This window comes from Mustela nivalis (genome assembly GCF_964662115.1).
Source record: "Mustela nivalis genome assembly, chromosome: 7".
NCBI lineage: Eukaryota > Metazoa > Chordata > Mammalia > Carnivora > Mustelidae > Mustela > Mustela nivalis.
In genome coordinates this window covers 131,271,695-131,415,873 of record NC_139026.1, presented here as the reverse complement: position 1 = coordinate 131,415,873, position 144,179 = coordinate 131,271,695, and the positions used below count along the sequence as shown (strand labels likewise).

Genomic DNA, 144,179 nt, shown 5'->3' with positions numbered 1-144,179 from the left:
TCCTGCATCCTAGTTTGGAAACCAGGCAGATCATAGGGTGAATGCACAGTTTCCTTCCTTTCAAAGATCACAACCTTGTGGTGTCTGTTGTCCACTGCCTGAAACAGCTGCATATACTGTGTTTGGGTTTATAGCTTTCATATTAGGAGGGTGACTCTGGTACTTGTTACTTCACCAGGACCAGAAGCAAACAGCTCAAGGGTTTTTAGAAATATAAACCTTCACGTTTGGGGGAAGGAGTACTATATTTGCATTTGGTCATTCATCTTCCTAAGGTGATGAATCCTTTTTTCTCCTCTTTCCTCTTCTCTATATTGCATTCCTTCTTTTTCAAATTCTCTTTAATAGGACTGACTTGAGGTTTGCTCATACACAAACTGGAGTTTTGGCAGCTACAGAAAGGTTTTATACACCAGTAAATCTGCATCGACTAGAATTTTACTTAAGAGAAATCAGAGGGGGACTGCTGTATACGAGGTGTATAAAAATCTAGGTTTACAAAGCTGAGGTGAACAGAGCTGGCAGGAAACTTGCTTGTCCTTTTTCCCCTCCTAGTTCCGTGTTCATGTCCATATGAACACACTCTGATTTCTCACTATTTAAGAGTGGTCACAAAACCCTCACTTTTTTTCTTAGACAAGGCCGAGGGATACCAACCAGCTCAAGCTTCCTGACTTCCCAGAACCTTCCAATTCATTTTCTAGTCTAGGACAGTGCCTTGATCCCAAGCAAATAGCAAGATGTTTACGATCCAAACTCTGAATTTAATCATGGCCCACGTGAAATCCCACCCTCAAACCTATCCAACCCCAGCCACCCAGCTAGAGAATAGTCAACCCATTACAGTTCATGAAATAATGTTTTGACGATGCCATAATCGTAACATTCAGAAGTAAGAACTTGAGCACATACTAGAATCCCAATGTCGGGCAAGGTTTGTGTTGAACGTAAGAGTGGGAAGTCACCAGGTTTGACCTCTTCATTTTCATCTTAGCCAACTGAGGTCCAGAGAGTCTGATGTTGTCCTTGATTTCACACATCTAAAGGATCAGAACCATTTCTAACCATTAGCAGGGATTCTTTATGCTTCACAACATGAATGTGAGATTCCCTTGTCCCGATTCCCTAGTCCCTAATAGATCTGTTTTTCAATCCATTCTAGTCACTGGAGAACTCTGTAGGAGGACCCGGATGAAGCAGAAATAGCAAAAACGATCCTATCTAGTTTATCTTGAATATATCAGTGCATTCTAACTTTCTTAATTCTTGGTTCATTGCTCCTTTAGAGCCCATGTTCTAATTAAACATACTCATTTTTGTGATGACAAGTGCATACATTTTATTTCAAAGTATCGGTTTGCATGTTTTAACAGCTGAGTAAGCAGTTTGTTGCAGCCTGTTTCGATGACATTTTACCTCACTAGTCTTCACTTACCCAGATCTGCGTAGGCTTTTGGATGACTGGATTGCAACAAGAAAAGCCAGAGCATCACACACCATTTCTCTGAAAACCAAGTTCACGTCAATCCAGTAATTCTCTGCACAGGTTATCACCTATCTTTGTGCCTTTGTAAATAATCTTCCCTTGAATAAAAATCATTTGCTTCTCGATCATTTATTATTCCTAATTTTACAGAACTTTAGTAGGTACAAAGTATGATCTAAAGAGACATCATCTCAGGGCACCTGGTGGCTTAGTGGATTAAAGCCTCTGCCTTCGGCTCAGGTCATGATCCCAAGGTCCTGGGATCGAGTCCTGCATCACACTCGCTGCTTCAGCAAGGAACTTGGTCCCCCCCCCCTCTCTGCCTGCTTCTCTGCCTACTTGTGTTCTCTGTCAAATAAATAAATAAAACCTTAAAAAAATTAAAATAAAGAGACATCATCTCTAACCTGTCAGCATTTTAGCTGCTCTCTCAGGTAGGGACTTAATTCCATGAGTATTCAGTCGGTGCTTATAAAATCCATCCAATAAAGGACATGCTATTATTATCGTCTTCATGATGTCTCTCACCCAGTGGGGCAGTCAAGATGTTGACTCACAGGAATGGAAAGATCCTTGTGGCTGAGCCAGGTGAGTTAGGGGTAGTGTTACAGATGTGAGAATGATTGTACGTATGGAAAGAGAATTTGTGAAGCTGAGGGGGGTAGGGGGGGAAGCACCCAAAGTGAGAATAGCCCAGCCAACAGGAATAAAGAAAGGGAGGAGGCTATCTGTGGGGACTACAGTGGTTGAAGGAGTGAAGAACCAACCATGTGTGACATTTCTTGAAATCCAGGCACTCGACCTATCCCTGGACACACATGATCCTATCTAGTTCCCCCAACCACGAGGCCTTGGTTGTCAGCTGGCTTCGGTAGAAAATATATATTGTTCCTGCCCCTCTTTCACAGACAAGGAAATTGAAGTTCCAGGGGGAAGGGACGCTTAGGCAGTCACCTCAGCCAAGAGTGACAGGGACCAGGTGGCAGAATCTGATATCCAGATGCCTGTCCCCGTGGCCTGGGCGCTCACCCCTGGACTCTAATCTGCCTTCTACAAGGGGCTCAGGGCTGACCACAGCCCAGGGTTTTTCTCTCTTCATACCGACTGTGTGAAACTGTAGGACTGATTCCAGTGGAGTGTTTTGCAAATAGCACCAGGCTCGCTGCTCTCCCCTGCCCTGCAAACCACAAGGCCGAGAAGACTCATGCCCGCTCAATACTCTATTTCCGTGTCCACTCAGAGTGGGCTTCCTTGGATTGGTCTCACTGCGGGCTCCAGCCTCAGCCTGCCCTGTGACCTGCGTCCTTTGAAGATGACTCTCTCGTTGTGGGTAAACTCTTGTCATAGCCGTGATTACTTACTAGAGCTTCTCATTTTCAACTTCTAACCATGATCGCAGAGAGGTGAGACGTGAAACAGGTCTTCAAGAAGTCAACCAGAAGGAGTGACGGGTGTTATAGGTCTGAAGGAAAACACGCGCAGAGTCCTGGGGTGTCACCTGCTGTGTGACAAGTACTTTGGCTGGCATTACATTTCTAGTTTCATGTACAGATTTATATCTCGGATAATAGGTGCTGAAAATAATTTCTGCTGAAATGTCAGAACGCCGTGCCACCCGAGTCTGATTTGCCTTTAAAAGGACTCTGTTGTTCAGCTTTATCTTGTTACAGTAAAGGGTGAACCCTGAGATGTGATGCCATCTGAATGTCCACCTATGTTTTGTAGATGTGTCGTGTGTGTGTGTGTGTGTGCATGTGTGTGTAAACGCTGAACATTCAGAGGGGTATCTGAGGATAATGAGACTCTCAACACATAATATCACCATAGAAACCAGTATTTAATTAGCCTCTGAACAACAACAGATTGGTTAATGCTTTAATCCTTCAAAATTGTGGATATTTACTCATAGAACCAAAATATTCCTAGTACTTATCATAGGCAAGAGTAAGGAGACTTTTTCTGTTGGAAAGGGTACCCCATAAGAATATCCGTGGGATGAATAATAAGTCAGTAACATTTTCTGGGTGCCACACGGTGCTTAAACTAATATTTATATTTAATAGTTGATGGAAAATGTTTGCATTAATTCTGATGTGTCAGGCTATCTCTCCAATGGAAATTTCTGTTATTTAATTTTCTAACTAGACTTCAGTCATTGACCAAACTATGTAAGTCAAAGTTTTTAACTCGCCACAGAGAGAGAGAGAGAGAGAGAGAGAGAGAGAGAAACAGAGAGAGAGAGGGAGAGAGAGGGAGAGGGCGCACTAATGAAAAGCTCTAGTCATGCATGCATATTCATTAATTTCTCCCTGAGGAACACTCCATCAATCTTAACATACTAATGCCTGACAAGTCAGGCTGGTTGAAAGTTCTCTTTGAACCATGAAGTAATATTTTTCTGTGTCGTAAGACACGATGCATAAGGAACTCTCTTTTAGAAGCTAAGAGATAGCATGGTTCCCAAACAAAGAAAGAGAAAACCACAGCACTTACACCCTGATAAACAATGGAAATCTAGAAGGTTCCCCGTACCAGTGGGTCTCCTTTTCTTCTTCTGAGTGAACTTTTTAGGAGTTAACTCTGAGAGAAGTGAAACAACACACTAGTTCTTTCCCTGAGGGCTTTTGTTCTACTCCACTTCTTGCTGAGTTTCCAGAATTGGACATAAGCAAATTCTGCCCCCCCTCCCAATTTTCTTTACCTTAATTTTCTCCTTTTTTTTTTCTAAGATAATCACTCATAGAAATTGCCATGCCCGCAGAAGATTTCTCTCTGATCCCCTCACGGGAGCCTTAACAAGTAGGAACAAAGAGCAGCGAGAGACTTCTTAGCAACACATGACATGCATTGTCTGCAACTGGGGCCATGCAAGACCCTGGGGAATGTTGCCAATTTTTGGCCTGGTGTCTCGTCAGGTGCTCTGTACTGGGGGGTCTTGAACCATGAGAGTAGCCTGGGAAGACATGGGGTACAGTCCCACCCCAACCAACTTCCCTTCACTTCTTGAGAGATGGGAAAAGTAATCTAATCATTCCAATGGCTCCACATAAAGGAGAATGGAGCCTAGAGAAAGGGTAAGAGCTCGGGGGCTTCCCAGGAGGTCACCAAGCCAAAGGATGGGGTGCTCCATGCTGGAAGAAGGCTGGAAGTGTGGACTGCCAGAGAGGACAGATGAGATTATCACTCTGAGGGGACTCTGGGGACAGAGGAGGCTGGGATGAAGCCAGACACCACCCAACCAAAGGGAACCAAGGGAGTGTGGAATGCATCGTGAGTACAGGGGTGAGTGCTGCTACCCCCTGCCCGCCCCCCCCCCCACCGCCAGGTCACCCACTATTAGACCACACCCAAGGCAAGCCAGAGAGCTGTCATTCTGAGCTCTATAAAACAGTGTGTCAAAGTCATCTGTTCGCTTGCACTTGAACATCCAGCGGCATACAGAGTTACTGCAAGACAGTCAGAGCCGTTCCTGGAAAGCATTTCATTATCATAACAATGGCTACTTAGGAAGTACTGCGAGCACAGTACTCTAAGCACAGCGCTGCTATGGTACTCTTGCCTTATCCTTCCCCTCTGCTCCCAGCAGAGAGCAGAGCTCCAGCGGAGTGGGGACCGCCGCTCTCTAGAGACCCCAGCCAAACCCAGCATGCTGCGATGGGAGAAAGAATGGATGTGCAAACCATGACCCAGACCCCACTCCAAGCCCTGGGCCCCCAAACCTAGCCTGTATCAGGGACAGAAGGAACTTTGAATTGAGTTGACCATGTTTTAATAATTGAAAGTAACTGGAAATTATGGATTCTGCCTGAGCTATCATTAGGAGAAGGGACTCACCGAAAGCTGTGGTTGGGGGAAAATAATATCTATATTCTCAAAGAATTGAAATTCTTTGGTAAAGCAGTTACCTATTTGGTTCATTGTAGAAAGATTTCCATCCAAGGTGGCTGGGTTTTTATTTCTAAGTTTGAGAGTTTAAAGAAGCAAGTTATCTAGAAAATTAATTTACGAGTTGCTAGTGTTAGTATGCTTCCTATTTCATCCATTGTTTTAAAAAATGGAGGGAAATTATTGTAATTGGAGATGGATACTGTCATTAGTGGAAGGAATTCTTTAAATAGAAGACATCTTAACTCTTTGAGTATGAAGAAGGTATCACTTATATATATATATTTTTTAAGATTTATTTATTTGACAGACGGAGATCACAAGCAGGCAGAGAGAAGGGTGGGGGGAGGCTCCCTGCTGAGCAGAGAGCCCGATGTGGGGCTCGATCCCAGGACCTTGGGATCATGACCTGAGCTGAAGGCAGAGGTTTCAACCCACTCAGCAACCCAGGTGCCCTGATATCACTTATATTCTTAACTGGAATAGCAGTTTTCCAGATGGAGACCTCAGAATGAAATGCACTCACGTATCTCGCAAACATGAGCCAGGAAGACCTTTCACCTGGAAGACTTGCCCCCATGTGTCACAAGAATAGGAAGTAGAACTAGTGAAAAACTACAGGACAAAAGGGGTGCCTGGGTGGCTCAGTGTCCAACTCTTGATCTCAGCTCAGGTCTCAATCTCAGGGAAGTGAGTTCAAACACCGCATTGTGGAGCCTACTTAAAAGAAAAAAAATTTACAGAACAAGATACAGATAACCCATTCTTTTGTTTTGTATGAGTTCCTTTGTTTTCGTTATAAGATCTATGTAAGCAGCCCCATCCCCACCACCAAGACCAGAGTGAAAATAGACAAACTCCTGTCATGTTAACATGTAGAATACAAATCTGTGCCTCTGTTTTAGATGGTCATTTGCTAAAAATTTTCACTTTGGCTTTGTGACACTTTTTAGTATTTGGTATTAGAAACACTCTTTTATTTTACAGAACCTTTTAAGATAAGCACTTCCTATCCTCTCCACGTGGCGTTAGGAATGAAATATGATGACGTTTTAAAAAATGAGTTTACAAAATAAAATTACTTTCATTGCCAGAGCTCCTCCTTAGGCTTTGCTGGGTGTGCAAAGCCTTCCTGGGTTTTACGTTGGGCTGTGCATAGAGAAAGGGTGGAGACTAAGGATGCTGGAGTGAGTGGGGGCAAGCAGTAGAAATTGGGACAGATGAACACATGAATGGGCTTTCCAGATTAATCTCTGTTTGCTGATCAAGACCGGAGAAAGCCTGGAATAAGTTGGGGACTGTTCACAATTACTGATAACTGAGAGTCAGATCCTGAGGTTGATCAGCACTCCAGGACATAGACTGGTTTTAAACTTGAGATGTTGAGTGCCCCTGTGGACCCACAGATTCAGGAGGACATGTGGGAGGGTGTGCATGACCTTTCTGGGAAGGAGGGCTAAAGCAATAATAAAGAAAACATGTTTTTAAAATGCCCTACCTTTGAACAACGCTTCACAGTCTTTGTTTCTCTCGTCTTAATTTTCAAGCCAGCTATGGAATACATTTTGCTACTTTAAAAAAAACAAACAAACAAACATTTATTTATTTATTTATTTTTAGAGAGAGAAAGAGACACAGGATGAGAGCAGGGGGAGGCGCAGAGGGAGAGAGAGAATCTTAAGCAGACTCCATCCTGAGCCGAGAACCTGACACAGGGCTTGATCTCATGACCCTGAGATCATGACCTCAACCAAAACGCAGTCAGATGCTTAACGGACTTAGCTACCCAGGCCCCCCTGTTTTGTTACTTTTCATAAGCAAGTGACTAGCCCAAGATCATCTAACTGGAACCACCATTCAAACACAGGTCTTGTGACTCCAACTCCAGTATTCTTTTCCTGATGGGCTCGAGTGGAAGTGAATCCAAAATGGCCAGGCCATCTCCCATAGGAACTGATGTGCAGGAAAATTCTTTCAACCTAAAAATCGAGGAAAGCCTTTCTTTTGATGACTTGCTATATTTTCCTTGGCTAGACAGCATGAATTTTGCGTTTCTCCTATTTTCCTTTGGCTGCTGAAAAGCCCAGGCCCCAATTTCTGGCCTGGTCTCCAATTTTGGAAATTGCATGAGAACTTCTAGTTCTATTTTCTCATTCCTCCCGTGTAATTCCTCACCCTGACTTATAACTCACATTTCTTTATTTTAAAGTGGCGTACATATTATAAGCTTTTTCAAATTATTTGTAGGACAAGGTGGGATATAAATATATAAACCAAAAAAAAAACAAGTATGTGACATCCGACGGCTTTCTGGTTCCAGAGGCAGAACCATCATTCTACACAACAACGCCTAACTAGATCTGTCTTTCTACCTCTGCTTGGGCGAATAACCAGCTGTATACATAGGGACGTTGCAAAGCATTCAAGCAAGAGTTCCTGACAAATATTTCATTATAACAACCGTTTTTTTTTTTTAATTTTTTTTAATTTTTATTTTTTTTATGGTGGGCCGTGAGCACAGGGCTGCCGTACGTGGGCTACCAAGAGATGGTTCAAGTTCTTCACGTTCCCATGGGAAGCATGTGTCTTTGTCTTTAATACTGAGGAAATTCCCACCAGGAAAAGGCGTAAGTTTGGACATGCCAAGTAACCAATCTATTTGGGGAAGGAACCCCATGCTCCTACAGCTGCTTTGTCTGCTGATTGCCTTGCCTGGCCATTCTTCTGCCCCAGGTCCCAGGTCCCACCCAGTCTGTGCTCAATGATAACATGCAGCCCAGAGCTCCCTTCTCCTCCTTCCTGGAATCCTAAAATTCTTTCTTTCTTCTTCCTGCTCTCTGTGTGGAAGAGCTGCACCCGTACTTCGTAATCTCATTAGACCAGGACACATACAGTCTTGAAACTCAAGGAAAACGTGGCCATCACTCTGTAAAACCTCAGTCTCACCATCACGTATAAATAAAGCACATGGGGGCACCGGGGTGTCCAACTCTTGATTTCGGCTCAGACCCTGAGCTTAGGGTTGTGAGATCGAGTTCCAAGTCACCCTTTGCACGGGTCATGGAGCCTCAAGATTCTCTCTCTCCCTCTCTCTCTAGCCCTCCCTGCTCACACTCTCTCTCTCAAAAAATAAAAAAAAAATAAAAATAAAGGACATGATGTAATTAAATATGCTGAACCACGTAAAGTTTACTTGAGAAACCACATGACACAACTTTTAAAAGACACCGAAATTTACAGCTGAAAATTTACAAGCCTACCATGGAATTTGGATGTGTTTATTCTGTCATTTTTTTTTTTTTCCCCACCGGTGTCACCATTGAGAGTCCTACTCAGGCAGTTATAGAGCTGGTCCTTATTTTCTCATCACCGTCACGAACTATGACAAAGGAAAATAATCCCTGAATGAACATGGACTGAGGCCGAGCTCTTTGCTGAGGATGTCAAATCTTCAAGACTGTGAAGCTCATGGTGGAGGGCATCTTTCTGGCACAAAGGTTTTAGCCAAAACTGTACTCTGAGCACATAATTACACATGAATTACACATATAATTACACATTAGCTCATTTGTATTATCAACCTACAAATCTGCGGGGCCAGTGAGTCAATGGCGAGTCATTTTGATAAAGATACGGTGGAATTTGCTCTCTCTTTCCCAATTTAAAAATCCTGTGCTATCAGGTGGGTAATCTCCTTCCTTGCTTTTGAATTATTGCATTTAGATCTTAACTCTTTGCTTTCCATTCTTTGTCCCAGACATCTTAGAGATTCTGCTGACTTGCAATATATTCAGTGTACACAGTAAGAGAAAAAAACAGTCGAGTATAACTTTTGGGGCCCAAAGACCCTCAAGGTGGTGACAGCAGTTATTGGAGGTTGACCCATTTCTGAATGTAGTGCTTTCCTTACTTCTAGTGATAACCTCTCTAGTGCATGAAAAAGGCTAAAATGGAAATCTCATAGTTTATTAATGAAGAGACTTTAGAGATTCTCAAAACTTCCCATGTCCTTTAGTTATAAACCAGGATGGTGGTTACCTCTTCAGGAAGGAGTCGTATCTGCCATGTTTCTTGATACACAAACATTGGGAAAGGACAGCTAGCCTAAGTGGAGATTTCTTCAGATTTTAGGTCAGTGGTTCTCAAATGGTAGCCCCAGACCAGCAGAGGCAGGGTAATCCGGGAGCTTGCTGCACATGCGGATTCTCAGGTCTCTCCCCAGACCTCCTGAATCAGGATCTCTGAGAGTGGGGCCCAGTACTGAGTAGAATACAGGAGACTCTGATGCCCACTGGAGTTTGAGACCACTGCTCTCTCAGTCTAGCGTGAGAACAAACCCTTGAATAGAATCTCACTCTGAGAGCAGTGAACACACTTCAGCTTCTTGTATCAGAGTGTATAGCCTGCTTTAGCTGATGCAATGTAGGAGTTAATGAAGGGAACATAAAAGAACAGCTTCTCTTTTAAAGCGGCTTGTGGCTTTGGGGTCGTAACTCCTTAGCCTCAGTTAATGGTGTAATTACTTAACTGTTTACAATTAGACAATGATGTCAACAAATTGGGTCGTTAGCTTCCAACCTTCTGGAGAGACGCTTGATCCTGGGCACAGCCCACAGCTGATTACCCAACCTTGACCAAGGGCATATCGGAGAGAAACGACCAGATTTTGTAGGGTGCATTATTTCTTGAATGGCAATGAACGGATACCGCAGACAGAAGTGTTTTAGCCCTTGAATCACTGATCCTTGTCTCCTCTCTATTTTTCCATGTCCTTTCTTCTATGGCCCTTGTTTTAAATATATGTCCAGTTCTGTGTTTCACAATGGTTTCCATAAAACTGTAACAAGAACTTTATATCAGAGTGTACAATTAAAAAGAGAACTGCTGGCATTGGCATTCCTCATAGATCTTTCTGGACCTTAACCTCCAGGAACAGCCAAGAGAGAATGTCTACTCAGCTTGAGCGAGAAAATGTCTTTCCCTTTCTTCGAGCTTCCTGCGATTAATGAGATAGGCAACCGCAAAGGAAATCATTGGGGCCAGAATATAGTAGTCCCTGCCCTCGCGTCCTCGGTTTCTCTCTGCCTCAAGCAGCTGCCGCCACCGGACCCCCAGCATGTCCTGTTCTTCCTCTGGGACACGACTGGGAATTGTTCTTTCTCAGGACAGAACTATTCGTCTTGGCTTCCCGAAGGTATCACTATGAGACCCAGGGGCCTCAAATCAAATCCATTTGAACAAGGTAGGAATTAGCATGTCTCAAATAAGACCAAGGAGTAATCACAGTCTGCATGAACCCTGTTTAAAAAAAAAAAAAAAAATCACCCCGGCCATATATTTATGTCCTGCCATTTGCCTAAATGGAAATACCATTCCCAGCCTAACGTGAACTTGAGGCTGTAGCTGAGGAAAGGTCTCTCCAATCTTCCTGAACAAGCAGACAGTTATGAATGGAGACGTTCTCCCCGCCTATAGATGAACTAACATCTGTTAAAATTGTCTTTGCATGGGGCTGCAGAAATGATGGATCCAAGAACCTCTCCCTTGGAAAAACACAAGCCCTGTGATTTCACCATGATGTTTCCCAGAGTTCTAGGTGAGGACAATATGCCTTGAAAAGTTACAAGTTAGAGCCATCTGCTGTCATCCTGGGCTAAGTGTACAGGAGAGATTTTTCAGTTGGAACCATCTGCTCTTGAAAGAGAGTCTGTGTCTGGGGGAGTCCTTCCGGGCCTCTTGAGGTAGCCAGGTAGTAGCCTGGCACAGTGTGCTTCTTCCAAGGACCCCTGCGAAGCTCAGAACAGGGGAATGTGCTCTATTAGTGGAGGTGGGGGTCTCCCTGCCTACTGCGGAGGGCGACCGCAGGGAGGGAAGCGGGAGGCCGAGCCAACACGTCCTATCTTGCTTGCACATCGCCCCAAAGGGCATTCAAGCCCGTGAACTTTACTTACGTTCGGGTGGAAACCAGCAGGCTTCAAGTGCCCGCGGGTGGAGCCTCAGCTACTGCCGGACCCACATGTCTCCAGCCCTTGGCTTCTTCCAGTCGCGTCTCTGCATCCTTGGTTACCCCCAGCGTTTCGCTCTGTTTTCCTCTTGGAGGGTCTCCCTGGGAGCTCGGGCAGCAGGGAACATCGCTGCAGAGTGCAGCAGCTCTTGGCTTCACGGCTTTCTCTTTCTTCCTTCTGCCTTCTTAGGAAGCCGTTTTTGGAGACCGAGGGAGCTCAGAAGGTCTCCACGGTGCTGCGCGATCATTAGAACAGAATCATTCATTACCCTCCTAACCCGCGTCCTCCCGAGGAACAGGCATTTCCCGAAGGGGCTGAGGAGGGGACGGGGTCTGTGCTGTGCGCGCGAGGAAGGGCCACTAGGGGGCGCGCGGCGCCTCGGAATGGCTCGCCTTTCAGCACACAGAGGGCAGGCGGCCAGCCCTGGTCTTGGGATGCCTCCCCGGAGGCTCTGGAACTGTTCCTGGAAGACCTTCAATTGTCGCTTAATGGGTTTGACAGAGAAGAGCACCGCCAGCCCCCGACGGGAGGGTGAGGAGGGGGACCAGGGAGAAGGAAGTGGTAACTGGTGAGCTGGTGAGGGCTGCAGGACAGGGGGGAGAGGGAAGAGAGGCTGCTTTTTGTGGGATTGGGGAGCTCCGGAGACACTGGGATATGGTGTTTTTGCGGAGCAAATGGAGGGGCAGGGCTGGGGTTAGGAAAGGAGCCGGGTTTGGCCTTAATTGGGGGAGAAGAATGTGTCCAGGCGCAGAAGGTGGTGGGCGTCCTGTGGGCCTGGCTGTCTGGGTCACTTAAGTGCTCCCAGTCCCCTGTGTCAACCGCAACCTCCGTGATTTTTTCTCTTGCTTTAGAGTCCCCCATCTTCCTCACATCCTCTTTCTGGAAAACAGCAATGATCCATTTTGACTTCAGGACCTGCCTGATGGAAACAGGAGGCAAAGACGGAGAAGGCCAGTTTTGTAACGGCTTCCGGCCTTTTAGAATTCCTAGGTGGTTGTGGCGGACGATTTTGAACCGGGAGATAATGCAACAGGAAGGAGCTTGTCCTCTTGCAAAATGTTTCAGGCTAAAAATAGTTTGGGGCTCTTCCTATGCTTGAGGAACAGGTGTAAACACTTAGAAAGGACCCGAGCCGTTTAATCCTCACAGCCACTGATGAAGGAGTATTTTAGTTGTCTCTGTTTAGCAAGGTAAAATGACTCAGCCAAAGTCACGCGGACAGCACACAGTGGGGCCACATCGTGGCCCCAGACAGCCTGACCTGTACTGCACTTAATTGTCCTTCCTAAAATAAAATTCAGTTAAGTGACAAAACTGGGACTCGAATTCAGAGCCTCCACCTTCAAATCCTGTTGTGTGCCTTACATCATTGTTCTCAAAGGCTTCCGTCTCAGGACCCCTTATTGAAGACCCTGAAGAGTATTGCTTCTGTAGGACAGATCTATTATGATTGACTGTATTAGAAATGAAAACTGAGAAATTTAAATATCTATTAATTCATTAAAAATCACAGCAATAAACCCATTCCAGGTTAACAAGCAATTCATTTTTATGAAAAAGAACTACTTTCCAAAATAAGAAAAAAATTAATGAGAAGAGGTTTCAATTTTCTGGTCAATGTAAATGTGGTATTATGTGATACAGAAAAGCATGATGAAAAGAAAAAAACAAAAACCACCTGCGGGACACCTGGGGGGGCTCAATCAGTTAAGTGCCCAACTCTTGATTTCAGCTCCAGTCATGACCTCAGGGTCGTGAGATCGAGTCCCACACTGAGCTCCATGCTGAGCATGGAGCCTGCTTAAGATTCTCTCTCTCCCCCTGCGCGTTCCCCCAGCTCACACATGCACTCTGCCTCTCTCTAAAAACAAACAAACAAAACCCACCTGCAAACCCACCACCTAAGAGAGAACCACTGTGAGTATTTTTATACATTGTTCTAGCCTGCTAGAAAGACTGTATCTGCCAGACATTGTGTCTTCCAGAAACTGAAACAGTAACCTTGAATTGTAGCCATTTAAAAATTCCTACAAAATCTGGGTGGGATACCTCAAAGTTGAGCCCAGACCTGGAGGGAAAGGGAGGGACTCTTGACCACATATTTCTAGATGGAATCAAGGCCCTAGCATTCATTATCCAAGGAACCCTGGGCTCGGGCAAGTCATCCAAATTCCCAGCTTCAGGTTTCATCTCTCAAAGTGAAAAGAATAATTGTACCTTCAAAGAATTAGAGATAATTAAATGAGCAATGTGTGCAAAGACTTTGAATAGTACCTGAAAAGTAAGCATTCAATGTTATTATGCTTACCATTTAGAATGACTTTTGCACAGTTTATATCCCTTATTCAATCATATGTTCCTTTAGGTTTTAATATCTATTGTATGTTGTCATGTGTAATTTTTTTTTAAGATTTTATGTATTTATTTGACAGAGAGAAATCACAGATGGAGAGGCAGGCAGAGAGAGAGAGGGAAGCAGGCTCCCTGCTGAGCAGAGAGCCCGATGCGGGGCTCGATCCCAGGACCCTGAGATCATGACCTGAGCCGAAGGCAGCGGCTTAACCCACTGAGCCACCCAGGGGCCCCTGTTGTCATGTGTAATCTTAAATAATCAGGTAATTCTGGAGACAGATATGACATCCATCCTGGTATAGTTCAATCTCAGAAGATCATGATTTCTCTTCTATCTATTATCACTTGTGGTTTTCTTCCCACACCAAGAGATTCTGATAAAGATGTAGGTGTTGTGGATCCTCAGGTTGGGTAGAGAAAACTTCCTGCTGTTAATCTGTTACATGCCCATGAGAGTATACTATATCATCTCTGTGTAAAGGAAAGAGGTTGGCCGTTGGTTGGCACTGAATGCATTGTGCATTAAATGGACAAGTTAGTGGAGCTTGATCTGGCCCATAGCTCTCTGAGCAGCTTTCTTCAAAATCTGGAGGTTGGAAATCATCTAAGTGTGGGATGCAAGCAGCAGAGGGCAGGAGGTCTGTACTGTACAAAGAAGCTGTCTTCTTTGTAAGGTGTTCATTCAGTAGGGATGATGCCAGGGGAGTAGGAACACCTTGCATAAACGATCCGTACACCCTGGCAGGCTGCTGAAGATTCCTGTTCATTACCTGACCGTAAGATGAGGAAAGAGCAAACAGGTTTCCCAAGGGTCCATTCGTCTACCCACCAGAGCAAGTAACCATGACTTTTGGCACCAGGATAGGGACGAACATAATAGATCTACTATTTTTTAGTGAATTCCCAAATATTCCATATTAACAAGCCAATCTCTCTCTCCTGCACACATACTGTGATCGAGCATATTGTTGTCCCCAGATCTTTCCCCGTCTCCATATTCACTCCTCTTTCCTTGTGACTTTGCAGTTTTCCCACCAAAGAGGCAGAATATATTTTCCAACCCTTTGACCTTGTGCTTGGCCACATGACTTGTTGTGGCCAAAGAACAGGCTACAAGTGAGTGTGCAAGTTCTGAACCCAGGTCTTGAAGGGACTAGTGGGTTTTCACCTCTGCTCTCGAGATTTCAGCCATTCCCCTGAGAAGAACGGGCTTAGGCAGGCTCTCTGATCTGAGAAGGGGGATGAGAGACAAGGAGCAGAACCATCCCAGTGAAGCCCCACCTAGATCAGCCAATCTCTAGCATACCCACAAACATGTAAGCTAAATAAATGCTAAAAGTTATACGGCACTAGGATTTATAGTTGTTTGCTACACAGCAATAGCTAAGTCATACACCAGCTCATCATCTGGCTGGAGTAAGGAAGAAGGCGGATGTGATAGTAAGAGAAAAGCTCTTTCCCTCTACTGGTGGAATGTGGGAAGTCAGAAAAGAAGTAAGCTGAGAAGATCAGGTGCCAACCTTCTTGTTCTTTCTTTGTTCTTGAGTATGACGGATGGGGAAGGCAAGAGACATTCTGTCGATTTTGGAAAACCTGAGAACTTCGGAAACCAGTGGCCCATTTTCCTGGGTTAGCATGGAGGAGGCTGCAAGCCTCCAGAAAATGCCTATATTTTGTTTAACACTGTGCCGGGGAGTGATCGTAGAGGTTGGACAGATGTCTGGGCTGGTGGTCATGGCACTCAGTGCTTCTGGCTTTCCCCAGTCTTTAGAGCGTTTGTGGGGAATCTAGAAATTACTGCGTGCTCCAGAAAAGAGGCTTAAAAGGGTCAATGGCCTGACAGAAGCCCGGTGTTAGAACAGAGAAGTCAGAGAACAGGTGGAATTTGTGGCCAGAGACAAAGGGCTGAGTCTTTGGTGTCAGCATAATGGTCCCTCCTCCCTGGAAGCCAGGTCAGGGACCAGCGATTCTCTGTCCATGGTCTCTCTGACTCAGTGGGGCTCTGTAGACCTCTGCGCACCCAGACATCATCGCAGGGAGGAACGGGGTGGTAGGCGATGCACAAGGAAAACCTGCCACATCAAGCATCAACCTGAAAGATGCTGGGTCACCTCCCCCCTTCCCTCCAAAGCAGCATCAAATGGCAAGTGGCTCATCTAAGGGGTTCCCTCGCCACTCTGGGTATTACGACCAGTGCTCTTGGCGAAGTTTAAACCCGTTCCTGGGCTTGGTTTGCTCTTCCTTAGAACCTTATTCTTTATCATGTTGTTTTCTCAAATAGTAACAAATGTTAAGGTTTTTCGTTTACAAAGAGCTCCTCAAATGCCACGACCCATCTAAGACGTCAGCACACCAACATCTGCCGGCCAGGACCAGTTCAAACGTCTTCCTTCAGCTGTTGCCTGTCAGCAGCTCTTTGCGGGCTGGGTTAAGTTGGACAGGAACAATTGTAAGGGAGGGCCGCGCGGAATTATCCAGATGTTATGTAACCGAAACTGTATTTTCACGGCAGAGAGAACAGAAGCAGGCCTCGGAGCGGATTTCAGAGCCGTTCCCGATTCTCATGCCCAGGTCCTGGATCCAGTTTCCTCACCTCGTTTTACATTTCAGCAAAAGAGCAGCGCCTCGCAGAGTTTATTGGGCCAATGTCATCTGAGAAGGCAACGGGGTGATTTGTGGCCGTACTGATGTGCTAACTGGGCCCCAAATGCTATCCAATACCCCCCACCCGTAAACCTCTTCCTGGGGGTTGAAAAAGGAGCTGAGCCTTTTGGCAAGTTTATCTTTCTTTCTTTCTCTCCTTTTTTTTTTTTTTTTGAGGCCTTCCAACGTTTTGATTGCAGCTGGGTGTGCTCTCAGAGCAGAGGAGATGCTCTGGGAAAGCGCAGACACGGTGTCCATCATCCAGGCTGGCTGGGGCAGCAAGACCTGGAAACTTCCAGGCACAGCGTGCCCTGCCTCTGTGTCCCAGCTCCGCTGCCTGCAGGGCCCAGGGGCTCCACCTGACGGGGAAGAGTCCCGGGGTTGGTTGGATTCTCCAGGAAGAGCCTCATAACAACCAAATGACTTCTCAGCTCCTGTATATTGTATTTTCCCCAGTCAGGCACCTTCCGCAAGTATTTGTTAAGCAAGTGGTGGACACCCTACTGGGAGCTCATGACCCAATTGTCAGTTATTCCTTCGGAAATAGTTTTCCAGGCAAAATGAGAAGTTTGATGATTAGCAGAACTCCTTACTTCCCTACATACGCAGTGCTGCTGGACTTAGGATCAGATCTAGTTTGAAAACACAGTGTTTTGCGACTTACAAACCCAAGCCCAGCGTTCAAGGGTCTTGGGTAGAGTTCTTGTGATTTGTTCCCAAGACCGTTGAGGGCCGAAGGGATTTGTGGGAAATGTAGTTTCTACTCTTGAGGCTTCCTCCCCCCCCCCCCCCTCGGTAATTAGGAAGGAGTTTCAACTGGCAAGCAGGAGTCTTCCCCAATGGGTAAGAGGTTGCTGGAGGTGGGGGTGTGAACAAGGCCCCGGTCCTGGTGCCTTGGCTTCCCGGGAGGCATTTGGATGACTTACAGCGAGGGACACTGAGCAGCCGCGGCACGCCTGCAAATTTATCTCCCTGAACTACGGCCTCCCCATCTGTTCCAGCCTCTAATTACAAATGCAAAAAATAGCTAATTTGCAATGGCATCATAAAAAGGGAAAATATAAATGATTTAAGAGCTGCTCTGTGCTACGTTGTTCATGTTTTACACACTCCGGGCCGAGAGGAATTGTGCTCTCTCCCCACGTCAGGAGAGCTCCTTAGCCAGTGTCTGATTTGGCCAGACTGTGGGAGAATTCCCACAAAGTTGCAAAGAGGAGGAGGGGTCCCAGGACGGCGTCGGGTGCTGGGGTGACTGCTGAAGGCCAGGAGTCGGCCGCCATGATTTCTGGATTATTTGACCTCTTTGGGAAAAATCTATAATGTGAACTTAATACCAGGAGTCTATGATCATTAGAAATTATTTTTTTAAACTGTACCTGTGATGAAATAAAGATGGTTTGCCATGAATCGTCCTAGAAAAAAAGATGTAGAAATGCGTGTGTATGCACAGAGCCAAAAATCTGACTTCCTTTTCTTCCTCTCTTCCTCCTTGCCCTGTCCTTCGTCCTCTACCATCTGTTTGGAATTACCACGAGTGGCAGAGGCATGGGACAGAGGAAGGAGCAAGTGGTTTGGAGTTCGGGGCTGCCTCTAGATTCCTGGTGTGCTCCTGGCACCAGTGATTACCTAAAAACAGGGAGGGTGACAGCCTCCCCAGCATGGCTTCTCCTGGGTGTGTGTGGGCATAAGCAGCACCTGCTGTCTCCCAGGTCTCTGTGGTCATCCCGTGGCCTCCTGTGTGGCAGTGCTTGGTCAACCAGAAAGCCCCGGTCCTGTCCAGCCCTTGTATCCTCTATCACGCTTAACCCAGAGCCTCACCCTTGCACTTGGCCCCAGCACTCACCCCTGTACTCACGATGCATTCCACACTCCCTTGGCACCCAGGGCTGTGCTAACTTTTGGGGGAGGGGTCTAGGGAGGTGGAGACAGGCTCTGGTGGAGGCCACGGAAAAAAAGTCACTTTCTTTGCTTTTGAGGATCAAGTTGGTCCTACTTTATACCTCCTTCTGGAGTGGAAAGACAACTTCCCTGGGAGTACAGAGATCTGTATTCAGAACTAGTGTTGCCAGGAACTGATGAAGAACCCTGAGCCAATCGCTTGGTTTCTCTGGGTCTCAGTTTTTCCCTGCTGTAAAATAAGAAGGTTGAGCAAGAGGGTCTCTAGGAATTCTTTAAGCTTTAAATCACTATTGTGAGAATATTATTGTGTCTAGGGCAGCCCCTTTTGTTTTATTAACTGTAGATTTGAAATACACATTTTCTCCGGGATGCTTTGACTGCCTTAAACACGCTATGACTTGTCTTTTCCATATTTAATGGTGGTATATGTGCAAAGGGAAGATAATACACAAAAGTTCTTTCAGAAAAAGTGAAAACAGGGATGCCTCGGTGGCTCAGTTGGTTCAGTGTCTGCCTTGGGCTCAGGCTGCTATCCCAGGGTCTTGGGATCGAGTCCCATGTCGGGCTCCCTGCTCAGTAGGGAGCCTGCTTCTCCCTCTCCCTCTCCACTGCCTGCATTCTCTTTCTCTCAAATGATTAAATAATTTTTTTTAAAAGAAAGAAAAAGTAAAAACAAAATATCAGTGGACAATTCATCTAGGTAAGCTCTAAATAAGTTTTAAGTAGTGGGTTTTTTGGGGTGCCAGGAAAAAATTATTCTGACATTTGTTAGAAGGATAAGGAAGGCTGTATTGAGGACTATTGCAATAGGCATTGCTGTATTGTCTGTTGCTGTAGGGGAGAGAAATCAGGCTTAATTCCAAATGCAATAAAGACAGCTAGGGATTGGGACCCCTGGGTGGCACAGTCGGTTAAGAGCCCAACTCTTGGTTTTGGTTTGGGTCCTGATCTCAGGGTCATGAGATCGAGCCCCATGTCAGGCTCCACAGTTAGTTCAGAGTCTCCTGAGTTTCTCTCTCCTCTCCCTCTGCCCTTCCTGCTCATGCTCTCTCTCTCTCTAAAATAAATAAATCTTAAAAGAAGAAGAAGAAGAAGAAGACCATGACAGCTAGGAATTTATAGCCCAGGAGCAGAGTGGAGAGCAATGAAAAAATCACTAAGTGGAAACATCAACGGTGGGGCTTGGTAAAAAGCAAAATTCAGGGGCGCCTGGGTGGCTCAGTGGGTTAAGCCACTGCCTTCGGCTCGGGTCATGATCTCGGGGTCCTGGGATCGAGTCCCGCATCGGGCTCTCTGCTCGGCAGGGAGCCTGCTTCCTCCTCTCTCTCTCTCTGCCTGCCTCTCTGCCTGCTTGTGATCTCTCTCTGTCTAATAAATAAATAAATAAATCTTTTTAAAAAAAAAAAAGCAAAATTCAACTGAGTACATTTTAAAGGTCTTTTTGGCTTTGCACAATGATTCATGAATCACCTAGCATCCAGTCTAGCAGACAGAAAGAAGCTCCAAGGAGACGGGAGCAGGAACAAGGAAGTCGTTCTAGGCAGAAAAGCACGTGGTTATTGCAAGGTCACTTTCCTTACAGGGGATGACAAGGCTCTATCAGGCAGATTGCCCAACTGGGGCTGGTCGGGAAATTCCTGATTGGTTTCAGATTCCATTTCTAGGAAAGCCAAAACTGTAGTTAAGTCTTGGTTTGATGACCTGGGTCTTAGCACAAGCAACTCCATTTTGGACCTGTTGTCCTGTTTTTAACAAGAGATTCTTGATAAACCCATACAACAGGATGCTCATTGGAGGCAAGATAGTAAAGGTGGGGGAATTCTTATCAAACTGACTTAGCAGGATTTTTGCTACAACTGCACGAGGCAGGTCTAAGACAAGGTCTGAGGATGAGACCTCGTTGAAAAGGAATCTCAGGGGAGCCTGCGTAAAGTTTGGTCAAGGAGAGAATCTTGGTCAGTGGGAACAAATAATCTATTATCTAGGATAGTCAAAGTCCTTTTAGGCGATTTTTTAGTACAATTATCAGATAATGGGTTCTTCATAGTGACTTTACAAATGAATTAAATGATAGAGGAGGGGAGGCTCATGGAGGATTTGCACTGGAGTTCGGTATCTGGGATTACATGAGACGGGGAGAAACTACATCTGAGTCCACCATCTATGTCTCCGTGAAAAGAGCTGCCATTACATGATGTTTCCCAGGAAAAGAGTTCTGCTGGAATATTTCTTGGATTTTTCACAATCCCGTCATTTTGCATGGAAAGAAGTTTTAATAACCCTGGGTACTATTGACTAGTGTTCGGAATGTGCTAAGTACATTTCTCAGCATAGACACCTATCACATTGTCTGCAACGCATGCCTCTAGCCCCTCCCTCTTCGACTTCTCCGTCCCCACTGAACACTCAGGATCCTTGGTTCTGGGGGTTCAATGCTACTGTCTGTAGAACAGTTCAAAAAAGAGAACAAGTCTTCTGGGTCCTAATCCACTATTTTAATCCAAGATTTAAAAATGCAAACAGTTTTGAGAGAGTGATTTTGAACTAAGGGGATAATATCCAGGCTGCTCTAGGGGCTGGGATAAGGCTGGTCTGGACTCCATGGCGATAAGAAGGCAGACACAATGGTCCTGTCCTTCAGGAGTTTTTGGTAATGGGGGAAAGCTGGTTGGAGGGGCACAGAGCCACTGGTACCACTGGTATGTTAGAGAACACTCAGGAGAAAGGTCAGTGCAAGTGGGAAAAGAAACCTGAGCACAAACCATCACCGAAGACTTAGAACAGTGGAGACTCGGAAAAATGTCCATTTCTACGTAGCATTCTCGGGGCTTCAAACCCTTTCAGAAGCAGAAGAGAAAAATGGCCAAAGAGAAGAAACAGAGCACCTTTCTGCAAAGGGAAAGGGAAAATTTTTCCCACATACCGCAGCCAAGGAGAGTGGAGAGCATTAAGAAGACCAAAAAGCTTTTTGCTTTTCATTTATATGTATGAATACTTTGTTGTTTCCAGTGGCAGAAAACAGTTTTCAAATTGTACTCGCAGACTGTTTTTGCTGAATAGATGCAGCCTCATTTTATTCAATCGGGAAATAATTCTTTTCAATTATAACCCTATTTGCAAACAACGCATTTTAGGAACTTTGGGAGCTGAGATGGAGTCTGGGGGTTGTGATGTTTGTATTTTCTCTATTCAGGCACACAGACTTTGGAACCTGTGTGAAAAGGCATTCTTCAGCTGTAAATGGCACAGAGAAAAAAAAAAGAAGAAGAAGAAAGCGATTCGTTTGCTCCCATCTGCAGTCTGAGGGACTTCAAAAAAGCATTCTCTGGTTAATCTGGACACGGCTAACCCAGCTCAAGTGGATTCTAGAAATGACTTTAAACATAAATTGTATTCCAGTTGCTTCCATCTAAGCCACTCTCACTTCCTGGGCTCCTAGAATTCTGATTTAGCATTTCCATAACACCTCAGCGAATTAGAGGAGCTTTCTGGGTAATTAGCATGCAAATGTGCATTTCAATGCAAGATCTAGACAAGCTTTCACTCTCCTGCTGAGGGACTGATTTTGTTAGAGGGCCCTAGAAGGTGTGTTTTTCATTTAGACATGCTTCTGGCAAATTCCATGTAGGACGTAATTGATAAGGAGCCTTATGAGAGATGAGCTATATCCCCACAGCAAGTAAAAAAATATATATATATCTGCGCCCTGTCCTGGGCTGCATCTGCTGGCTGTAGGACAAGGAATCAAAGACTGTTCGTTTAAAGCAATTTCTGCTTTGTATGAATTCAAAATGTTGCAAAGGGGCTTTAAAGAAAGCTTCAGTCATTATCTGCAAAATAACTGTATTAGAGGACTTTATTAAGTCTCACAATCTGACTTCATTTATTATTTCTAAGAATGACTCCCATAGGAGTGAGGGAATCAAGCCTTTGTTCGGTCTTCCCTCCCAGGAAGGAGCCCCACTGGAGAGAAGTCTGTGAAGGTTTTCCCTGGTGACATTCAGGACGATGGTAGCCACGCTCTTGGGCAAACAGTTCTGCTTGGAGGCCGAAAATGTGTACCAGATTGCCAAGTTTTTTTTGTTTTGTTTTCCTTATTGCTTTTTTGTTTTGTTTTGTTTTGTTTTGTTTTGTTTTTGTAGTGGGATATTTTTCCTGTCTGGGTTGAGATTTTGTGGATGGGAGGACCCTGTTTATAGTGGGTGAATTCAGACCGAGCAGGGAGGATTTGGCATGTAAGGCATCAGGGCAGCTCGAAGCTTCTGGAACCATCTTTTGACAAGTAAGCGGTTGCCCATCATTTGAGCTCCCTGTCTTTTGAACGAGGGGAAGACGAACTGGCTGCCCAGTGGTGGTGTGGGGAGCAGGGTAGCTCTGTCCTTGAATGGGTGATGATGGGGTCAGAGGATGAAAATGCACCGCTTTTTCCGCACTGGGGGTTATGGGTATGCCCTTTTTTTTTACACCAGAAAGGGGACAAAATGTTAACAGTGGTTAGTCACCTCTGGTTTTGGGACTGTGAGTAGAGCAGCTTCTTTATATATTTGCATAACATTTAAAAAACTCTCTACAATGAGGCTGTATTACCCATAGAATCCTAAAGCACTATTTTAACCCACCCACCCGCCATGCAGGAGGAGGTCACAGGTGTCACAGAGCTGATAATAACAGGAAGGCATCAAAGCCAGAGACCAGCCTCCTTTGGGCAAGATCTCTTCCTGAGGCTCCACGAACCCGGACCGTGGCGGCCACAGCGTGGCTCCCCACTTAGGAGAACTCCCATTCTCTGCCCGGTGCTCTGAGGGGCCGCCTCTGCTCCCCGTCCTCACCTTGCTGGGCTGCAGGGCCTGCGTTTGCTGAGAGCTGCCCTTGACTGTGGTACCAGCTTCTAGCACGTTGATTTATGGAGCTATTTGGTGTCAGGTAATTGCCCATCAATATCCTATTTATCACCCGGCTTGTCATGGGTTGTGGCTGCTATTCCACAAAGCCAAGGCCTTTGAGAAAGGTCCAGGGGCTCCAAGCACAGGAAGAGGAGGTGGGAAATGTACCATGGCCAAGTTCTTTTCTCCTCACTTGGCTTATTGCTGGGCTTTCCCTTGAGCAAGGGGAGGGATGGTGGCACGTGTCCAGAGAGGGGAGCTGCTGACTGTCGCATGACTTCTGGACGCCAGGAGGCTCTCTCTTGTTCCAGCCCTTCTCCCCCTAGCATCCTTCCTAAATAAATGTGATCCGCATTGGATAGGAACAAAATCGGCTTCTTAGCAGGTCATTAAGTTTTTTTAAAAAGTACATATGAAGAGGCTGGAAAGAAATCTATCAAAACACAAAAACTCTGCGGTTCCTGGAAAACTTCTTTGCCTTATTTTCCGTTCTGTCTGCAATAAGCATGTATTTCTTACAAACAAACTAATGAATTCAACTTCCCGTTGTTTATATCTTTAAAATGCAGATTCGCAAGAGTTCATCATTTTAGAAAGAAGCCTTTGGAATTGATAGGCCACCAGAGAGCGGGCTCTGAAGAGCCTGAGGGTGTGTGGGGGCTGGTGGGGGTGGGGGGGGGTGCTGGGAAAAGAGGATGGAAAGCAGGCTGGAAAGCCAGGCTTGGCCACCACAGGGTTTGCTGGGGCGCACCTGCCGACCTAGCACGCTGGGAGTCTCAAGCACAGACATGAAGACCTGCCCCGCTTTGCAGCACTGAATTCTTGGAAAGCCCAGCTGTTGTCTGGAGCCCTGGAGATCAGGAAACACTGGACTTCCCCAGCCCTCCCTGCCCTTGTGTTTCAAGGGCTCGGCCCGGATGCCCTTGCCACCTCCCCGCCTGGCTCTGCAGGAGCAAAGGAAGCTGGAGCTCTGGAAGTTTCACAGCAGAAAGTCCTGACTCCTGACACTGAGTGATTAGAAGTGATTTTTCTTTTAAGAAAAAAGAAGCCTTTTATCATCCTTCTAGGGCTGTCAGAAACCATTCGGGCAGATTTTCCTGGTCTTGTGTTTTTAGACGCAAACGTGGGAGGGCTGAGCTGTCCTCACTCCAACTCACTTTTCCAAACCATGGGGAGAGGAGAGAGGGTTTCTGGTGTGGTCAGGGAGGTGGCTGGCTCCACTGTTCTTACATCCAGTGCGACCCTCATCGAACGGAAAGAGGCTGTGGGTAGTTTCAACCCCCAGATTCCCCTTTATGTGGATCATGTCTAAAAATCTGGGGCTCGGGACGTGGTGTGAATGGGCTTAGGAAAGTGAACATTTGCTGGATTTGTTCTCTGTGCCAGGCACTATCTATAACAGCTTTGCGTTTATTCATCAGTTCAAGTCTCATCATAACCCAATGAGAAGGGAGCATTGTCACTGCCATTTTCTGGGCGAAGAAAGAGAGAGCCAGAGTCACTCACCTAAGACCTTGCGTTCAGTGAGTAGCTGACCCAGGCTATGAACCTGGCCTTCACCCGATAAGCAGACTCTAGTCTCCCACCATGGTGTTTGCCCATGGTCATTTCGAATTTTGCTTACAGCTGTGCATAAAAGTTTTAAAGATTATAATGAGATACCTTTCTAGGCATTATGCTAATTACAATGTGCTCACAATTTACATGCGTAATTAGGAGACTGGGGACTGTGTGATTCCATTGCTTGGAAAGGGAGAATACAAATATACTCTCTATGGAAACCACATACCCAAGTCCCAAGAATAGAACTAGCATACCAGCGGGTACTGGCGCCCAATGGGAACTCATCGTCTAAATATTCTCAAGGCCCAAGGATTTTAATGATTGAGTATCTTAATGGTATGAATCTAAAAAGACAAGGAGTAGGGCCAACCAGTTCAAGCCTGTTCTCTTCAGTGTAGGGGAGGAGAGAGGGTATTTTTCTACCTACCTTCTTAGGTTCTCTGGCTGGAGTTCTGTAGATTGAATGACAAAATTCTCATAACAAGAGAAAAGCATGCAAATTTACCTAATAAAAGTTTCACATGACATAGGGGCCTTCATAAGAAAATGAAGACCCTCCAGAAAGGTGAAACCTGTGTGTTTGTATACTAGGTTTGATGAAAAGTGAAAGTCATGGAAAGCACATGAGGACCAAGATATGAGTTAATTGCTGTAATGTTGGAGGAAACTTAACAAATCCTCTTCGTTCAAATTCTTCTCAGAGCCCTTCAATCGCAGAGTTGGGCTGTTCCTTTCCTCTGGGCATAGAGAGAGCACCTCTCACATGACGATCTCATGACCTGTTTTGGGGGATGCAGGGAAAGTCAGGGAGATCTTCCTGTACCTGGCATTTCTCAAATTCCTTCAGCTAAAAATTTTGTCAAGTTGCCAGATTTTGGAATAGTGTGTGAACCCTGTCATCAGTCAATGAAACTGGTGGTAACAAAATTTTAAAGCCAATGGCATCTTGCAACCAAGGCATTCAGAGCAACATGCATCTCAAGTTTCTTAGACAACTTATTTCATATATTTTTAAATTGTCTTTTTATAGAAATGAATACACTCATTAAAAAAAATGAGGGAGAAAGCCTGGCTGGCACAGTTGGCAGACCATACAACTCATGATCTTGGGGTTGTGAGCTTAAGCCCCATGTTGGCTGTAAAAAAAAAAAAAAGAAAAAAAATGTTTGGTTCTTTTTTTCAAAAAAACTTTGAAGAACAGTTACTTGCAAATCTCTGCTTGGATTAATGTCTTAACATCCACACTTAACCTTTGACATTGAAACCTGAGCTAAAAGAACACTTTGGAGCACTTGCTAACGACCCACTCTGACCTTGCCTGTGGACATTTCTAGTTCATAGCTGACCTCTATAGGTTGTTGTGTTCTTTCTACATGGTGTCTTTGACAGAGATGCCAACTGTACATGAAAAATGATAATAGAACATGTCCTTGGGGAAGCTACTCTCTGAGCATCCTCTCCCAGGCTCTGAAGCTCGGCCAGTGACAGGCCGAAGGCAAGACTTGGCTTCTTTCCTGGAGTGATTTACTTTATAGCTCTGGACTAGATTCCCAGCCACACATCATTCCCAGTCTAGCCCAGGCCTTCGGGACTATGCCAATAATGTAATGGTGAAGCTAAAACTAAGCATAAAAGGAATCAGATGGTAGGTATTAAAGAGAGAAACCCAAGGCTTCCTCATTTCTTCATTGTCTTTCTATGGGATTTCATATTCGTGAGCATATTCTCTGAATGTGTTGGTGTAGCAGTGGCACATGGCAATCCTGAGTCCCAGGGCACTCATTTAGTAAAGAACATGAGCGAGAAGGGAGCATTTGAGTTATCCTATAAATGTTTTTAACTCACCAATAATGTCTGTAGCTAGTAATCGTGGCTCCCGGCATGGAGAGAGCTTTCCTGTTGCTCAATTTTGTGCTGATCCTCAAAGCCAGGTAGAGTGATTTCCATATTATTACTTCTGAGTGGGGGCAGTGATGTCCATCTCTGGCAATTCTTAGCTTCCTTTTTATTTTTTATTTTATTATTGTTTTGTTTGGCTAGAGAAAATAATTGTATAATGAAAATCTCATCTCATCAAACAATTAAGTTCTCTCTCTCATCCTAATCCTTAAAGGAATAAATAATTGCATACAAGCCAAGCTTTTTATTCTGTAAACCTCTATCCTATTGATCTGTCTTTCTGCATTTCTATTTATGTATTAATAAAGTTAAAAGAGATCAAAAAAATTTTCCCCGAAAACAAATAAACGAAATCACACAGAAAATTGTGTATGTAGGATTGACTTTCAATGGTTTAGCAGATAAATGACTTGATAACAAAAATATAAATGCATTCATCTGAGATTTTCAAAAGTTTTTTTCCTAAAAGTAAAGACTATAGAATCAAAGAGGAAAGATAGACACTACGATTTTTCAAAGAAAGGAACCTATAAATAACTAATTGGACTATCACTTGATTTGTATGTCAGATATGTAAGTACTTAGAGAGAACACTGTTTGTTTCAGCTGTTCTCATCAGTATGATTAATGACTACTTAAAAGTGCTTGATTCCATTTGTATGCCAGCTGTTCTTGTGTAAAACAAACTGGGACTTTCTCAAGATAATCAGAGTCGGACTGTCTGCAGGATTTGGGGGCTGATACCTATGAGCTGGAGAAGGAAATTGATGGCTCTCAGCTCATCATCCTGAGGTCAGACCCAGACACTCGTGACTGAAATATACTCAAAGCAGATGCTCACTACAAGGGCCTGCTCCTTTGCAGAATTTGGGTGATGGCGAGATCTCAGCCAATATGGAGCATTTGCGTGCTGTTAGCAAGTTAACAACGACCTGAGAAGTCTTCATGACACAGATTACTTGAAAAGGTAAATATGCAAGAAGAATCATTCAAAATCACAGGCAAGCTAGGCCAAACAGCAGTATAAAATCATTAAACCACGGAAGCAATGCTCCACTCTTTCCCAATGAAACAATCACGACAGGTTGCATCCTGTGGGTAGGCAAGGTGATGGTTACGTGGGAACGCACAGAGGCAATGAGGATGATTTCAGACAAAATCTCCAAAGAGAGGGAGCGGTTCTGACTTTTCATTCCCCATTGCATAAATTCAAAAGTGGCGGTGCAGTCATCATCTCTTCTACACTGAAAGGTAGAAGGAAACCAGTACCTAATCGGAGATGGCAGTGTTCTTCTTGACCCCATGGCTGCTCTCATAAGCACCCAAGTGAAAATGAAAATCCCTTTTCAGTCTTTAAAGTCAGTTAGTTTAAGGCATCAAGACAGTCAACAAATATCGCTCAAGACAGTCAACAAATATCGCTCAGTTGCTTGTGCCGGCAACTCTCTGCCAGTAAGGGGTTTGCCAGACCTGAAATAGCTTTCCATCTCATTGGAGGAGATCAAAGCATAAGAGCTAACAATTGTTAGCTGCTTACAAGGGTTAGCTCCGTACTGAGCACATTACATGCGCTGTCTTATCTATTCTTCAGAGCAACTTTATGAAGTCACTACTATTATTACATCCTCATTTTAAAGACAAGAAAATCAAAACATTTGCTCAGCATCCCACAGCTAAGAATGGCAGACAGAGGACACAAACCCAAGTTTTTCCAACTCCAAGGGCATGTGTGCTCTCAACCTGATAGTTACATGTGTTAGGAAAATGGCAGTGCCGGGCAGGAAGCATATGGGGAGAAGCCAGAAAGAGTGTTGAAGATAGGGTTGTAGAGGTCATCAGAAGAGTGAGAGGCATGGGGGAGCTTAGGGGAGACAGTGAGGCTTATCTGAATTTGGGTTGAACTTGCAGACAAAAGATTAGTGGATGATATTGAGGATAACTACCATACTTTCTCACCAACACTTCTTTGACTTGAAAGAAAATTTGGACGCATGAGTTATTGAGCTGATACACAAGTCATTGAACTGATCTATAATGTATTTACACAACATTTTATAAAAAAATATATATATGAAAATTATAGAGACAATGGCTAGGATAGGTTTTCATATCCATGTATTAATTATCTCTATTTTATACATGAGAAATTCCATAAAGCCTTTGTTATTATAAGAATTGATCAGGCTTCTGGGAGACAAATCTCCATGAGTCTCCTTTGTTTCTGTGTGTCTTATAAACAGAGGCTTCCTAACTTCCCTTTGTTCCAGATTATCTTTTCAAGGATATTGGCACACAGCCTGGAAAGATATGGTGTCTCCCTCTGGTGAAAGGGCAGGTAGGCTTACTGCCTATTATAAAAGAATGGGCTCTCTAAGCCCAGGGTCCCCCTCCTGAAATGCAATCCACTGCACTTATAGGCATCCTTCCGGGTCTATCCGGGTTATCCCTATGACACCTGGGAGTAAGGAGAATTAACCCACTGCCCTGGCTCATGCTGCTTGCTGTGCTATGAGTAACAAAGCCCTTTGTCTCTAACCCAGGAGTCTCATGTCTTACGCCAGTAACCATGAAACCATGGCAGTTAACTTGCCACTGGGGTAAAATCTCAGGCCATTCACACTTTAGAAGACAGGAAAATTTCTTTTCTAGAGAGGTCAAATTTGTCAAATTTGTCCTTATCCTTATAGAAAAATAAGGCATGTGCTTTGGCATCTGTTAGATTAATATCAAGTAGGTCCATCTTAGAGCCTAAAGAAATAAAGGAAGACAAAATGGCAGAAGGTGGGGGGCGCCCTTGAATGTTAGCCAGGTGCTCAGAGACGAGGCTAAGTAGAGTACTACTGTTCCCATGTCCATACTCTTAAAATGCTCATCACTGAAAGCAAGGGTTGACGACTGGCCCATGAACCAAATCTGGCCCACACCTTTTTCAGTAAGTAAATTTTTACCGTCTAGGCATTATTGGTAGTGCTTTGTGTGTGACAATAGCAGAACTGAATGGTTGCAACAGAGACTCCATGGTTTGCAAAGCCTAAAATAATTACTGTCCGGTCTTTTCCAGAAAACACTTGGTGACCTCTGGTCTAAAGAAATAAACAGATTCATGTAGAATAAAGAATTCCCCCAAAATGTGCTGAAGAGGTATGAGCAGAACATGATGTGGGCATAAAAAAGAGAGCCATAAACACAGGCACATCCATATTTGTCCACACACACACACACAGACACACACACACAAGCATGTACTCACGTGTGTACACGTCCCTTCCTGCCCCTAATCATACACCTGTCATTCGCCAGGTGGTCTTATTTCACCTCCACAGCTGGGCTAATTAGGCATATAGATTTGGGAGGAGAGCCGCTGGAGACAAATTCGGTCCAAATTTAAAACTTTGCTACTTACTAGCTGAGGGATTTTTTTGATAAGTCACTTAACTTCTTTGAACCTCGGTCTTGTTACTTGTGAAATTCCTACACTTACAGGGTCCATGGAAGGATCACACAGAGGCATGAAATATTTGTTATTGTGTCTCCCCATTTCCCAGCAGAGGAACTGAGGGACAGAGAGGTTAAGTATTTTTTTAAGGTCGCATAGGTAGGAAAAGGTAGATGCACAACTTAATTTCAGCTCTGGCTTTAAAATCTGGACCTTATTACTGCTATTATATTGCCTCTCAATATTATAGAATTCACACGTAAAATCACAATAGAATTTACCCTTTCCGACAATACTTATTTTTAAAATTGTGACTTGTGGGTTGTTTATTGGCAGATCCTACAGATCTCTTGTCCTGTCTGGGTTCTGCAAGAGCCTTATTTGAATTCATTATATTAATATATTCCCACCTAATGCTTTGATGGTTATCCTTTGAAGTCAAGTCCATTTTTATTATTAAAATAATAACATTCATGGTTTTAAGAGTATAAGTCTAAGCAAAGCTTTTGCCAGTTATTTATATAACAATATTCCGGTAATTTTAATGAGAGAATAGTGCTTTTAAATACTAAACTGTAGATAAGTGATTTGTTACTATTGCATTGTTTTAAGAATCAACCCCCAAACAGTGATATTTTCCATATAATTCTAATAGAGTCCATTGATCCTACCCTGAGCAGGGCTGAGTTAGAGGGGGGAAGAAAGCAATGATCACCACCAGTAGGTATATTCCAGGCTTTCTGTGAAGACTTCTAAAGGAAAATGTACCATCTCCCCAAACCCCTTAAGTTGTATCCCCAGATACCCCTTGGGCAGAGGAATAGCCTGGTAATAATCTTGCTGTGAAACAAGTTAGCATATTTGGAGAATTCTGTGTCAATAAAAAGAAAAGGTCAGTATTCATTCGATTTTACATATTACTTTGAGCATCTAGAAAAGTGTTTCTCATTGATGACAATGCCACTTCTTTGACAAGGAAACAATACATTTGCCATCTGATGTGCGCTACTTAAAGTGCAGTATAGTCTCGAATCCTCGTTATGATACCTGCCCCAGAGTTGGAGGCCTGGGGAAAGGATTTTACTTAACTGTCCATTTCTCCATGCATAGCTGCTTTAAAAAGTTAGATATTAATTTTAGGGGCGCCTGGGTGGCTCAGTTGGGTAAACATCCGACTCTTGATTTCAGCTCAGGTTATGATCTCAAGGTCATGGGATCAAACACCACCTTGGGCTCTGTGCGGGGTGTGGAGCCTGCTGAAGATTCTCTCTCCCTCTCTCCCTTTCTTCCTCCCCCCACCTCTAAAGAAAATAAAAGTCAGATATTAATTTTTTTTAAGATTTTTTATTTATTTGTCTTAGAGAGAAGCGAGAGCAAGCACAGGCAGACAGAGTGGCAGGCAGAGGCAGAGGGAGAAGCAGGCTCCCCGCCAAGCAAGGAGCCCGATGTGGGACTCGATTCCAGGATGCTGGAATCATGACCTGAGCCGAAGGCAGCCGCTTAACCAACTGAGCCACCCAGGCGTCCCGTCAGATATTAATTTTAATGAAATGGTTTGATCTCCAGAAGAGAAACTGTGGCTTTTGATTCTGACAGAATAACAACAAGCTACTTATAGATTGTTTTGAAACCTCACAGCCACCATGGCTGCCAGAGTTTGCACACTGGCAGGTGTGCAGGGTAGGATTTAGGTGACAGGGTAGGATTCTAACTCAGATCTTCTTGGTTCCAGACATTACCCAATATTTCCTGGATCTAGTTCTGACCAAATTACATGGTATGTCAGCACAAAGCAGGTGATTCCTGCGTTGGTGGTGTAGTGGTTAGCACAGCTGCCTTCCAAAACAGGTAATTCCTGAAGAAGATCCTCGGCCTTTTCTCCTCCCACTGCAGTGGCTTAGAAGGTCCTATATTCCAGGCTGCTATTGGCCTGGGTCCTTGGGTGACTGTGTGAAGCAGAGCCCCTCTACCGACCTCTGTTTGACATGTGATAAAAGACAAGCTCCTGAGATCTGGGAATTGTTTGTTGCCACTGTAGAGATGTCTTATTTAAATATTGTTGTTTTTGGCTATTCTCTAAGTGCATTGTCTTTTCCTCACTGGTTTATAGAAACTCTTTGTTAAGGATATTGACATGGTGTCTGTTAATGTGTGCTGCAAATATTTTCCTCCTATGGTGGTTTCCCTTTTTTTTTTTTTTGCCAAACAAATATTTTTGCTTATGCTGTATTTTTCTGAACAGAAATTTAAAGTTTTAGAGAGCTAAACTTGTCAGATATTTTCTTCTATGGCTTCTAGTTTATCTGTCAGAAATAGAGGATGTTCCTTTGCTAAGATAAAAATTTTCTCATAGTCATTTACTAAATAAGTTATCATTGTGCTATCATTGTGCCTTGCTCCTGGCAGAGGATTAGAATTAGAATTAGATTTATCAATAATAAATCTGTGTGTGTGTATATATATATGTATATATACACATATATAAAGATTTCATTTAAAAAAATTTTTTTTATTTATTCATTTGACAGAGACGGAATGTGCCCAGGCAGGGGGAATGGTGGGCAGGAGGAGGGGGAGAAGGAGGGTCCCCACTGAGCAAGGAGCCAGACATGGGGCTTGATCCCAGGACCCCGGGATTGTGATCTGAGCTGAAGGCAGACACTTAACCCACTGAGCCATGTTTTATATATACATATAAAATATGAATCTGTGTCTGTACTCTTGATATTGTTCTATTTTTATGCAAATTCCATACTAATTTCTTACCACTTTTTAATATATGTTCTGATATATGATGGACCCAGTTCCTCTTCATTTATTGCAAATATTATTGGCATGCACATGCATTCATTCTTCCAGATAAAGTTTCCTATCTGTCAGGTTTCAGAAAAGGCAATGTGCTGGGATTCTAAATGAGATACTAAATGTATATATTAGTACGGGGAGCACTGAAATCTTTATATTGCTGAGTTTCCATCAAGGAAAATGATGTGTATCTTCATTTATTCAGATCTCATGAAATAGTTTTCCTTATTAAATCTATTTCTAGGTACTTTATACCTTGTGTTGCTATTGTGAACATGTTGTCTTTTGGTAACACAAAATAGATGAACTTCAAAGAACTGTCTCCAAATAGAATTTAAACTCAAACCTGCGCAATAATTTCCTAGAAGCCAGCTGAGAGACACATTATACACAAATGTTTCTTAGATGAGAAAAGGGGCGGGGGATGGCCCTTGGCCTGTACCAGGCTGAAAAATACATTGTCTACCCGAACCGCAGCACAGTGGCTCTGACGGGAACTTTCGCTTCATTCCATCTTGCCGTTAGGCCATTGCCTACAAAAACCCTTGTCAGGACTTACTAGGAGGTTGTTTTTCAACGATGTTATTTTCTATATTACATTTGTCATCTGTATGAAGCTCCCAAAGAGGAATTCCCCTGGTCTTTGTTCCTCCTGAGAAACTGCTTTGTGCTTTTAGCCAGCGGACCCTATTATAAATCATGTAACTGATAGCATTTCCCACTGCCTTGTCTGCTAGAGAGCTTAGCGTCAAATTTTCACCCACTGCTAACAAATGCATGGGATTTTCATGGATGCATTTGAATTCTAAGCTTATTCCTGGTCTTGTTGAACTTGCTTTCCAACACTTACGCCTGTTTTTCATTTATTTTTATCTTGTTACATCTTACATATCTTTGTAATCCACTCTAAATGTGTTCTGGATCAAAACAGACTTGAAAATGCTTAGACGGGTTTGCATCCTATAATCCATGCCCCAGTTCACGAAATTGCATGATAAATATAATTACCACACCATTTGATATAAAGAACTTTATTTTGAAATAAGGAAATACAAATTCTTTGAAGTTATACATCGGTTCATACAGAATCATCTCAGCCTTCATTTCTAAAACCAAGCTGACTTTTAAAAACCTTCTAGTAAAATGATTACAGTAAACTTGAGACTTAAAGTCAGGCTAGGATATGTGTACTTTAGGACAGTCATCATATTACTAGTTTTTATTTCTCTTTTAAAATGTGTGTTTGTTCCCTGTTTCGCTCTCCATACTCAGAACACAATTTCTCACAAAGATTTACTCTCTTTTCCTTATCTGAAATTTTCCAAAAAAGGATTTTTAGGCTACACAAATGCAAACAGCTCATTTCATGGCCCAGCATGAAAATGTGTAAAAGCAAATCAGAATTGTTTTTAACTGGAGGTATATATTTAAGTAAAACACAGACAGGACAAAAGACACAGTTTATGGGAATAGGTTTTAGAAAGATTTTTAGTTCAGTGACATATATTAAGTGATTTCTTAATAATACATTTTTTATAGTGGGAACAACAAATTTTTAGAATTTGTAATACTAAAATCGATCTATAGATATTCGAACTATCAATACTCTGACTTAGTGAGACAAGACATAGTCTTAGTGACTTAGTCACTTAGTCTTAGTGACTGAAGACATAAAATACTATTGAATTTATTTAACCTAGTGTTCCTGAAGCTTCTGGACATGACAGGCATGAGGCCATGGGATTGTCCCTGGAATAGCGGTCAGCAGCTAGGTGTTTTACCACAAGGTTCCCAAAGGGCAGAGGCTCCTCAGGAAATAGTGGGATGGATGAATTTTGACAATAATAAACTTTACATGAGGGTCAGTGTGCGTAATAGGATCTAACCAGACTGAACTCTCGCCCAGAGCCTGAAATCAGAACCACCACCAAGTTCAATCCACGTGTCCTCGTTTCTACACAGAGAGAACATTTCTAATACTTTTATTTAAAGAAATAAAATCAATCGGTGAACTTCATAGGAAGTGTACATAATACATTTCTTGTGCGAATTCTTTTTTTGTTCTTTTGGTAGCTTAGAGATATCTGTAAAGATCCGCTTCTTTACTTTTTAACTTCATCAGCCCGCCTGGATGGAACATGAGGTCAACGATATACACCTCAGGGGGAGGGAGAGCCCCAATCAGTCCCTTACGAGTTTCATTCATCAACTTAATTTCATTCCAAGCTCTGCCATACTCCCCACGAACCAGAGAGCAGCCGATGCCAATTTTATCAGCCAGCGCCTGTGGGAGAAAACACAAGAGCAACCAAAAGTGGAGAGGAAGAGGGACGGGGAAAAATCCTTAGCCGGAAAACCCACCTTGTTGAAGGTGAAACGTACAACTCTTGCAAAGAAGCGCTTAGAAAGGAGGCTGAAAAAAATGTGGAATGTTGTGATAGGAGCAAATACAGTATGATAAGTTCCCTTGTTCCCCGAGATCCTGTAGACTCAAAATCTCTGTGTAGGTCCTGCTGGGAAGTGACATTTTTCAGGCAGTTACGCTGCATTGTATCAGCACAAGATTGATAACGTCATTGGAGAAAAGCTATTCCACGGGCTTTCAGCACTACCACGCCTATCAATCTTTCTATGTTTCTAGGCTGCTCTGTGGGTGTGATATGCAGTGGAATAGAATGGAAGGATCAAATTGGTGGGGACCTTTTCCTTGCTGATTTATTCTGTGTGATGGGGACAGTGCCGTGCGCCATGGGTCCGTCCTTCGTGGGCTGCCTGATGCCACTTCCTCTGGAGTGGCTTATGTCCCTTGGAAGTGCTCTCTTCAGTTTGCCCTGATTTTGAGGTTATTTTAAAAAGTGTCTTTAAAATAATCTGGAAACTTCTTAGCCACATCGTAGCATCTTAGCCACTTTCTAGTTGTTGTCAACTCAGGCAAATGACTCAGCCTCCCTGTGCTTCCATTTCTTCATCTGAGAGATGAGAACAGCAGAAGAGCCTCCTTCCTAGCGGGGTGTTTGTGGAGATGAAGGGGACGAATGCGTGACAAGTGTTTAGAGTTATGAATGCTGCAGAGTGGGGACTCAACAAGGGTTCCCAGTAGTAGAAGGCAAGAATTGTGTGGTTTTAATAACCCATGTATATAGTAATGTGATTTATTGATTATTTACAATGTATTGACTACACCAGGTAGACGTTTTTGGGTGGACCAAGATGATTAAGACATGGTTGTCCCTCTTAGAGCCTTCCGTCCTATCTAGTCTGAGCCTGCCTGATAGTCAACTCCAATACAACAGTATCCAAATGGATGGCGTTCTGTGGTATCATCATTTATAATAAGAAATACACATTGGGTCTTTGTCCCATTTCTGGCATGGAACTCCTAAATCCTTGGGATCTCCTAAGCGATGAGAACCATAAAAGTGTCTTTATGTTTATGAGGTGACTTCTGGACCACACTTAAGGATGGGGGCTGTTTGGCAGGGGAACCAATCTTAATTGGAGGGTTACAACATTCAGTCCCACCCCCACCTCTGGGGAGAGGAGAGGGGTTGCAGGTTGAATCAGTCACCTGTGGCAATGATTTCATCAATTGTGCCTATGAAATGAAGCTTCCCTGAAAACCCAAAAGGCAAGGGTTTGGAGAGCTTCTGGGCTGGTGACCATGTGGAGATCCAGGGAGTGTGGTGCACCTGGAGAGGGGCACCTAGGCTCCAAGCCTTCTCCCCATACCTTTATCCATGCATCTCTTCCATTTGGCTATTCCCGAGTTATATCCTTTTATGATAAACTGGAGATTTAGTCATCCAAATGTTTCTGAGTTCTGTGAGTGCCTCTAGCAAATTAATCAGCCCTGAAGGGGCTGTGTTCTCGGGAACCTCCAATCTACAGCAGCACAGATGACAACTGGCGCTTGGGACTGGTTGGCTGAAGTGTGTGTGGCAGGGACGGGACAGTGTTGCAGGACCGAGCCCATAACCTGCGGCGTCAGATGCTGTCTCTAGGTGGGTAGTGTCGGAATTGAGTTGCATTGAGCTAGCTGATGTTGGAGGACTGGCTGGGGGTATAAAACTGCCCCCTAACCCCGGGTCTGCCACCCCTCCCCTCATTGGAACTGGTACTTGGATCCTCTTACATTCATTGTCTAGTGGGGTAGAGAGTTGAAAATAAACATGTTTTCTGAAATAATATTTATTGCTCTCTTAACTCCATGTCAAGGCCCTTTAAATCATCAAAATAATTCTATAAAATAGATAATGTTTTCCCATTTTAGATAGCATTTCTCATTTTATGGAGAGTAAAACTGAGGCCAGATCACTTTCCCGAGGAAGGTCACCATAAGTGGTGACCTGATGTGGAAGCCAGGGAATCTGTCCCCAGAATCTGAGCTCCTAAGCTCAGGGTGATCCTGCCTCCCACTGAGTGGAATGAATTTCCAGCTGAAAGTCTCCATCTTCTCTGTGAAGTGGGAAACAAGGTCGTCTGCTCCAAGAAAGAGGCAGAGATGAAAGTGTTAGTAGAAGGACAGGCAGGTGTAGGGCAGAGCTGCTGAGGAGAAAAGGGAAAGCTTGTGACCAGGAGCTGGAAAAGAGTGGCCAGGCTACATGACTGTCCATGTGAGTTGGGGATGCTGACTTGGCTGTGGCATTCCCCACTGTCAAGTTCCAAAGCCCGAGCATCACGGTGAAAAGGGCAAGCAATCCGACTGGGCCGTGAGGGAGCCCTACATTGAAGAGGGGTCGAGGAAAAGAGGTCACCAAAGGTGACTGAGGTGAGGGGGAGAGAGAGTTCAAAAGACTAAAGAGAGTGGTGTCAAGGGACAAGAAGGACCAGTGACATATCAATTTTTTGACATATCAAGTAAGACAGACGATAGATTCCTGGGGTCCGTTCTAACAGGAAGCCAAGGCCAGTGGGAGGACTGGCAAGGTAGTGGGGAGGACATATGGGGTCAAGAAAGTGAGGGAAGTTGGTGAGCCAGTTATAAGGTCCAAGGATAATTCATCCAGGCTGCCAAGGGGGAAAGGCAAAGCCAAAAAGGAGGCAGCAGACTGGAAGAAAATAGGAGGATGAAGAGTATTCATAGGAGTGAATGATTTAGGAGGGCGGAAGGATAAGATTTCATCATTGGTCTTGGCGGTCAGAATGTCAGGGGTGGGCAAGACCTGGCTATTGAATTGTGTGACTCCACGCAGGTGTGAGGGTAATAGGTTCACTCTGGCATGATGAGACTGAATATTCATGCCCCTCCCCACCCCAAACACATATGCTGAAACCTTGATTCCCCAGCTGGGTGGTATTGGGAGATGGATCCTTTAGGTAGTCATGTTCAGAGGAGGTCATGAACATGGAGCCCCCCACTGTGGGATTAATGGTCTTGTAAGAGGAGGAAGAGATCAGAGCCTCCTGTCTGTCTGGGATGTGAGGACTCAGGCAGAACGTGGCCATTGCAAACCAGGAAGAGGGTCCTCACCAGATGCTGACTCCGCTGGCAGCCTGATCTTTGACTTCCCAGCCTCAGCAATTGTGAGAAAAAAGTGTTCACTGATTAAACCCCCAGAGTATGGGATTTTGTGAGGGTAGCATGAGCACAGTAATACAGTGCCTGTGAGACACTAGGGTGCAGCCCACTGTGCGCAGACACACAGATCAGGAATCAGGAGAGGTTTCTGGGACAGAGGAAAGAATCTGGGTGCCTTTGGCAGTTTGTATTTAAGGCCATGTGACCGGAGGACCTCACTGTAGGAAATATATAAAGTAAGAAAAGAGAAGGTCTGGGGTGGAACCGTGAAAGAGCCCCACATTGAAGAGGGGTCGAGGAAAAGAGGTCACCAAAGGTGACTGAGATGAGGGGGAGAGAGAGTTCAAAAGACTAAAGAGAGTGGTGTCAAGGGATAAGAAGGACCAGTGACAAATTTTTTGACATATCAAGTAAGACAGACGATAGATTCCTAGGGTCCGTTCTAACAGGAAGCCAAGGCCAGGCTTCAGTGGGCTGAGGAGAAAAACTAAGGAAACAGAGGAAGGACAAGGTGCTGAGAAGACTCTGAATTTTGACCCAGAATGAGAATTATCTACATATAGAAGCAATGTGGTAGGTTTGATTCAGATAGGCACGGGTTCGGGCTCCAGCTGGGCTTCTGGTTGACCTTGGGTAAGTTCCCTCTTTGAGTTCAGTTTTCTTGTCTTTCAAACAAGGGTAGTAATTTCAACCTTTGGCATTTCTGAGACTTTCACAATTGCATTTATCAAGTACTTGACACGTAGTTCAAAATGATGGTAGTCATGGTAATAGGAGCTTTGGGAGTAGTTGTAGCTATGATGAGAAAAGATTTCTATTTCCTCTTTAAGTAGTATAGACTTAACTTTAGATTTTCAAGGAAAAACAGCTAATAGAAAGAAAGACTGAAGATAGGAGAAAATTCGATAAAGCAAGAAATCCAAGAAAATAGGGAAGGCTGGCATTTGGATTAGAGATCGAATTACTTTAGAATTGGAAACAAGATACACATGGATGTAAAGAGGTTTGTAGGTATTTGGGAGGGGGTAGGAATCTTTACATTCAGTCTATAGTTCAAAAACCATTTTTGCAGCTCCTTCTATAGTCCAGATACTTGAGACAATGGAGGAAAAAACCAGCTACTTCTTTCTTGAATCTGATCCTTGTTGAGTGTCCTCATCTCAGTGACTAATGCCGTCATTACCAGTTGCCCCACCCAGGACCTGAAAATCACGTTGTTCTTCTCATGCAATCCCTCATACCACACCTAGGCAGACACCAACTGTTTTTAGTTGTATCTCTTAAATCTCCCTGTACACTCACACCTTTTTTCACGCCCTCACAGCTATGGCTGAAGTAAAGGTCATCCGTAGTTCTGGCTGCAGTGATCTTCCGGTTGGTCCTTCTGTCTCCAGTCCTGCCCCTGCTCTAATCGATTCCCCATTCTGTTGTCTGATTGGTGTTTCAAAATCACGTTACTGCTTTCCCCTTAACCACATTCAGTGGCTCTCACAGATTTTAGGGTCAAGTGCAAACTCCCATGGTGCTCTGTGATCTGCCTGTTAGCCTCACCCAACCTCTCCTCTTTCCTACATCCAGACAAACTACTCTGCATTCCTCCAATGGACCAAGGGCTCTCATTCCTGTTATTTTGTATAAAATGTTAGCTTTGTTTAGAATGCTCTTGTCTTCCTTCTTTACCTGCTGAATTTCTACGTAGTCTCTAATATTCAGGATGCATATCACTTCCTCCCTGAAACTTTCCCTGACACCTCCTTAGAACCCACAAGTCTCCTTAGGTAGCTGGCGTAAGGGCTACCAATTTCATATCTTTATATTCCCAGATCATAGAAAAGCCCTTGGACTATAGTTAGATGTATGATAGACGTTGAATGAATATGTTTCTGATAGTCTAACAAATATACACATGCATACATATCTCAAATAGAAGTAACTCTAAATGATAGGACTAATATGAGCCAGTTAAATGTTAGCCGCTGGCTCACACCATCATGATAAAGACAAACAGTTTTACCTACTGGCAAATGAAACAAAACATTTTAAGTACCTTGAAAAGCAAAGCTCGATGGTAGAAGATTCCTTGTTTGATCAGTCCAATTGGTACAACATTGGATTTAAGTTGAAATTTTAGTTCACTTATATGAAGTTCCCAGCTGAAATCATGTAGTTTCTCTTTTGAAACTTTACCACCCATTTTTTCTGCCACATACCTGTTTCAGTTACATTGAGATCAAATTAATCAAGTTTAATATCTCACTTTAGATGCTTTGAGTATAACTATATGTGCAAAAACTGTATTTCCTCTGACTTTTATTATTGGCTTTATTTTTTTAAATGTACTATAAGAGTGTTAACATTATGCCTGTTGTCTTCAAACTATCATGTGTAAACTGAAATTCTCTTTCATTCAACACAATTCAAAACTCTTTCATTCAACACAAAGGAAGAAATAAATGTTAATTTCAATATTTACAACAAGATACAAATCAATATCATACTAAATTTGTATCAGAGCAGTCTTAAAGTTCTATCTTGCTCTTGAAAAATATTTTCAAACGTTTCAATCTGAAATCCAAGGCATTGTACTAAATATGGTCCTTCTTTTAAGGAATTTGAACAAAGGGATAATAAAAACACACTGGAAATTTTCCCATTGGGAATATATTTGGAAATATTTTCAAGTCCTATAAGTGCTTGTCTTATTTTTTTTTATTTAGAGGCATTCATGTAACACTGAAGTAAGAGGAGAGTGGAAGGGGGCAGAAGGAAAACTAATTAAGTTGGGTGGTGTGCTTTGCCTGGGGCTTTCCTCCTTATTGGAAGCTCTCCCAGCAGAAGTTAGTATACACACCTCCAAAAATCCTCTGTTGAAGGCTCCTACATCTTGGAGTAGAAGCAGAATTGCAAAGTTTAAGAAAGAATTTCCTCTTGCTGTCCATAGGATCAAGCAAAGAAGAACCATGCGAAAACCAGAAAGGGGTGGGGAAAGAGCTGTCCCATGGGCTCCACCAGGAGTCCTGTAACGAATGCTGGGAACCAAAGGCACAGGGACAAAGCTCTGGATCTCGCCGCATAAAGGGCTCAGGTTAAAAAAACAAAAACACACAATTATTTGGGAATGATGAAAAGTGTTCCTGATAGGAACAGAGCATGGGACATCTGACAAATGCTGAAATGAGCTCAGAGTTCTGTGCACGTCATCACTTCTCAAGGACATCAGGAAAACTTCCATCGCCAAAAATGTTCTCTTCCAGTTCTGGCTGCCGAGAAGTCAATGATCTGGCGGCTGTGTTTCTTGCAGTTGTCACACCCAGGTTTGATGAGTGCAAGGCACGTCTACTTGGAGTAGATCCAGGCTCTCGTGGAGACTACAGCTGCTGTAGGATCCAGTAGCTCACTTACGGGTTGTTGGTGCCAGCTACAGAGGCCACCCTCCGCTTCCTGTGATTCCTAATCCCTAACAGCTACCAAGTCCAGTTCTCAGATTTCTCTTAGTGGACTCACATTAAATGCTCTAATGAGGAAGGCAACGTCACCTGGTGTCCGCAGAGCGTGGAGCCTGCCCGAACAGCCACCCTTTAGAGCGTGCACACCCTCACTTGAGAGCAACGCAAAATGCAAAATACCAGACATCTATCTGATCAAAAAATCAGTGATCACTATTTGTATCAGAAAAGAATTTGTGGGGCTAGGGTAACCTGGTGATGGGCATTAAGGAGGGCATGTGACGGAATGAGCACTGGGTGTCATAGAAGACCAATGAATCACTGAACTCTACCTCTGAGACGAAAAATACACCACATGTTAATCCACTGAATTTCAACTTAAAAAAAATTTAAAAAAAGGAAATAATTTGTGAGTTTGCAAAGAATTCACAACAGGATTCCTTTAAATCATGAGCACCCCATGTACCTAAGGGGTAATTTAATTTTTCTTTCTTTCTTTTTTTTATTTTTGGAGTAATTTAATTTTCAAACTTTTGATTCATTCCTAACTTCTCCAGGATCACACTGAACGATGCCTTAATGGTTTAGCTGGAGAAAATGACAAAAGCATTTTTCTTTAAGCAATTTCCAGCTCCTAGCTCTGATTCTTGGCAGAAATGGGACCTAAAATAGAAATTGGGCATTTTTTCAATTTATTGTGTTTCTGCTTCAGGGTCAGAAGTGGGGGCCAGTAATTATGGTGTCGTTAGCTGAAAATGGGCTAAGAAATGCAAACCACTAAAATCAAAAACTTTGCTTCAGAAACTTTAAATGCCTATGTAGATAGAGACAACTTACTTGGCAAGAGCCTCAATCTGCTCCTTGATATTCGTTATGGGGAATATTGACTTGGTCACTTCATACACATAAACACAGAAGTCCGGGTCGGAGGGAGGGTACCATTCTTTATCGGGGCTCCCTTCTCCGATCAGTTTGGGGACTGCTGCAACCTCTTCTTCCTCCTTCACTTTTTCCTCTTCTTTTTTCCCTCGGCCTTTCCTTTAAGAGGAAACGGCAGCAATCAGAGTCATGAAATGAACAGGCAGTAACTGCGCTCCGAGTTCATCTGAAGAGCACCCAAGAAATAGAGTATTTTATACCTTAACGACCGTATCATATGCAGCTTTCAAATTTTTGATGACAACGATAGCATTTTATAGTCTCTATATTATGTAAGAGAAATTAGCTTTCAAGATAATATGACATGACTGATATGTATTATGAAAATTGTACACTGGTCTTGCCTACGATTGCCTAGCCAGATGTCTGGTGCGCAGTAGGTACGTAATAAACATTTATTGAATCGGGAAAAAATAGGTGGCCTCCTCAAGGAGTCTAAGCCAGTCTTACATCCTTTCTTGCTTCAGTTGAGACCTTCTGCAGGAAGAGTCTGAATCACTGTTTTTTTAAAAAAGAATGATCCAATGGGGCGCCTGTGTGGCTCAGTGGGTTTGGGCTTCTGCCTTCGGCTCAGGTCAGAATCCCAGTGTCCTGGGATCGAGCCCCGCATCGGGCTGTCTGCTCCGCAGAGAGCCTGCTTCCTCCTCTCTCTCTCTCTGCCTGCCTCTCTGCCTACTTGTGATCTCTGTCTGTCAAATAAATAAGTAAAATCTTTAAAAAAAAAAAAAAGAATGATTCAAAACATGGAAAAAAAGCAAAATAAAATAAGGCTGACATCCATGTCACACAGGAGTGAAGACTTACCTAAGTTTATCTTTTTTCTTTTTTAAAGATTTTATTTATTTGACAGAGAGAGACAGCACAGGCAGGTAGAGGGAGAGAGAGTAGTAGAGAGAGACAGCACAGGCAGGTAGAGGGAGAGAGAGTAGTAGGCTCCCCAATGAGTAAGGAGCCCGATGCAAGACTTGATCCCAGAACCCTGAGATCAGAACCTGAGCCAAAGGCAGTGCCTTAACCGACTGAGCCACCCAGGCATCCCTTATCTAAAGTTTATCTGGTGAAGTGCACTTAATTCTGTACTTAGGAAAACTGGAATGTACTTACTTGTAAAGATACTGTTTAATTAAAACATTCTGTGAATTAATTGCTTCAAACTTAGAGAATTTGCTAGCTAACATGTGTTTGTTTAGTAGAGATGCAAACTGTTTCTGTGGATTGAGAAGATCTTGCCAGAGGCTATAGTTTATTATCCTGTAGGATGCTAACTAGCTGTTGTTGTTGTTGTTTTTTATGTAACTCAGTGATCTTTTCCTAACATTCCTTAATTAAACTGGATATAAATACCTAGATCCTCAAATGTCCTTTGGACTAATATTAATGTCTTACTGGTTCCCTCATTAACTTATGAGTTGGGCAAAAGTAATGACATGTGTTCTTATTCCAAGTAACATGGAGTAGGCACATTTAATCCTGTTCCTCCTACTGAATACAGTCCATCAAACCTGGACAGGATTCGACCACTACTTGAAGACTCTGAAAAGCAAATGGTAGCAGGAAGATCTGAGAAAATCTTTTGAATTATTACTGAACAGATGGTGAGTTTATTTTTTCCTCCAGTATTCTCCAAACCAGACACAGCTCAAATCTGGAAGTAGGCATTCGCATAGACAGAGCTCAAGGAGGAGCCCTCTTGAGAAACAGTTAAGACACAGGGTGGAGGAAAGCTGTGTTTTGTTGTGTTCTTTTTTTCCCCCCTCCATTCTTTTGTGCCCCAGCCCCTAAGGAATCCTGTGACAGTGGTGGCAGTGGTGACATCAGCATTTCATAAGAACCTAAAATAACTTTATACTTGCTCAGCCCTCATGTTGCTTGGCTGGAGATATAGGGGCAGTCATGGTAAGAGTATAGCAGGGCAGGATAAATGAAGTTTTCTGGCTTGAGGACCAAAAAGAAACCTCCAAGGAACCAACAAAGACAAGGGAGATCACGAAGAGGGAAAAGCTCAGGAAAAAAAAAATCAAGTTATTTATGAATTCTTGGGCTTACCCGCTGCCCACCCCCAAGCTATGTATACATAGTTCTGACCCTAAACAGTACATCACAGATTTTAAGGATGGAACAATGGGACTGACCACCACCCAAATCCTAAGCTGGACACACAGTCAGGACTGTTCCAAATAGCACTGCCAAGCTTTTGGAAACCAGACGGACCGTGGAAATGACAACCCACAGAACACTGGCTGAAACTTGCTGAAGATTGGAAGCAGCTGGGTCTGGGTGCCTGACTGTCTCAGTTGGAAGAGTGTGTGATTCTTGATCTTGGGGTCGTGAGTTTGAGCCCCCATGCTGGGTGTAGAGATTAAGTAAATAAAATACAACTTAAAAAAAAAAAAAGAAGAAGAAGAAATCAACTGGGTCAACTACTGGCTAAAACAGACACACAAAAAAGACACTTTTCTTAGAAGGCATATAAGACTCATTCACTAATATCTTGATTACTGTATTTTTATCACAAATCATTAAATCAGAGAGATTCAACTTTATTCTTCTTTTTCAAAATTATCTTATATACCTTCCCATAAAGTTTTTAGAATTAGCATGTCTGTATCTACAGAAAATCCTACTGGAATTTTGATGGAATTATACCAAATTTATAGATCAATTTGGGAGAAAACCGACATTTTTTACTATGTTGAATTTTCCAACACATGAACATGGTATATCTCTTCACTCATTCAGTGACTCTTTGATTTCCTTTGTATTTGATGGTTCTCAATGTATAAGTTTTGTTTCACTTTCATTTTTATTTCATATTTCCTTTTGAAATCTATTAAAAATGGTAGTCGACAAATTTTGGGGTTTCAATTTTTTACTGTCAGTATATAGAAATAGGATTTTTGTGTATTGACCTGATATCCTGATCTGTTGCTAAACTCACCTATTAGTCCTATGATGTTTTTTAAAAAGTAGATTCTTGGGGCACCTGGGTGGCTCAGTGGGTTAAAGCCTCTGCCTTTGGCTCAGGTCATGGTCCCAGAGTCCTGGGATTGAGCTCTTTGCTCAGCGGGGAGCCTGCTTCCTTCTCTCTCTCTCTGCCTGCCTCTCCATCTATTTGTGATATCTTTCTCTGTCAAATAAATAAATAACAACAACAAAAAAGTAGATTCTTTTCTTAACAACAACAACAAAAGTAGATTCTTTAAGGATTTTCTTTTCTTTTTTTTTTTTTTAAAGATTTTATTTATTTATTTGATAGACAAAGATCACAAGTAGGCAGAGGGGCAGGCAGAGAGAGAGGAGGAAGCAGGCTCCTCACAGAGCAGAGAGCCCAATGCACGGCTCAATCCCATGACCTGAGCCAAAGGCAGAGGTGGTTCAACCCACTGGTTCAACCCACTGAACCACCCTCTTTAAGGCGACCCTCTTTAAGGATTTTCTATTTAGACTATCTTGTTGTCTGCAAATAGGAATTATTTTTCCCCCTCACTTTCCAATCTTCATACTTCTAAAAATTGCCTTATTGCAATGTGCAGGCCTTCCAATACAATGTTGAATAGGAGTGATAAGGATAGTTATCCTTGATTTGTTCATGATCTTGTCAAAAAAGCATCCAGTCTTTCACCATTAAAATATAATCAGTAGCTTTCTTCACCACCCCCCCCCGCCCCGTGGATGCCTTTCATCAGATAGACAAAGTTCTCTTATATTCCTATTTTGCTGACAGTTGTATTTTTTTTTACCATAAATAATGTTGAAATTTGTCAAATACGTTTCTGCATCAATTAATATGATCATGGCGGTTTTTTTTTATACTGTCAATATGGTAGATTACATTGATTTTCAAATGCTGAACCGGCCTTACATTCTTGGGATAAACTCCTTTTGGATGAATTATTCTTTTTATGTATTGCTGGATTCGATTTGCTAATATTTCATGGAGGACTTTTACTCTGTATTCATGATTCAGCAGTAATTTTCTTTTTCTTTTTTAAAGATTTTATTTTTTTATGTATTTGTCAGAGAGAGAGAGCAAGCGCACAAGCAGGCAGAGGCAGAGAGAGAAGCAGGCTCTCCGCTGAGCAAGGAGTCTGATGCGGGACTTGATCCCAGGACCCCGGGATCATGACTAGAGCCAAAGGCAGTGGCTGAACCGACTGAGCCACCCAGGCATCCCCATAATTTTTTGTATAACTGCCTTTTCTGATATTGGCATTAGGATAATACATCGGGAAACATTTTCCCTTATTTCCTGGAAAAAGACTATTTGGAGTTGTTATTAATTCTTGAAATGTTTAGCAGAATTTACAAATAAAACCATCAAGGTCAGGAGATTCTTTTTAGGAATGGTTTTATGAATTCAATTTCTTTCTTAGTTCTGGATTATTTAGTCATCTATTTCATCCTTGGTGAGTTTTAGTAGTTTGCAGTTTTTGATGAATTTGCTCATTTCCTCTAAGTGGCTGAATTAAAGTGCTCATAGCATTATCCTTCAATGTGTGTAGGGTTTGTGATGATAAATCCTTCTTTCATTTCTAATATTGATAATTTACATATTTTCTTTTTTATGTTTTGTCAGTCTTGCTAGAAGTTTTTCAATGTTATTGATGTTTTTTAAAGAATAAGCTTTTGATTTCATTTGCTTTCTCTGTTTTCAATTCCATTGATTTTGGCCCTTTTTATTTTCTTCCTTCTCCTTGTATTGGGTTTTCTTTGTTTTTTTTTTTTTTTTTTTTTTCTGGTTTGAGGTAAGAGCTTAGCTTACTGACTCAAGACCTTCCTTTCATTTTAATACATTTAGTAAAATAAATTTCCCTCTAAACACTGCTTTGCTTTTATCCCACAAATTTTGATATGCTATATCTTCACTTTCATTCAGTTCTTTGTAGTTTTAAACTTCCTTTGAGACTGTTGTCCCATAGTTTATTTAAAAACGTGTCATTCAATTTCTGCCCATCTAGAGATTTTCTTGTTGTCTTTCTGTTGTTAATTTCTAGTTTGTTTCTATAATGGTCAGAGATCATATCCTGTATGATTTCAATTATTTTAAAGTTGCTTAGCTTTGTTTTATGACCCTGGATATTTGTAAATGTTCCACATGAAGTTGAAAAAAATACGTTTTCTGTTGTTAGTGGTGGAGTATTCTACTATATATTGATTAGATCCTATTTATTGTTGTTCAAATCTTTTATATCTTTGCTGATTTCAGGTCAAGTAGTTCTGTCAGTTGCTCAGAGGAGAGTGTTGAAATCCTCAGCCATAATTTTGGACTTGTCTATTTCTACTTTCTGCTTTATGAGTTTTTGCTTCATGTATTTGAGGATCCGTTTGGTGCTAACATTATTAGACCATTATGTCTTCCTCATGGATTAACCCATTTTGCCATATGTAATGTTCCTCTTTGTCTCTAGAAATTCTCTTTGCTCTGAAGTCTACTTTATTACATATTAAAAGGTCACTCCTGCTTTTTAAAAAATTAATGTTTATATGGTATCTTTTTCCATCTTTTCACTTTCAACCTACCTATACCAATGAATTTGAAGTGAGTGTCTTTAAACAGCATATAGTTCCACATAACATTTTAAAAAAGATTTTATTTTTAAGTAGTCTCTACACCCAACATGGGGCCCAAACTTACAACCCTGAGATCAAGAGTCACATGCTCTACCAACTGAGGCAGCCAGGTGCCCCTCCATTATAACTTTTTAATCCACTCTGCCAATCTCTGCCTTTTGATTGGTTCTTACCCCTGTTTTTCCTTTTTTGACTTTTTGTTGGTTACCTGAACATTTTTTTAGTTTTCCACTCTGATTTATTTGCACCATTTTTGAGTATAGCTCTTTGTATTGGTTTGTAGTGGTTACTGTAAAATTTTAGTACACATAGGTGGTTTATCACAGTCTGTTTGTATCTACCTTTTACCACTTTGAGGGAAGTGTGGGAACCTCACATCCATGTAGGTCTCTTTACCTTTCTTCATTTTTGTTTCAATCATCAAATATGGTTTATAAAACTCATGAGGAAATAGGCTATTGTGTATACCCATATTCCAATTCTTTTTGCTATTCCTTCTTTCTTCCTTGATGCTTCCAGTTTCTTTCAACATTTTCTTCTTGTTTGAAGAACTTCTAGTAACTAGTCAGTATGTAAAGGTAGAACTATCAGGAATAAATTCTTTGTTTTCCTTTGCTTGGAAATGTCTTTACTTCCCCCTCTTCGTTGCTAAAGGATAGTTTTCGAAGAGACAGAAGACATGGTTGATTTCTTTAACAGTTGAGAAATGTTATGCCATTTCCTTTTAGCCTGAGAGAAATGTACTGCCATTCAAACTGGAGTTTCCCTATAGGAAACTGGAGCATGCGCTTTTATGAATTTTGGATTCCATGACTCAGGGGGACTTCCTTGGGCAGAGCTATCTCCCACAAGAAAATTGTATCCTATGCTATGCTAGCAGAAAGGGAGGGAGGACAAGGAAACCTCTGTGTGATTTCTATAGCCTTTGCTTAAGTGTGTCTTTTTCCTGCAGCTCCTGTATTATATCTTTTGCTATAATAAATCTAGGCCATAACTATATATAAATATAAATATAAATATAAATATAAATATAAATATAATATATCCCCAGCTAGCCAAGAAAATGGGGCTAGGTCAGGTGAATTTCCTAAATTATGTCCTTGCAACTATTGAGCATTCTGTTCCACAAGCAGTACATTGGCAGGAATTATCTTTAAGTATTTCTTGAAGTACAAGGTGAAGGGAAAGGGGGTCAGCTAAAGGCCACATGAATTTTCTCTTTATTTTGATGTAAAAATACAAAAATAATTTTATGAAATGCTTTTGGAGAATTACACAAAACTCTGTGATCATAACAAATACTAAAAGTTTTATATTTTCTTTTTAAAATTTATTATTTATTGGAGAGAGACAGAGGGAGAAGCAGGACTCTGCTGAGCAGGGCCTGATCTTAGGACCCCAGGACCATGACCTGAGCCAAAGGCAGATGCTTAAATGACCAAGCCTCCCAGGAGCCCCAAGTTTTATGTTTTCTAATTCAATATTCTATTGACTATAGCTAAGTAAAGGGTTGAGCCTAATCATGTATGAAATGCACTCACCACATATTATGGTAAAATCTTTAAGCAAAAATTAGTATTTTTCCAGCTCTACCATCTAAACACTTTCCTTTGTTTTTTTGTACATGGAACATCTTCACACCCATAGGAAGACTTTAGGAAAAAGCGAACGACCACTGGAAGGTCAATTAGAATGGTGGGAAGCATATTTAGGTTTACCTGTTCAGGGTAAACCCAGTTACAGGGTAGCTTTGTAATATTGGACAATTTGACTCAGAGCCACCTACAAAACAAAGCAGGTTGTATTTCTCACGGAGTGTGCCTCCAGGAGAAAGAAAGAATGATTTGGCACGTAGAAGATGTTAGCCAGCACACAGGGCTAAGTGCATCATGGAGGGCAATCTTATTGAGTGATTAAAAAGGGATAATTTAATGGAGCTCTTGAACTGTAGTTTCCCGCAGCTCTTTATGGAAGTATTTCATTTGGACTTCTTTCCCATGAAGTCTGCTCAGTTGTGTTAATGAGGGCTTTAATACTTAAAGGAATTTCATTTCTAAATAAATATGGAAACAAGTGCTCAGAAATAACAAAATTAACTCTCGTAAAATTAATCCTCAGAAAGAACATCAATTTGTGATTAAAGATAGCAGGACTTTTAACTTTCTTACAGGGGCTTGAACAAAACTACCTCAGAAAACAGAGATTTACTGTGGGAATCTAGAACAATAAAGATCGTTTCTGTGTTCATAGGTGGATAGGAAGGCAGGCAGCTAAGATTTGTCTGGCTCCAAATCGTGCATTGACATTTTCAAAGTTTAATCACTCACTCCTTTTTGACATCATCAACTATTTGAATAAATTAGAAGGCAAGCCTGCTGGGAGAACTGAATCTGGCCCACATGGGGTTTCAATTTAGGCAGGAAGATTTTGGTATATGAAAAATAACTATCGTGCCTGGTATTGATCAATAAATTCCACATGGGTGATAAAAATATGAAACTCAAGATGTTCTAGAAATCTGTCCCCATTGGGCATCCTGTTCCACCTACCCGAAGAGAGTGTTGTACAAAGTGGACACACAATGTATTCTGGGCTTAGAAGGATGCATGTGTGCGTGTGTGTGTGTGTGTGTGTGTGTGTGTGTGTGTGTGTGGTTTATTTTGTTATTTGTCAATGTCCCAGTAAGGTGTAAGCTCTTTGAAAACAGAGGTTTTGTTCACTGCTGTATCTATAACACTAGAACAGCTCCTAGTACCTAGTACAGTAAATATTTGCTGAATGTATGAATAATCTCAAGAAAAGAAGGTGAGAAGGTATTTAAATATGATTAAGATGTTAAGGGTGATTAAGAGACAGTATCTATTTCTGAAAGACTTTTGTAGTCAGTCCAGATTTGGGGGGGAAGAGAAAAAATGGCTAAGCTAAGGTTAAAAAGAAGGGCTTGAGGGAAATTATTTTAAAAATAAAAATGTTTTAGGAAGTCACGATGATGAAGATCAAGACAGAACAGCAGAAATGTTTAAGTACATGTGGTAAATTTCTAGAAGACTCCAGAGATAAACAAAATGGAAGGAAACAAAATAGAGACAGGAAAGCAATAAACTTTTAAGTGTGTATAATAAACTCACACACAGTCAACTTAAATATTTATGAAAATTGGTCTGAGTACAAAAATACAGCACAGATAGAACTTATAATACATTTACAAATAGGTATAGTAAATGTTTATTGCAAGGAGAATGGTCTTCATAAAGAAAAGCTTCAGAGGGCATATTAGATTTGTTGGCTCCGGTGAAGCCTAGGAACGTATTAAGAATAAAGAGGAAACTAATCACCTCTCCCATGAGTGTTTTCCCACGAAGGACAGCATGACTGAAACCTTCACATGCAAAAATAATCTGGTTGCTGGTTACCCAGTGAGACCATGTTGCTTCCAGATTTTAATTTACGTAGAATATGGTGACGATATTCATGAGGAGAAAGAAAAAAATCATTCCTTCCTTATCCATATTAGGCTACCCCACACACATAATTGATTTGCTTGTTTCCCATCCCTTCTCTCCACTTCCTTTCAAGAAGTTAGCCACTTTGTGGTCTTAGATGGCTCATCATTCTTTGTCAGTACCTCTCAGTAACTTCGTGGTAACATTAAACATTCTCAGATGAATAGAGTTAAAATGTTTTATTCAATCTCCACGATCCAAAGGACTAATAGTCACAAGACAAGAAGGGTTGACCAAAAGACAGACAACAAGATTATGACCAACCTATCTCCCCAGTGGACCCAGGAATAAGGACATATACTTATCACTTAAGTATGCCAGGCAATGGTTTAGGCACTGGGCAAACATAGTTTCACTTACTGTCACAGAACCTCTATGAGGCAAGGATCTTTTCTGTTTTAGAGATAAGAAAACAAAGGACCAGTTTTGTCTGAACGTAAAATGTGTGTTCTCCTTCATGCTAACAATCTGTTTGAATGTTGGGAGTACATCAGGGTTTATCTTCAAGTGGGGAGAAGATTCAGGGACAAGGAGGAGAATGGAAATGGTGTGAGAAGAAATAATTATCTTCATTTGTTTACTTATTCTCCTGGGGCATTTTGGGAGGGAGTCAAACCTCTATTCCCTTCAACAGCCAACACTCAATATTTGAAATTATTTATGAATATTTAATCTATAAATATTTCTTGACTGTCCCTGGTGTTCATAATATTAGTCTAGGCTCTACGACTATAAAAATGAAAAAGGCCTGGTCCCAGGTCTCAAGTTGTCCATTGCTGAGTAAGAAAGACAAATAGATCAAAAGTAAGTAGTTCAGGTTACATATGAGACCATTTGCATTCACAAAGGAGTGAACACAAAGAGAATACCTAACATGGGGTGACCAGGGAAGGCCTCACAAAAACAAAATATATAATGAGTCAGAATTTGCCATGCAAAAAAAAAAAAAAAAAATTGCCATGCATAGGAGACATGTAAAACAATCAGAAGGGGCGCCATGGTGGCTGTTTGGACTTCATCTGGAGGATGACAGGGAATCATTGCTTTAGGCAGAATAACATCATCAGCCTTTCATTTCAGGGAAGGTAATTCAGGGGGCTAGCATGGAGGATGGGTTTGCGGAGGGCTATACAAAAGGCAGAAGAATCTTACAAAAAGGAGGTTAGTGACTTGAGATGTAATACAAAGGCCTGAACTGGGGACATAAAGGTGAAAATGGAGAAAAACCATGACTTAAGAGACATTGAATGCCTGGGACTGAGAGTCAGTGTAGGACAGGAAAGGAAAAGAAGGACTTTAAGATGATTCTGAGGTTGAGCAATTACATGGGAAGATGGTAACATTCACCAGCCTAGGGAAGAGAGGAGGAGGAAGTTTGGCAGTTGGGGGAACAATGAGTTTCATCGGGAACACATTGCTTACAGGGCAGCAGGAGAGAGAAGGCTGGACTCAGGTCAGCAGTAGCTAAAACCATGGAGAGTGAGAGTGGGAGTACATGAAGAATCCTGGAGCATGTCAGCATATAAGGTAGTTGCGATGGGTAGATGAGGACATAGCAAAAAGGGCCAGAAAAGAGTGGACTTACCATCAAACAAGAAGGTAGGGATCAAATGAGATAAACATGTGAGTAGTACAGAAAAATCCAACTATCAAATATTGTAATTAAGAACCCATGGCTATCCGAAGATCAGCACTTTGAAAAACTCATTTAAATTCTAGCTAGTTGACATAGAGTTCAATATTGGTTTCAGAAGTAGAGTTCAGTGGTTCATCATTTACATAAAACATGCATGTCTCATCATCACAAGGGCCCTCCTTAACCCTAATCACCCATCTAGCCCATCCCCGACCCATCTCCCTCCATCAATCCCCAGTTTGTTCTCTATAGTTAAGATCTTGTCTCTCATAATTTGTTTCCCCCTCTCTTTTTCTGCCTCCCTGAAGATCAACATTTTGATATTTACAAGTACACAAAATAACTTTCAAACCGGTTGGACTGTCCATTCTCTCCCAAAAGATTTAGGATTAAGAACCAGACTAAGCTATAAGAAAAACAGGACGATATTCTGCCAAGAATAGCAGAATCACCAAGGATTAAAGCTGATACGCTATCAGAGGCCCCAGAGGGAAAAGTACACTTTGACTGATGATGTTAAGTACAATATATGTGCAATGGTCTCCCATCAGACAAGGGCCTACCCTTCCCTTATCAAGAGGGTAGAAGGCCAGTTCTTCCCCAGGGCCATGGCTGGGTAGACCAAAGGGAGACACCTGCCTCAAAGCCAGCCCATACCTTGTATGGCCTATGAAGGGGAAGATGGTCTCTCTGACAAGGATGCACTGGATAGTTGTTGGGCTTTAGAACTGAAAGTTTGCTTGGAACTGGAGCCAGATCTGTCCCCATGGCAAACCGAAGTCCCATAAAAACTACGGTTACAGATGAGGCCGTAGCCAAAAGAAAGTCAAGGAGGATAACAAAGCATCTGTAAAGAAGATGCCACACACATGGAGAGAGAAAAAGAGAGGAAGAGACACAGAGACTCTATTGACTTCCTCCCAGCTCCCGCCCTTGAGGGGATGGCTGCATTTCCTGCGTCGGACTCTGGAGTCTCCTCCGCATCCCTGCAAGGGCTGAGTGGACTTGGGCTCCGTGCAACTGTCTCCTACAACTGTACTGACTTCGCTGAGTGTCTCCTCTGCGCCAGGCACTGCTCTATACACTTTCCGCATGCTAATTTATTTAAGCCTCAGAACACCCTATGTTATGTCCATTGTACTGAGGCGGGGGGGGGGGGCGCTCAGGCAAAGAGAAGGTAAACAACTTGCGCAAGACACACGGTTTATCACAGTGGGCCTTGTCAGAAATAATCCTTTCCTGCAGACGTTCAGATTTCTATCCTCTTGAAGAAACAGGAATGCCTCTGTATGCCCACCAAGCCCTGGGCTAAGCACTAGGGATGGAAAGAGAAATCACTCAGAACATGGTCTTGTCCTCAAGGAGGTCTCCATGCAAGTAGAATGAAGCACAGAGAAGCCCAGGGAGGAAAGTTAAGACAGGAAGAGAAGGTGGGGGGCGGGGCAGGATGAGGAAGGGGCGGGGAGGAGGGGAAGGGCAGAAAGTATCAGTCCTGGAGCAAGAGGGGCAGATAAGAAGCAAAGGAGACTGACAATAGAGAATGAGGTCAGAAACAGACGAGAAACAGCTCTGAGGTCTGAGGAGAGCAAACCACTGCCCGGACCTCAGGAGACCGTAGAGGGCCGTCTCAGTTTAGAAAGCGGATGCTCGAAATGTGTGCCAACAGCCTCCAATACCACAGTGGTTCTGAAGGGCTTAAGTCAACAATAATTAAAGGGTCACGGAGTGTGGCGAGAGGTCCAAGTGGGTTTTTGAGGAATCCAGGAAAGTGCTCATTAGAGAAATAATAGGTTTAAAAATACGTAAACATATAGAAAGCATGTTTGAAACATGCCAGGCCTAAAAAGCATGAAACCACATTCTAATTGTTCCATCAAGGCAGAACTGGGTCCTATTTCCCTTTCCTCCCTCTCCCTGCCTCCTGAAGGGTCAGAGGTTTCTCTGGGTGAGCAGGATGCTGGGCGGGGGTGGGGCGGTGGGGGGAGGGGGGGGTGTTGGGCAGGAGGGGCTTGGAGAGGGGGTGATAGAAGCACAAGGTAGAGAGAGAGGGGACCGCACTCCGGTGTGTGGGGCTCACCACCTGCGAAGGCAGTTGGGGGGGGCATGGGTGGGAGGCGGAGGGTCATTTTACGTTGATCACGACACAGGGCTGGACTTTTTTTTTTTTTTTTTTTTTTAAAGATTTTATTTATTTGACAGAGAGAGATCACAAGTAGGCAGAGAGGCAGGCAGAGAGAGAGGAGGAAGCAGGCACCCCGCCGAGCAGAGAGCCCAATGTGGGACTCGATCCCAGGACCCTGAGATCATGACCTGAGCCGAAGGCAGCGGCCTAACCCACTGAGCCACCCAGGCGCCCCAGGGCTGGACTTTTAAATGACTGGGTAGAGACTGCTGTTGCTGTTTTCAAATGCACGTGTCTGTAGGACAGTACACAGTTGATCAAAGTGACCTGAGTTCTCACCCAGAGGCAGGAGAAGAAATTCCCTCTGGGTGGGAGACTCCAAGAGACAAAAATTCCAAGAGATTCCAAGAGACAGAAACGAAGTTACTTTTTAATTACATTTCATGAGTCTTGCCTCATACAACATCCTGATTCCACAAGAAAAGCTTCCTATTTTAAAGGCCGCCCCTTCGGTGGGGAATCAAGACCTCCCACGATGATCATTTGGAAAAGGAGACAGTCCTACATTTCCTACCTTGATCCTTTCTCTTTCATGGCGAGTTTGCTAAGAGCCGTATTTCGTCCAGAAGTCGGTTCTGATCTGTCTTCCGTAGGGGATCCAAATCCGGCACTAAAATGAAGACTATTTGTTCTTAGGACAAGATAAAACTCATCATTGATTTCCATCATGAGAAATAATAAAACATTACATTTGCCGGGCATTTGGTCATTTGGAAGACATGTTTCTTTGCCATGACATGCCTGGGCTCCCTTTCCCTTCAGGAGGCTGAGCACCAGGCATGGCTCCAGCAAAGATAATCAAACAAAGCCAGCTCACAGCTCCTGTGTTCTGTGCTCCAGGGCTCACTGGAAGTTCCCAGCACTCAGCACCCAAAGCCTACTTGTCCCAGAGATCTTTTCCACAACAATTTAAAAAGGCAGTTATGAAATGATCATACTAGAAGCATGAGAAGAATTAACTGGCCCAAATCTACACTCTAAATTCGTTCTTACTCCCAGACCGAGGGGAGAATTATTTGAATACAGAAGAGATACCCTTTTCTTACTTTGTCTTTTCTTTGCTTGCTCTTCTTAAAGAAGAGGAGGAAGAAATACTCCGTCCGTAACCAATGTCTGATGACTTATCTTCCATAGATGGAGGTGGAGAACTAAAATTTTTGAAATTATATACAAGTTAAAATGCTTTATTTTTCAATACCAGATTTGTCCTACAAAACAGATTTTTTTTTTCCCCCCCGGAAAATCATAATGGGAGCTGACTTTTAACAGTGACAGAATGAAAGCATAAAGGAGAGGTGAAGGTAGGACAAAAAGATTTACTGTTCATGAACTGGAACTGGAAATATTTTTATAAAACACATCACATAGGGGCACCTGGGTGGCTCAGTGGGTTAAAGCCTCTGCCTTCAGCTCAGGTCATGATCTCAGGGTCCTGGGATCGAGCCCTGCATTGGGCTCTCTGCTCAGCGGGGAGCCTGCTTCCCCCCTCTCTGCCTGCCTCTCTGCCTACTTGTGATCTCTCTCTCTCTCTCTGTCAAATAAACAAATAAAATCTTTAAAAAAAATACATCACATAAAATAAATTATGACAGATATATAGATATACATGAACATTTTAAGGAAACATTTTGAAGCTTTCATTTTTAGCTTTAGTATTTACTTCCTATTTTATATTTAAAAAAGCAACAACACGGAAAACCTCTAGGCCGAAGTTAGAGTCCTGCATACAGTTGTGGAGCCTTATAAACATAATTCGTTTTGGTTTGCTCCTATCTACTTACCTTCATGTTACCAGCAGAGTAAGCAGCACTGACTACAGAAATACATCTGGAATTGAGTGGTAAAAGGGGGTCAGAGGAAAAACCACGTTGGTGGTGATTTCATGGTCTTTTCTGTAGCAGGCTATGAGTTTACGGATTGGTGTTTGTTTTCGGGGTAATGCCAAATACAGGGGGGCAAAAGGATACCGTCCTGGAAATCTTATATATTCATGTGATGATGGACAGACAAAAAGCCTTACGTGTTTCCCTGCATCCCTCCCCCCCACCACGAGACTCACATGTCGGATTTACTGTTAACTAAGAGTACAGCACGTACATCACTGGGTTCTTGTAAGCAGAGGTCCTTCAAAGGCAAAAGTTTGGTGCCGGGATTAATCTGTAGGTAATTTAAGAACAAAAAAGTAATATCCGCATGGGTTATATTGTTTTAAGTGAATACTGATGTTCTCGACTGTTTGAAGTAATGTAATTTCACACACACAAAGGCACAGTCAGAAAGAGGAACTTGAACTTGTGGGCAGCGCGCCTCTGGTTCCCCACAATCTGTATTGTTTTATTCTCTCAGCTGTTTCGCACCATCATTATCAGTTCGGCCCCTGAAAATAGTTGAGTTTTTTTTTTTTTTTTTTAAAGATTTTATTTATTTATTTGACAGAGAGAAATCACAAGTGGGCAGAGAGGCAGAGAGAGAGAGAGGAGGAAGCAGGCTCCCTGCTGAGCAGAGAGCCCGATGCGGGACTCGATCCCAGGACCCCGAGATCATGACCCGAGCCGAAGGCATCGGCTTAACCCACTGAGCCACCCAGGCGCCCCAGTTGAGTTTTTGATGTATGTAATGTATACGTAAGACAGAATTTGTCTGTGAGAGTAACTAATTACCAAACAGATGACTGACAATGTTGTGAGGATATGCAAAAACAGGCTAGTCCTGGTCCTGTATTAGCAAATTTACCAGCCTGCTGAGGTGGATTAGACCGAACCACCTTCTGGGGTCTTTCCCCAATTGTATTGTACTGAGATCCCTCTCTCATCCAAGATACTTTACAAGATCCTTTAAAAATCAGACAGAGCATGTCATTTTTCTGCCCCCAACTCTGCCAAGTTTTCCTACTTCATTCAGAATAAAGGCGAAACTCCTTCCGGTCGTCTACAAGACTTAAATGGTCTGGGCTCTACCTCTGCGGGTTAGTCCTTACTAGTCTGCTCCTTGGGTCACTCAGCTACAGCTACACTGACTGCTGTTTCTTAACGGTACCAAGCACACATACTCCTCTGCTTGGAAAGCTCTTCCCTGAGCCGTCCCCACAGCTAAGTCCCTCAACTTTCTAGTCTTTGCCTTCCTGACCACAATTTCCAAAATTACCGTGAACATCAACCCCAGTCCCCACCCAGCACTATAGAGCCCCCTTATCCTGCCTCTGTTCTACTGCCCCCAAGCTCTGATCATTTTGATCATGTGATAAATGTTATTTATCTCTTTGTCATGTTTACTGCTTATTGTCTGTTTCTTCTCACTGGTGTCATGAAAGTAGAGATCTATGTCTTTTATCTACTGACATCTTCAACGTATAATACTAGAAACTTAATATTTACTGAATGAAGGAATCAGTGAGTTCTCCTTTATAAAGAATATTGTTTCATTAAATTTTTTAGAAAAACTGTATGAACAAATACATTTGTCACAGTTTTATCTGATTTATGGCAACATTTTCCTGAGGAACTTGTTCTTTGTTGGTTTTTCTGCTCTTTTCCTCATCTCTCTCAGAGCACCTTTGTCCTAATAATGGTGTGCTTGTTCTTTTTGAATGACGCACCACTGAATGAGATGGGCTTTCTGGGAGCACTGATTTCTCAGTGGCTCGTGTGTGTGTGTGTGTGTGTGTGTGTGTGTGTGATGTTAGGTCAGGTGGTGGCGGCAGCCAGGGAAAGCAGAAGGAACAGCAGGAGTCCAGTTTTAGGCTAGCCATTTTTCAATATTCAGAATGTCTCAGGACGCCTGGGTGGCTGTGTCAGTTAAGCCTCTGCCTTTGGCTCAGGTCATGATCCCAGAATCCTGGGATCGAGCCCCACATCGGGCTGTCTGCTCAGCAGGGAGCCTGCTTTCCCCTCTGCCTGCCACTCACTCTGCTTGTGCTCTCTCTCTCTCTCTGACAAATAAGTAAAATCTTTTAAAAAATGTCTCCAGGGGCGACTTGTTGGCTCTGTTGGTAGAGCATGTGACTCTTGATCTCGGGGTGATGAGTTCGAGCCCCACATAGTGAAGATTACTTAAAAAATAATATAATTTTAAAATGTCTCCAATTCTATTACCACGATAGTATTTCCTTCAAAGACAGTCAGCTATGTGATTCTTTCATGGCCCTGTCTGCTCTGCCTTTTTGGACCAAACTGGTCCAAACTGGTTTTTGGTGCCAGCCTTGCTCAACCCAGGTCACTGGTCCTGTACCTGCCTGGCAAAAAGAGCATTTGGCTTTTGCCCTTCTGAGCTCTCCCCTCAGCTGAGAGGGGGATGGTGTTTTCCAAGACCTGCTCCCACTAGCTGCCTTGCCCCTCTCTGGGCTTATTTCTTTCCCCTTTTCACTCCTCCTCCTGCACTCCTTTTGTCTGATCTCAGGCATTTTCAGTAACTCCTACATTTTTTAAAAAATGAAGTCTGTGGATCATATCTGCTTCCTACTTTTGCCGAAAGTGGCATTTGTATATTTAAAAAATTTTTTCCATTCTCCTAATTGCTCTTGGTTTCCAGAAGAAAGGAAAATGCTGGCTTAAGCAGCAATGCTGAAAAGTCCTTAAGATTCTAATTTTTAGCTTCCCATTTCTCTTGACATTAACCTTGAATTACATTGCATATTGTCTTTAAAATCATAGAAATGCAGCTTAAATAATGTTCTTCTATATTACATTTTAAAATTTGGTATTACAGTCTGCTTAATTTCAGTTAGATTATAATAGAATGAAACACTTATACTTCTATCCTTATCACGGTTTATGAACCATAGAAATATTAGAACAGAAAATGCTCCTTCTTTTATGTCTTCTCCGAAACTTGAGAGTAGCCTCAGCAAGCTGATTCTAGTACAAGTAATCAGATTCTAGTTAAAACTGTACACAAATGCAAAATCTTACAGCCAAAGTTAAGAATAAAGCTCTGATTTCCAAGTTTCTGCCCATAAAAATATACATTCTGTAAGGTGGTTATAAAATTGCAATGAAAGGGCACCGTGATTAAAGAAGAAATGATCATATATACTAAAATACGAATTAGTGCTGTCACTCACCCGACCGTAGTCATAGAATCCATCACCAATTATGTTACTTGATGACAAATAGCCAGTCAGGCTGTATTTCAGAGACAGGTAGTTGTTGAGCAATTTGTTATAAGCTGCCTCACTGAATTTATTTTTCCGACTTACTGATAGATTAACTTCTTCAAGGATCTCTAAAGCCCTGTCAATAAGAGGGGAAAAAAAAAAAGCATTATTTGCTTTAAACAAGCAATCCAACATTAAGTTCTCATTTATATACCCGGCCCAGACCCTGAATGAAGAATTGAGATGGAAAGGTTAAAGTTATCTCACCCTATTAGATAAAGCAAGACTGACAGAATTATGAAGACAAATCAGTCCTTTTGAGAATATATGTGCCACCTAGAGACTCATATTCAAACAGCTGAAAAGGACAAAGGAGGGAGGTTCTTCATTTAAAGCGGAAGTAGTATTGGGCTCCAAGTTTTCCAGCTAACCAGGCAATATCCACGAACACAGAGATGGTTAGAAGTAGGGTGACCCCATCCGTGGAGCCTTGAAAACCCCATTTGCCGGTGTGCTAAGGCAACTCACTCACCTGCTGCGGCTGGAGAAACTATTCTGGTGAGGCTGGTGAGTGCCTAATTCTGACGGAGAGGTGTGGGTGGAGGAGGGAGAGAAACGTAGTCATGGCTCACCTTTTATTTTCACTCCAAAAGTGGCGACGCAAAATTGCGGGTTAGCAATAGCAGGAGGAAAGGAAAGAGAGGGATTGATCAGGGTGAAGAGGTGGACAGGGAAATGGTGAAGGTGGTTGTGTAAGCGTGCTGGGAAGACCTCCAGTTGGAAAGAATGGAGAGGGACCCCCCCCCCCAAACTGCCAGGCTGCCCCTTCCCAGGGAAGACCCACTGCACGGTCCCAGCTCTCGAGGTCTCCGGCGCATGCACGCGGGAGTGTGGACTCTGCCTGACTTCCTTGGACCCGAAAGATGTGCTCCTTTGTCTTCTGCCCTTAATCTGAGCCCGAAACTCGAGGCCGCTCCACTCACCCAAGCTTGCACAATTCAACAGCCGTCAGCTCGTCGTTGGCGCAGACCATCACAGCCCAGCTGGCGTGCCTTCTCACTTCGTCATTCTTGGAGCGCAGGAGCTCCACCAGCAGCCCCAGGCCACCCGAATTTCTTAACTGGACGTGGAAATCGAAAGTTTATGCATCGGAAGTACAGAATATAAACACTGATTTTTTTTTTCAAATCTCATTGGATTTTTAAATGATTTTAACCATGTGAGAACATTTTAGGATTTTTAGAATTGATTACATCCAGAGGGAAACAATTTATTACAAAACCTTAGAGACAGGAGCCCAGATTTCTATTCAAGGTCAAGAGGAGGCCACAGTCAAATAATCGAGGGAGGTCACTGTGACTTTTTGCGTGGGAGGGAGATGGAGAGCCTGTCCTCCTGTTCCCCTGTGTTCATTCATTCTGCTCATCAACACTGAATGTTCATTTGGCCCTGTGGTAGACAGAATGAGGGTCCCCCAAAGGTGTCCTTTTCCCTGGAAGAGATTTTGCAGATGTGACAAGTTAACAATTTTGAGATGGGGAGATTGTCTCGGATAATCAGGTGAGCCCAATTTAATCCCAAGAGTCCTTGTAAGATGGAGAGATGGGTGACTGGAGCCAAGAGCAGAGCCGTACAGACACAGAGATTGGAGTGGTGCCCTCTGAAGCTGGAGGGAGGGGCCACAGCTAAGGGATGGGGGGTGGATGGTAAAATCTAGAAAGGATAGACTTTCCCTTAAAGTCTCCCAAAGGAACATAGGTCTGCCAACACCTTGATTTCGACCCATAAGACCTGTGTTCAGACTTCTGATGTCCTATACTATACGATAATAAATTTCCATTACTTTAAGCTGTGATGTTGTGTTCATTTGCTACAGCAATAATAGGGAAGGAATCCAGTCCCCAAGGCTGGGCAGGAGGAACTGATACAGTGACACCAGGGGACCCATGTCACTGGCCACCACCACCAAATCATCAGTGTGGCCAAAGAATTACCATAGCAATGCCCTAGAAAAAGACCGATTTTTGTTAATGCTGCGTAGTATCTTCTCTTCATTTCTCCCAGGAGTGAGGAAGAGATAAAAAGAATAAGAAGAGAATTGGACAGAACTACATTAATTACACTGTTAAAGGAAATTCAGGTAATAAAGGTAATTATTCATGGATAAAATTATTCTAATCAGGGGGAAAAAAAGATTTGACAGAGCTCTTTTCTCACTGTCTGAAATGCAACACTCTATCATCTGAACATAGAGGACAAAAAAAGAACATTCTACCAGTTTCTATGTGTAGTATCTGAAGACAAGAGCCATAATAGGGTATGATCCATTTGATCCACAGTCAGTCATTTTCCATCAATGTCCAGAGACATTTTCTTCTCAGGGATCACACTTTAGTACATGGAACATTACAGCTTCAAAAAGTTTACTGGAAGCATCTTAAGCTCAGGAACTCAAATTTCTGAACCTCTTTATTTCTGAGTATAAGAGAAGATAGTCTAACTCTTCATGTGTTCTTGTGGCAAAGATCTAATTCATTGATTAATTCATTTCCCTATTCATTTAATGACTGTTTATTAAGTATGCCCTCTGTGCCAGATATCTATTAATGGCATAGACACAGGGAAGAAAAACTCCCAGGTCCCTTCTCTAAAGACTCAAGGAGCTTATAGTCTTTCATACAAGAACTGTATACGCAAAGCAGAGGACACGGGAAGCATGCACAGAGCGTAAGGGAAGCATGGAGGAGGGCGGTTCCCAGCTTGAAGACTGAAGAAAGGCACCGTAGAGGACAGGATGGCTTGAAGGACATGCATTTTGAAGGAGAAGTGTGATTTTATCAGGTGGACAAAAGTGAGAATATTTCTCCAAGTGGAGAAATCAAAGACATATAAATAAGAGAACAGAGCATATGGACAGAGTTACAAATAGCATGGGATTTCTGAACTATGGAGTTAAGCCTGGTAAGAGACTTCAAGCAAGGTGGGTAGGTGCAGGTCACTGGGCGTCCTCACCCACCATGCTAAGCTGCTGAACTCTTCCTCTGGGGCGATGGTGCACCAATGGCCACATCAATGATGTGAGGACGATCATATCTTTGAAAGATCAGTCTGGGGACAGTGTGGGAAGCAGGAGGTGGCAGGCGTAGGGAGAGCAGGAGACTTAGCTGCGATATTCCTGGAAGGAGATGGACTGTTCTGCAGACTGCATGGACGCAGAACCAAAGCGCTTTGATCGCCATGTTGCTAAAGACTAGCATAGTGCCCGACATGGAATAGAGGGCAAATAAATATTTGGTAGTCTTGGGGTGCCTTGGCAGCTCAGTCCATGGGGTGTCCAGCTCCTGGTTTAAGCTCAGGTTTTCGTGAGAATTCCGCCTAGGAATTCTCTCCCTCTGCCCATGCCCCCACTCTTGTGTGTGCACATATTCTCTCTCTAAATAAATAAATATTTTTTAAAAATTTGGTAGTCTTAATGCCTTAATGGATGAATACAAATGAACTGGAGTCAATGGGAACAAAGAAAGGGACAGAATAGAAAGGGACTGTCTATTCTGCCCTAGGGGACAGAAAAGATCTTTTAGTTGTCTGAGCAGAGAACCCAGTGCAACAGCCTCGGCTCTGGATGGCTTCCCTGATCTCCCAATTTACCAACTCTGCTGGGAGCACAATGTGTCTTTAAGCCTCGTTTTCCTCATCTGTAAAATGGGGATTACAAACATGCCCATCACAAGTGAGGCTTAAATGCTTGTAGAGTGCTTAGCACAGTGCCCGTTGCCTAGTAAGTGCTCAGTAAGTGTTAGCTACTGTTATTTATATTGGCGGGAGAGGAACAAAGCCCTAAGATGTTTGAATGAGTGCCCTGTGACAAGTAAATAGGAGAAAAGAGAGAGAGAGAAAAAAAGAATGTTTGTAGGTTTGCATTATTTTTATGAATAGAATACAACACACTTTTATATGATACACTTGTAAAAAAATTCAATTCTAGGTTTTAAAACTTTGAAATATACAAGAAACACGAGAGTATGTGGAACCCACCAGTATAATGTAACACATCATAGTAAAGGCACACCTGTTTGTCTACTGATCAGTTTAAGAAATGACACAGTTAGATGACCTTGAACCCCTGTTTGTTCCTCTCAATTACATCCACTCCCTTGGTTCCCAAAGAGGATTTCTTTACTTTGTGGTTAATCAAGGCCTAATCATTGACTTTTGCCTTTACAGTTGCAACTCACATGTATGTTTACCTAAACAATATCTTGCTTAGATGTGTATATTTCTGAATGCTACATAAATAGAATCTTAAGTTGTATTCTACTGCAACTGGATTTTGCTCAGCATTATGCTCCATTGATGTCTGTAGCTATAGTTCATTTTCACCGATATGAAGTTCCATTTTATGAATATATTACAAATTTATTTACCCATTCTCTTAAAAAATGAGACAATCGGTGTGTTTCCAGTTGCTTAGGTATTATAAACAATGCATCCTGGTGCAAAGAGGCAAGAGACCGTCCTAGGTAACGAACTGCCGATTATACCGGATTGGAGGATTTGCTCTTCTTTGCTAGATAAAGCCAATTTGCTTTCCAAAGGGTCACACCAATTAAATAATTTTATCTTTTTAGAGTAGTTGTAGGTTCACAGCGACATTGAGTAGCAGGTGCAGAGGTTTCCCACACTCCCCTGCGCCCAGGCAGGAGCTGCTTTCCCATTATCAAATACATCCCCTGTCGGACTGATACATTTGTTACAACTGATGAAAGTACACTGACACATTATTATCACCCCGCGCCGGTGGCTGAAGGGCTGCACCAATTTTGAAGGGTCTAAATGATGGGTAGGTTCAAACCCTTGAAAATGTTTCAAATTAATCCACCCATAGGCACAGACCGGAAAAATGAGCGGACAGACAAGCTCTCACCTCTGTCCGGGCCTCCACGTCGCACGCGGTTGCGGCCACCAGGAGAGCCGCCTTGCTCTGCACAACCGTGTTGGAGGAGCGGAGCGGGCCGATGAGGGCGTGCATGACGTCGTGGTTCTGCATGTTCACCCGCAGGGGCTCCTGCATCGCCATGTTTGCCAATACTGTAGCGGCGCTGGCGATGGCTCCGTCTCGTTTACTCGACAGGATGCTTATCAGTGGGTCGATTGCATCGGCTTCAGCAGCAGCACTGGGTACACAGAAGAGAAATGCGCGTCATCTGAGTTCAAGAAACGGTCCTTGGAGGGTACAATGGAGCTTATTAAACAAATGAGTACATAAATACGGTTTTAGAAAAAAAAAAATTAACGTCCAATGCAATGAACCCAGACTTGAGGTGCCAGTGATTTAAGTGGAGTCTGGGAAAATGTCAGCTAAGAGTGAATTTAAATTGTCCTTTTCCTACTTCTACAGCTTGTCATTATAGAAAAATGCATGACTACTTCTTAGAAAACCTCCTACAGCTTTTTTTTTTTTTTTTTTAAACTCCGTGATACTTATAAGACCAGGAAATTTTATTCAAAGAAAGTCGATTTAGATATTCTCAACCAGTAGGAAAGCAAAACTATATATTTCTTTATTCTTTTTTTTTTTTTCTTCGAGAGGAAGAACCTTAATCTTAATCTTAATCTTAATCTGGGCCTCAATCTCACAGGCCTGAGATCAGGGCCTGAGCCAAGATCAAATGTCAGGCACTTAACCAACTGAGCCACCCAAGTGTCCCTAGAAAACTAAGCCTTTAAATTGGGGGAATGATTGAGTGAGAGATGCTCCTGGTTTGAGTTAAAACTCTTTAGCTCATCCTCCCCCTCTTTAAATGAGGTTGTTAATTGTAGGCAGGGGTTAACACATTTGAAGCCAGCAAAACATTTTGGAGGTGAAAGCTGATTTACAAAGTAAATATCAAAGATCAAAGTCATAATATTGACATAATGACTAGTTTTAGTAATGTAGGCATATTCAGTTGCTTAATTTCCTATTTCTGCTATAAAAAGAGCATGATTATCCATCAAACACATTAAGTCTCACAAGTTATAAGCCTCTTTTTAAGAAGGCCCTCCTCTCTAAAGTCCTTGCTTTCTAATCACTTAAAAAGCTCATAAAGTAGTAAAAATTAAAAAGGGGATCATTTTAAGAAGAGGTAGATGATTTAATTATGTTCTTTAATATTTGGAATTCTTTCAAATAAGAGATGTTCCAAGCCATAAGATATACAGAACATCCTACTTTCAAAGAAAGACCCCAAATTGTGTTAAAAACCCATTTACATCGTCATGGGAATAGAAGTAATTAAGACAATAAAAACATACCTGAGACTCCAATAACATGAACGTCCCTTTACATTTTATATCTGACAATTTTTTTTCCACTAAGATCATATTAAGAATGAAATCTGAAAACAAGTGAGGCTATAGGATTCAGCCCATCACCCTGTATTCCGATGACTATTCTGATAATTAAATTTAATTTGGTAGTCACTTACATTTGCTGATTGCGAAGAAGTGACAATCTCAAGATTAGAGGTTATCACAACTGTCTGAGAGAGGGCACAATGTAAATGAAGTGCCACCAGGGAGAAAGGAAGCTGTGATTGTCACTCAGACCAGCTCTGAAGTGGACCGAACAGCAGCTACTGGGCTGCGATGAAATGACCAATGAAGGCGGCCACTCTGGGGAATGCTGGGCTCTGTTGGTGTAAACCCTGAAGGCAGCTCCCACCCCTGGTTTGACTAAATCCATCCAGAAAACACACTAGATTGCTATGAAGGCAAAGTCAGAGTTTGCTTCCATTTCTTCCTATAGTCCTTCCTGTGGGGTCACCCATTATTTTCTGGGGAAGGCATCTCTTTAAAAATTGGTTAGATGACCTGTAACCAAAGTTTGTTTCTATAAAAATATAGGAAGGGTCTGCCTGCATCTCACTATGACAGCTTGAGGGCCAGCATTTGCCCTCCTGTCTTAGGGGACAAAATAAACACTCAAGATAATTTTACTTTCCATGCTTCTCCTACTATTAATCAAACAAGGGTCATTTGATTGTATGAATAAGGAAAAATTTGGAGGCACTAGTACATTAGTTTCTCAGAAACTTCTATTTTGTACTCAGAGCTTAAATATTGAATTTTTTAAAACTGCCAGCAAGAATTTTAAATTATGCATATTTTCTAATATAGACATAAACCTATTAAAAATTGTTTAATTTCTTTGACTTATTTTTCATGTACTGAATGCAATCAGTCCCTTCAACCAAAATACTCTGTACTTAGTAACCACTGGAAACATGCCTCAGTTAGAAGGCACGATTCCTTTGTCATTTAGTGATTTTTCCCCTGACAACGTTCAAGGGAACGTTTTTAAAACGTCCTGGAGAATCAGGGAGGAGCACACAGTGGAGGTGTTTCATTGCAACCGTGTTAGAAGCTGCAAGTATTGTAGGAAAGCGCCTACCAATACATTCTCCAGGGCTGCGTCTTTTGTATGCTTCACGGGTTTTCTGGAAAATTTAAGTGAATACGTAGGATCACACTTTGTCGTCTGATTTCTCTTATTTATTAAAAAACAAAACAAAACAAAAAACGGGCTGCAAGCTCCCGTAATGTGCGCCAGATGCATCTCTGCTCACAGCCTTTGTGCTCGTGTTTGCTTCCTCCTCTCTCCTGGACAAAGGCGGATTTTTGCCTTGGTTCATTTTTATCTCTACCTTCTCCTCTTTTCTGTGCTCTTTATGAGCCAATAAGGAGAAGTACATAAAATCCTAGCTGTTTAAGGAACGGGAGATTCTAGTGCCCAGTGGAATATAGCTTTTACTAAATTGAACGTAACTCCCAGCACCGAAAGACAGATCGCGCGCATGCAGCTGGGAGATTGAGTTTGTACACTGTGTGTACAAACCTGCCCGTAATGCGCTGGGTGCCGTCCGCTTAGGTGTAAAAAGCATAAGCGAAATTAAGTTATTATGGTGAAAAAAATCAAGCTATTATTTTTACCTAAAAGAAAAACACCAAAAAACAATAAAGCAAAAAACCAAAGAAACCCTCATTTCATTATAGAAATAGAGCACAGAATTTACTTTTTTTTTTTCTTTTTAAAGAATCGCATTAATTCTGTGTTTTAAACCCAAGACATTCTGTTTTATTTTTCCGTGTGTCTGATAATGTACACAGGCTGGAGCCTGTCATATTTTAAAAACACATTTCTGTTTCCTGGATAGTATGGCATTATCCAAATGAACGGGACAGAAGTCAAACTGCTTTGTTACAAAATCCAGAATTATAGGGCCATATGTCATCATGATAATCTGAAAATATTTTGATTCTTACTATCGTGAACCTCCATCAGTTGGAGTTTCATCAAGTAAGAGTTTAAAATGTACATCTCAAAAAAAAAAAAAAAAACCTAAAACCCAAATATGGAAAAGTATAAAAACTTCTGTTTATATCATTTGATGTATGTAAACAGAAGTGAAGTTCGGCATGTCGTGTGTAACCAATTTATTACCAAGTCCTGACTCTTTTCCGTCTCCCTATTTCTCGAATCTCTCTCTTCTCTCAAGCTCCGTCTCTTCCATCGAATCCATTCCGCCAACCCCTTGTGAACTGATGTGCTCTTCTAACAGGTCTCTCCCGCCACCCCCGAGTCTTTCTCCAACTTCCAGCTAAAGGAATCTTCTAAAATAATTACCAGATGATTATAATTATATACATCATATGCCTCATCAGATTTTCCCCCTCTTTAAAATGTTTTTGGGGGCGCCTGGGTGGCTCAGTGGGTGAAGCCTCTGCCTTCGGCTCAGGTCATGATCCCAGGGTCCTGGGATGGAGCCCCGCATCGGGCTCTCTGCTCCTTGGGGAGCCTGTTTCCTCCTCTCTCTCTGACTGCCTCTCTGCCTACTTGTGATCTCTGTCTGTCAAATAAATAATCTTTGAAAAAAAAATGTTTCTGGTTTCTCATTGCTCAGGATGAAACCCTAAATTTCCCACATGGCCTCTGAGGCCCTGCTCGAGCCCACCTGCCTCCCCTGCCGGCCCACACCCCCCTCACTTCTCCCTGTGGCTTTGTGCTCAGGGCCTCTCTGGCAACCTGCAACACGTCAGGCTCTGGCTTATCCCTGGGTATTCTCATACACCCGCCGTTCTAACGTTCTAACTTCTCGATGAACTCTTCCTTCTGATAATTCCCAATCACCTTGCCAAGCTCAGCACAAGTGCCTCATCCTCAAGTTAGCATATCTTGAACCCCAAACTGGATACCAGGTCTCTTTTCCCCACGAGCTCAAGATTATTTGTTTGTGAAACATATATACATTTTTTAAAAAATGCTGTTTGGGCACAAAGGATCCCACAGAATGGCAACAATCTTGAAATATTCTGTTACAGAAGCTTGTTGTGTAAAGGACTGACCACAAAGCGTTTTGGTTGAATCCCTGAGCCCCACAGTGAAAAAGCACTTAGAAGAGGGACACTAAGAATATGGTTAAGGAAAAATACAATGACCGTACACACATAGTGTCTGTTTACGGCTCACTGAAAATACGATGCGATTTCGTGTCTGTGTGTCTTTGCATTCGTGGTTTCTCTGCCCGAAAGGCCTGGCCCTACCTGTCCACATCCCTTTCCCGGGGGAATCATAGTTTGCCCTTCAGAACCCGCTCAGCTGCCCCTTCTGCTGAGGTCATTCTTGTCCATCCCCGCCTCTCCTGGTTTCTCACTCCTTCCTCTTGCTATGCATGTCTACACCCGGTCCCCACGTCTTGAGTCTTATTTATATCCCCAGTGCTGAGAAGATCAATATATATAAATTGACTTGACTCCACTCAAGGGAAGCGATGAAGAAAACCTCAGGAGGAGTCGAGAGAGGGTGAGGGGAAAATACCCAGTTCCGCTTTACGGTTTCAAGAAGGCACAGAGGCACAGGACCAAAAAAAAAAAAAAAAAAAAAAAAAATACGGGACCCCAAAGAATTGAGATCTCTGCTTGGAGCACTTACAGCCGCTCTCCCCAACCCCAACTCTTCCCTAATTTAGTGAAGGAGTTTTTATATGGAGTTTAGGGAATGACATCTTATACTTTAGAACATGTCTTAGGAATATGTCCATTTATAAACCAAAGGACATCCACGTTTTTTCTTTGCAGACGTGGGCGGCTCCGTTCGTCTGGGTGGTATCACCAGGTGACCCTCTTCCGTAGTTCTCAGAAAATCCTGGCTGCGGTTCCGAGATCCCATTTAACCCATCGGTAAAGGCTGGTTACATGAATCAAGGGTGACCTTGGGCAGGACAGAAATCTGTTTAACAGAGCCCACATACAGGGTAATCTGTGGAACCCGATGAAACAGATGGTAATATTGGCAATCAGAACCTTGTTTGTTAACAGTGATTACAACCATTCCCACCAGCCTGACTTTTCATATGTCTCGGCGAGGTTTGTCACACCGAGGAAGACGTGTTGGCGGCAGACCTGGTGCAAGTGGTCAGGAGAGGTGCTTAGGCAGCAGGCGGGGGTGGGGCATGTTTGAGCCTTGCCGGCTCCGCGTGAGTCTGCACAGGTGCGTGGGGACGGGGACGCTGGCGGGGATGATAAACGGGTCTCCTGTTATCACAGCCAGATTTGGAATGCTGGGAGCAGGATTCCTGACTCTCGTCCAGCCAATTTTTCAACAGAAGTAAATGATCCAAAAAGTCAAGTGTGTTCGTTAAATTGATCAATTTCTGAGTACATCCGAAACAACTCTGACCCCGGCGCAGCCCCACGGTGGCGGGAGAATGGGATGTTTGTCCCCAACTCTGGCCGAACTCCAGGACTGACAAAAGTAGCCAAGAGAATTTTCTCCTTTTAAAGAAATCTTATTTAAAGAAACTTATCAGTAGTTAAGGGCTCTCCCTTAACACAATTAATTGTAGGTGAATGCTTAAAATGAAGGATTTTTTTTTTTTAAGTAGCATGTAATTACTAAAGTAAAACCCAGCCACAAAAACAAATGCAAGCAGTTTTACATCCTATAGCAAAATAGGGAAAATGCCAAAAATAAATAAATAAATAAATAAATAAATAAATTTTTTAAAAAGTATGTGATCTAATCGTTTCTCTCATATTGATGTATCTCTGTGGCATAATTTTGAGAGTTTTGAGAGTTTGTGTTCTTTAGCTGGCTATGACATCATGGGTTCTAAAGAGAGAGCGGCAGTTGCAGAGAGGCTAACCTAGCACTTCCACAAGCAGCGTGCAGGTTTTTGTTACCAATTATAACGCAGTCAATCAAAGTCTAGGGAAATCAAATGTAATTTTCTTACAAGTGACGTGGAATCCTTATTGACCTCTCTGTTCAATTGCAATACTTCACTTCCATACACGCCACCTTCTGTTTCAAAAGCTGGACTGCCTGCCAATAATTAACTAGCTGCCATCAGGAAAGAACCACCATCTTCATTTTACATGGCTGACTTGTTTCCTGATAAAACAGGAACAATGGTCAAGGTGTTGGAATACTTATAATAAATGGCTTTTGCAGCTACCGAATGTTTCTGTTTAATCCGGAAATCGGTCTATTTATTCATCTGTATGTGACAAGTGACGCAATCCCTAAGTAATTAGAGGTACCATGTTGATTTTCTCCACTAAATAATAAGGACGCCACATGCTTTCATGCGACAGGACAGAAAAACCCAAGGCACTTGCTGAGCTGCCTTATTCTCTCGGCAGTTCTAATGTCACTTCTTCAGAGAGGCTGTCTTGGATGAGCTCTATGTCATCCTGACCCTTTTCACAAAAAATGTCATGCATGCTCCTCTCTAGGACATTGTGCTGCTGTATTTAATTGATACTGTTATCACTTCTGAAATTACCTTCTTAAAGTTACTCCCTATGGCCTGACAGCAGTCTGGTGGAACCTTCGATGTGCTCCGTATGGTTTCCCTGCAGCCTCGAACAATGCCTAGACATAAGAACCCCCAAGTAATGGTGAAAGTTACAAAAGAAACTTAAACTCATAACTTCCTTCACCTCTGCGATAAAATGATAAAAGTAGTAAAGAATGATCCCAACTAGTTCCTAGTGGAAGTTGCGCTCAAGACTCCTTATGATGCTGGATAGAGGGTAATTAGTAGATGCACAAAATACAACAGATAATCTAGGCTTGCTTTTCTTTGTTTTACAGTGAAGAAAGATAACATATAGAGAGACTAAGATTTGCTCGTGACGCAAGTCAGTCAACCAACACAGGATTAAAAGTCTGGTGGTCTGACGTTTAGTCTATAACCTTTTTTACAATCATCCATCTCTGAAGCTTTAAAAAGTATGAGGTTTTCTAGGAAAAAAAAAAAAAAGAAGCCGGGGAATGAGAAATGAGGCAAGCCATTTTGCTATGTAGCATAGTGGGGAATTCTTACTAACCACTGGATATATTTATTTCAGTTTTCCTTATTCTCTTTGCAGAAGGAGGGGGAAGGAGAGGAAGGCTAATGGAAAGGAAACTGGGAGAAGTGGAGGGACTGTAGGAAGGAAAGGAGAAAATGAAGACTCACCCCTCCAGAGGGGCGTGGCCAGTCCAGTCTAGGACTCAAAGACATCAGGAAAGCAAAGAACAGCATTTTGGTGAAGATCTGGAGAAGTTCAGACTCAGATACTGAGCAGGAGGCAGAGAGAGAAAAGTTGCCGGAGTGGAGACTAGAGTTTCAACTCCCTCGAACTCCCCTAACAAGGAGCTAACAGGTAGAAAGGAAAAGCATTCATTCAGTAAACTTGAATGGAAATAATACAAGAATAAATTTACTACAAAGACTCTTCCCATTTATGTGATCTATTAACTTCAGCAACCTTTTAAAATAGAAAATAAATATTTTAAGTTCTTTGAGATATCATCCTTAATACAAAAGTTTAAAATATCCTTATACAAAACTGAATTTTCTAAAAGGTTATGAAACTAACTCAGTTATCTTGTAGGATGCTCATATTGTGAGCATTCTATTTCAAAGGAGGTAGCATCTTTTTTTTTTTTAATTTATTTATTTGACAGACAGAGATCACAAGTAGGCAGAGAGGCAGGCAGAGAGAGAGGGAGAAGCAGACTTCCCGCTGAGCAGAGATCCCAATGCGGGACTCGATCCCAGGACCCTGAGATCATGACTTGAGCCAAAGGCAGAGGCTTAACCCCCTGAGCTACCCAGGTGCCCCAAAGGAGGTAGCATCTTACAACAAAATGATACTAATAAGAATTTCAAAACAAAACAATCTTTTCTATTATATAAAGTCAAGAGCAAAAAATCAGCTCTAGAGAGACTACAATAACAATGTGATTAACTGTGCTATCCAAGCATATCTATTAATCTATATGATTATACAGCACCGCAGCTATTCCGTCACTTGAGCAAGGCACGTGTCAAAACATTTTAAAGCGCCTGCACCTTAAAAGGGACCAAAGACAAACGCAAGCATCTATTAACACACATTTAGCAGTAGAATATTCTTTCTTCAAAAGCAACAAAATGAAATGCTTATGAGACAATATTTTAATGTTTTAAAATATTATTTTAGACGCATCAGAGAGTGTTTCAAATTAAATTAGTGTGCCTTTCCTGACAATACAGAGCTCTTTCCGTTGCCTTTTTTGCCCATCCCCCAACTTCCTCCTCAATGACCACTAGGGGTCAGTATGAAGACATAGTTCCCTTCACCGTTCACAAGGAAACAGGAGCTCTGGAAATATTTTACTGGTGAAAAACCCTTAGGCAACAAAGACAGTAACTGTATAGCTCTGGCATTCTGAAGTCCAGCAGAGATGGCAAGTCTATAACATGAGTTTGCATTTTTCACAAGACTGAATTTTAATTTTGTAAATCACAGTGGGTTAGTTCTACAGTGGAGGTTTCTTTAATAGCAAAGTATTCAAAGTGACAAGATGATTTGCTCTAAGTGTATCTGTGTGCTTTGGCCAAGAAGCATGTTCTAAAGGCAGGCGGGTGGCTTAGTTGGTTAAGCATCTGCCTTTGGCTCAGGCCATGATTCTGGAGTCTCAGGATTGAGTCCTGCATCAGGCTCCCTGCTCAGTGGGGAGTCTGCTTCTCCCTCTGACCCTCTGCACTCTTGTTCTATCAAATAAATAAAATCTCAAAAAATAAATAAAAAAGAAGTATGCTCTAGAACAGATAGTAGAATTTATTTTCAAAGAGTGAGAAAACACCACTCTAGCCATCTCAGAGCTGTACATCCCATCTCTCTTATAGCGGAACAGAGCTGGAAGTGAAGCTTGTGGTGTTTTGCCAACTTTAGCGGAGACTTTCTTTCTCCTTCAAAGTGACTGTCCTCATTCAGCGCACATTAGCCTTTGAGAGCACAATATAACCAATTCTAAGATACAGCATTAGTCTATATACTTAAGTTTACAAATCAAAAGAAATATTTGTAAAAATAAATATACAAATATATTACCTTCCACCAATTCTATTTAATGGGGTGAGAATGGGAGAGAAAAAAAAAGCTTTGAAAAGTGCTTTCTATACATACGAGGGAGATTTAACATTCGAAGAAATGACTTAGAGTCAGGCTCTCCCCTGATAACGCCCAGTGACTGACAGGGAGTTGGGTCATGGTGAATGGATGAGGTCCTGCCTTTTCCGGAAGGGCTGTATAAAGTTCTGCATGTGGCATACCTTTGAAATGGTTTCTCTACACCTTACATGGTTTCCTTAGGCATGGTCCACCAGGAATAATTCTACCATTTAGTTAATGTTTTATTTCTAAATTAGCAAAGAGAAATATTAATACTGATAATACAAAATAACAGGTTATCCATAATAAAGAACATTCAAAAGTTCCCAAAGTACTCAAATATACATCCATATAGTTTGGGGACATTTTGTCTCTTTCTAGAATCCCTTTGAGGTGTGCTCCTTACTCATCTTCTCATTTCCTTTGCTGTGGTCCTCACCGTAGGTCACACAAAAGCAGACGGGTCCTTACAGAAGAGCTTTGTCTCTAGAGGCCCCTGGGTTGCTCAGTCAGTTAAGTGACCTGAGCCCTTAGCTCAGGTCAGGATCCTGGGGTCCTGGGATTGAGCCCCGCTTCGGGCTCCCTGCTCACCAGAGATCCTGCTTCTCCTTCTCTCCACTTGCTTGTGTTCTCTCTTGTTATCTCTTTCTCTCAAGTAAATGAATAAAATCTTTAAAAAGAGAAGGAGGAGGAGGAAGAGGAGGAGGAAGAGGAGGCCGAGGGGAAGGGGGGAGAGGTGGGCTCTGTCTTTCATATTGTGGAGGCCTGCAGTGGCCTGCATCAGTCAACTTTCTGTTTGTTTAAGTAACCACTATATGTGCTATCATTAATCAATCATTAATCAACTATTAATCAATGATTGATTAATCAATCATTAATCAATTATTAATCATTAATCAAGTAAGAATTAAGTTACTTAAGTCACTGTTGTAGAAAGCCAAGAAGGGGTACAAGAAATAAAAAATAAAGAAATGGAGATAAGAAGGTCTCTCAGCCTGAGTGAAATTGCTCAGTTCTACATGGAAAGGACATGGAAGTAAGGAGTATGAAAACGCGGGATTTAGTATGGTCTGTGAGTAAACAACAGAGACTGGATTATGTATTTTCTACAGCAAAACCACCGTTTGTACTTACTTATCTATGGGTATTCATTGTATTATTACTTTTTATGTTTCCATTTTATTCATTGTCTTATTTCCTAAAATAACTATATCTTTTGAGATCTAGTCACCAACCCTCCTATTTTCTAATCTTTTCATAGTTTACTAATAGCCAAAATTTACTGAGTGTTGGCAAGGAAAACGAAAAACATCAAACTCTTTTTATTCTTAGGATAACTCAAAAACTAATTCTGATCAGATCCAACAGATGGCAGTGATGTTATAAATTAACAGTTTAAAACACTCTTGTAATAGGTAGAGTCTGCCCCCCAGAAGAATGTCAACCAACAATAATTCTCTAGATATTTGCATAAAGAATGTACAGCTTTGATATGAATAACTGGATAGAAGAGTACAAGGTAAATATAACATGAAATGCTGCTGAAATGGTATTTCCTACATCAAAAATCAACTTTATCCTTTCCAAAAAGTATTATAAATTGAGAATTGTCAGAAAGATTAGCAGTGAACCAAGAAAGGATAACAGTGTCCAGAGTAACTAAATGGGTTACATTTTTAAAAAACATTTGTTTAGTTATTTTGAGAGAGAGAGAGAGGGTGCATGTATGTGGGCTGGGGATTGGGGGGCTGGTGAGGAGGAGCAGGGGGAAAGGGAGAGAATCTTCAAGGAGACTCCGTGCTGAGAGCAGAGACTGACGCAGGGTTTGATTGCAAGACCCTGAGATCATGACCTGAGCTGAAACTCAGACGCTTAATTGATGGAGTCACTCAGCCACCCCAATGGGTTACATTTTTATATAAAAATTCATTATTGCTCTCTGGTTTCTATTTTCACCTACTTCTTCCTTTCAGGCTGTTTGCCTTTTATTTATTCACTTAAAAAATAATTTCACTTTTTCTTTTCCCCCATCACTTTCAGTGAATCTGGCTCTACTTGTCCTTTTTTTCCTACACCTCCAAACTATTATTTTTGTTTGTGTTCGTGGCCTTTGTGTTTTTATCCACTTTAAGTGATTTTTACCCTGTAGATAATAAAGAATGAAAAGTATGACTAGGAAACTCTTAGAGGTGAGTTTCCACTGTTGCTTTTGTGATTCAAATTATGTAAAAATGAGCACGCAAAATAATCACTTTCTGTTGGAGGTTATGGGTATTGGTGGATGTCAGAACTGTTTTTTCACTGTCCTGTTGCTTTCCATTATATCTGTGGTAAGTCTACTTCCCCCAAATGCCTACTCTGCAATGGGCACATTCTAGATGCTTGAGAAGTATCCGTGTATTAAACAGACAAAGGCACTTCCTTCATGGGTGCTGGTCAGAGAAGGGTTGAGGACAGAAAATAAATAAAAAACATAATGAGTCACATAGTGTATTAGAAAAGTGCTACGGAAAAGGGGCAGCAGGGAAGGAGGTTTGAAAAAAAGTGTGTCTGGGTACAACTATAAACACTGTGGTCACGGTGGGTCTCTTTAAGAAGGTGACATTTGAACAGACTTGAAGGAGAAGAGAGCCATGGGCATTCTGGGGCCAAGAATATTCCTTGCACTGAGACTAGTCCAGCCATAAGGCCTGAGGCAAAATACTCCTGAAAGTTGTACATATTTCCAGAAAAGTTTTATGACCTACTTCACCTTTCATTATTTTACTCCCCAATACTGGCTTATTTGTGAGCAAAGGGATTTGTGTCTATTAGATTATTATTGTTTTTTTTTTTTTAAGTACAGTCTCAATTGTCTATATAACTTAAATACCTGGAAACATCATATATTCAGAATATACATGATTACTATCAGAAAGAAAGAAAGAAAAGGAAAGAAGGGAGGGAGGGAGGGAAAAAGAAAGGAAGAAATGGTCACTGGGGACCAAAACACCACTTAAAGAAGAGGTCTTGGGTCCTTACTTGTGGCTTCTTTGTAAGATTGCATAGAGCTCAGTTACCTGGTATCCAAGCTTTTAACTGACTGAAAGGAGGGATTTGAGGAGAGTTTTGGCAGGATCAGTCCTGCCAATCAGATCTACAGACAGTAGTGAAAATTCATACTGACAGGCTGTCAATGAGGGGTCAACAAAACGCATCAACACCCAAAAGGCAATGCCACCAGAAGGCCACACTCGGAGTGAGGCAAACATCTATCTTCCCTACAGGGCCTGACACCACCACCTTGGAGCACACGATGGCCATCAACTCAAAATGGAAACCATAACCCTCCCCCGCAAAAGTCTATAAACAGTATGATCCGTTTCAAAAGTTGGAGGGAAGGATTTCAGATTTTAATTCAAATGCATTATGAATTTTTTTAAAAAGTTTTGATTATAAAGAATTTTCAAATATATGGAAAACTTGAGCATCTAGGAATCCTCATTCACAGAGAATATACCACTGAGGCAAAATCTTTTGGCACCAATTAAGGTGATATTTATAATTAAAGTAGAAAGAGGTATGGATGATGTGGCTATTTATTGGTCATTGCTAACAAAATTACTCATTGTCTTACCTAATTCTCTAGCATACGGGTGTGTTTTCTTTCTTAAGAAAGCAAGATGTGTGAAAATCTGACTATAAGTATTTTAGATTATAAATTTGTATAAAATTCTATTTTTAGACTGTGAAAATATTTTATTTTTTAAAAGCATTTGTCAAATTTACAAAAAGAGTCACCACAAAGTATATTTTTCTTTCCTCTGGTTGATTTTTTTTTCCTTTAACTTAGAAAATTTTTATTTACCCACAACTTTCCAGGCAAAAATCCATTGTTACATAAAGGAAATTATATCAGCATTACATGTAATCATAACACACCAGAGAAAGCTCAATTCATGAAATGGGCCTCCAACTCCAGAAGTTACCCTGGCTTTAAGAATTATAGGCATATAGAGATACAAATGTTAGAGAAAGGTTGTCTTCTAACAAACAAAATTAGTATTCACAGTGCTTAACTGCAATTTTTCTTTTTAATTAGGCCAGCAATTATCAGGTATCTAAACAGCTATGCAGTACACCTGGAAGCCATTAGCTCTGGTTTTTTGCCTTCTTTTATCACTTAGGTGTGGCAGAAAAGCAACATTCTTTCCATCCCCTGGTCCTACTGCCCCAGCAGCAGAGCCATGACTCAGCCCACCAACCTCTATCCCACAGCTAGGAAAGATGATCTAAGGCCCTGCTTCTAAAATGTGATGCTAGAAATACTCATCAATGCTGAGTTTAAATTAATGTTTTTAAAGATGATCTGAGTAGAAAATGCTTCTTATTAACAATAATCAATCATGGTTGCTGTCTCTTCTGTTGTGGTTCTAATTACTACTCTAAGAGGTTTGCTGGAAAGATAGACAATGTGGCTTATTTGTTTTCATTCCTTTTGGTGGACTATAGAATCTTTGTCAACTCCAGTCTTTAACATTTGACACAAACATGTCAAATCTTACTCCATTTCCTTCTCAGAAACATTTATTTTCAATATCTTTTAGCCAAGCAAGTCCAAAGTAAAAACTATGTAAGCCTCAAAAGATATCCATAAAACCACTTTCATTCATGTCCCGTGTTCCAAACCAAATACAAATTGAAAAACAAAACAAAACAAAAAATCAGAATGGACCATATATAATAGGTAAAACTGCAATTGGAAATTTATCAAAATAAAAATAAATTACAAAAAGAGAGGGGTGTGGCATCATTTAGTGTTAACTGACCTTTCTGTGTTGACACAATGGAACTATAGAGTCAGATGACAAAATTCTGTGAAACAGATGATTAAATTGCAGGAGAAAAACTGGGGGCAGCCTCTTTTGGAAGCTACTTAACATCCTAATTTTCTCTGATTTTATATAAAACCGTGAGATGATAGAAGCCAGGCAAACTCACATCAAATTGCAATGTCTGTATACTCTGGGGGCCTATTAAAGTATTTCAGATACTATATAATCTAAATGCACCGAAGCCAGAAGTGTTTTAATGTCACTGATAAGACTTCTGCACCAGCACATTGATACTGGAACAATCACTAAATATGCTATTTTCAAACTGCCACTTACTATGACTCAATATTCTAGAAATTCGTGTGGTTCATGTAGATGATGATGAGCCTGAATTTCAGAAATTACCGTGTCAACGATTATAGCTATTTAAGGAGAACAACTTTATTCTGATGCTTATACATTTTGGCTGTATTTTAATCAGGCATTGTTAGATTTTTTTAGTCATTGAATAAGGCCTTGTAAAACATTTGTGTGGGAGGAGAGAAAGGGAAAGAAAGGGTAAGAAATAGATTAAGTATATGAGGGAGGTGGAGGAAGATTTATTTCAAATTTAGAAAGAATGATTTTAACCACAATATCACAAAGGAATAATATACAAAAGTTATTGACTTGCGAATTGTGAAGGTGGGTTTTATGTGTCAACCTGACTGGGCTAAACAACATGCAGGTAGCTGGTAAAACATTGTTTTTGAGTGTGTCTGTGCAGGTCTTTACGGAAGAGGTTAGTATTTAAATCAGTACACAGAGTAAAGGTTGCTTTCACCAAAGTGGGTGGGCCTCACCTAATCCATTGAGGGACCAAATAGAACAAGAGAAATGGAAAGGTAAACTTGCTCTCTACCTAAGCTGAGACATTCATCTTTTCCTGCCCCGGGACACTGGCCCCCCTGGCTCTCAGGCCTTCAGACTCTGACTAAATTATACCACCATCTTTCCTGGTTCCAAGGTTTGCAGATGGGAGATCATGAAACTTCTTGACCTTTAGAATCACGTAAGCCAATTCCTATAATAAACCTCCTCGTCTATGTATATTATGTCCTATCGGTTAGGTATCCCTAGAGAATTCTGACTAATAAACATACCAAATGTGATATAGGGAGGGTAAATAATTATTTATGAAAGTTGCCTTCAAGAAATTCTCACTCTTTTAGGGGCGCCTGGGTGGCTCAGTGGGTTAAGCTGCTGCCTTTGGCTCAGGTCATGATCTCAGGGTCCTGGGATAGAGCCCCGTACTGAGCTCTGCTCAGCGGGGAGCCTGCTACCCCCCCCCTTCTCTTTGCCTGCCTACTTGTGATCTCTCTCTGTCAAATAAAGGAATAAAATCTTTAAGAAGAAAAAAATAATAAATTTTCACTCTTTTATCAGGTGGACTTCTGCAGAGAAAAGAACATAGATTCTGGAGGCCAGGAGACCTGGGTTTAATTTCCAGATCAGCTATTTTAATAAATTTGTATACCCAGGAAAATTAGGTAAATTTCAGAGCCTCAGTTTTCTTATTTGTTGACAGATTATCTTGATAATTAAAATTCTAATGAATACAGATCATGTACCACAGTGCTTGGCATGCAGAGGGCATTCCTTTCCAATCTTTCCTCATAGTATTTACCCATCATATGTTGTTTCGGACTGACTTTCTAAAATGTTTCTAGATTTGCCTAATGTTTATGTCACTTTAAAACGGATCTTTTACATTTTTTCTAGCTTTATCAAAGGTTTATATAGAGTTGTCTTTAATATTTCCAGCACTATCCAGTTCTGTTTGTTCTAGAATCTTCCACAAGAGAGGGTTCCTGAGGAATAATCCAAGATAGAACAGCTGACAGAATATGTACAATGGCTTGAAAGCCAAAATATTACAATCAGAACATACTGGACTGTTGGAGGTCCCCAGAAGAGGCGGTGTGGAGTTGTGTGGTACTCACTTTGCATTTGCCGCGTTGCATGTGGTCAGATTAGCCAGGGCGAGCGCCGCAGCTTCCCTCACTTCTTCATTGTCACTCCTGAGCGACTGAATTAACTGTGGAATCCCTGCAGAAGCAGAAAGGGGAGACGTGTCTATAAACATCCAAAAAAACAACAGTTTGGTGGCCTAAAAATGTTCAAAATGGGTCTGTCTGGTTTGCTTACCCTGATTATTGAAAAATTCTTTGCTGCTTGAATTCTCACACATCACCGAAATAGCTTGGGAGGCAGCAATTTTCGTTCCGTCATTTTCAGAACCCAAAAGGGCTACAAGGCATTTCTCGACCTCTTGTTCGTGAAAGAGTTTTCTATTTTCGGCTTGCATAAACCAAAAGGAAAAAAAAAATTCAGAATGTTGCTGCAAAAACCATGCAAGCGTAACTACTTCCTCATTGAAAATATGACAAGAGTTCAAACTATTTCTTAGCTTCAGTCACAAAGACTCTAAACTAAACAAAATATACAGCTGCTTAACCTTTAGAACACAGTGATGACGCAAAATGACTTATGGTTATTGGAATTTTTTTCCTGTTCCCTAATATGATATCAATAACACAGCAAAGAAAATTCTAGGACTTCCTGGGTGGCGCAGTCAGTTAATCCTCCAGCTCTTGGTTTTAGCTCAGGTCATGATCTCAGGGTTGTAAGATCGAGCCCCGTATCAGGCTGTGTGCTCAATACGGAGTCAGCTTGAGAATCTCTCCCCCTCTGCTCCTCCTGCTCATGGTTTCTCCCTCTCTCTCTCTCTCTCTTTCTCTCTAAAATAAATAAATCTTAAAAAAAAAAAAAAAGAAGAAGGAAAATTCCATAATAATAAAAAGCCAAGTTTCAGATTTAGAGAGAACTTATTTAACGTCATTCATGGTGCCTGGAGTGATGCTGTCTTCACACTAAGGACAAAGCCCTGTTTATTCAATCTTCATTTTAAATACAAAACTCAGTATTTGAAAGGTGCCTAAGGTGTACAAACTGGCATGCTACATGCTTGAGAGAAAAAGAGAGAAGAGGAGAAAGTAAAAATGAGTAATAGAGTATGATTCCAAGTCTCAAGGATTTATAATCCTCTATCTAAACCTCATAATCATTTTTATCTCATTACAATACGTGCTGTTATAGCAGAAATGAAATATTTAATTGCTAAATTACCATCAATATAATCTAAACACACATTAGTATGTTTTTCTTTATTTGAAAACAAATAAAATTATGACTCTAAGTACATAGCATGATATTTACCCCATTATAGAACACTAAATGAAAAACCAAAGTATTTTTAATGCTCTTTTTTCCCTAATGTTTTTCTCCTGATTTTGTTTCATTTTTTAAATAAATGACAACCTCATTATTATACTAAGCAAACATTACATTAAACTAAATTAGAACATTAAAACCTAATTTTTTGGTCTGTGTTCTATAGTTAATTCTAAATAAGTTACTATTTATTAAAGGCATGTACTCAAAAAAAGATATATTAAACCAAACTCAATTTTAATGCCATAAGAGGTGCCAGAAACTAGTTTGAAAAGCAATAGCTTACAAATAATTTTTTGCTCATTTATTCATATTTCCTTCAAAATACTTTGTCATAAGGTTGATTCTCCATTAATAGACTTTCATAGACTCAATTTACTTGGTTAAAACAGAAGAATTTGTGATACATGTCTTAGGATGTTGATATACATCGGAGAATACTATTCTGTTAAAATAAAAATCTCTGTAAAAACAGCTGATACTAATTTAGGTCATACATAACCTGCATGTGGAAGTAATTCATTATGTACATATACTGTAATTAACTTGTTTTTCCAGGAATATTCTCAGAAGTTATTGAAACTGGTTTTCCACTTTAAAGTTAATATATGATTTCTATCTTCTTCCAAAAATAAATTTTTAAAATTGCCTCCTTCACAGAAGCAGAGTCACATTCGGATGCCACCATTTTTGCAAACATTTTTGGCCCTTGTTCATCTGATACACTGCAATCTGGGCGTAACAGGCATCAGCTAAATTACTAACACTTCTGGTCATTTGTCTTAAACCAATTACAAACCATGTCCGGTAATCCTATCATTTTAATCCCTTGCTCCTTTCCTTTAAAATTAGAATTCAATCAGGTCAGAACTGATTTATAAAAATGTTGTGATTAATAGTTAAATCTCAACTATGTGGCTTCTGCAATGTTTTAACATATATGTAGTCCTGATTAGTAATCCCTGAATAAACAAGATCTGAAAGTTTTCTAGAGTCTCTGACCTAAATTGTTTAGATTTATTATTAAGACTTCCCTGAATTTAAAGCTCTAAATCAACTTTACTAAACAGAACAGTCTGAGAGTAAATTTCTACCAGGGAAATCAGCCAAACAAATTAATTTGTAAAGACTAACTTTGGAGTATGCTGTTGTTGCATTCAAAAAACAGTATATATGCAATTATTGGAAAGATTTTTCAAAATAGTCTAAATACTGCAGGCAATTAGTTTCTCAGCCCTGCTGGGAGTGTTCTCGAAATCCAGCTGTGTTCACCAAACCTCAAAAGTGCTGACTGCAGTGTGGCTATAATAGATTTAAAAGATGAATTAATGTATTAACCAAGCACCTTCATTGAACTGCTACGCCAAGAAGTAAAGTATTTATGTTTTAATTACACAGATAATAAAGATGGGAAGGTAATTATGTGACTAATAGAGTAACGTGCTTTAAAAATAACATTTGTGCAGTATCACTAAAATAAAAAGCATGAGGTTTTGTAACTGGAAATAAATTTCACGTGATGATGCTTTCTTCACCCATTCTAGGAAGCTGCTGTTGTGCCACCTTTGCGCCTGCTGAGATGTTAATGCCAGTTGATAAACCTCATGGCAACGTGGTAATTAACACCTTCCCCCTCCTGGTGCCAGGTCAAAGGCATACTGAGCTGGGCTTTCTATGGTGGGGACCCGTGTTAAAAAGCATTCAACAAACAAAACTTCAAGGTTGTGTGTTAATGTGTTTGTGTATTTCAACTGTGTTTTTGACATGCGATGACAATGCATTACCTAACCCAAAAACATGTTTGATGATGATGGAAAGTAAAAAAAAAAAAAAAAATGTTATAAAAGAATACTGATGGTTACATTATTCTTAACAACAGGATAAAGAGCAGTATTTGTTAAAACCTGCTTATGAATGGAGTTTTCTAACTGTGCAAATAGCTCCTCTCATTTGGTAGGCTGTCTTTTAGTCTTGCTGATGGTTTCCTTCGCTGTGCAGAAGCTTTCTATTTTGATGTAGTCCCAATAGTTTATTTTTGCTTTTGTTTCCCTTGCCTCAGGAGACATATCTAGAAAAATGTTGCTACGGCTGATGTCAGAGAAATTACTGCCTGTGCTCTCTTCTAGGATTTTCTAACTGTGGAAAATTATTTTGAAACTTCACAATTATTTATCTTCAATACAGAAATACTAGGGGGTAACTTTGTTAATCCTTGTTAAGTTTTTAGAGTTTATCATTGTTACTAATTAATATAAAAGACAGCATGCTAGATCAGGCTAGGTCTGGCAGAGAGAAGTCAAGGCAGGCAACAGTTATAAAAAGGGGTAGACAAGAAATATAGGTAGGGTTTGAAAAAAAAAAAAAGCACAGAATAGAATGGGAGTAGGGAAGAGGAGGTGGTTATTGTTGATCTGGCCATGTAAACAGCATAAGGATGTAAATAAACAAACAGTAGAAGAGAATAATCAGCTAAATGAAACTTCTGTATGATTTAGGAGTTGGGAAGTCAATGTCAAATTCTACAAGGACTGTTTTGGCAGAATGGTAGGAACAGAAGTCACATGCTTAAGGTTAAGAGATGGAGATAAGATATTGCTAATCTGTGGGGACATCACCATCCGTTGTTTGTTCCCTTAACCCTAATTATACTTTGGAAAGGGGTCCCTTCATTTGTCTCTTTATTTAAACCATCTGGAGTTTACAGAACTGGTTTTTGCCAAGACCATATTTGGGTGATAAAGTGGCAATCTTAATATCAAATTAGAATTTAAAGCTAAAAATCAGTTAAGTGAGATTTAAAAAAAAATCAATAGTGGATATAAAATAACTCTAAATAAAGCAAAGTCAGTTAAAATAAAATTACAAGAGAAAATCAACAGAAATAACATAGTGAGAAACTTCTAACATACCACTCTTCTGTGATATCAAAGAATAGATAAAAATAAAGAGGACAAAAACTGTACAATGTAATTTATAAAGTTGAACTAAAAGGTAAATATCAAACTCTACATTCCACCGGAAATACATCTTTTTTCTATTCAACAAATATTTGTCCACTTATTTTATTCATTATTTACCTTTATCTTCTAGAATAATTCCTTGCGTATAGCATGCATAGAATAAATATTAGGTAGTAAGAAAAGAGCGTATCTTTTCAAGATTTCATATACACTGATTATTTCCTAGACCTCAGTGAAAATGCAATATTATTTCCAAAGCAAAATTTACATTTTTTAACTACAAATTAAAAAAATGTTAGACTTTAAAATGGAAGCCTTTGAATTCTGGGTTCAAAATGGGGATCTGGGGTTCACTGTAGGGCTTTCCCTCAAAGTGTTGGCTCAGTTTGCTGACATGGTCAAAAGGCTGATTAAAATACTTGCTTCATAAAACTGAAACTGAAAATAATCATAAGATAACCAAATCTTTATATTACATAAAATGATGGTGCATATTTTTAAAATGCTGTTTATAATACATATCACCTCACTTGAGAGAGACATGGTGAACAAGAGAAAGTCCAGAAAAAGTAAGAGGATGATTACAGGATAGCCTACAGACATGATATATAGGGAAAGACTAAGTAAAATATAGATTCTTCAGTCAGGAAAAATGGTGGCTAAAGGGAACATGAGAAAATCACAAATGACATCGATGTAATAAATACAGATTTAGTCATTTGATTCTAAAATAAAGAGTGAGGAGACACAATTTGGAACTGGAATATAGTCATTTTAGAACTAACATAAGGAAGTAGATTCATAAAACATAAAGTGCCAGATGGGATTTAAAGACTCTCTGTTAAGTTTCCTTGTATTACAAATAAAGAATGGATTTCAACAAATGGTGCTAGGGAACTGGATTTCTAATCACAAAAGAGTGAAGTTGGATCCTTACCTTATACCCGTATATAAAAACCACTCAAAATGGATCAAAGACCTAAACATTAGAGATACAACAATAAAATTCTAAGAAGAATGCAGGGGAAAATTTTCCTGACATCAGATGTCTTAATGATTTTTTGGCTATAACACCAAAAAGTACAAGAAACAAAAAATAAATTGGATTACATCAGAATTAGAAACCGTGCATCAAAGGACACAACCAGCAGAGTGAAAAGGCAACCCACGGAATGGGAGAGAATATTCACACATCATCCATCTGATAAGGAGTTACTATCCAGAATATAAAAAGCACTCCTACAACTCAATAAAACAACAACAACAAAACAAAACAAAACAAAAAACACAACCTGGTTAAAAAAATGGACAAAGGATTTAAACAGGTATTTTTTCCAAAAAAACAAATGGCCAATAAGCACATGGAAAAAACACTCAACACCACAATCATTAGAGAAATACAAACCAGAACACAATGAAATACCACCTCATAGGCATTAGCATGGCTACTAACTAGCTAACTAACTGACTCAATAAATAAATAAATAACATAGCAAGTATTGGTGAGAATGTAGAGAAATTGGAACTCTTGTGTCCTGTTGATGGGAATGTGAAATGGTGCAGTTGCTATAGAAAAGAGTACGTCAGCTCCTCAGCAGATTTAATGCAGAATTACCATATGATCCAACAATTCCAATCATGAGTATATCCCAAAGAACCAAAAACAGGGACTTGAAAAGCTATTTGTGTATGCATGTTCATAACAGCATTATGCACAGTAGCCAAAAAGTGGAAGCAACCCAAGTGTCCATTAACAGACAATAGATCGGGTGCCTGGGTGGCTCAGTCAGTTAAGCATCTGCCTTCAGCTCAGGTCATGATCCCAGGGTCCTGGGACTGAGTTCTGCATCGGACTCCCTGTTCAGCAGAGCGCCTGCTTCTCCCTCTCCCTCTGCTTGCCCCTCTGCCTACTTGTGCTCTCTATCTCTCTGTCAAATAAATAAATAATAAAAATTAATTTTAAAAAAATAAATAATAAAAAATATATTTAAAAAATATTTTTAAAAAATAGATCAACAAAATGTGATATATACATCCAATGGAACACTAGTCAGGCTTAAAAAGGAAGGAAATTCTGATGTATGCTAGAATATGGATGAACCTGAGGATAAGTCATGCAAAGTGAAATAAGCCAATCACAGAAGGACAAATATTGTATGGTTCCACTTACATAAGCACTTAAAATAGTCAAAATCATAGAGACAGCAAGGATGGTGGTTATCAGGGACTGCAAGAAGGAAGAAGTGGGGAGTTCGCTGTTCCATAGATACAGGCTGTCTCTTTGGCAAGATGTAAGAGAGTTCTGGAGACGAATGTAGGTGATGGCAGCACAAAAATGTGAATGGACTTCATGCCACTGAGCTTAAAACTGGTTAAGACAATAAACTTCATATTAAGTTTATTTATAATAATAAGTTTATTTATAATATTAAGTTTATTTATAATCAACTTTATTTATAATAAACTTAATATTAAGACAATAAACTTAATATTATGTGTATTTTGCCTATTTATTTATTTATTATTTTAAAGTTTATTTCTTTATAATCTCTACACCCAACATGGGGCTCAAACTCATGATCCTGGTTTCAAGAGTCGCAATGCTCCACTAACTGGAGCCAGCCAGGCACCCCTCTTACAACCATTTTTAAAAGAAGAATAGAATTCATTTCCTTTCTTTTCATCAAAAAATCATTTCTGTGAATGGCACCATTCTGCTTCTAGCCATCCCAGCCAGAAATTGGGTCTTATTCTTGACATTGCCTTCTTCCTCCTCCCACCCAGGTAGTCAATCAACAAACACTTATGGACCCTTCCAATGTGCCAAGCATGGGCTGGTGGTCCTCCTTGCAAATGTCTGTTTCAGGATACTCTCATCTTCTACCTCGATTACCATAGCAACCCCCTTCCTGGTCTTTTTTGGGTCTGGTCCTGCACACTTCTAACCTCTCCTCCACCTTGCAGCAAGAGGGTGCTTTCTTTAAAAAGTGACTATCTGTAATGGTCCCTCAGCTCTTCAAGCCACTTCAGTGGCTCTTTGTTGCTAGCAAAATAAGGTCTGAAGTCCTTAACTTGGCCTCTATCACCCATTAGCATCTGGCTTCTCTTTCTACAGCCTTCACTTTTAGTTTTCTGCTGTATTCTATTCACTAGGCATTCTGAAAACTTTCAGTTCTGGAATTTACCATGCTCAGTCTCTCCTCTGGCCTGTATACACTGTTCTTTCCCTTTAGAGCACTGGTGATCCTTCCCCATCTCACCATGACCCTCTTTGCCCAGCCAATTTATATTATTTACTTTAGGTCCTGCTTATAAATCACATATGTCAGGAAGATCTATCTGATCCAAGTTGACATTTAGTGACCCTGCCCCTCCCCCCATCCTGTTCTTCCATCATCAAGCCCATTTAACACTACAGTGTGATCACCTGTTTCCTTGCCTGTTCTGGGTTTATTGACACAGAGTGGGGGCTCAATAAATCATTAATAAAGAGGCCCAGAGAGGCTGTGATTCCCTCATATTTACAACCTAGGTCATTGCAGTGCCAGTAGTGGGACTAGCAGAATAACTGGACCACCAGGGACTCTCCATCCAGTGCTCTTCCCAATGCTATATCACATGATGAGTAATAAATTCATGAAACTCACTATCCCAAGAGGGGCTGCAACCATCTTGAAATAAGACAAATTGTAAAAATTTTAGGTCTGATATTGTCCATGGCTCTTGGTCTCAAATAGCTAAGAAGTCCTGAGAAAGTTGGAAAACAGAACTGATCAGGATTGATAAGTTCTAAACTCTATTTGACAGAATACTGAATCAAGCAACTTATGCCAGTATTAAAACTTTAATTTCACAGCCTGTCTAGATGTGCCAAGTCCCCTCTATGTTAACTATGCACTGGATGGTGAAACTTGTCTTACTGCAATAAAATTCTGCCTTCAAGAAATCAGTATGGATTGAGAAGGAAATGTTTCCCATAATATACACATAGACAAATATACAGATGTGAGTATATAGGTTTAGAATATAAATCACTTAAACTAGTCAGAGCTGTCATCGTTTATAAGAGGAGTGATGTGGAAGGGGGAAAATAAAATCACTTCTTTTATTAAATAAAAGACTCCAAATATACATAAATTAAAACTATAATTTCATCTTCAGTACTTGTGATATAATTTATCCCTCATATTTTACAGATTTATGTCAACATAGCTTGCCACTGAAATGAAAATTGTATTATGTATATAGTATGAGCATATTATTTTTCCCAGCTATATCACATGGCACTGCTTGTCTCCAGCTGACATTGAAATTACTATATAGATACCATTCCAAATGTTGATATACTGAAACAATGTTTTCAGGATCACAAACAATGCATAGATTCTGTAGAGTTTCAAAATCAAGAGAAATAAAGACTTAAAAACAATTTAGGCATGAATTACCTAATAAAAAAAAAGACTCATAATTAAATCAAAGAGTTTATTATATCCTTGACAAAGCAATCTCTCGTTTTACTCATTGGCATTAGGATGAATTTTGCTGCCAGATAGTAAATATGGCACCTATTCTCAAATGACCATTTAGAAGAAGACACAAAAAGATGGAAGAGCATTCTATGCTCATGGAATGGAAGAATAAACATTGTTAAAATGTCTATACTGCCTAGAGCCGTCTATACTTTCAATGCCATCTCGATCAAAATTCCACCGGCAATTTTCAAAGAGCTGAAACAAACAACTCTAAAATTTATATGGAACCAGAAGAGACCCCCAAATTGCTAAGGAAATGTTGAAAAAGAAAAACAAAACTGGGGGCATCACGTTGCCTGATTTCAAACTTTACTACAAAGCTGTAGTCACCAAGACAGCATGGTATCAGCACAAAAACAGACACATAGCCTGGTGAAACAGAGTAGAGAGCCCAGATAATGGACTCTCAACTCTGTGGTCAAATAATCTTGGACAAAGCAGGGAAAAATATACAGTGGGAAAAAAGACAGTCTTTTAAATAAATGGTGCTGGGAAAATTGGACAGCTATGTCAAGAGGAATGAAACTTGACCATTCTCTTACACTGTACACAAAGATAAACTCAAAATGGATAAAAGACCTCAACATGAGGCGGGAATCTATCAAAACCCTATAGGAACACATAGGCAGTAACCTCTTTGACATTGGCCACAGCAACTTCTTTCAAGACATGTCTCCAGAGGCAAAGGAAACACAAAACGAAAATGAACTTTAGGGACTTCATCAAGATCAAAAGATTCTGCACAGCGAAGGAAACAGTCAACAAAAAAAAAGAGGCAACCCACGGAATGGGAGAAGATATTCACAAAAGACACTACAAACAAAGTGCTGATATCCAAGATCTATAAAGAACTCCTCAAACTCAATACACACAAAACAGATAATCATGTCAAAAAATGGCAGAAGACATGAACAGACACTTCTCCAAAGAAGACATACCAATGGCTAACAGACACATGAAAAAATGTTCATCATCATTAGCCATCAGGGAAATTCAAATCAAAACCACATTGAGATACCACCTTCACCAGTTAGAATGGCCAAAATTAATAAGACAGTATACAACAAGTGGAGAGGATGTGGAGAAAGGGGAACGCTCTTACTCTGTTGCTGGGAATGCAAGTTGATGCAGCCACTTTGGAAAACAGTGTGGGGATTTCTTAAGAAATTAAATATAGAGCTTTCCTATGACTCTGCAATTGCACTACTGGGGATTTACCCCAAAGATACAGATATAGTGAAAAGAAGGGCCACCTGTACCCCAATGTTCATAGCAGCAATGACCACAGTCACTAAACTGTGGAAAGAACCAAGATGCCCTTCAACAGACGAATGGATAAGGAAGATGTGGTCCATATACACTATGGAGTATTATGCCTCCATCAGAAAGGATGAATACCCAACTTTTGTATCAACATGAATGGGACTGGAGGAGATTATGCTGAATGAAATAAGTCAAGCAGAGAGGGTCAATTATCAGATGGTTTCACTTACTTGTGGAGCATAAGGAATAACATGGAGGACTTTGGGAGAAGGAGAGGAGAAGTGAGTTGGGGGAGACAAACCATGAGAGACTGTGGACTCTGAGAAACAAAATAAGGGTTTTGGAGGGGAGGGGGTGGGAGGTGGGGTGAGCCTGGTGGTGGGTATTAAGGAGGGCACATATTGCATGGAGCACTGGGTGTGGTGCATAAACAATGAATTTTGGAACACTGAAAAAATATAAAAGACAATAAAATTAAAAAAAAATAAAAGCAAATACTCTAGTGCTTGTTAATTCTAATCTAAATCAAGAATAAAAGAGGAAATATGTGTGCTTAGTTTATATAAAATGAGACATACGATCATAAGCTGCTTTAGTTATTGCTTTTGCTGCGTTCTTCTGAATGTCAGGAATTGTAGAGTTTTCTGCAAATGACAGGAGCTTCTTAAGCCCCCCCGTCTGCTGAATCAGCACCAAAGTATCCATATCTTCAAGGCAATTTGCGATCACGGAAAGTGCTTCTATATGAAGGTCATTCAATTCCTAATAATAAAAGCAAACATAATTTTAGAAAATTGTACTAAAAGAGATGGATACTTCCTAAATTTTACTGTTAGGACAAAGGTCAGTCAAAACATAATGCTGTTAACTTTGTTGTGACAGATGCCCAAGGAAACAGTTTTGTTTGCGATCATAACATCGCTCTCCCTCACAGTTTGCCAATCTCTTCTTGTTTTCCCTCCCCAGAGAAAAGAAGATAATTACTGGACATTTCCAGTAATGGCAGCCAAATGAAGCTGCTCATACAACCTCCTACCAACAACACCTTTAAAATCTGAAAATAATATTCTTTTTTTTTTAAAGATTTTATTCATTTATTTGACAGACAGAGATCACAAGTAGACAGAGGCAGGCAGAGAGAGAGAGGAGGAAGCAGGCTCCCTGCTGAGCAGAGAGCCCGATGCAGGACTCGATCCCAGGACCCTGAGATCATGACCTGAGCCGAAGGCAGAGGCTTAACCCACTGAGCCAGCCAGACTCCCCTGAAGATAATATTCTTTGAAAAAACAGACAGAAGCTGAAGGAAAGCATATTCCTTAAAATCTCCTACTAGCAGAGGAAGTATTATAAGTTTGTGGCCTTCTTGCCTGACAAATCTCCCGAATCCCCATCACTGTGGAAAACTGCAGCCTTCCCTGAACAGCAAGACATTTAAAGTGGGAATCCTTAGAGTGAGAGGAACACAGGAAGGATGCCCATGGAATTCCCCGTCTTACCATGATCCCCACCATCCGGAAGCAGCTGGCTTGACAGAATGGCCTTCTGAAGACTTAGTTACAATGTCAGCAAAGTGGCAGTACTTTGCAGGGGCTGGACAAGTTTCTTCATGAGGTTATGTTCTGAATCAGCATCCGATATAAGGTGCCCTTCTCCCATAGCCAGTGATGGTGGGTCCAGGAATCAAGGGGTGGAAATGGGTGTGGCATCAGGCATGATTACCCCCAGGGACCCATGAGCAACATTTTTGCTTCCTGTCTCCCAGACCTTAGGCTCTGCTGGCCCAGAGGTCTTAGTTCCAAAGAGGAGAATGCTTCCACCAAAAGACACAACAGTGATTCCACTGAATTGGAAGTTAAAAACTGCCACCCAGCCACTTTGGCCTCCCCATGCCTCTAACGCAGGCAAAGTGCTGCTGGGGTGACTGATCCCAATTACCAAGGGTATGTTGGACTGTTACTCCACAGTAGAGGTAAGAAGGTGTATCTGGAATATAGGAAGTCCTCAGGGTGGTGTCTCTTAGTATTACCACGCGTTGTGATTAAGGTCAATAGAAAACTGTAACTATGCAATCCAGGCAGGACTACTAATGGCCCAGACCCTCAGGAATGAAGACATGGATCACCCGACCAGGTAAAGAACCGCACCCAGCTAAAGTGCTTGCTGAGGGCAAAGGGATCATGGAATGTGTATTGGAGGAAAGTTGTTAAAAATACTAACTACCACCATGTGGCTACCTATAGACAAAAGGGTTGTAACTGCCATGAGTATTTCTTCCTTATTTTGTTATAAATCAGTGTGTATGTATGAAATATCTTTGTTTTTCTCCCCCTCTCTTATCCCCTTAGGTAACATAAGATGTACTAACTTTAAAAAATTAGCACTAGTTTTACATCACAGTATTTATGTTATAGAATATCAAGGAGAAGAGTAAACATCATTGCATCCTGTTCTGAAGAAAGGATTAGTATGTTTTGGTTGTACACAGGATAGATACATCATGCCAGGCAGAAGTGGGACTCTGTTATTGCCTTCACCTGGAGATTGAGTATGATTTAAGGAGATGGGTATGGGTGCCAGATTTATAAGGGATGGACTTATGATGATTATTAACTTGGGTAGGCCCTGGTATTCAAATATTTGGCCAAACATTATTCTAGATGTTTCTGTGAAAGTATTTCTTTAGATGAAAATAATATTTAAGTCAATAGACTGAGTAAAGCAGATTACTCTCCACAATGAGGAGTAAACAACTCTTCTTACTTTACCTTAGAGAAAATTATGGCTGATAAAGCTTAAAAGACTAATTCTAGGTACTTCAGGAAATTATAAAGAAGGTCCTAAACAAAAATTTTAAAATCTTAAATTTCTAAACCAGAAGACTAAAAAAATTATTTTATAATGGCCTTTATCATTAATCTGATTTAATCATGCTGATAAACAATGCAGCAATAAGCAAATTAGTCCATTGTACTTAGTACTATGCTTAAATATATTAAAATTTAATTTTTAAAAATTCTACAGTTCATATTTTATAAAAACATTTAGAAGAGATACATTTCCTTGTAGAGAGTTGAATGAAAGTTACAAATACCTTAGTTTCTAGGATTTTAATAAGGTGGTCCATTCCTTGATTGTCCCTTAGCATCACCCGTGACTCCTTATCATTTGTGATAACACCTAAGGTTTTGAGAGCCAACAATTGAATAATTGGATATTCTGACTTCAAGAGATCTAATATAGGGGGGACTGCATTTAGTTCTTGAACTGTAGCTCGACACTGAAAATCCTGCCATGAAATACAAATGATCAAGTAAGTAACTTTGAAAGCAAAATACAGTCAATCTCAAGAATGGAAAACTCTATCTTCTAACGAAGGACATTCTAAGTTTCCCATCTTTTATTCCAGATTCCCTTCCAAAATAATTCCCCCAAAATATAAGCAAACCCTCAACCAGCAACACCTAAATATTCATTTTAACTCTGCAGACATTGTCGATAACAGGAAGATGCGATCTATGACTTCTGCAGTATCTACTGTTTCTTTATTATCCAGCAAATTTCTTTTATTACAAATAGCATTATAATAAAATCTATGCATAATCAAATTCTTTTCACACACAATTGTATTTGACAAAATGAAATGATGGCATCAATTCCTTATTATCTTTATTTAAATGGAATGTTTATGAAACGTATACATGCACATAGTGCTGTTGGTAGGCCCTGTGCACACAGATTTTTATCAGGGTTAGTTCAGACACATGACCTTTATTTAAGATGTTTATAATATCAAGGGGTCATTAGAGTCTAGATGAGTTGCTCTGCAGTTTGTCTATAATTTTGTGTATGTGAGTGGTGGGGACAGGGCTAGCTGCAGTCAGCAATGGAGAAAACGGAGCGAAAAGTCATGTAAAGCCCCCAGACTGCTAAATCATGACACCTAAAAGCAAAACATCACAAATGTAAAATAGTATTAAAGGTGGAAAAACCCTACTAACTAATAGCTTAGGGTTCTCTATCCATTCTTCAACAAATGCTTCTTACAAATATAAAAATCGTGGGTGGCTATTTGTTATAGGTTCAATTATGTCCCTCCCAAGCTGGAAGTCCTAACTCTCAGAATGTGGCCTTATTTGGAAACAGGGTCATTGCGGATGTCATTAGTTAAGATAAGGTCATAGTGGAGTAGAGTAGGTACTTCACGGTGTCCTCCTAAGAGTGTGTCTTTAAAAGAAGGAGGAGAGATTGCAGTGATGCAGTTGTAAACCAAGGAAATTAATATACTGTTATTAACAAGTATATTTCTGTTCTAAGGAATAGTGAAAGTAAGCTTTTCATTTGTGTTTGATTAAAAGAAAAAATACAGGGAAATCAAAGCTATGAGGAGTCTTGAGATAAAAGACACTAACACATTGACAGGATTATTTAGGCCTGTGGGATGAGAGAAGGTCAACAGCTGAGCTTCCTTCAGCAGGTCTCCCTCAGGAAGAACAAGGGGAAAGCCAGTGAGTGCCAGGCCCTGTGGCAATGACTTCTAAGGCCAGGAATGTAGGTCTGCTTTGCTGTCTTTGGGCGTGAGCTCATCGCCTTTCCATGAAATGGAGGCCTCATTTTCACTTCACTATCTCTTCCTTTTATACTCCACTCCTGGCTACTTAAGATGGTGTTTTTGTATCTTCAGTTGATCTAAAGATTATCAAGTGTGTATGGGAATTGTTCAGGAACCTGAGCAGGGAAAGAAGCAGAGAAGGGTGTCCAAAGTGTCAGGAAGGGGACCTGTTGTGGGTGTGAGTGTGTGTGCCTTGTGGGGCTGCAGCCAAGGGTAGGGACATAGAACAGCACAGGTGGAAAAGGCCAAGGGAGACTGTTTCTTTCCATAACAAAGGAAAACTGTTCAGTGACATAGCATCTTACAATTGTGACCAATGAGTTCTGTTCCATGTACTCAACTTACTGGATTTTCACCAATAAATAAGCCTAAACCAAAATGTTGGTACACTGAATAAGGCATATATTGCACCCAATGTGCTTAAATCACCAAGGTTAGGTCAACAAATGACTGCCTGTGTCAAACTTAGTTCAATATATTAGATATCCTGTTTCAGAAGAAATACCTTTGTCTAGTATAATCCTGTCTTAATCTGCAAGCCATTCTATTATTTCAAAATTTAAATACATTCCTAAAATGCCCTTTCATAAATCTGAACTCTGAAAACTATAAAACATTGAAAGAAATTGAAGAGGAAATAAAGAAATGGGAAGACATCCCATACTCATGGATTGGAAGAACAAAGTCTGTACTACCCAAAGCAATCTACACATTTAATACAATCCTTATCAGAATACCAATAGCATTTTTCACAGAGCTAGACCAAACAATCCTAAAATTTGTATGGAACCATAAAAGACCCTAAATAGCAGAGCAATCTTGAAATAAATTCTAGAAATAGCTTAGGTCATAGCATACTTTTAGAAATTACCCTCACCTGGACCAAGTTGTAAATGCACTCAATAGAGTTCTTCTTCACATCAGGGTCTGGACTGGCCAGCAGTCTGATGAGTGGCTCTAACCCACCATGCTCAAATATTTGCACTTTGCTGGTATACTCTGCAGACATGTTCGCCAGGCAAAGACTGGCAAACTCATGGATAACCACTTCTTCTGTGCATCAGAGATAAACAACACAAGTATGCAAAAGGCTTACTCAAGCATTATGTTAAAATACGTTTTGAAAACCAAAGCTTTGCAAATCTTACTTGGTTGGAGTCCATCTTGGTTTGAGAGATTTTAATGACAATTCACAGCTGATACTATGTAAACTATTTTCAATGAATAGTTTAGCCCAATGTGAAAAACAAACCAGCCCCGCTTTTGGAACAGATGCACGATGGAAAGTTACCTTCTGGAGCAAGTTGAGCAATGACGGAACTCATGACATCTAATTCCCTTAACAGTTTTTTAACGTCATCTACAAAAGGAGACACAGAATATTAATGTTTATTACTACTACTAATAATGGTGATGTTGTTGAAATAGACCCTTATGAAGAAGGCTTTATCATTACCTAATTTTACAGATAAAGACATTGAGGCTCAAAAGTCGGACAGCGAGTGAGTGGTGGGACCAGGTGGCCTGTCCAGGGCTACCTGACACGAGACAGACTCTGGCTTCTGCTCCTTGATCACTGAAATATACTTTCTTCCAAAACACCAAAAAAAATACAAAATGTTCCTGGAACATAATCAGTACATTTGAGTAACTGTGCCCTACATTTGTTTATTATATAGTAGAAATTCTTTGTTGTGTTGCTTTGTTGGGAAGTGCATTCTTAAATTTTATATTTTAATAAAACTTGTACAGAATGCACAAGAGAATTATCCTCAGTCTTTTCAATGAATATATCTTGTTTGTATTCCATTTCCTTATCAGAGATGCCAAAACTGATTAAAGATAAGTACACCGATTTTTTAAGTTCACTTTTGTATTATTTATGTGAGCCTAATTAAGTCCACGCAGGTATGCCCCCGCTCATCTCCTGCCATCTTTAGCCCCAATTTTCTGAGAAATAAGGCATAGGTACTAATTAGTTTTTTTAGTTCCTCTTCTTGGTCAATTATCTTTGCTTGTAAGCCAAAATTAGCATCAGCAAAATTCTGGAAAATTTCGCTCGGCAACATCTAAGGCAGATGGTCTCTAGATGACTTTTTCCTCATTAACCACTGGGCATACTTGACTTCCACTGGACGCCTTTTCCTGCAGGATTCCGGGATGTGGCTGTTTTTCTACCCACCAAAACTTCTGCTTTCTCTGTTTCTGTTCAAAATGGCTACAGAGGGCCAGCAAATTTACAGCTAGCTATAGGTATGTCAACCCAAGCTTGAAGTACAAAAGAATAGTAGAGTGTCTGAAAAGCATAGTGCCCCAAAGTGAAGGGCATTATTTTTCAGTCGACACTCATTCAAAAAACAAAGGTATTACCTTGACAGGGAATTAACTCAGTTAAGGCATAATACTCAGATCCTTCCAGGTGTCTTGGCGAGCTATACAGGTGCGTGCCCTCCGGAAGAGCTGCTTCTATTCTCGTCTCACTGTGAAGAGTGCAGTCTCTATTTTTCAAAATGAGAAGGCCATACCAGTCTATTTTTGCATACTTAACACTAAATATTTCTGGCCTTTACATTTTCAAGCTCATTCCCCATTTGGTATACAAAATAACATGTTGGGGACCTTCAGGCTCTGTGTGCTCTCTGTTCCTCTTGCTTCTCTGCAGGAAGGACCTGCTCTTGCAGGGAGAGGCCGGCTTGCCGCCTCCGTATGTACCATCACCCCTTGGTCTGCCCTAACAAGTCCAAAGTTCTCATCAGAGGATTTTCTCTGCTGTGAAATTCCCTTCTTGATATAAATTTAGCCAAATCTGATAGATCTGGTAGATCTATCCACTCAACCATTTTCTCTTGGCTCCGTGGATGATATGGATTCACTGACCAGTCTTACAAATCGGAAGCATGGCTGATCAATTGGTTATTCTGCTTTTTAACACTAAATTGCCCCCCCCCCCATCCTTCTTTTCTTGAGGTTAAATCGTAAAATAAAAATAAGGGCGAAGCTGCTGTTTTCATCACTTTAAAAACAATATTGCCCTCTGTCCCCTTCTCTCTCAACAGACCCCCCTATAATGGCAGCCGACTTGTGGTTGGCCCACAGAAATCCACTCTTGCTAAACAGTGTGACACCTACAATTTTAGGTTGTTCCAGAACTGTCAGCACCTTCACGTCCTGGAGTACCTTCAAGGATCTGTTTTCATTGCATTCTTATTTACAAGTTTTGATTACATAATACTGACTGTCTAAATTTACTTTTGGCCTTATATATTCTTTTACATCAACCATTTCTTAAGAAGGCAAGCTATTCAGACTGCCAAAAGCAATGTAAAGTCTGAGCTTTGAGGATTGCAATGAACTCTCTCTTTAGCGGACTCCATTAAACGAGTCTCTGTTAGATGGTCTCATCAAACGAAATACAGACTGGCAGGTAAAAGGAGACAGCGGCTTCATTTGATAAAAAGGTTTAGCAAAGTAATTTAAGTGCCTATCTTGAAGGACCCAGGCTTGGCATGGGCAGGTAACTCAATCAGTTCAGAAAAAAAGACAAGGAAGAAAAAGTAAGATTTGTTTGCTCTCATGGCAATCCTTTTAAGACCTGGCATCTGTTGTTGGAACATTCTGTTGGTTCATCCATATGAACGTAGTGATACAATTGAGTACATAAAAGCCATGTAAAGATAAAAATTGCTAAAGTAAATTAGTTATTTTAAAACAGCCCTAGGACAGCTTGACCATGGAGCCACAGAGGTACATTTATTTACATATTCATCTGGAAATATGCCTTTTGATTTAGAGCATGTGACTGCAGCTCATATTTTATTCCATGTCAACCTGGACATGTATGCAGAGTGAAGCAACAGCCATTAATGTGCTGGGTGTAGTAACAGAAAAGAAACTCCAGAAGCAGTTGAGGACGCCATGTATTCAAATAGAAAATGAGTTCATTCCCATAATGGTTTGATTTTTTTCCACCCAATTCATAAAATCAAAATCTTGGAAGTTCACTCATCATATGTAAGACTCAAATCGCAAATACAGCAAAGCTCTTTCCATTGCTAGGCTTCGTGGCTGCAGACTGAACTCGTCCAGCACTGGTGGCCGCCCAGCCAGCAGCTATCAGAGGAGGACCCGAGAGGTCCGAGTACCACCGCATTTAGCGCTCAGACGCAACAGTCATTCACAATATTGTGGGGTCACAGGCTCCTTTAGAAACTCATGGAATCCACTATATAGATCCTGCCCAGGAAAATTTTGCCATTTGGAGGGCTTCACAGGTTAAAACTCCTCACATATTGGAAGATGGAAATATCAAATTAAAATGAGTAATAGAAATTAAGAACAAAAGTAAACAGGAAAGAAGTCATAGAAACCTAGACATTAAATTAGAATATATAAGTATACACAGGCAATTATAACTCTCCATTCCAAACAAAGCGCATTCTCCCCCCACAAAATCACTTAGAAGGAGAACCTGACTTAGCATGTGCACTAATGTTAAGGATCAGAGAAGATCCGAGAACAGAAAGCCTACCTATACTATGAGCTAGAGAGTACGTTCTAATTCTAGCTCTGATCTCACCTCTTCTACTAAGCACCTGCATGACTGAGCCAGGAACCTAACCCCTTCAGAGCCCATTCCTATTTTTAAGATGAGGACTTGCAGGAATTGCAAAAGACGTGTTACAAAGCACCACTGGCTCTCAAATTCTGTGGTGTGTAAACAGAATAAAACATAAGAAAATTTTTAGTCTTCCGTTTTTTGGTTTTAGTACATTCAATGAGGCTCATACAATATGGCAGAATAAGTATACAGGCAGCCCCTGAGATTAAAATTTATGAGGGCTCCACAATATAAATGATTACTACCTCGTTTAACTGCCCTGTGCCTCAGTTGCCTTATATGTAAAGGGAACGATCATAGCACCGACCTCGTTAAATGACAATATGCAAATAGTACGTAGAGCAGCGCCTGGCACACTGGAAATTCTGTGTAAGGTTTGACTACTGTTACCATAATCTGGGCTGGTGGAACATCCTCCTCCCACAGCCATCCTCATCCCACAGCCATCTGCAGAGCCCATGCCTTACCCAACAGCCACCTTTAGAACTCATGCACGTGCTGCCCAAATCCCTTTCAGTAACAGCCCCGACGGAGCCCCACCTGCCCTCCACCACTGCAGGGGCTGTCCATGCCGGCTCTGCAGCTGAGGCGGAAATGGCACAGATGCCACAGAAAACGCTCCTTGCCCTTCTCTTCCCATCTTCCTGTCTCTGACTAATGCGACAGTCCCTGTCGGACACCATGAAATAAGGAGCGCCCCCATTCCCCGCCCCCGCCCTGTCTCACTCGTTCAGGAAAGTGAGGTGGGGGGGCCGGAAGCTGAAGGTGGAAACTGTGTTTTCACTGAGACTGGTGAGAGGGAAAATATGGTAATTTTAGCCAGATGCCATGAGAGACAGAGAGACATGTTTATTCCTAGCTGCCTGAGTTTCATGTTAGAATTCAGTCTCTACCGGGGCGCCTGGGTGGCTCAGTGGGTTAAGCCTCTGCCTTCGGCTCAGGTCATGATCTCAGAGTCCTGGGATCGAGTCCCGCATCGGGCTCTCTGCTCAGCAGAGAGCCTGCTTCCCTCTCCTCTCTCTCTGGCTGCCTCTCCGTCTACTTGTGATTTCTCTCTGTCAAATTAATAAAAAAAAAAAAAAAAAAAAAAAAAAAGAATTCAGTCTCTACCAAGAATGTCACTTTTTATTATAAAGTTAGAAGACTTTCACTGGTTAACTCAAAAAACCTATCATTATAACATGAAAATGACTTTCAAGTGTAAAATACATCCTGTTCATTAGTCAGGTGCTGCCTTTATTGCCATGGTTTTGGGCAAACTGATATTCTAACAGACAGAATAGCATGTTTTGACTAATGCTATTATTCCACCATATTAAATATATGAAAATATTCAAGCAAGTAATGAGTCTGATTTAAGAAATAAATACACATCTAAAATTATTTTTGGCAAAATATATTTAATAGTTTCAAAAAAACCCAATGCGTCAAACCTCTTTAGCCTGGGCTACTTTCACTGTGACACACATATGAAGTGTAGCTTCATATAGGCAGACAAATTGCATTACGCTAACTCGAAAAAAAAAAGTCATTTTAATTTTAAGAGACAACGATTGCCTTCAACTTGTTAGACTGGAACATACATCACCACCTTTGACAAATTTTGCATGGATATATTTGTACATATTTTCATATTTTAAAAACATCTCTTGGGGCGCCTAAGTGGTTCAGTTGGTTGGCCTCTGACTCTTGGTCTTGGCTCAGGTCATGATCTCAGGATCCTGAGATCAAGCCCTGCATCTGGCTCTGCGCTCAGCAGGGAACCTCCTTCTCTGCCTCTCTCTCCTTCTCCCTCTGTCCCTCCCCGCTCCCCGCCACCCCAGCTGGCACTCTGTCTCTAAAATAAAAAATAAAATTTTTATATGTACATAACTTTTTGTTAACATTAAAGTCAGTTCAAATAAAATTCAAACAAATCCCTTAAAATTAACTTTAAAAAAGAGAACGCATTATATGAGATTATTAGATTATTTTTTTTTTAAGTTAACACTTACTGTTAGAAGCCAGGATTCCAAATATCATAGTAGCATTTCTTCTTACAATTTTGTCTTCATGGGTGAGCAGTTTGGTTAAGGGCTCCACGGCTCCAAGTTCAAGGAGGGTAGCTTTATTTTCTTCACCTGATGTCACAGGTAAAATAAAATCATACATGGACATCATCAGTCTCATCAAAACTCTTCCTCATGTCATTTTAATTTCTTATTTGCCATTTGCCTCCCATATTCCTCTTTGCTTCCACATATATTTTGCTCGGAATAAACTGTGGAGCACAGGTAGCCTAGACGTGAGCTGCTCTCCTTCCTCCTGACGGTGACAAAGCTGGTTTCCTCTTGTCAGCCCACACTGCACCTGCTCTGAGGTGTCTCCCCTGACCCCCCTATCTAATGTTATCACTACCTCCAAGCCTTTCTTTCTTTTTTTTTTTTAAGATTTTATTTATTTATTTGACAGAGAGAGTGAGCACAGGCAGGTAGAGTGACAGGCAGAGGCAGAGGGAGAAGCAGGCTCCCTGCTGAGCAAGGAGCCCGATGTGGGACTCGATCCCAGGACGCTGGGATCATGACCTGAGCCAAAGGCAGCTGCTTAACCAACTGAGCCACCCAGGAGTCCCCATCCAAGCCTTTCTTATCCTTCTTTAGTCTGCCTTCTTCATACCAGTTGGCGATCTCCTTGCTTTGTCTGCCTGTTCCTCTCTAACTTAATTTCCATGAGGACAGACTCCCTTCCTGTTCTACTCTCTCACATCCCTCAGTGCCTAGCATAGTACCAGTCATGGATTAGCATCATTAATCACAAGACTTCCTAAACATACACAGTCCCCACTTTGAGTTAAAGTGGGGTCGTGGCTGATTTCCGGGGGTTCATTTTTCACCCAACGGGGTTATAGCTACTTTGTCAGGCAAGATGGACCCGCAGCTAGCATGGAGGTGTGCATGTAGAGGGGAGCAGCCAGGGTCACCGGGGACTCCTTAGCTGTGGCAAGAAGCCCCAGAACCAGAAGGCCAGGTAAGGCCAGAGTTTTGATTAACTGTAGAAGTTGTCTGTCTATATCTATATGAGTGAGATAGCATTGTACAAAGTCAGGAATAATGTTTACCTCCTGATTAATTTCAGCTTTTCAATTTCACAGGCAATGAAAATAGAGATTTCACTTTCAAAATTAATTTGAGAGTCATTTCAACTTTCCTTGCCTTAGTTTTCTCATAAAATTAGACTATTTTATATTTTAAGTTGTAGGTCCACATTCTCATAAGACATGGACTATATGTTCTTAGAGCTCATGGAACTGCCCCATATCTATATGGTCAAATCTGTCGCCTGGTAAGAACATGTTGAAATATGCATCGTTGACTCTTACAAACTTTTTTCAAATCTTCCAATATTTGTATTTTATGGAAATTTAAAACTTAATTTCTTAGATGAAAACATTTTGTTAAATGATCTTAATTTAAGATAAATTTCAAGATACTTATGCTTAAATAAAAACATGTATTATATATCAGATTGTTATAAAAGTTAATGGCTTCTTTAAATTTTCATTCTGAGACTTTTATTATATAACTTGAATTATTTCATTAAAACATATTTTTAAAAATTTTTAAAATAATGCTATATATTACAATTTTATGATCAGAAGAAGAGGATTTGCAAAATTAACAACCTATGTCATCTTTTACATCTATTTTTATTCTCTTTTAAAGCTTTAATGAGATCATGGACCTATAATAGACTGCATATTTAAAGAGAACCACTTGATAAGTTTTGACATGTGTTTTACATCAATGAAACCCAACGCTACCATGAAGAACATATCTAACACCCCAAAAGTGCCCTCTTGACACTGTGATATCTGTTCCTCCTGTTACTATACATTATTTTGCCTTTCCCTGAACTTTTATATAATCATGCAGGATGAATTCATTATTGCCTGGTTTTGCTCACTCAGTCTAATTATTTTGAGATTAATTCATGTTGTAGCATGTATCATAGTTCACCCTATTTATTGTTATTTACTATTCCACATGGATATACCATGATTTGGCTGGACCATATAGATTGATGTGCATTAGTTTTTCGAGAAACTGACAAACTGTTCCAAAGTGAATGTGAAAGTTCCAATTTTTCCCATCCTAGCCAACACATCTGTCCATATTTCTGATGATAGTCATTAGAAGATGTGAGGTATTATCTCATCATGGTTTTAATTTGCATTTCCCTCACAACTGATGATGGTGAGCATAAGGTAACTTTTTGCCATCCATATATTTCTTTGGTGAAGTGTTTGTCCAAATCTCTTGCTCATATGTATTTTTAAATTTGGTTTGTTTTATTATTGAGGTTTTTTAAAAAATATATTTCATTCATTTATTTGACAAAAAGATAGAGCACAAGTAGGCAGAGTGGCAGGCAGAGGGAGAGGGAGAAGCAGGCTCCCTGCTGAGCAGGGAGCCCCATGCAGGGCTGGATCCCAGGATCCTGGGATCATGACCTGAACTGAAGGCAGACGCTCATCACCTGAGCCACCCGGGGACCCCTTATTATTCAGTTTTGAGAGTTCTTTAGATATATGATTAGTAAAAATTTTCTTCTAGTCTATAGCACATATTTTTTAAAAAATTACTAGACTTTTCTGAGCAATTTCAAATTTATTAAAAAATGAACACGGGCACCTGGATGGCTCGGTCGATTAAGCTGTTGACTCTGAATTTCAGCTCAGGTCACGATCTCAGGGTTCTGGGATCGAGTACTGCGTTGGGCTCCGGGGTCTCTCCCTCTGCCCTTCCCCCTCCCCTCTGCTCATGTTCTCTCTCTTTCTCTCTCTCAAATAAATCTTTTTAAAAAATGAACAAAAAATACAGAGTTCTCATATACTCCATCTCCCTTTCCTCCATTTCTCTTTAAAAATCATGCATTAGTGTGATACATTTGTTACAATTGATAAACCAATATTGATATGTAACTATTAAGTAGAGTTGATAATATATATTACAGTTCACTGTATGTGTTTTACAATTCTTTAGGTTTTGAGAAATGTATAAGATCATGTTCAGCTTCTAAGAAACTACCAAATCATCTTCCGAAGTGCCTGTACTATTTTGGACTCCCACCAGCAATGAAGGAGAGTCCCTGTTGTTTCTACATCTTCACCAGCATTTTATGTTGTCAGTTTTTAGAATTCTAGCCATTCTAATCAGTGTATAGTGATATTTCATTATTGCTTTAATTTGCAATGTCCTGATAACATTTGATGTCTTTTCATGTGCTTATTTGCCATCTGTGTATCTTTTCTGGTGATGTGTGTGTTTCGGGTCAATTTGATAAAATCCAATCAATTGTCCTCTTACAGATTATGTTTTTAGGGTCATATCTAAGAAACTTTTGGCTAACCCAGCTACCCTTTGAGTAGCATCCCACAAATTTTTATTTTTATATGTTATGTTTTCATCTTCAGTTTGGATTTTCCTTTTGCATTCTTTCACTGACAGATCATTTAGAAGTGTGTAATTTACTTTCTAACTATTTAATGATTATCCAGAGTCCTTTGTGTTAAGTGATTTTCAATTTAATTCTATTGTGGTATGACACATATTTTATATGATTGTAATCCTTTTACATTTATTAAGACTTAAAAAATAAACTTATTAAGGCTTGTATTATGGCTCAGAATATCACCTATTTTGATAAATGTCCTGTATGCATTGAAAAGAATGTTATTCTGCTTGGAGTATTCTATAAATATCAATTAGGATAAATTCATTTATATTGCTATTCAAATCTTTTATATCCTTATAGAATTGCTATCCATTTGTTCTTTCACTTATTAATAGAAGGTTATTAAAGTTCTCAGCAGTAATTGTGGATGTTTATTTCTCCCTACATCTCTAACTTCATGTATTTTGAAGGTCTGACATTAATAATTGTTTGGGTTTTTTCATAGCTTCTTTTTTTTTTCTTTTATTTAAATTCAATGTAGTTAACACAAACTGTAATATTAGTTTCAGGGGTAGAATTCATGATTCATTAGTTTCATATAATACCCAGTTCTCGCTACATCAAGTGTTCTCCTCAACGCCCATCACCCAACTATCCCATTCCCCCACCCAATTCCCCTCCAACAATCCTAAGTTTGTTTCTTATAGTTACGAATCACTTATGGTTTGCCTCCCTCTCTGTTTTCATCTTATTTTATTTTTCATAGCTTTTTGATTAATTGACTCTTTTATTATTATAAAATAATGTTTTTTATCTGATACTGCTCTTTTATTATTCTGATATTAATATAGTCACTCCAGCTTTCTTTTAATTAGTATTGATATAGGATATCTTTTTTTTATCCTTTTGCTTTCAAGTTATTTGTGTCATTACATTCTAAGTGCATTTCTTGGATGTAGCATGCAGTTTGGTCTTGCTTTTTATAGACTATAGCACTATCTCCCTGTTAATTGACTACTCAGACTATTTACATTTAGTTTGATAGTTGATATCATTAGGTTTAAGTCTACCATCTTGTTTTTTGTGCATCTCATTATTCTTTGTTTTTCTTTTTTCATCTTTGCCTTCTTTGTATAAATTGAATATTATTTTGATGATTCCACTTCATTTCCTTTGTTGGCTTATTTAATATTATTCTTTGTTGTTTTAGTGGTTGTATTAAATTCTGTAGTAAACATCCTTATCACAGTCTACTTTCCAGTCATGATAGACCACTTCACATATAGTGCAAGAAACTTACAGTAGTATACTTCCATTTTTCCCCTTTCTACCTTGGTTCTGTTGTTGTCATTTATCTTATTTTTACAAGTGTTTCTGCACAGGAAATGGTTACTCTTTTTTGTTTAAAATAACCAATTTTAAGTGATCTAAATAATGAGAGAAACCTTTGTGTGTTACCATTTCTAGTGTTCTATCTTTATTATTTTGTGCAGATCCACATTTCTATCTAGTGTCAATTTTCCTTCTTCCTGAAGGACCTACTTTACTACAATAAGTAGTGTGCGTCTGCTTGCAATAAACTACTTCAGCTTTTGAATGTCTGAGACATTATCTCACTTGTGTTTTTTGAAAGATATTTTTACTGGGAATAAAATTCTAGGATTAAAGTTTATTTTTCTTTCAATATTTTAAAGATACTGCTCCACTGACTTCTTGCTTGCATCATTTGTGATGATAAATCTACTGTCATCTTATTTTTGTTCCTCTGAATGTAATGTGCTTCTCTCCTGGCTGCTTTTTAAGATTTTCTCTTTATTTTTTTCAAGCAATTTGATTTTGTTGTACCTTGGTGTAGTTTTCTTCATATTCATTGTGCTTGGTTTAGTATGATCTTCTTGGATCCAGAAGCTTGGAGTTTTTGTCATGTTGGGGGAATTCAGAGCCATTATTTCTTCTAACGTTTTTTCGGTCCTTCTTTTCTTCTTTACACTTACACATACATTGTGTCAGTTTTTATTTACTGATGACTTATCCTCATTATGGGTTATATTTTTCTGTTTCTTTTCATGCCTGCTAATTTTTTATTGGATGCCAGACATTGTAGATTTTACCTAGTTGGTAAATGGTATTTTTTGTATTATTCAAATTTGTTTTGGGACATAATTATCTGGAAACAATTTGATCACTTTAGGTCTTGCTTTTTAAAATATTTATTAGGTGGTACTAGAGCAAAGCTCGATCTAGGGCTAATAATTTCTAACTCTTGAGGTAAGACCCTTCGGTGTATTCTATATAATTCTCCATGAATCTTGAAGTTTTCTAGTCTGGCTGATGGAAATAGGCACAACTTGTGACCCTGTGTGAGCACCAGGTGCTATTAAATCTGATCCTGTTAAGTGCTTTGTCTGACTTCAAGTAGTTCCCACATACATATCTCCTTATCAGTACTCAGCTGAACACTTGAATCAGACCCTTTGCCACTCTCCCGAGTTCTCTTTCCTCTCTGTTACTGAAAGCTCTTGCTGCCTTTGTCTCCCTGAACTCTTAGATCTGTCTTCTCAGAGTCTACAAGGCTCTGTACAGGATACCCCTTCCTGTGATGTGGTCCTGGAAATTCTCTGAAATCAATAAGCTGGGGTAATCAAAGTTTATTTCTTTCATTTCCTATCTCTCAATGGTCTGTCATTCATTGCCCAATATCCAATGTTTTGCCAACTGTTATTTCATAGATTCTCATTTTCTTAGTTGTTTCAATCAGGAAAGTAAATTTGACCTCTTGGTCCATCATGGCCAGGAGGCAATTTATCTTAAAAACACGGTCAGAAAATACTGCTAGTATAGAACACCAGACTTACAGTAATTTCTGTATTGATTTCACATAAAATATCTATCTATCTATTTCTGTACCTCATGTCATATAAAAAAAGATGGCATTTGATGATTCTGTATGGCTGAGTGAGACTCAAGTTGCCCTAACTTCATGATCCAATGTCTTCCTGAAATCCATCCCATAATTCTACACAATTACTCACAAACCATACCTGCCAGAAGTAATGATTCTGGTTTTTATCTGGATTCCCAATAACTAGAGTGAAATATATCAAGGTGAGTATTTCACCATTTGCTACTTGAGTGATTTGTTGCTCTCTCATACAAGTCCCAAAACAATGTTTAGTATCATTTCCTTAAATGTAAGTATCATTTCCTTAAAATTCAAATTGCTCCCTTCTTAGTTTAAATGGTTTTGTTAAAAATACAAAGTTATACTAAACTCTTCAGTATTCTCAATTAAAATGTTATACAGTATAATAAAAGTCTACTTTTATCATCACTTGGAATGAATTAGAATACAATTACCATTTGTGATTATAAACCCTCTATGAATAATCCTTGAGATAGGACCTAACTTGTAACATGTATAGTGTTTTAATAAATTCCAATTTTTATAATGGTTTAGTTTTACAGAAAAATTGCTCAGATAGAACAGAGTTACCACATATCCTAAACCCATGTTCCCATTATTAACATTTTGTGTTAGTAGATACATTTGTTATAATTAATAAACCAATATTAATATGTTACTATTAATTAAAGTCCATGTTTATTCAGATTTCTTTACTTTTAGCCTAATGTTCCTTTTCTGTTCCAGGATCCTATCCAGGGTCCCCTGTGACATTAGTCATATATCCTATCCTCAACTCCTCTTGGCTATGAGTTTCTCAGACTTTTCTTGTTTTTGATAGCTATGACAGTTTTGAGGAGTACTGGTTAGGTGTATTTGTAGAATGTCCCTGACTTGGAACTTGTCTGATTTCAGGGCTATAAGTGCCATTTTTCATTACATCATGTCAAGTTTACATATTATCACTATGACTTATCACTATTGATGCTGATTTTGATCACCTGACTCAGTAGTGCTTGTCAGGTTTTTCCACTATGAACTTACTCTTTTTTCCCTGTTTCCATATTGCAATCTTTGAAAAGAAGTCCCTATGCAAAGCCCACACCCACAGAGTGAAAAGTTACATTCTGCCTCCTTGAGGTCAAAGTACATAAATTATTTGGAATTCTTCTGCATGGGAGTTTTTTATTTTCTCTCTCATTTATTTACTTATTCAATTATTTATTTTATCAGTACAGGCTCATAAATACTTATTTATACGTTGGGTTATAATTCAATACTACTTTATTTTGTTGCTCAAATTGTTCCAGCTTTGACCACTGGGAGCTCTTGCAGCTCCTGTGACTTACAATTTTTTAAACTACAATAAAACCTTCAACATGACTATTCTATGCAGTGACTAAATTACTCCTTAAGATTAAGATAGGCACTTAGGGAGATATATTACTTTCAGGTAATGCATTAAACGATATTCTGGTTGTCTGAAGGAATTCATCTGACAAGAAGTGAATTAAAAATAGGAAGAAAGGGCCCATTATGTAGTAAATATTTTAAGAAACTAATGAAATGGAAAAATAAACTGAAAAAAAAAAACAAACCTTTTAAAGCAAATCTATAAATGGCTTCACATGCTTTAGCCAAAATTTCTTCTTCTGGAGAATTAAGCATTAACACCACAGTTGCTGCTTTTTTGCTTTCAATCGTTAAGGGGTCAAACTGAAATGTAGAGAGAAAACATGTCAGGTTCACATATGAGCTTTAAGAAACACATAAAAAAATGAACAGTGTCTAGAAACTTGAAGAGAACGTAATCATTCAAAAAGGATGTGGTCGCTGCCCACGAAGTGCACTGTAAAGTTTTCATTTAAAAAAATCACTGATAGATAGTGCCAGTATTGGCTTTGGAATTCCTGGAGTAATAGCAGGAAGAGCAAAGCATTTTGGAATCTGATGGATCTAGTCTTTCAACTTAGCTATGTGGCATCAAGCAAGTTACTTATGCTGCTAGGATTTGTTTTCCTTTTCTGTATAATGGGCATAATGATACATATTCTCCCTGAAGGATCAAGGAGAGGATTAGAGATCAAATATATAAAGCACTTAGCACATTGTCTGGCACATAATAGATGATCATTAAATAACATATACTAGCATAATTTTAAGTTGATACACAAGAATCCTGAAGTACCGGTATATATTACATGGCCTGACAGTTCTAATAATCAGTACTTGCTTCTAATCACTACTCTTTATGAGAAAGCAGAAATTACATAGGCAGAATAACTAAAAGGCAATAGAAAACTGCAATGTAAAATACAAAACCAAAATGTAAAACCCATTTGGATAAAATCTGAAACAGGGCAAATGGTAATGCAGTGTAAAGAAAAAGTACAGAGCTCTAGGAAGATCTCTATTGTGTTATGAGATCTTGAGAATTCATGGGTAGCCATGATGCACAATAACAAATTCATGGCTCCTATGAGTTTTCTTCAGTCAAGGTGAAAACACATTATCACACCATTTTTCTTCCATTTCCAGAGACTAGAGAAGGAGGATGTTCTGTTTATGTTAAAGGGGAAAAAATAAATTTCCAATTTTAGCTGGCTCTTTGTGTTGGCCCTTCCTAAATGAACATCTTACTGTGTCTAGGTATATAACAAAAATTGATGTTCAGTTTCAGGCTAAGAATGGAGGGACAGATTACTCTGAGTAAGGAAGCATGATTGTGTAAGGTTGGGAGAGCAGAGAAGACAGCAGTAAGCAATGACTTAAAAGGGCACAGCTGGAATAGAAATGCCCCTTGTAGGGGAAATGGCTGTTGGATGTCAGGACAGCATCATCCAACATCCAAATTAAAGCTGTTGTTTGTGTATGTCTTACTCTAAGGATCTTACTCTTTTTTTTTTTAAGATTTTTTTTTTTATTTGACAAACAGAGACCACAAGTAGGCAAAGAGGCAGGCAGAAGGAGAGGAGGGAAGCAGGCTCCCTGCTCCTCTCACATTAAGCAGAGAGCCTGACTCGGGGCTCGATCCCAGGATCCTGGGATCATGACCTGAGCCGAAGGCAGAGGCTTTAACCCACTGAGCCACCCAGGTGCCCCTAAGTGTCTTACTCTTACTTCACTTTATTTCTTATCCTGCTTAGATTTAATAATCTATTATTTTAATAACACTCCTGCCAAACCCGAAATAAATCTTTGTGTCCTTCTGTCTTATCAAATCAATTTTAGAATATCCAAACCATGAACAGACACTAAGAATTTCTCTCTTTGCATTTGTGCTCAAGCAACTGAGCATTCTTAGAGAACATTAAACTATAGGGAAAAACAGTATTACTATAAATTCATGATCAGCAAATTCACAACAGCCTCACATATTCACAAGAGCCTCTACACATATCCCTGTATTATATTAAAGGAAATGCTTCTTCTACTACCTAAGCCCAATGGCTAATGTGTGTTTTGGATTTTTAACCTATTCATCTTTAATTCACTAATTCATTCAATAAACACTCACTCAACCCCTAATAAATGCATTTCACTGAGAAGAGCACACATTAAACAAGATAACCAATTCCCCCACTCTCATAGAACATACATATTCCCAGTTATGTCATACCATTAATCATCCTTTTTTTCTCTTGGGTAATCACCTTCCACCTAACAATTAAATTATTCCCATTGCTTTGTTTGAGTCTACTTTACAGAGGGCCAACTTAGATTTGACAAAATCCACCCAAGTATAAGTATGATGAATTTTACTAAACTCATATGTATAACCAATGATATGAGGAACTTTCCATTACCCCAATGCTCCTGCCTCTTTCTCCAACTGATTCCCTTTCCCATATCCACTCTAGGCAACCACTCATCTGCCTACTTTTGCTATAGGTTAATTTTGACTATTTAATATAAAATTATTACATAGGTACCCTTTATGTATGGCTCATTTCATTTGGCAGAATGCTTATGAGATTCATTCAGATTGTTCCATGTATCAGTGATTCATTCCTTTTTAACGGTGAGTGGTATCTCATTGTATGGATACAACACAATTTATTTATCCACTCAGCTGATGGACCTTTGGTTTGTTTCCATTTGGGACCATTATGAATAAAGCTGCAATGGGCATTTTCATATAAGTCTTCTTATAGAAATATGCTTTCATTTCTCTTGAATAAATACCTAGCAGTAGAATTTCTGGCTGGTCTGGTACTGCATGTTTAGTTTTACAAAAAAAAAAAAACTAACAATAATAATAATAATAATTTTTTTTCCAAAATTGTTTTACTGTCTTGTGTTCCCCCCAGCAATGTATCTGTATCCAACAAGTATTTCTCTTCACTTATTTGTCTTCTTTAATTTGTCTCAGCAATGTTTTATAGTTTTTCAGCTTATATAAGTATTACATTTATTTTGTTAAACTTATCTCTAAATATTTCATTATTTTTGATGCTAAGGCCAAATGGTATCATTTTTTCTTCATGTATTTTAAACAAGTGTTACTAGGTGAAAAACATTTAGGACCATTTTTCCAAATGAACCTTTTCATTATGATGATATATATCTCTTTTTCTCTGGTAATATTATTTGCCCTGTAATATAATTCATCTAGTATTAATATAGACACTCCAGCTCTCTTGTGCTTATTTCAGTGTATCTTTTTCCTTATTTTTACTTTTAACCTATCCGTATCTTTATACTGAAAGGAGATTTCTTATAGACAGCTTGTATTTTGGATCTTGTTTTTTTATTCAGTTTGACAATCTCTCACTTGTAATTGGAGTATTAAATCATTTACATTTAATATAGTTATAGATATAATTGGGTTTTAACGGACCATCCTGTTAGTTGTTTTCTATTTCTCTGATTTGGTCCCTGGTTCCTTTTTTCCTATCTTCTTTTGGATAGTTGAATATTTTTAGTATCCAATTTTATCTTCTCTATTGGCTTAACAACTGAGTTTTCTTCTGACTAGATCACATATTTCTTTGCATATATAATAATTTTTATTGGCAGCTAAACATTGTGAAAATTACGTTGTTGAGTGTCTGGATTCTTTTGGGGGGGTTCTCTTAAAGGATGTTGAATTTTGTTCTGCTAGACAGTTGTTTTATTTATGGTTCAGCTTGATCTATTTAAGGTGTGTTTTAAAGCCTTATTACAGCAAGCCTGGGGAAGCTTTGCTCTAGGGCTGGATTAACCATTCTACTACTAAGGCATGACCTTGCTGGGGCCTCTATTTAATACCCCAGATGTTCAATAAGATCTCTCCAATCTTTTGGGTCAAAATCAGAATGTCTTCCAGACCGGTATGAGTCTAAAAATTATGCAGCTTACATCTCCCTGATACTTGTTCAAGCCTGTTCTTTGTCATGAGCATGACTTTCACCCTGTGCTGCTTGACTTCAAAGAATCAAGGGGACCATTAACCAAATTTCTGGAGCTATTTTTCTATGCATTTCCCTCCTCTCTGGCACTCGGCCCTGCAAATTCCAGCCATCTTAGCCTCTCTAAACTCTGGCTTCTCAAAACTCTCTTATTTTAAAACAAAAATAATCTTTTCCTAGATGTTAATCACCAGATGCTATCCTATCTCTCCTTCCCTTCTGGTCAAAAATTCTATGAACTATTGATTTTTCTCCATTTTCTCCTTCTCATACTTCCTGCTGAACGTCTCTAAACTGACTTTCATCCTCATCAGTTCACCAAAATAGTCTAAGACCATCATCAGTGATCACCATGTTACCTATCACTTGCCATTTTTATCTCACTTCTAGAGAATTAAAATAATAATACTTGAAACTGTAGAAGCTTAAGTCTGAATTTAATTACCAGGCCTCCATCTTTCTGGATAATGTTTTTTGCTTTTTATTCATGGTAGTTCAGATATTGAAAATCCTTGGTTTTTGTTGTTGCTTGAGGGAGTCGCTTTTTTTTTTTTTTTTTTCCACAGCTATATTCCTCTGAACTTCTCTAGAATAGCACTCAAGACATTGCATTGTCTCTTTGGTGTATGCGTCTTCTTCAATAAGTTTACCATCATTTGCTCAGTTGTTCAAGCCGGACCTTGAAACACCCGCCAACTCCTCTTCTTCTCACACAACGCATGCAAACCATCAGCAAATTCTGTCAGCTCTACCGTCAACATGGATCCCAACTATGGCCACTGCTTGCCTGCACAATTACCATCTGGGGCTAGCTGCGGAGTTCATGGCTCCTCTGTTAACAGCCTCTGAATTGGTCTTCCAGTTTTCACTTTCCTTTCACAGTGGAGCTAGAATGCTCTTGTGATTTTTGTTTTAAATATAAATGAGATGCTGCTAATCCTCTACTTGTAGCTATCCACTGGATTTCCCTTTTTGCACATTAGGAAAAAAACCCAATCATCACCACCATCCCACCACCTTTGGTACCTAGCTTGTACTCCCTGCTTCGTAATTTCCAGTCATACCAACTTTCTTGGCATTCCTCACACATACTAAGTAAGGCCTTAGTTATTATTCTCTGGCTAGGGTGCTCTCTCCAGATATTTGCATAGCATACTTCCTCATTCCATTTGTCTTTCTTAAGTGTGACCCCACTGGGAAAGCTTGCCCTGACATGGATTTTATTTAAAGTAGCCTGATCATTCTCCATCCCTATAGACTACTTTATTTTTCCTCATTGATCATTGCTATCTGAATTATATTATTATTTGTTAAGTGACTGTTTCCACCAACTAGAATATTTACTATTCTGGTATTTCAATATTTTTAAAGCTGACTTTATAAGCATGTGAATAAATATGCCATATTAAAACAAGGCTATGTCATGACACAATGACTACAATTGTCAAAGGAGTACATGAAAATATATTTAAACTAAAACTATCATAAATATCTTTAATCCTTCGTTAATGGTTGAGAAAACACTTCAGTATTTTGCCATGTCTTCTGGTCATCCTTAAGAAAAAGGTAATATGGGTTACAAGAAGCTTAAAGGGAAGATTCAAACTGTGAGAGCCACAATCTAGAGGGCTATTAAAAGAGGGAAAATACCAATATTTGGCAGAGAGTGGAGAAACTTGGCATGATATTTGTTTCTCCTACAGAGCCTACAGCATTATAGTAATTTTTTATTAAAATGGGTGCTGAGAATAAAATGATAGCTATAACAGAATGCCACACAACTAAATAAATAATACTGTGCTGTAATTACATATCCCATCTGCTTTCCTGTGAGGAGCTCACAGTCAGTCACCAGCAAGCTGGTTGTGAAATTATAATTTCACGCTCTGTACAAAATAAATGATGAACAAAAGTTATTTATAGAAAGAGTGTAATAAAGGGGAAGCATTTTGGCTAAACTGAAATTTTAAGCTCAGTTAATTAGAGAAGCCATAGACTCATAGAGATATTTTTATATCTCTGGTAAGGAAACAAGATTGTCTAGAACAGTGCTGCCCAGTAGAATTTCAATGATGGGAATGTTCTGATTCTGCATCGTCCAATAGAGAAGTCACAAGCCACGTGGGGCTTTTGGGCACTTGAAGTGTAATGTGATGGAGGAACTGAATTTTTCATTTAAGTTTTAGTTGTTAATTTTGATTGATTTTACTTTAATTATTGTAAATTTAAATTTAAATGACCACATGTGGCCAGTGACTACTGCTTTAGCACAGGTATAAAAGAATACAAAATTATAAAGTTGAACTCAGTGAAAGTATATAAATCATGACAGTTTAGTGACTTTTATGGTACCAATAAGGGCAAATAAAAGGTTTTTTTGATGTCGACTGGAATGTGTTTACTACATCAGTGGTCTCAGGTCACAAGGAACCAATAACACAGGAAAAGAGAGATAAACAGAAGCAAGCAGACTACCACTCTAGTAGAACTTTTAGTAAAGAACATCTAGACATCAGTTAAAATCTGATAAAACGTGTAAAAATGAAAATGAAAACAGCTAAAATGGTCTCTGGTTTTCTCTATGACCCAAATTAAAGGTTTAGAGCTAGGTAAGCAAGCTGATAATTTTTTATACAGTTTTGTATATGTTTATTAATTTATAATAATTTTCATTAAACTATGACTTTTTAAAGATTTATTTTATTTATTTATTTGACAGACAGAGATCACAAGTAGGCAGAGAGGCAGACAGAGAGAGAGGAGGAAGCAGGCTCCCCGCTGAGCAGAGAGTCCCATGCAGAGCTTGATTCCAGGACCCTGAGACCATGACCTGAGCCGAAGGCAGCGGCTTAACCCACTGAGCCACCCAGGCGCCCCAAAGATTTTATTTCTTTTATGTACTTACTTATTTAAGAGAGAGAGTTCATGAGCAGGGGGAGAGGCAGAGGGAGAAACAGACTCCCTGCTTTAACCCACTGAGCCACCCAGGCACCTCTAAACTATGACATTTTATTTATCTGTGATGAGAGCAGAAGACAGGAAAATAAAGTCCCATGAAGCTCCGAAATAAGTCCATTTTGGCAGTCGGTGTCAGAGCATTAAGGGTTGCATTCTGAGGTTGATGAAAGCGTCCTGGAGAAAAAGGACCCTGGAGCCATCCCACTCTTGCAAGGAACTGGGTTTGGTTGCCCATGTGAGGGAGCAAGTTCTGTTATTGCCTGTTGCTCTGACTCAATACTCCTGCCCCATATGGCACTGAACTATGGAGAAAAGGTGTTGACGCATGAAAATAAATGTTCTTTAACTTGATACTTAGTGAGATTCCAGAACCATCGTGACTAGTGAGTTTAGATGCTGTGGATTTATCCACTGAAACTTGATTTCCTGAAGTATTAAGCAAATGCTCATAGACTTGAAGACCTGACCATGAATCATAATGGCCACACCCAGGCCACTGGGAACTTCAGTGGCCAGCGGGTCTTCCACAGCTGATCTCCCTGCCTCCTTAGACAATTCATAAAAACTCTAAAGTTTTACAGAGTAATGAAGAGTACCCTCAACTACATGATTCAAAATAACTACTTTTACTAAATTCTTATCTAGTGCCAAGCACTGTTCTAAGCATCTTCTATTTATCTACGTTGTCTCGTTGCTGCGAGTAGATATGAGGTGGCTATCATTACCTCCTCACTGGAGTGGACAGAGGTTGGAAACTTTGCCCCAGATCAAACGATGGATGATGGAGTGAGGATTCAGGTTCTGGCAGTATAACTCTGCAGCCTATGTTCTCAGTCACTGAATATCTTGCCTTATATTAAGTATTGTCTACTAAGATCCTTTGTTAGTAACTCTCTCATGCAATCACTCTACAGGAAGTTTGCCTTTTATTTAAAGCATCACAAACAACCTTTCAGCTAGACATGGAAATGATGTGGGAAGGCAGAATCTTACACTGCTCACTTAAGCTGTATCTTCCCCACATCCAAGCATCTTCTTAGGTAGTAGTCAATTTCATGAAAAAGAATGGAAGTCAATAAACCATACAGGCATATATTAGATGTATGCTTTGACAATGAGAAAATAAGAAAAGCAAAGGGAGCTTTTTGTTTTAACCATATAACTGAACATTCTTCTTTCTGTCCCCATAACCCATTTTAAATAGTAGATGAAAGACTAATAAAAATACAAATCTTTGGAAATAATGTTTTTAGGAACTCTATAAGGAAGTTGTTATTTGTTGACACAGGAAAGTTTATTTTCTTAAGCAGTTATATATTTATCTTTTAAATTTGGTATTCCTTTAAAATTTGTACAAGAAAAATTTGTAGACTTTGAAGAGCTATACCTCAGAAAAAATTCCAAGTTCAGATAGCTTAAACTGTGGCATACTGTTTTGAAGTATTTGAATTTTCAAGATAGAGAGTGATTACATACTTTCACACTAATCTATCAGCTTTATTAACATAAAGTCAGAGTAGGGAAAGGATGGAAGGACCTTGAGGAAAGGCAATAGTCAAGGACCATTGGTAACTGTAACATGCCTTTTTTGGGGGGGGGGTGTCTCACTCTATTTTTTTTAAAGTATAATTAACATAGGATGTCATATTCATTTCACGTGTACAATATGATTCAAAAATTCTTTACATTTCTCATTTCACATCAAGATAAGTGTATTCTTAGATCTCCTTTATCTCATTCATCCCCCACCTACCTTCCCTCTGGCAACCACCAATTTGTTCTCTGAATTAAAAGTCTGTTTTTTCTGTTTGTCTCTTGTTTTGTTTATTCATTTGGTTTTTTCTTAAATTCCATGTATGACTGAAATCATTAGGTATTTGTCTGTCTTTGATTTCCTCCCTCACTTAGCATTATACCCTCTAGGTCCTTTCATGTTTTTGCATTCTTTTTATAGCTGAGTAATATTCCATTGTATGTATATGTGTGTGTTTGTGTGTGTGCGCGTGTGTGTGTGTATATATATATATATATATATATATATATAAATCTCATGCAATCCCTATAAAAAATACTAACAATATTTTTCACATAACTAGAACAAATAATGCTAAAATGTGTACGGAACCACAAAATATCCCAAATAGCCAAAGTAATCTTGAGAAAGAACAACAAAGCTGTAGTTATAACAATACCAGATTTCAAGATGTGCTACAAAAGCTATAGTCATCAAAACAGCATGGTATTGGCACAAAAATAAGACACATAGATCAATGGAACAGAATAAGAGCCCAGAAATAAACCCATGCTTATATGGTCAATTAATCTTCATCATAGGAGGCAAGAGTATACAATGGGGAAAAGGCAGTCTCTTCAACAAATGGTGTAGGGAAAAGAATGAAACCAGATGACTTATACCACACACACAAATAAACTCAAGTGGATTAAAGACTTAAATATGAGACCTGAAACCATAAACTCCCAAAGAAAACACAGGCAGTAATTTCTTTGACATTGGCCATTGCACACGCTTTGGCTGTCCCTAAGGCTGTCATGAACCTCATGAGGAAACAAGAGCTAGATTTCTGGTAATGCTAGGATTAAAACTGTTCTCAAGCCCTTGACTGTGCCCTGCAAGGACTGCAATACAGAGGAAAGACACTGCAAAATTATAGAAAGTGTATTAGACAAATATTTCTGTTGTTTAATAGTCTCTTAATTCCAATTTTAATCAGTGTTCGTCAGCAAGTACTGTGTTCATTAGTCCACTTTCCGATAATAAGATGTCAATAACGCTGTTTTGTGGGGCACCTGACGGGCTCAGTGAGTGGAGCATGCAACTCTTGATCTTGGGATTGTGAGCTTGAGCCCCACACTGGGTATAAAGATCACTTAAAAGTAAAATCTTGGGGCACCTGGGTGGCTCAGTCAGTTAAGCAACTGACTGTTGACTTAGGCTCAGGTCATGATCTCAGGTCCTGGTGTGGAGCCCAGCACTTGGCAGGGAGTATGCGTGTGCCTCTTTCCCTCCCCCCTCGGCCCCTCCCCCTGAGTGTTCTCTTTGTCTCTCCCCCTCAGTTAGATAGATAGATAAATAAAATCTTTTAAAAAAATAAAATAAAATCTTTTAAAAAATGCTATTTTGCAATAAAAAGTGGTAATGTAAAAACAAGAGAATTTGGAATGTTTTAGGAGTATGTCCAAAGGGAGAACAACTAGAATGATGAAAACGTATCATAAACCACAATGACCATCTATCTCTGCAAAGATTTCCTAGACCTGAGCAGACAGATGCTTCTGCTGTCTTTGTTCCCAACTGTACTGAAGGATCATCCACAAGGAGTTATGTAGGGTGTGTGTGTGTGTGTGTGTGTGTGTGCCCGTGTCAGAGTCTAAAGGAGTCCCATAATAATAGGTCTTATTTACTAGTGTTAACTATGTGCCAGGTATTGTATGTGCTTTATTTCATTTTAATTCCTACAACAACCAAAATGAATTGGACATTATAATTCGCACTGAAGAAATTTTTTTTTTGAAAAGCTGAAATAACTCAGCCATAATTGGCAACTGTGCCAAATAACACAGCTCATGAGAGGCAGAGCGGGGATGTAGCTCACGTTTGTAACCACAAAACTCCAGTGTTGTTGGGAAGATCTTGTGCTAAGCTCAGCTTCCCTCAACTATAAAATCCTGTGAGTCTACTGACTGACTATAAGCACTTTTTTATGTACATTTTATTTGAAGAAAATGATACCAAATGTCTGTTTCAAAAGAAGTTTCCACACTGAAAACTGTCCAAGTTCATTTTCTATTTTTAACACAATCTTTCAGTAATTGATAAACCTTAAAGAAATAAGATAAAAACCATGATTTAAAAAAGACAGGGGGTGGGCACTTGGGTGGCTCAGTGGGTTAAAGCCTCTGCCTTCGGCTCAGGTCATGATCCCAGGGTCCTGTGGTCGAGCCCCTCATTGGGATCCAGCCCCGCATTGGGCTCTCTGCTCAGCGGGAAGCCTGCTTCCCTTCCTCTCTCTCTGCCTGCCTCTCTGCCTACTTGTGATCTCTGTCTTGGTCAAATAAATAAATAAAAATCCTTTTAAAAAATTTAAAAAGAGAGACAGGGTTTCGTGTTGTAGGAAATGCATTACTCAAATATTGGGAATAGAAAAAGACGGTGAACCCACACTTTCGTCTCCATAGAACTGGAAAATACAAGACTTCTGATGTCCAAACGGCAGTCTTCAGACAACCTTCTACCCCCATCTAATAGCTATAGCATAAACTCTAGTTATCTTTGAAAATGCACTTGGATGATTAACATTAATGAGAGACAGGCAAATATAAATTTAAAATATTTAAAAGAACAAACCAAAACTATTTGCTCATTAACTAGGCTTATAAACATGCCATCCACATACTGGAAAAGCTAATAATTACTCTCTAATTGTGCTAATTATGTAATGACAACATTGTAAATGTTTGTTTATATAATGTTAGATTTCTCTAACTAATCTTATCATTAGTCAGACTTTGGACTTCTGCCATTGTGTACTCATGTATATACTGGTATGTGCCAAACTGTTTGAACAATTTATTTTTAAAACTGTTGTTAATGTGCTACTATAATATTCAAATCAGATACTTACCACATCCTTAGGAGGTGGTTCTGCTTCCTTCTTTATCTTTTTACCCATTCTGGAAAAAGATGCAATAAATAGTTAAATAGGAGCGCCTGGGTGGGTCAGTTGATTAAGCATCTGACTCTTGATCTCAGGGTTGTGAGTTCAGGCCCCATGTTGGGCTCTAGGCTGGGAGTGGAGCCTGCTTTAAAAAAAAAAGTGTCATTTGTACATTGTTTATACAATGTACAAATCTATGTCACCTATGCCCTTAGAAAGAGATTTATTTCCTCATTTTAACTGTACATGAAAAGAGACTATGCTACTAATATTAGTATTTCTACTAATATATGTAGAAATTATTGTACATGTACAAATATGTTACCTACATTCTTATTTCAAATTCTCAGTGTTTTTGGAATTTTTTGAGCATTAGTTCTGGCTTCCAGGTCGTAAGGAAGACAATACATTAGAGACAAAACTTTTACTTACATAACCGGGAATAGTTTACCATGCTTACAGCTCACTTAGAGGGCTTGGGATACTAAATCCAAGTTACTTTTGAGATCTGCAAGAATGTTTTGCCACAAAAGGATGGATTTTGGACTGCTTTCTCACACTGATCTATCCCGAGAGTATCTGGTGAACACTAGGCATTCGATATTTATAAAAATCATTAACCGTTTTTCCTGGGAGTATGATTTTATATATGATACCCAAGACATACCAATACTAAACTAACATTGGTGTCATTTTCCCAAATAACCAGAAGTTTTCTCTAATATAACCCATAGCTCAATAAAAAAAGTAACTGAGAATGTGAAGAGTTGTATATTGGGGAAATTGGGGCTCCTACTTGCAAGACCCTTTTTACCTCACATGTCCTTGACTGTGCAGGAAAAACATCAAGAGCATTGTTACTCACAGTTGATACACCACAGAGGAGTAACTCCACTTGGGTACAGAGGACTTTCCCGATGTTGATGACTGCTAGAATAACCCCAGAAATCTTTTGAATTTTCTCCCATGAGAGCTTGTGGGATTGTGCTTGGCATTTGTGCAATCTCAGATGGTATAAACTAGTCTTGAGGAAATTACTATAGTTTCCAGAGAAATTCTGGGAAGTGAAAAATCCCTGGAGAGAATCTACAATGTCAGAGTTAGTCCAGATAGTCTGTCAAGATACAACTGCAACTCCTAGCATTAGGGACACTGACCCTAATTTATCACATATTTTTAAAAGCCACATGTTCCTAGAAAAACTCCTAGTTACTTCTGAAATGACATCCCCAAGCTCAGGTCACATAAATTTCAAGATCTTTGAGGGTCTGGGCAAGTTTATGCTGTGATGCACTACCTCACATTATATCCAATACATTAAACATTAAAATGTACCCACATTATCCATTAAGTACAATTTTTTCTTAAAAAGTCTTGAAATTAAGCATTTGAAATTATTCAGCATTTTGTGCACTTGGAAATTCTTACAAAATGAGAAAACTGTTTTCAAATGTAACAATATTAATTAAAAAATTTAACATTAATTTTTCAATTTTCTTTTCAGATTTTAGAGGCAATATTTTTTTCAAAATTCAAACATCATCTCATAGATGCTTAACAAGCACAAAGACCCTAGGCTTTTGTCTATAATATTCCAAGCAGATGCACAGAAACTATTCTGGATGAATGAAAATCTATCCTACGACTGACCTCTAGGAAAAAGAGACTTCACAGCTCTTTGCAACCAATTCCAAGATACAGCAGACTTTGATTTATATAAGAACTGCTTCTGAATAGTGTTTGAGAACTGAATTACACCTGTAATTCAGAATTACTGTAGGTAATCTGATTTTCACTCAGGAACTGATTTTTCCCATTTTAAGATAGTGGCTTTGAATAATTGCATATTAAAGAGTGCAGAGGTTGGAATAGCCTTAACACAGGATTATAGCAATGGAGCTGTTCCTACGCAATACCCTGAAGTAGGAAGCATTTAGTTTGTGTTTTTATTGCCACCTTGAGCATAACAGTTAATGCAGGAGGAAGTATACAACTGACATAGAGCCAGAGGCAATAAGCCTCAAAAATAATCCTAAGGTGTTTTTTTTTTTAACTTTGCAAATTCAACATTTTACTTAAAATCAACATGCTACAACCAAATTACCTTATATTATTTTAGTCTTTAAAAATTTGTTTTCCTTTAAAGCTTCAGAGCTGTCAAATTAAGAAAATAAATCCTTTCTACTGAAGCAAACCTGCTTTCCTTGACTATTTTACCACCTGCCCATTGATGACTTTTATTGTGCTAAAATAAACATACTATAAAATTTGTGATTTTAATCATGTTTAAGTGTATAGCTCTGTGTCTACTGTCTACTTTATAAGGTAATACATTTCGTTACAGAAAATTTGGAAAACAAGGAAGGGCACTTGGATTTAAAAAAAAAAAAGAATCACTCAGGAAAAAACTGAGGGAGATCAGCACTATTTCAATATAGTTCCTTTTTCGTGTGTTTTCTACAGTGATTTTACCAGCCTACCTGGATTTCTAGCTCCTATTCTCAACTTCCTAATATAGGAGGAAAATGGAACCATTTTCCTCCTATATTAAACTGATGGACAAGTTCAAGAGAGTTCATTCTCAATTTATTGCTCCAATGAATCAGCATATCATGTCATTTAAAATAATACTGTAGGGGCGCCTGGGTGGCTCAGTAGGTTAAAGCCTCTGCCTTAGGCTCAGGTCATGATCTCAGGTCATGCTTCCTCCTCTCTCTCTGCCTGTCTCTCTGCCTACTTGTGATCTCTGTCAAATAAATAAATAAAATCTTTTTTATTTTTTATTTTTATTTTTTTAAGATTTTATTTATTTATCAGAGAGAGAGAGGGAGAGAGCGAGCATAGGCAGAAAGAATGGCAGGCAGAGGCAGAGGGAGAAGCAGGCTCCCTGCCGAGCAAGGAGCCTGATGTGGGACTCGATTCCAGGACGCTGGGATCATGACCTGAGCCGAAGGCAGCTGTTTAACCAACTGAGCCACCCAGGTGTCCCCTAAAATCTTTTTTACAAAATAAAATAAAATAATACTGTAAAGTCCACTATTTATCTGAACAGTCTCCTATTGCTGAGCACTTGTTTCCAATTTCCTGAAATTACGGGTAAGTCTGCAATGAACATCCTTAAACCTAAAATGTTCATCCACATTCTGCACCTGCTTCTCTAAGGTAAAGGAAAATAACTGGATGAAAAGGCATGAACTTCACGGCATTGGGTACGAAAACAAATCTGCTTTAAATGTGCATCTTCCCGATTATTAGAGAGGCGCCACATTTCCCGCCCCCCCCCCCCGAAAATGTACCAGTCATTTGTACTTCTTGGTGAACTTTCGGACTACACGACTTTAAATTTTAGTCTACGGGGAGATCTTTTTTGAGAAAACTTACGGGGAGGAGGAAGGCTAGAACAAGTGGGGACTCGCTTCTTGATTTGCTGAGAGTCAAGCAGCGGAATCTTTCAGATGCCCTCTCCGGGCCTCAGTTTTGTCACCTGTTAAGTGGCAGGCAGCGGATGCTTAGGAAGCCCACCCCGACCCCCGTCTAATACTGCGGGCATAGAGCAGGGACCGACAACCCTTTCCAAGGTGTTCGTTCGTTCCCTCAGGTGGCCCAGATGTCCCCACCCGCGGGGCACCTTCTCCTTGCCCAAGTTCTGCTGGGACCTTGGCCCTGGGCCTCTCCAAACCGCGGGAGTAGCTGCTCAGCCGCACTCCTGCGTTTACCTGCCAGGAGATCCCTCAGAGCCGCGGCTCCTCGGACCTGGAGAACTGCACCCGCCGCGGCTGGCGCGCGCCTCCTAGGCCACTGTTGTTCTTGGTTGCTAGGCGACACCGGGCCGCGGCTGCGCGCGCAGCGGAGCGCGCGCCTCCGCCCAGGAAGCTCGCGCTCGGCAGCCAGAGGAACTCATTGTCCGGCTTTAAGAAAGCGGTCCGTAGGGAAGGAGCTCGGGCGTCCTCCGCTCCCAGACTCCACTGCTTTGAGGCAGGATAGACGGGAGAATCCTCCACTTCCTAGTAGCTGCAGGCGAGCGCAGGTGCAAACTGTAAATCAGCAGGCGTGCGGCCTCAGCTTCTCGCCTGTGGACTGGTTCTGGATTCACCAACTCAGAGATGCTACCGCTCTCTCCCCAGGACGGGGCTGGCCAGAATCCTGGGATGACTTACAAATCTCCACTTTCTGTCCGGACTCCACGAAGCCTCAGACCTGCAGGGCCCAGACCCTGCGTGCACTTGGATGTCTAGTCTGCCCTCCCAGAACTTATCTTGGCCCTTCAAAATCTCCCCGTCCGCCTTTCTTTCCTCTTCATGCATTCTTCCCAATGGCCTAGACCTCCGTTTCCCTTCTTCGTCTTCCACCCTCCCCTCCAATCAGCAGTTAAGGCAATTGGCCTTCTTCATTTTGCCTTGTATTCATTCAAAAATATTTATTAAGCATCTACTATTTGCCAGGTCATGTGCAACTTGTGTAATTCTTGGAACATTCTTTCATTTCTATTTAGTTAAGCCCAGCTCAAATGCCGTCTTCATAAAATACTCTTTGATCGGATCTTAGCAACAACAAAAAAAAAACAAACAAACAAGCAAACAAAAATATCTCCCTCTCTTGAATTCCTATCACACTTTTAAAACTCTATCCCTTGCCTGCCTCTGCTGGTCCCCCAGCCCTAGGAGAGTTAGATGTTTCTTATAGTTGCTTCTTTCATATCGCTTTATGTCCTTATATCACCTTTTAAATTACCTGATAAACAACTTTATTCATATTTAAGAATTTTTATATTAAATTTTCTATCAAATAACTTGTGATTTCTATCTTCTGGTTGGGATTGGGCGTTAAATAATACACTCCTGGATCTTCAGCCTTTTCCCCTTCGATATGGGAATACTGTGAAGTCTCTCCTTTGCCTCATACAAAAAGCAGAAACAAAGAACCTCCTTTCAACCTGTATTTCCTTCATTCCGTTTTTCTCTTTCTCTTCGTGACTGAGTTTCCAAAACAGTAGCCTACATTTGATATTCCCACATGTACTAACTTCCATTCACTCTTTAAACCACAGCAATCTGGTTTGATCCCACTGCTAAAACTACTCCTATCCATTGGCTGTTTCTTGGTTTTCATTCTTCCTGACATCACTGCTGCGTATAACTCTCTTGATAATACCCCATTCTTGAAACACCTTCCTTGGTTTCCTTGATACTACTTGTTCTTGATCCTCCTACTTTTATGACCACCATTTAAGGTCTTTTCTATATAGACTTAAGTGTTGATATTTCCCAGGGTCCTGTCCCTGGTTCCCTTCCCATACTATATGCTTTTCGAGGGTGATCTTTATTTTTGTGACTTCAACTGCCATATATATAGCTCCCCAGCAGACTTCAATACTGAGCTCTAGGTTCACATATCCTTCCTCTTACTGGAAAGCTCTAACTGGATGTCCACAGGCATCTCAAATATCAACACTACCCATCTGAACTCATCATTTCCCTTTAGGAATATGTTTTTTCTATGTATCAAGAGGTACCACTACCCATCTAGATACCCAAGCATGAATTGTGAATGTCATTTCGGAACCATTTTCCTTCATATTCAGTTACGTGAATTCCCCTAAAACTGTGTTGAATTTATTCTCACCTTTCCATTCCCATAGCTAAAGCACTGAATGTCACCATCCTTTACCTGATTTCATCTAACAAGACTTCTGACAGGTCTATCTCCCTCTAGCTTCATCCTAGCTTCAATCCACCTTCTCCAAGATGACCAAAGTAATCTTTGTAATTTGTTTCCCTCTTTGCTGGCTCCCAACCACTCCACCACATGCAGGATGAGATACAACAAGATTCTTAAATTAGCATTCCAGAGCTTATTCTGGCTGACTCCTTCACACTGCAATAACTTCTCTAATCACTCAAGAAAGAAAGAAAAGGAAAGAAATGGCAAACTGTGGGCATAATTCTCAAGTACACTATGACATTTTATGCCCTTCACTCTCCTAATTAGGATGAAAACCATCTATTTGTCTTTCAAATTTTATCTTAGTCATGATTTCCTCCACAAAGGCTTCATTGGCTTCTCCAAACATGGTGAAACATTTCTCATTTTTTTTGCCATCACTGCGCCTTACACTTGCTCTATTTCTGCTCTTTTCACAAGATACTGTAATTTATTTGTTTATGTGTGTGTCTCCCCACCTTAGGCTCTTTCTAAAGAGCCTAAATAACTAACATTTGTGAATGCCCATATGAGCCAAGCAGTGATGAAGCATTTAATTGCATCATTAAATCCCCACCATAAGCCTTTCAGGTGGAAAAGAAATAATTAGTGTAAGGTCACTCTATTCATAAATGGCAGAGCCAGAACTTGAACTGAAGTCAACTTGAATTTTATAGCCTTGTTCAGAACCAATGCATCATACTAGCCCATCCTGAAAATACACTTAACAGTGTTAAGTTGTAGAGACAAATTGTAGAGTTTTCATAAAGCAATTTAAGCTACTCTCTTAATTATTTTCCCCAGGCTCTTAGTCTTTACTGTGCATGTCTATATTTTGGGGTCCTTTTTATTTTAACATATATAACTGGATGATTTTTGATAAATGTTTACAGTTGTGTAACCATTACTACAATGAAGCTGTAGAGCATTTCCATCATCCCAAATTTTTTTCATGCCCCTTTGAAGTCAGACTTTTCCCTCCAGCCTTCTTCTCCAGGAAAAACTGATGTTTTCTCTCCCTATAATTTTGGATTTTTAGAATATCTTATAAATTGCACCATGCAATATGCCGCCTCTTGTGTCTGGCTTCTTAATTTAGCATAATGCTTTTGAGATTTGTTCATAGTATGCATGTATCAATAGCTTGTCTCTTTCTGTTGCTGAGTAGTATTGCACTACATGGATATACAATATCCAATCACTGGTTGATGGACATTTGGGTTCTTTCCAATTTTGGACTGTTATAAATAAATCTGCTCTAAACATTTATACACAGGTTTTTGTGTGAACATATGTTTCCCCTTCCTTGGGAAAATACCCAAAAATGGAATTTCTGGGTCTTATGCCATGTGTATGCTTGATGTTATGAGAACTTGCCAAACTGTTTTTCCAGAGGATCTATACTATATTTGCATACCCACTACCAATGAGTGATTGATCCAGTTGCTTCCTATGCTCTACAACACTTGATATTATCAGGCCTTCAAATTTTAGCCATACTATTGGGTGTGTAGTAGTGTCTCCTCTGGTTTTAATTTGCTTTTTCTTCATGACTAATGATCAGCTCTTTCTACATTTTAACCATGTCTATATCTTCTTTTGTGAAGTATCTATTCAAATATTTGTCCTACTTTTAACTGATCTGTTTGTCTTATTACTATTGCCTCATAATAATTCTTTATATATTCTGGATACAAGTCATTTGTCGTATATAACTTGGAAATATTTTCTGCCCAGTTTCATCATAGTGGAAAATTAAATGTAGAGAGCATAATTTAAACACGTGGGTTGCTCATTGCTACTGGGTTGGTCACTGTTTCTAGGTCTTCTCAGAAGCCTGGTGAGGCTACGAATTCAGCACACATTATAAATCAGAAATTTATAGATCCAGACTGTGATTACAAGAGACAAGGTATTGTGCGGCAGTCACTGGAACTCTCTGGTTCTCTAGCAATCACTTAAACTTAAAACTCTAAGCCTGTCATTTTCTGTCTCAGAACTACTAAATATAATTAGAAGTAATTTGCCCAGTCTGCATCCCTTATGGTGCTTTTGTTCACTACACTCTGCTACAGCATAGCCACTTTTGTCCTGTCAAAACTCTCTCCAAAAAGTACTTCTTTCTAGGAGACCACAGGTGATGCCCATCAGAAATCCTCTCAAAGTAAACAGATCTCTTCACTGTTTTCAAACTCACTCATGTTCAACAACCACTTCCAGATTTACATCTTTGGATTTCTAAGGTCAGCAGCTGCTTCTGGTACCAATTACTGTATCATTTGAAGTTCCACTATGGACAACAAAATCTAATCTAGTTGACAGAGAATTCAAGATTTATAGCATTGTTGCAAGGGCTGAAGGAATAGGTGCTAGGCTTTCAGAGATGATTCTGACAAACAGTACTGCAAAGCATTATCCACAATAGCCAAGATATGTAAACAAACTAAATGTCCATTGACAGATGAATGGATAAAGAAAATGTGTATCTATATACAATGGAATACTATTCAGCCATAAAGAAAGAAATTCTGCCATTTGTGACAATACGGATGGACCTTGAGAGCATTATGCTGAGATAGGTCTGACAGAGAAAGACAAATATTGTATGATCACACTTAGGTTTGGAATCTAAAAACACTGAACTCATAGAAACAGAGTAGAATCATCATTGTCAGGAATCAAGAGGTCGGGAAAAATGGAGAGACATTTGTTATTAGATGAATAAATTCCAGGGATCTAAGATAGAGCATGGTGACTGTAGTTAACAATAACTGTATTATATACTTGAAAACTGTTATGCAGGTAAAGCTTTAATATTCTCACCACCACTGCAACTACAATAAAACAGTAATTATGTGAGGTGAAGGATATGTTAGCTAACCTTATTGTGGTAGTCATTTTACAATATATATGTGTGTTAAATCATCACATTGTACACCTTAAACTTATACAATGTATGTCAATTACATCTCAATAAATCTGGGAGCAAAATAAATATAGTAATATATATTAATAAATACATAAATATATATCAGTATTTAAATATTTATATATAATATACAAATAAATATATCTCAATATATCTTTTTTTTAAAGATTTTATTTATTTATTTGACAGAGAGAGATCACAAGTAGGCAGAGAGGCAGGCAGAGAGAGAGGAAGGGAAGCAGGCCACCCACTGAACAGAAAGCCCGATGCGGGACTCCATCCCAGGACCCTGGGATCATGACCAGAGCCGAAGGCAGCGGCCCAACCCAATATATCTTAAATGTAGGGGCAAAAGTGGGAAACCAACAAAACCAAGGAATCAGAAACCTTAAATCATGCAGAATAATGAGGATTACCTGAAATTCACATGTATGCTCTCCAGTAATTCATTTAATCCTCAGCTTTTTTTTTTTTTTTTTTGTCATGGAAAAGTTATGAAGTGAAGCAACAGTGCCTAGCAAATCAGGCCATCTCCCCTCCAAAAAGATTTGAACTTCTTAAAGCATCTGTGAGCTTAAAATTTTAAAAAGAATAAATTTTTTATGAAACCAGTTACACCTGTATGAGATGAAGTTTAATTTCATAGCAATAGCCAACTCACATACATAATTATAGAATCACTCAATTAAACAGCCTATGTTAAAATTGCCCATGTTTGGGGTGAGCAAGATAAGAGCATGGAAAAGATGTAATTTTTGAGCAATATCATAAGTAGATGCATTTACGGCATGTGAGTTGCCATAGAGATAGCTCTAATCTAGAAATCAAACATTGATCAATCTGTAGGCAATACAAAGTATACCCAGTTAACTAATCTAGTTAGACTACCTAAAGAGAAAAGCTTCAAAAAAACCATCATTTGTTCTGCAGAAAGGTACCAAAACCAACTTTTTGAGATAAGATATTTAAAGTGCTAAATGAATATGTTGAAACAAATAATATAAATTAGGTAAAATGCTTAAGATGTGTATACTGATATTTTAGGTCTAAGTCAAAGGATGTATATCAATAGTTGGTTTCCAAAATGCCATCTTTGACTGTTAATTACAGAGAAATGTTGGTGTAAAATTTTTCCATGGACCTGTTTTCCACATTAAATGATATTCTCAGAATGGTGCATCTAAGCCACTAGAGTCATACTTGTTTAGAAGTTTATGCAAAGAATTAAGATCAGAAAAATATACTACCAGTTCCTACCAAAGAGGAAGACCAAAGAAAATTTTCTCAAGTTTCTGAGCTAAAAAGGAAATGAAATTGTGAGTATAACTGTGGGTATAAATGATTCTTACTTGCAGATAAAGGCTGGTTTATCGGTTCAAAAAAAAAAAAAAAGTGTCAACAAGGGGCGCCTGGGTAGCTCAGTTGGTTAAGCAGCCACTCTTGGTTTCGGCTCAGATTATGATCTCAGGGTCTTGGGATCGAGTCCTGCCTTTGCACTCCGTGGGAGAGTTTCCTCCCTCTCCCTCTGCCCCTTCCCCGGCTCACACGCAATAGATGTGTTCCAGAAAACATGTTTTTGAAAAGCATTTTTGGAATCTAATTATACTTTAAGAACATTAAGAGAGTTCACTATTTAGGGAAATCTGGAGATGAATCACCTTATACTGAAAAAGAAAAAAGCCCTTCAATAAAAGAAAGCAATTATCTATTATTTATCTACTTTACAAATCTAAATTTGTTAGAGTGAGGGGGTACATTTGTATAATTTAGATAATTTATCATTGTATGTTTCTTTTAATGTATTCTTTGAACTCCTTTCCATTCAAATTGAATTAGTCCTATGGCTGATTGTTGTAAATCAATTGAACTTGGTTGAAGATAAGTAATAAAAATGTAACTTCTGTCTGTAACATTCAATTCAGTGTTAGGCATGTAAGAAAAACCATAAACAGTATGGTAACCTTCCACCTTTCCTAGAGCCTAGCATACATGTTTGCCAACATGTACTATAAATAGTTGCTATTTTTCTCAAAAGTAGATTGCCACAAGGCAGTTTCTTCTACCACAGTGTGTTATTTAAAAGTTATCTGCTTTTTTGGCTGCTGTTCAAGAGAGTTCTTTGCCTGTAAATCCTCTTTATCTCATGCAATGGTTGAAGCAAAACCTTGGCAGAGTTTCAGTGCATTTGTCTCTTTGAACCAGGGGAGAAAAAAATTAAGGACCCCAGAGACTGACAATGTTCTGCAAATGGTCACGAATCAGTGGGGAGCCCCGTTGGCTTTTCAAAAGTGTAATATCACTGAGTACCCACTGTGAAAATGAGATCTCCTCACATGAAATAAAGACACACCCTAAAAAAGATCATTTAAAAGCCTGAGAGAAAGTTTCCAAATAAGCAATATTCATTGTTTATTTTACTCCAGGCCTTGAAAATCAGCCTAACTTAGTGGACTGGGTCCATAAGTAGGACTCCTTTAGCTCTTAGACTTGATATTACATTCCTTGGACTCTGAACTCAGTTTCTGTAATTTGCACTATGGAAATACCAGCTTGTTTGCTAGAGGTTGTGGGGTTGAGGAGAAAACAGGATGTATTCCACTTAAAGAAAAAGATTGATAACACGTGTCTCAGACAATATATTTTTTTGTGAGGACATCTCATGCTATGAAGGAAGCCTTAGAATGACTTCTCCCACTAGCCAGATACCTACATGAAATGTGAACCTATGCTTATGGAAGAACAGTAGAAACTATGGTCTCAACAATCCCTTGACATGAAGATTCCTTTAGTTTGGCTTCTGGCATTCAGTGTGCTTTAAGAAAGAAGGAGAAGAATAAACAGCAGCAGCAGCAGCTGAACAACTCTGTCTATTTAACAATCTCAGCTTAAGGACGCCTGGCACTGAAAATAAGTGGGTTGATCAAAAATACAAGCCAGATCAGAAGCACCAAAATAAACTCTATTGATTAACCTGGGACTCCCCAAGAAAACCAGTGTTTTGGTGGTAGAAAGAATGGTTCTCCAAGCCCTTCTCTTTGGTGAGAGGTAAGATCCAATAGCAAATTGTAGGCCAGGATGCCGGGTCAGATCTCACGTTGGCTTTCTTAACCAAATGGGCCGAAGATTTTGGTTGGATCATGACAGATAAGTGATTATTGCCAGAAAAGGAGTCTGAGCATAAGCCTTTCCAGGAGCAGGTGCTGACTATCATCCTGGATCCTTTGGCCCCTCCTTATTTGAAGGACTAGGCCACCCCACATGGATCTGGTTCTAAGGCAAGATCATTTTAGGTATAGTTAGTTTAGTTTCTACAAATTATTGGAGAATTGTGTCTAATTTAGGACAAAATTATCAATCTTTCATTTCCAAATTTTTTCATTTTCCATCATTTATTTCAAAAAATGCCAAGTAAAATAAGCTTTAAAAACAAAATTGGGACACTTGGGTGGCTCAGTCAGTTAAGTGTCTGCCTTTGTTTGGTTCAGGTCATGATCCCAGGCTCCTGGGATCGAGCCCCATGTTGTGTTTCTTGCTCAGCAGGGAGCCGGCTTCTCCCTCTGCCTGCCGCCCCCCGACTTGTGCTCTCAATCTCTGACAGATAAATAAATAAATGAAATATTTTTTAAAAATGAAAATTCTTACTTAAAATTAATTTAAATTGGGGGCACCTGGGTGGCTCAGTGGGTTAAAACCTCTGCCTTCGGCTCAGGTCATGATCCCAGGGTCCTGGGATCGAGCCCCACGTCAGGCTCTCTGCTCAGCAGGGAGCCTGCTTCCTCCTCTCTCTCTGCCTGCCTCTCTGCCTTCTTGTGATCTCTGTCTGTCAAATAAATAAATAAAATCTTTAAAAAAATTAATTAAAAATTGACCTAACTTCTCAAAAAAAATAAGCAAAAGATGATAATAACCAATTATAGTATATTTTGAAATAAGTAGAGAGGAAAGGTTCCCACTGTTTGTTTGTGTTTTAAAAAATTAAGTGAAATAAGTTAATCAGAGAAAGACAGTTATCATACAATCTCTCTAATATGAGGAATTTGAGAGGCAGGGCAGGGAGTTGTCGGGGGAAGGGAGGGAAAAATGAAACAAGATGGAACTGGGGAGGGAGACAAACCATAAGAGACTCTTAATGTCAGGAAACAAACTGAGGGCTGCTGGAAGAGGGGGAAAGAGGGGTTAGAGGGGCAGGGTAGCTGAGTGATGGACATTGGGAGGGTACGTGCTATGGTAAGTGCTGTGAATTGTGTAAGACTGATGATTCACAGACTTGTGCCCCTGAAACAAATAATACATTACATGTTAATAAAAAGAAAAAAATTAAACCTTAAAAAAATTATAATGGATAAATATATCTACCAGTGGCCATCTTAATTATTAAATATTTAAAGAAATAATTATTAGTTTCAAACAGAGTATAATCTATGATAAGTGAAATTTTATAAATTTAAGAAAATCATAATTCGCAAGAGATCAGCATTATCTAAAATGTATCTTTAATTTTGACTAAACCCCCAACTTCAGAAAACCCTGAAGGAGCTACTGATTTTTTGAGCAGTTGATTGCACGAGTATAGCCATGATTTTAAATATGATTTTTCTGTAAGAATCAAAAACTTAAAGAGGGATAAAATATTCTGAAATCTGTATTTAATGGAAGACCGAGATCATGCTCACACAAAGATTAAGCAACAAAACAAACTCGTAAGTACAAGAGATTTTCTCTATCATATTAGTCTAATTTAATTTTTCACCATGGAGCTGATATATATTAAAAGAAGGAAAAAATCCAAAAAGAAAATGATATCAAAATAAAGAGATTTAGTTTTCTTCCCTTCAAAATAGAACAAATTTTTTATTTCAAATTTAATCTCTAACTCTTTTAAGCACATTCCTACCTTGCAGAAAAGAAAATGTAGTTCTACATATAATCCACTTCTTACGCAATTTATTTTCATTGTAGTTATAACATACTACTTGGTCCTTATACTTGAGAAATTAAGCGTAAACCAGTGTTACTCTACTGTTCTTACTTAGCATTCAAATTATAACAGGAATTAAACACTAGTGACTTTTTTCTTTTAATATATTAATGTTGACCACATACAATATATTTCATGTAGATCTTGCAATTTTGGATTATTCTCATTACATTTTTGAACATCTAATAAATACAATCGAAATCCAAAACTATCCTTCTAAGTTTGGCATTACTAATTGGAAATTAATTAGTTCAAATAGAAAGTTGCTATGCTTGGGGCGCCTGGGTGGCTCAACTGGTTGAGGGTCTGACTCTTGGGGTTTGGCTAAGGTCGTGATCTCAGGGTCTTGGGATTGAGCCCTGCTTTGGGCTCTGGCCTCGGCAGGGAGTCTGTTTGGGATTCTCTCTCTCACTCTCCCTCTGCCCCTCCCCCCCGTGCTGGCTCTCTCTCTGTCTCTCAAATAAATAAATAAATCTTTTTTTTAAAGTTAGTATGCTTTATATTTATCCAAAAGTGTTTTTATAGAATGTTACAGTTTTTGTGATGAGAAATATTTGCAATTTCTATTCTCTTACTAAAACATTTTTAATTAATTGGTTCACTAGAATTAAAAATAGCAGATCATACCAGAAGTTCTACCTTCTGCTAGTTCTGAATACTACATTTTATGATTTGAAGGTTCTAAGGTTGTCCTTCAAGTGGCTTCAATCAAGAAAAAACTCATCTTAAAAGCCAAAATCAAGAAAATAATCTATATCCCCTAAAACAATTGTTACTTTGGCCTTAAATGCAAGGCTACTGGATTCTATTTCCATGAAAATTTGCCCTATGATGTAAGTAAAATGTGTGGTGTTATGGGGATATGTAACTGATTCAAATATTTAGACACATATTTAATTATGGATTTGCTAGTATTGTGACTACTGAGAAAATTATTTGATGGCCAAAACTACTTTATAGACCAGTATTGTGCAGTACCAGCAACATTATGAGACAGAATAATTAAGCCAAGATAGAAAGAAGGAAAGAGCATACAAATTAGAAAGGAAGAAGTAAAATTATCTCTGTTTGCAAACAATGTGTTATACATGGAAAACTCTAAAGACACCACTAAAAACCATTAAAACAAATAAATTCAGTGAAGTTTTAGGGTACAAAAATTAGGTTTGTTTCTATACACTAACAATGAACTATCAGAAAGAGAAATTAAGAAAATAATCCCATTTACAATAGTTTAAAAAAGAAAAAAATACAGAAATAATTTTGTTTTTAAAGATTTTATTTATTTGACAGAGATCACAAGTAGGCAGAGAGGCAGGCAGAGAAAGAGGGAGAGGAGGAAGCAGGCTCCCTGCTGAGCAGAGAGCCCAATGCGGGGCTAGATCCCAGGACCCTGGGATCATGACCTGAGCCGAAGGCAGAGGCTTTAACCCACTGAGCCACCCAGGCGCCCCCTTAGAAATAAATTTAATCAAGGAAGTGAAAAAATGTGTACACTGAAAACTATAAAATACTGATGAAAGAAATTTAAAAAGATACAACTAAATAGGAAGATATTCCATGTTCATGAATTGGAAAAATTAATATTATTTAAGTATCCATACTACCCAAAGCCATCCACAGAGTCAATGCAATCCCTATTAAAATTCCAATGACATTTTTCACATAAATAGAATAACAAATCCTAAAATTCTTATGGAATACAAAAGACCCCAAATAGCCAAAGCAATTTTGAGAATGAAGAACAAAGCTGGAGGTATCATACTTCCTGACTTTGAACTATATTTTTAAGTTACAGTAATCAAAACAATATTGTATTGGCATAAAAACAAATAGATTAATGAAACAGAATGAAGAGCCCAGAAATAAACAGATGCATACCTACATAGTCAATTAAATTTGACAACAGTGCCAAGAATATACAATGGGTTAAGGACAATCTCTTTAATAAATGGTATTGGGGAAACTAGACATACAACGCACCATACACAAAAATCAATTAAAAATGGATTAAGACTTGAATGTAAGACCTGAAATTCTCAGAAGAATACACAGGGAGTAAGATTCTTGACACTGGTCTTGTTAATGATTTCTTAGATTTGACACCAAAAGCAAACATAACAGAAGCAAAAAGTAAAACCACATCAAACTAAAAAGCTTTCTGCGCAGCAAAAGAAACCATGAACAAACTGGAAAAAAACCTACATAATGGGAGAAAATATTGGCAAATCAAATATCCATTAAGAGGTTAACATCCAAAATATATAAGAAATTCATATACCTCAAGAGCGATCAGTCAGTCAATCGATAAAAATAACCCAATTGGGAGGGAGACAAACCATAAGTGACTCTTAATCTCACAAAACAAACTGAGGGTTGCTGGGGGGAGGGGGTTTGGGAGAAGGGGGTGGGATTATGGACATTGGGGAGGGTATGTGCTTTGGTGAGTGCTGTGAAGTGTGTAAACCTGGTGATTCACAGACCTGTACCCCTGGGGATAAAAATATATGTTTATAAAAAATAAAAAATTAAAAAAAAAATAACCCAATAAAAATGGGCAAAATACCTGAAAAAACATTTTTCTAAAGAAGACACACAAATGACCAACAGGTACATAAAAAGATTCTCAACATCACTCATCATCATGGAAATGCAAGTCAAAACCACAATGAGATATCACCTCATACTGTTAGAGGACATCTATTATCAATAAAACAAGAGATAACAAATGCTGGAAAAGATTTGGAGAAACGGAAACTCTTGTATACTTGGTGGGATGTAAACTGGTATAGCCACTATGGGAAACAGTATGGGAGTTCATCAAAAGATTAAAAATACAGTTACTTAAGGCGCCTGGGTGGTTCCGTGGGTTAAAGCCTCTGCATTCAGCTCAGGTCATGATCCCAGGGTCCTGGGATTGAGCCCCACATTGGGGCTCTCTGCTCAGCAGGGAGTCTGCTTCCCTTCTCTCTCTCTGCCTACTTGTGATCTCCGTCTGTCAAATAAATAAATAAAATCTTTTTAAAAAATTAAAAAATAAAAACATAGTTATCATATGACCTAGCAATCCAACTTCTGGGTATTTATCCAAAGGAAATGAAATCATAATCTCAAAAAGATATTTGTATTTTCATGTTCATTACAGCATTATTCACAAAAGCCAAGACATGGAAACAACCTAAGTGTTGACAGATGAATGGATAAAGTAAATATGATACACACACACGCGCGCGCACACACACACACACACACACACAATGGAATATTATTCAGCCTTTAAAAAAAAACAACACCACAACAATCCTGCCATTTGTCACACCATGAATGAACCTGGAGAACACCATGCTAAGTGAAATAAGCCACATAGAAAAAGACAAATACTACATGGTATCATTTATATTGTGGAATTGTTTTTAAAAAGTCAAACTCATAGGGGCATCTGGTTGGCTCAGTTGGAAGAGCATGCGACTTTTGATCTCAGGGTCATGAATTCAAGCTTCACATTGGGTATAGAGATTACTAAAAAATAATAATTTGAAAATAATAAATAAAAATAAATAAATAATAAAATAAATAAATAATCAAAACCATAGATACAGAGGGTAGAAAAGTAGTTGCCTGGGGCTGGGTGCTGGGGGAAATAGAAATCAATAAAAGAAGAGAAGAGAAAAAGAGAAATTGAGGAAGAAAAGTTGATAAAAGGGTACAAACTCCCTGATGAGTAAGGTCTGGGGATCTAATGTATAACATGGTAACCAGAATTGATACAACTATACTATAGAGTTGAAATTTGCTGAGAGAGTAGAACTTAAGTGCACACCCACATGCACACACACGCACACACACAAAGGTAAATATGAGAGGCAGTGGATGTGAGAATCCACGCACTATGTATACAAATATCAAATAATATCAAATCTCAATAAATATCAATAAATACAAATACCAAATAACATTGTATACCCTTGATATATCACAATCTTGTTTGTCAATTATATTCAAAAAAGCTGAAAAAAAAATTCATTCTAGCACTACTTGCAAGGGGATGAAATCAACATAAATGTCCCTTAAGAAAGGAGTCGTGCAATAAATGAGAGTTTATTTACCAATGAAATTATATGCAGTTGTTAAAAAAAAAGAGAGAATAGCATATATGTATTGACTTGGAATAGTCTCAAAAAGATATTAAGTGAGAAAGTAGGGTGCAGACCACTGTGAATATCATTCTACTGTTTGCAGAGAGAAAGCTCTGGAAGACATACAAGCTATTGATAATTGTCACATCTGGGGCAGAACTGAATGACTCGAGAGCCAGGGTAGGAGCGAGACTTATTCTCAGTGGTATAACATTCAATATCTTTTGTGTAATATGGGATTACACTGACGATTTAAATATAAAAAAGACCATTTATAAATAGAGAATTAAAGCAAAAATAAGAAGGAGAGGTGGAAGAAGAAATTTGGATGCAGGCAGCCCTACCCAGAATACCCTACCGGGCTTATGAAACCATGGGTGTATCCAGTTGGCTCCTTTTTTGTTTTTTAAGACTTTATTTTCAAGTAATCCCTATACCCAGTGTGGGGTTTGAACTCACAACCTTGAGATCAAGAGTCACATGCTCTACCCACTGAGCCAGCCAGGTGCCCCCAGTTGGCTCCTTAAGCCAGAATTCAAGGTCCTCAGCTATGGGACAGTCTGAGGTGACAGGAAGAACAGCCAGCTCATTCCACTGCTGAGAGACCACCAAACCCAGTGTTCTCCTGCCCTGACAAGTGGAAAAAGAATTTAGTTCCTTAGAAACCCGTGCATTTTGGAAACAAATCTGTCCCCACCTCTCTTCTGACAGCAAGTGCTCACCATATCTGAAATGGTTAAGAAACTTGAATGCCCACCTCCCAAGTCAACGAAGATCTTTCTTGTTTTTCTCTCTGCATCTCAGGAGGACGGGAAGAGGCAACAAAACTCACTTGTGTTTTACTCATACTCCATCTCTGGAACTAGGAAATTAGTCTTTAATTAGACTATTAGTTTCAGAAGCAAAACTGTAACACCAAGAAGAATCTATTGAAAAATTACATTTGATTACTTAAGTTTCTGCCTCACTCCTCTATCCAGATTTTGGCTTATTGTGTATTTAATTAACTAAATATAAGACCCTCTTCCTCAGGAACATATAGTAAAGAATATAGTAATTATAGTACTTATACTAATGCTTTATTTTAGTAAGGTTTTTTTACTTAAAAATTATTGTTTCTTTCTACCATTTATGATATATAATTATTTTTCTGCAAATATATTTAGAATATCTCTGGAGAAATACACAATAAATTGTAGTATTACTAATTTCAGGGAGAGAACTGGGGAACTAGAGGCAAAAGGAAGACTTGTTTTTACAGTATATTTTTTGTACTTTTTGAATTTTCTATCGTGTGTATGTACTTCCATTCTTTCCCCAATCTGTTCTTTAAAAATCACCATTTACCTGACTAGATAGTAAGGCTAAATAAATTCTGATCATTGGTACAAAAACAAAACAAAACAATTGTTGTTACACGGATGTTTTCTACTTTGATTCATCTGAATTGCATGAATGGATTAAAAATAGCTCCACTATACCTATAAAAAGGGTAAGGTAATTAATGACTACAAAATTGTTGTCTTTTATAAAAGCTGTCAGTAACTCCCCAGTTCTTGGCCTCCATGATTAGATATGAAAGTATCAGGGGGAAGCAACAGATGGCATTGTTCAAGAGACATGTTCCTCTGACAAGTTCAGGAGGGAAGGAAGAAAAATACAGGAGAGCTCCAAAAAGTGGGTGGTACAAGCTGAATTTCAAGAAATGATTATGTTTTCACCAGAGGGACAATAGGTGGCTCTCATTTCAGATAGAGGAAATAATATTAACAGGATACATTTTGCAGACTGCAAGAAAGTTACCATGACATGAGTCCCCAGAGTCTGTGTGAAGGGACAGGAGGTGAAACTGGGAGGTAGAAAGAGACCTCGCACCCAAGACATTGACATAAAACATTTTGGGTTTTATCCTGAAGACTCTGGGAAACCACTTTATAGTCTAAACCAACTACTGAGATTCATAAAACTAAAATAGAGCGATTTGCATCTAGGAAATTCTACACACAGACAGATGTCTTTACAAACAGTATGGTGACCTGTCTTTATCAACATCCCACACAGGATGTCCCTTGCAACCTTCTTTGGGGAGGGATCATTAAAAGAAATCTAGGTTGACTAGCTGTCCTTCCTGATGGTACAAAAATTCAGACAGTGACCTGCCAAGTGATAGAAAACCCATCCTTCCTAAATTTTGCTGTGCCTCTTTTCCCAGATTAAAATCAGATTGAGCTGGCCTGGAAGTAAAGGCATACTTTGCAAAAATTAGAAATCAAAAGGTCATTACTCAAGTTTTCCAGGAAACATCCTCAGGCAGCATGGCATGAGCCCACTATGGGCTGGGATTTTGCTGACCAAGATCCTTCACGGCACCAGTTTTGGGGAATGTTAGTGACCACTCTCCACTCCCCCACCCTCCCCCCAGGATAAAGGACCACATCCCCAGCTTCATTCCGGGCTCACAAAATCTGCAGCACAGATGTCACTTGGGTGTAGATGGCTTTTCGTCTGCCCAGCTATGGCCTGGTTGTGAAAGAACGAAAAGAGGCTCTGGCTCCTTGGGTGTTGGGCAAGACAGTTTGGCTTCTCTCTCTTTGCAGGGATAGGCTGCAGCTGGCTTCCACTGACTCAGCTGGGAATTAGAATTCTTCTGAGACCACAGACAGCCTAGTCCTCCTGTTACAGTGACAGAGTCCATCTATCTTACAAAAAAATGCCACTTACTCTGCAGAAAGAACATTTGCCTCCTACTTGGGTATGTTTCCATTAAAACATGCTCTCCCATCCAAGTACTAACTAGAAGGTATTATGCTTAGCGAACTAAATCAATTGGAGAAAGACAACTATCATATAATCTCCCTGTTATGAGGAAGTTGAGATGAAATGTGGGGGGTTTAGGGGGTAGGAGAAGAATAAATTAAACAAGATGGGATCGGGAGGGAGACAAACCATAAGAGACTCTTAATCTCACAAAACAAACTGTGGTTGCAGGGTGGAGGTGGGGGAGAGGGTGGTTGGGTTATGGACATTGAGGAGGGTATGGGCTATGGTGAGTGCTGTGAAGTGTGTAAACCTGGCGATTCACAGACCTGTACCCCTGGGGCTAATAATACATTATATGTTAATTTAAAAAATTAAAACATTAAAAACAAACAAACAAACAACAATAACAACAAACAGTGCTCTCTGTTTTACAAGAAAGATCTCTTCGTGAATCAGACAGAGAAAGCTACCTTTCTCCATCTGTTTTACTTTGATTTCCAAATTCCTCTCATGCTGGAGGGGTGGAGGGAGAAGGGGAGGGTCACAGATTAGATCCTCCAGAAAGCAGCTGTGGGGGTGGAGTCAGGGGTATAAACATTGGATTGCGGAGCACAAGTTACAAAGGGAAAGGGGAGGAAACAAGACTGGGCAGGGGAAGCTGTAAGACCACAGTGCAGACCCGGCAGAATCCACCCCCAAAAGGCAGGACCCTGGATCAGAGAGTGCCCTTGGGCAGAACAGAGAAGTTCGGCTTTGGGCAGAAATGACTAAGCCTTTGATCCATTGCCTTGCTCATCACTGACTAGAAGCCACCCCGAGAATTGTGTGATGTTGGCTGAAAGCTGAGGAAGATCCTCTCAGCCAGCACCTGGATGAAAAACACCCTGCAGAGTCTCCCAGAAACACGATGAATGTCATGTGAGCGAGAAATCTTTGTTGTTTTCAGCTCCTGAAATGTGAGGATCTTGGGTATGTGGTTTCATAGTTTTCATCTATTTTGGAAAATTGTTGGCTTTTATTTCTTCAAATATTTTTCTGC

General features: G+C 40.0%; 1 protein-coding gene across 5 annotated transcripts; it reads right to left on the bottom strand.

Annotated features, from left to right (window-relative positions):
* Positions 1–33,871: 33,871 nt before the first annotated feature.
* ARMC3 (armadillo repeat containing 3) lies at positions 33,872–126,464 on the bottom strand. 5 transcript variants are annotated; one of them, XM_082742128.1, is made up of 20 exons: positions 126,354–126,464; positions 122,605–122,653; positions 111,212–111,329; positions 103,273–103,398; positions 97,952–98,020; positions 97,538–97,713; positions 95,143–95,337; positions 92,630–92,813; positions 82,211–82,363; positions 82,006–82,111; positions 65,668–65,917; positions 61,727–61,863; positions 60,711–60,879; positions 57,711–57,808; positions 56,698–56,799; positions 56,166–56,273; positions 42,658–42,858; positions 40,422–40,584; positions 39,497–39,620; positions 33,872–35,140 (listed from the first exon to the last, which is right to left on the bottom strand). In XM_082742128.1, the coding sequence occupies exons 2-20, from the start codon at positions 122,650–122,652 to the stop codon at positions 35,130–35,132; spliced, it is 2,538 nt and encodes an 845-aa protein (XP_082598254.1). In that variant the 5' UTR covers position 122,653; positions 126,354–126,464; the 3' UTR covers positions 33,872–35,129. The 5 variants fall into 5 exon arrangements, with proteins under 5 accessions (XP_082598254.1, XP_082598255.1, XP_082598251.1 ...); XM_082742129.1 differs by having other exon boundaries at positions 56,166–56,261; XM_082742125.1 differs by lacking the exon at positions 39,497–39,620.
* Between the last annotated feature and the right edge of the window lie 17,715 nt (positions 126,465–144,179).

Excerpts from the sequence above, each read along its gene's own strand:
- ARMC3 (XM_082742125.1), bottom strand. The coding sequence starts at position 122,652 with ATGGGTAAAAAGATAAAGAAGGAAGCAGAACCACCTCCTAAGGATGTG. Across the intron at positions 61,864-65,667 it reads ACGTGGAGGCCCGGACAGAG|TTAAGAAATTCGGGTGGCCT; the intron begins GTGAGAGCTTGT and ends TTCCACGTCCAG. Across the intron at positions 57,809-60,710 it reads GATTCTATGACTACGGTCGG|ATTAATCCCGGCACCAAACT; the intron begins GTGAGTGACAGC and ends AATTACCTACAG.